Consider the following 144,179-nt stretch of genomic DNA (forward strand, 5'->3'; position numbering starts at 1 on the left):
AGGCAAAGGAATATTTATTTAGTAGATCTTCAAGAATTAGGCAAGAAAAATGGTTTATGCTTAATTACTAATGAAGAAAAGAAAAATGAAACTAGTTGGCTTTGGCATCGAAGACTAGGACATGCTAGTATGGAATTAATATCAAAACTAGTTAAGAAGGAGTTAATAAAAGATGTGCCAAAATTGACTTTTGAAAAAGACAAAATATGTGGACCATGTTCATTGGGAAAACAAACTAAGTCATCCTTCAAATCGAAAAATGTAGTCTCAACAACTAGACCATTTGAACTCATACATATGGATTTATTTGGACCTACTAGAACTACAAGTCTAGGAGGGAAGAAGTATGGACTAGTTATTGTAGATGATTTTTCAAGGTACACATGGGTTTTATTTTTGGCACATAAGAATGAAGCATTTTCAAAATTTTTGAAACTATACAATAAAATCATAAATGAAAAGAAACTCACATTGGTAGCAATTCGAAGTGATCATGGCACGGAATTTGAAAATCAACACTTCGAGGAATTCTGCACTAAAAATGGAATATCACATCAATTTTCAGCACCTAGAACGCCTCAACAAAATGGGGTTGTTGAAAGAAAAAATAGGACATTGGCAGAAATGGCACGCACAATGTTGTGCGAGTCAAATCTTCCAAAGTACTTTTGGGCTGAAGCTATAAACACTTCTTGCCATATTCTAAATCGAGTCTTAATACGACCTATAACTAAGAAAACTCTTTATGAACTTTGGAACAATAGGAAACCAACTGCAAAATATTTTAAAGTATTTGGATGTAGATGTTTTATCTTAAATAATGGCAAGGAGGACTTAAGTAAATTTGATGCCAAGTCAGATGAAGGTATCTTCTTAGGATACTCCACATCTAGCAAGGCATACAGAGTATTCAACAAAAGAACCTTAGTAGTGGAAGAGTCGGTCAATATTATATTTGATGAGTCTGATAGTGAGTCTGCTAGGAAAGAAAGTATTGTTGATGATGATACAGGAATTATAGACTTTGAAAAGTTGAATATAGATGACGTGCCAAATCAAGATAAGGGAGAAGATTGCCTGCCACCACAACCCCAAGACGTGCCAAAAGAATGGAGGTATGCACATGGACATCCCAAAGACTTAATTATTGGTGATCCATCTCAAGGGGTAAGAACTCGATCTTCTCTTAGGAATTTAAATGATTATCTTGCTTTTGTTTCACAATTAGAACCTAAAACTTATGAAGAAGCTGAAAAAGATACTAACTGGATAAATGCCATGCAAGAGGAATTAAATCAATTTAAAAGAAGTAATGTATGGACATTAACTGAAAGACCGAAGCATAATTCAGTAATTGGAACAAAATGGGTATTTAGAAATAAATTAGATGAAAATGGAGTAGTTATAAGAAATAAGGCTAGACTTGTAGCTAAAGGATACAATCAGGAAGAAGGAATAGATTATGATGAGACGTTTGCTCCTGTAGCTAGATTAGAAGCTATAAGATTACTTCTAGCATTTGCATGCTTTATGGACTTTAAATTATATCAAATGGATGTGAAGAGTGCATTTTTAAATGGTATTATTGAAGAGGAAGTATATGTAGAACAACCTCCAGGATTTGAAAATCATGAATTACCAAATCATGTGTTTAAATTGCATAAGGCATTATATGGATTAAAGCAAGCACCTAGGGCTTGGTATGATAGACTAAGTAAGTTTCTCATTGATAATGACTTTTGTAGAGGAAATGTAGATAAAACTCTATTTCTCAAAAGAAAGGACAAAAATCTACTAGTGGTACAAATATATGTAGATGACATAATCTTTGGTGCCACTAACGATACTCTATGCAAAGAATTTGCTGATTTAATGCATGGAGAATTTGAGATGAGTTTGATGGGAGAATTAAGCTTCTTTTTAGGATTACAAATCAAACAAACCAAAGAAGGTATTTTCATTCATCAAACTAAGTATACAAGGGAAATACTGAAGAAGTTTGGTAATGAAAATCATAAGGGAATTGGCACTCCAATGAATCCCACTAATAAGCTAGACAAGGATGAAAAAGGGAAAAGTGTAGATATTAAGCTCTATAGAGGACTAATTGGATCCTTGCTCTATCTTACGGCTAGTAGACCCGACATTGTATTTAGTGTAGGGATATGTGCTAGATATCAATCGGATCCTAAGGAGTCACATTTAAGTGCAGTTAAGAGGATCCTTAGATATTTAAGAGGAACCACCACCATTGGATTATGGTACTCGAGAGACTCATGTCTAGATTTGCTCGCATACTCAGATGCAGATTTTGCCGGATGCAAATTAGATAGAAAGAGCACAAGTGGCACATGCCAATTCTTAGGAAACAATTTAGTATCATGGTTTAGTAAAAAGCAGAATTCAGTAGCACTATCCACAGCCGAAGCTGAATACATAGCTGCTGGTAGCTGTTGTGCTCAAGTATTATGGCTCAAGCAACAACTAGAGGACTATGGTGTTAAACTAGAAAATATTCCTATTAAGTGTGACAATACGAGTGCTATCAATCTCACTAAAAATCCAGTTCAGCACTCTAAGGCCAAACACATAGAAATAAGGTACCATTTTATTAGGGATCATGTGCAAAATGGAAATGTATGCATTGAGCATATATGCACGGAAAAACAATTGGCCGATATATTCACAAAACCACTGAGTGAAGATAGATTCTGTATGCTCAGAAGGGAATTAGGTATATGTGATCCTTTTATTGAATGAATATGAAAGGAAGTTAGTAGTCTCATGATACATTCTTCTAACTTCAAAAATCCCGTGAAACATGAGTCAAATTTGTTTTCTATAAATTTCTTACTCATGTATCAATGTCCCATAAGGAGCTTATAAGGATTAAAAGCGAGGAAAACTTTTTAGAAGCAAAAAGGGAGAGAAAACCAAGTTCTGCACTTGGGTCGACCCAACCCAGAACAAGGGTCGACCCAACGTTGAGTCGACCCAAGAAAATTCTTGAGTCGACCCAACGTCGGGACCCCACTGTTAAAAGGGGGCCCGAGAGCTCATCTAGGGCACTGTTTGCCCTTTGTCTTCTTCCGAAAATCCTTGTCCCCACTCTCCAATCTCCACTAGACTCCTCCAAATAGTAGATTTCTTTAAGATCTTGGAGAAATGGGTCCCAAATGAGCCGTAGCCAAAAGATCTGGAAGAGTGAGCCGAGTCCAACAAGAGGAAAGGCGCCCTACCGAGCCTTCTCCCGTGTCTCCACCACGTGAGGCACGTGCGGAGGTCCCTCCTCCTCCTTCCCCCTCAGTGCTCCTTGCAAGATTTGCGGGGAGGCCGGTTACTACCGGAAGAAGGATCCATTCGGAGTTTTTCAACCAAGAAGGATTTCGAATTTGGGAATGGATCCAAAGACAAGGATGGGAGTATCTTTGCTCCCTTGATGTGGTGATATACCCCGGGTTAGTCCAAGAATTCTACGCCTTCCTCAAGACTGGTATGGAAGGGCTTGTTTCAGATGTTAGAGGGGTTCGGATCCGTGTATCCGAGGAGAGCTTGAGTGAGCTTCTACACCTACCTTGCACGGGAGCTATTCCGGAAAGATCAGATAACAAAATGAGAGCTCTTCAGCTGATCATGGAAAATGAGAACTTCGATTTCTCTCAGAAGGTAATAGCTAGTTCTCTTTCCGCCGAGATGAGGTTGTTGCTTAATATGATAAATAGAATTTTATTTCCGAAGACCGGGAGATTCGATCTCATCTCAGAACGAGATCTTGCAGTTATGGAGTGCATGATTAGGGGGATTCCCCTAAATCTTCCGGCCATGATATTGAGGCAAATGAGAAAGGTAATAAGCAGCAACAGGGTATCATTGCCTTATGGCATGATACTTACATTGATCTTTCGTCAGCACGGGTTACCTCTCGAGGAGGAAGCATTCAAGAATCTGCAACCCACAGACACGTACACTGCACGGTCACTCATACGCATGGGTTATGAGAAAGTGAACGGGCAGTGGATACATACTGGTGCAGGCATTCAGGGTGAAGCACCAGAGGGAGAGGCACCAGAGGGTGAGGATGAGGAGCCTATGGATCATCCTACTGCACCCTCAGAGGCTGGACCATCGTCATCTGCTCCTCCGACAGATACGGATGACTTCTGGAGCAGGATGACAGAGCTCATGTCAGCTCAGGCGAGGACTATTACTGACGGGCTCACGAGCCGATTAGACGCCCGGTTGGATGTCATGTCTGCTGATATCAGTGATCTGAGGCAGCAGATTGGAGCACTCCGGAGAGAGAGGGAGACACATGGACCATCTGTGCCACAGGCTGCTGAGTCAGAGATATCGACACAGAGTCATCCAGCTCGACGTGCTCCACGCCAGACTCAGTCTCACCAGGCTCGACCTCCCCTCGCCACGTATGCTAGGAGGATGAGGACTAGATCCCAGCCATTAGATTCTCCCTAGGCTGATCTTAGTATCTATGTTTAGAGCCTAGGCTAGAAATCTAGTTCTCATATGTATCTTGCTTTTTCTCATATGTATCTTGCTTTTGCCTTATATCTTTAAATCGTGATTGAGGAACATTGTACTTATCTTTATTTTGGGCATTATTGTATGAAAATGTTCCTATGTTGATCAATGAAGTCTGAAGTTTGTTCTTTATTGCATCTTTTCCCATATATATGTTTTTTGATGATAACAAAAAGGGGGAGAAGAGAAGGAAAGAGTATATAAAGGAAACGAGAAGAAAAGAGTATATAAAGGGGGAGAAGAAAAGATAGAGTATTCACTTCGAGAAAAGAAAGAGTATTTCATTTGACAAGTTAAGAAAGAGTATTGATTTTGGGAGAACCAAAGATAGTGTTTAAAAAAAAATATATATATATATATATTAATTTTGTGAGAAAGAGTGAGTAAAGAAGTTATGAAAAGAAAAGAGAAATAAATGGGCAAACAAATTGAAAATTATATAAGAAAGCTTATATATCTAAGGGGGAGCAGTTTGTAACAATGAAAACCATCAAATCAAAAATTTCTATCATAATTCAGAATTTGGCACATATAAATTCAAAATTTGGCACGCTCCTCTCTCACCCCGATACATAAGCTGAAACTCATATTTTATCTCAAATTTTTGAAGTTTCATTGCTAATGAATTATAAATGAAAGGGGGAGCCATTCAAAAAGTCAAATTGGCAAATTTTGAATAATATAGGGGGAGATTTCACTTATATATATGAAAAGCTGAAATTCAGAAATTCAATCCCTTTTATAAACTGATTTTAAAGACAAGTATCAATAGGCTTATACTCTTTATTTTGTAATCATCAAAAAGGGGGAGATTGAGGATGATAGTGTTATTTTGATGATTAACAAGCAATTATCTAGAGCTTGCTATAAGTTAAATTGATACTTCATTTATAAGTTCATTACTCTCAGTATATTTGTTTAATTGAAAATATATATATGGTCTTGTTCATTTGGATGGATCTAATCTTGAGAATGCAGCAAAGTGTGAATTGAGTCGACCCATAGGTTGATTGGGTCGACCCCGGGACTTAAAGGAATCATCTGGCACACTCCTGCAAAAACAGCACAAATGAACAGTGAGTTGGGTCGACCCAAGGTAGGCATGAGTCGACCCAACCTCCAAAGAACCTCAAAATGCAAAGGAAAAATGCTCTCTGGATTTACTGAGAGGGTCGACCCACACAGTGGTTGAGTCGACCCAAGCTTGAGTCGACCCAAACCCTGAGAGGGTCGACCCAAAGGCAAGACAGAAAGACAGACAGAAAATGGTTCTCTGAAATTACTGAGAGGGTCGACCCAAGAAGAAGTTGAGTCGACCCAAGTGAACTTTGAGTCGACCCAAACCCTGAGAGGGTCGACCCAAATGGAAGACAGAAAGACAGACAGAAAATGGCTCTCTGGAATTACTGAGAGGGTCGACCCAAGAAGAAGTTGAGTCGACCCAAGTGAACTTTGAGTCGACCCAAAGAATGGTTGGGTCGACCCAAGTGAAGGAAGTTTGAAATTCATGTTTCTGTGTTCTCTGAGAGGGTCGACCCAAGGAATGTTTGAGTCGACCCAAGGCCAAGTTGGGTCGACCCAAGGACAGGTTGAGCCGACCCAAACACGGGCTGAACAGTAACGGCTAGTTCTGCAGATGTACTTTTTGTCCTTCCCAAGGCATGTAACGGCTAGTTTTTCAAATCTGACCAATGGGGCTTGTCCAAGGAAGGTTGAAAACTATTTAAAGGGGCACTATTCATCAGAATAAACAACTTTTGAGTGGGAAATCAAAGAATACACAAGAAAACCAAAGAGCCCTAATCTTCTTCATCAAGAGCTTCATTCAAAAATCAAAGAAAGGGATTGAGCAGATTCAAAGAGGCATCAAGAGCTCCTTCCCCCATTGAAGAGTGAAGCTTCCTTGACAAAGAAGAGCCAAGCGACTTCAAAGCGATAATTTCTTTCTAACTCTTCTTCATTGCTCATATTGTTCTATATGCTCATTTAGGAGTTTAAATCTTTTCTTTTCATTTGTTTGAAAACTTTGTAAAGGTTCGTTGGTGAGCCTGCAAAACCATCAAAGGTTTTTGGTAAACCCGGAAAACCAAAGTTGTAAAGGTTCGTTGGTAAGCCCGCAAAACCAACAAGGTTTTTGGTGAACCCGGAAAACCAAAGTTGTATAGGTTCGTTGGTGATCCCGTAAAACCAACAAGGTTTTTGGATTGTGAGCCCGGAAAACAATCCAACTGTAATCCGCGAGATTATAGTGAATTCCCAAGGGTACGCTTGGGGAGTGGACGTAGGTGCTAAGGAGAGCACCGAACCACTATATATTGTTGTGTTTGGATTGTGTTTGTGCTTTCATTCTCTCTTGCTTTACTTTCTATTCTTGCATTAGTTTAACTCACTCTAATAACCTAAGTAAGCATCCATCGCATTTAACTAAGAAAGTTTTAAAAGCACTAAAGTAAAGAAGAAACCAATTCACCCCCCCCTCTTGGCTTGTCACCTTGGGCAACATCTATTCACGTTGTTTTTGATGAAACTAATGGAGATTCTTCTAGAAAAGAAGAAGATGGTGATACAGGTATACTTGAAGACCGAATGAAGGAATTCTCCATACAAGACAAACAACATGAGGATGAGGTCAAGGAAGATACAAATCAGCAAGATGAAGAAGGTCAACCTCCATCAAAAAATCAAGATCTTCCTAAAGAATGGAGGTATGCACATGGTCATCCAAAGGATCTAATCCTTGGTGATCCTTCACAAGGTATAAGAACTAGATCCTCTTTAAGAAACACTGGTAATTATCTTGCTTTCGTTTCACAAATAGAGCCTAAATCACTAGAAGAAGCTGAAAAAGATGATAATTGGATGAATGCTATGCAAGAGGAATTAAACCAATTTGAAAGAAATGAAGTTTGGACTCTAATAAAAAGACCCCCTAATGTTTCAATTATAGGCACCAAGTGGGTGTATAGAAATAAACTAGATGAAGATGGAATAGTATTAAGAAACAAAGCTAGGCTAGTGGCCAAAGGATATAATCAGGAGGAAGGAATAGATTTTGATGAAACTTTTGCTCCTGTTGCTAGATTAGAGGCTATTAGACTGCTTTTAGCATATGCATGCTTCATGGATTTTAAACTCTATCAAATGGATGTAAAAAGTGCATTCTTAAATGGCTATATAATGGAGGAAGTTTATGTAGGACAACCTCCAGGTTTTGAAAATCACTTACATCCAGATTATGTGTATAAATTGCATAAAGCATTGTATGGACTTAAGCAAGCTCCTAGGGCATGGTATGAAAGATTAAGTAATTTTCTAATTGAGAACAAATTTAAGAGAGGAAATGTGGACAAAACCCTCTTTATTAAAAGAAAAGGAAATGACTTATTGCTTGTACAAATTTATGTGGATGATATAATTTTTGGTGCTACTAATGATAGTCTTTGTCAAGAATTTGCCAAGCTTATGCAGGGAGAATTTGAAATGAGCATGATGGGTGAGCTCAACTTCTTCCTTGGGCTGCAAATAAAACAATCAGAGGAAGGCATCTTCATCAGTCAGTCCAAGTATATCAAAGAAATGTTGGAGAAATTCAAGATGAAGGATGCAAAAGAAATCAGCACACCCATGGGCTCAAGTTGCAAGCTTGACAAAGATGAAAAAGGTAAAAGTATAGACTGCAAATTGTACAGAGGTATGATAGGCTCTTTACTTTACCTTACTGCTAGTAGACCAGATATATTATTCAGTGTTTGTATGTGTGCTAGATACCAAGCATGTCCTAAGGAATCACACTTGCAAGCTGTTAAAAGAATTTTTAGATATCTAGTAGGGACATCTAATGTAGGCTTATGGTACTCTAAACAATCTGATATAAACTTAATTGCATATTCCGATGCTGATTTTGCCGGGTGCAAACTCGACAGAAAAAGCACAAGTGGCACATGTCAATTCTTGGGTGCCAACTTGGTTTCTTGGTTTAGCAAGAAACAAAATTCAGTTGCCTTGTCCACAGCTGAAGCTGAGTACATTGCAGCCGGAAGCTGTTGTGCCCAAGTTCTTTGGATTAAGCAACAACTTGAAGACTTCGGTATTAAAATGGACAATATACCAATTAAGTGTGATAATACAAGTGCAATCAACTTAACAAAAAATCCTGTCCAACACTCTAAGTCAAAGCATATAGAGATTAGGCATCATTTTATTAGGGATCATGTGCTGAAAAATGATGTGGTGATTGAATATGTATGTACTGAAAATCAATTAGCTGATATCTTTACAAAGCCGCTTTGTAAAGATAGATTCAATTTCTTAAGGAATGCTTTGAGCTTGTATGATCCTAGCAAATGAATTGAACTTGTATTGCATTGCTTTGCTACTCGAACTAGTAATCCACCTCAAGGCAAACATAAGTGAAAACATAAATTCATCTAAGCTAAATGACGAACTGTTTGACTTTCCGGAGGATGGTTACCCTCCCTTGGACTCTTCATAGAGATATTTTCAGAGCCTATATCATGGGTATTCGAAATTTGGTCAAACATTCCTCATTTCAACATTAATAAGTTAAAAATCATTATCAAATCATTATAAGATGTAATATTAAGGGGGAGGATCACAAACAAATTCACTCTGTGTTTATCAAAAGAAATCATGATTGATTAGGGTGATTAAACAAAAATTTTGGAAATGCAGTCTGGAATTTTTTTTTTTGTGCCGGAGACATCTCTGGCAAGTCGCCGAGTCCCCACCAGGGGGAGACGTCTCGCCTTAGTCGCGGAGACGTCTCGGGGACCGAATGAGGACTTTTTAAATAGGTCGAAATCGCTCGAGCCGACTCGAGCTTTCTCCCTCATTCCCGACCAAAACGGAAAGCCCTAGCCTCCATTTGCTCTCAACCTCAAAACCTAGCTTCCATTTGCCCTAAATCGCAAACCCTAGCATCCATGGCACCAAAGAAAGCTAGGACAACCCGTGGGAGGCGACCTAGAGTAGCGGGCGACGGTGAGGAACGGCGGGAAGAACCCTCCGCGCCTTCTCCTCCGGTTGCTCCGCCAACCACGACGATTTTCTGTGCAAATCGCACAGTCACGACTGGTAGGTACATCGATTTTTCCTTTCTAGATCATGAGGGGTTCTCTATTGGAGAGAGACTCCGAGCCCAAGGGTGGGAGCACCTTTGCACCCTCAAAACCTCGACCTACCCCGGCCTTGTTAGAGAAATGTTTAGTGATATGGCCTTAGGGGACTTAGGGTACACTGCATATGTCCGAGGGACATTGGTAGAAATTAATGAGGATGTCCTATCCACTGTCCTACAAATTCCTAAGGACGGTGAGGCACCGACCTCACATCCCCAAAGGGAAATAGCCCTAAACTTGATTCTAGGAAGAGAGGACTGCGGCCCTCTTGATGTTGTCTACTCCCAGGACCTAAATGCAGAAATGAGACTTCTTTTAAGCATTGTCAATCGGGTCCTATTCCCTAAAACCGGTCGCTTCGATTTTGTTTCGAAGCGAGATTTAGTTATAATGCACCATATCCTACAAGGGATCCCCCTAAACCTCCCTAGACTCATGCTAAATTACATTGCCCAATGTCATAGGTATTCTAGGTTTAGTATACCCTATGGCATGATCTTTACCTTAATATTTAAACACTTCAAGGTTCCCATACCACCAAATGAACCTGCAAAGGCCCTAAGAAACACCGACTATTACAATGAGGGCTCAATGAGAAGAATGGAATTTCACAAGATAGATGGGTCGTGGGTCAAGGTTCCAAAAAGAAAAGCACAAACCATAGAGCCTGAAATCCCACATCATGAGTCTGACCATCACTCTCCTCCACCTAGCCACATGGACATCCCTGATATTCCCTCCAGCTCAGCTGGACCTTCCACATCCATGCCACCACCTCCTCCAGTTAGTGGGACCTCCTTCCTATCAGAGGAGCAGATGCACACCTTAGCATCTGTCATTTGTCAGCAGATGAGGGAGGAGATGAGATCCATGATGACTGCGGAGCTGGCCCCCATCAGACAAGAGCTGAAAGATATTAAAGCTCAAATTGAAGCCCAAGAGCAACAAATAATTGGGGTGGGTGCCACCGAAACCTGCAGATCATTAGAGCTCAAGGACAGCTTGAAGGCCATTTCCAAGAGCCTCAAAGAATTGACAAAGCTAGATGGCAATGTGGGCACCTTAGTTGCCCAACTTAGAGGCAGAATTGAGATGGCAACCTTAGAGTTTGAAGCACTTGTGGCAGGTTTCCACAAGTCACAGGGAGATCACTTTAAGACCCTCATGGATTCTATCATTGGTTTCATAGATGCAGCCTGTAAGGCTTATGCACAAAGTACAACTGGTAGGCACCATGAGGAACGACGCCGATGATGGATATCCAGTAGGATCTTCTTTTTGTAAATCCTAGGCCATTTTGAAACACTTTTGTATTAGAAATCAATACTTGTAATGATTTCTTCTTTTTGACTATGTAATGACTTCAAAATCTCACAATGATACATGAATACAATCCCTTTTTGAAAAATGTGTGTACATTGCCATTTCTGTGGATGTGTTTCTGTGAATATGAATGTGCCTCTTGATGTGTCATAAGAATCTCAAAACATACATTAAGTATTTAAATTTGGCACAACTTATCAAAGCATATGAAACAGGGGGAGCACAACCTGAATATCAAAGGGGGAGTAAAATGAATGCTGAATTCTACTATAAATTGAGTCTTAAGCACCTAAGGATGATTTGTCCCCTTCATTGTTGATGACAAAAAGGGGGAGTGGTGGTATCAATATTGTAAAGATATGGTTATTAAAGAATATTGATTTTTAAGATAATTGCCCTTCTGGAAAAGAAAGGGGGAGTCAAAAAGAATCTAGCTTTCAATTATCTTCAGCATCAATATTTCATTCTAACTTGATTCAAATTCAGTTCATATGATAAAATCATTTAAGAACAATTCTATGCACAAGGAAATTTGAGTGATACACATTGTATCTAGTTCAAATCAAAACATTATACTTGTATATCTGATCAATACTGTGTATATGTTTAAATTTCAAATTTTGCATATACTCAGTGTTTTGTCATCATCAAAAAGGGGGAGATTGTTGACCCCCTAATGGATTTTGATGAATACAAAACACTAGAGTAAAATTCCATTATATCTTAACAATTCAATTGAGAAATTCATGTGTTTTACTTAGAATATTGTTAAGAAATGTCTAGGCAAGTTCCCATAATTTTTATGAATTTATTGAAGAATATTTTGAGCTAAAGAAAAAGTTCAGGGACAGCCGAGACGTCTCCTGATAGTTTCAGAGACGTCTCTGGCACAAACAGGAAGAACTGGCACACTTGGAGACGTCCCCGACACCTGCCGAGTCGTCCCCGCGTTAGCGGAGTCGACTCTCTCAGTAGCGGAGTCGACTCTCTCAGTGGCGGCAGAAAGACGTTTTTCAAGGGATATGCGCGAGACGTCCCCGCTGTACGCGGAGTCGTCCCCGCAAGCAAAAAGGAGACTTCCCGAGTCGTCCCCAAGATGGCGGAGACGGCTCTCTCAGGGTTTTCCAGAGAATGGTTTCTGAGGTGATAAGGAAGCGGAGTCGACCCTGAGATAGCGGAGACGTCCCCATGCATAAAGTGCAGACAAGCCGAGACGTCCCCTGAAAGAGCGGAGTCGACTCTCTCAAGGAATTCCAGAGGACATATTTTTCAAAGATAAAGAAGCGGAGTTGTCCCCAAACAAGCGGAGTCGTCCCCACTCAAAAAGTGCAGACAAGCCGAGACGTCCCCGTAAAGTGCCGAGTCGACCCCAGATAAAGTAAAAAGTAAAAATTCTGTAGGCGAGACGTCTCTCGCTGTAGCAGAGACGTCCCCGGAGCGCCTGGGACGCGACTGACAGCTTTTCAGGTTCGGTTTGAATTTCAAATCCTTCTCTTTTTGTTTCTAACGGCTATATTTGCTTTTTGGGCTATAAAAGGGACCTCTTAAGTGGTTCTCAACAACTCTTCACCAACCCAAAAGCAAAATCATTCAAGAGAGAAAAGTTCAAGAGAGTGAGAGCATTAAAGTGTAGAAATCAAGTGCATTCAAGGTTCTCTTGTGATTTCAAGCTCAACCGCTCTCGTGCGCTCGGGATTCAAAGCTCACACTCGATCCTACGCACTCCACATCGGAAGAATCAACATCTCCCACGCTTCCAACGACAAAAAGATTCTTCCAGGTTAAATTGTTCATAATTGATATATTTGCTTTTTAGAGCTTTTATTCTCTTTTGTAAACTCTTTGATTGTAGTGCTTGTTCAAGTCAAGGGACTTGGAACAAGGGAAAGGCGTCCCAAGCCTAAGAGAAATTGGGGGTTTAGGGTTTGTTGTGAGCCCGGTGTAAAACAACGAGTTGGGTAGTAAACTCGCAAAACTACCGTATTGTAATCTTGGATTATAGTGGAAATACCCAAAGGCGCTTTGGGGAGTGGATGTAGGAGCGGTGGAAGCTCCGAACCACTATAAAACCGTGTGTTTGTGATTGTCTCTTCTCATCCCACTATCATTACCTTATTTTATATATTTGTGTGTTTTAATTTTAATTAGCCGAAGAGTTTTAAAACACCCAATTCACCCCCCTCTTGGGTGACCATCTCTGGGCAACATATTGCAAGTGGATTAATTAGTTTACTATATGCAGTGAATGAAGAGAATGGAAGAGACAATGAAACAATCACAAACACAAGAGATTTTATAGTGGTTCAGAGCTAACCCTTGCTCCTACGTCCACTCCCCAAGCTTCACTTGGGAGTTCACTATAATCCCTCGGATTACAGCCGGTTGTTTTACAAGCTCACAACCCAACTTGTTGTTTTACGAGATCACAACGAACTCGGTCGGTTTTCACAGGCTCACCGACTAGAACCACCCGATTGTTTTTTCGGAATCACAATCGAACCCTTACACCGTTGGTTTTAACTTCGGCTCACCAACAAACCTTAACACCCTTGATTCAATCCCCCGATTGAATCAAGTAACAAGAAAATAGTTTGTAAAGAATACAGGAAAAGCTTCTTCAAAAGCAAATATGAACAATATAAATAATGTAGAGTTAGAAGCCCTCAAACAGATTTTGGATGTGAGGAAAGGGGCTTCTCGAACTCTGCAACCTCCTCTTGAATGGGCTGAAGATTTGCTGTCAGATGAGGAGCCTTGAATGCGAGGAAGATGTTTGGAGGATGGACTTCAATGCACTTCTTCCTTCTTTCTCTTGTATTTTCTCTTGAGAGGCTTTGGTTGGTGAAAATCACTTTTACTTTGACTGGAGTCTCTCACTTCTCTTCTATTACTGTTTGCTCTGGCTATTTAAGCAATCCCCATAGAAAAATAGCCATTAGACTCACTTTTAGAGCCGTTCTGTACAGTTTGCAACTCCTGACATAGTGTCCGTTGGGATCGGAGTTGACTCGCTCGATCTGGAGTCGACTCGGCTGTTGCTGGAGTCGACTCATGCTTTACGGGAGGCGACTCGCCCACTATTCAAAATTTGAAATAAAGTGCTATTCCGTTCTGGAGTCGACTCGGCCAAACTTGGAGTCGACTCGCCAATGTCCGGAGATGACTCGCCCCCTCCGAAGACGACTCGTTCTCAGGGTTCCAGAGATCTGTTTTTCTGCATTTCTTTCTCGAGTCAACTCGGATCATCTTGGAGTCGACTCGGCTCTCAGAGCCCGAAAACTGATCCCTGTGTTTGGAGTTGAACTGCCTTGGAGTCGACTCGCACTTTGTTGGAGTCGACTCGGCTCTCAGAGTCCGAAAACTGTTTCTCTGTATTTTGAGTTGAACTGCCTCGGAGTCGACTCGCTCTTTATTAGAGTCGACTCGTGATGACCCAAAGATTGATTCATAGATTGATTTTGATGATCACAAAACCTTGAAGTATAGATACTAATGTTTATGTTGCAAGGAGAAAGATATTTATTTTGCAAGGAACATAGCAAGTTGGAAGAACACAAGAAGGCCTCCAAAGCTCTCAAGTTGGAAGAAAGCTACAATTTATTGGCCCAAGCTTAAAGTTCAAAGGATTCAAATTGGAGGAGTAAAATCAAAAGAAAAATTCAAAAGAACAGTCTTCGAGTCGACTCCAGTGGAATTCGAGTCGACTCCAGAGAAGTATGAGTCGACTCCGGAGAAGTATGAGTCGACTCCTAGGAGTCACAGGCAGAAAAGTCAGAGAGCAGTTTTCGGGTCTGAGATTCGAGTCGACTCCAGTGGAACGCGAGTCGACTCCGATGGTTGGTAGGTCGACTCCGAAGAAAGCAAGAGTCGACTCTCAGCGGAACACAAGGAAAAAGTCAGAGAGCATTTTTGGGACTCTGAGATTCGAGTCGACTCCCGCATTGCACGAGTCGACTCCGAGACTCCGCGACCATCAACAGACAGAAAACCAAGTTACTGCCTCTGAGATTCGAGTCGACTCCCAGACAGCTCGAGTCGACTCCAAGGCAGCGCTACACCAAGATGGCAGAAGGTTGTGTTTCACAAACTGAGAGCCGAGTCGACTCCAAGGAAGTTCGAGTCGACTCCAAGACTGGACGAGCCAAAAGACAGAGGATCGGGAGTTCGGGGTCTGAGATTCGAGTCGACTCCCAGGACAGTCGAGTCGACTCGAGAGGACAAAATTCAAAATTGGATCCACGGACTTCAGTGGATGAGCCGACTCCGAAATTGCCAAGTCAGCTCCAGAAGTTGGCGAGTCGACTCCGGGTTAAGACGAGTCGACTCCCAGTCGAGGATGCACCATAATTCAAATTTGGAACAGTGGCCGAGTCGTCTCCAGTAAAGCACGAGTCGACTCCTGCAACAGGCGAGTCGACTCCTGATCGCGCGAGTCGACTCCGATCCCAACGGTAATATTGTCAGGAAGTGCAGACTGTGTCCAATGGCTCTATTTTTGTCTCTAACGGCTAGATTCTTGTTTCCACGCCATCTAAAGCTATAAAAACAAGAGGAGAGCTAGGGGAGAAGGCATGGAAGTGGGAGAGATCATCTAGGAAAGAGATCTCAAAGAGATTACAAAGGAAATCTCCCACAAGCACAAAAGGGCCATCCAAAACGAAATAGAGAGAAGAAGAGCATCCAAGTGAATCCGAAAGCTTCCTCTCCATCCGCGTGCTGCCTCGGGGATCCTCTACTTCATGCCAAATCAGAGGAGGATCAAGTAAAGAAGAAGCCGAGCTCCTCCATCTTCAAAACTCGTTTGAGGGCTTCTCTTTACTCTATTTGTTTATATTGTCATATCTGCTTGTTTAAGAAGCTTTGATTTGTTTTTATTCTTTGTTTTAATATCTTGTAACTTGATTCAATCAAGGGATTGAATCAAGGGGTTAAAGGTTTGTTGGTGAGCCAAAGGGAAAACCAACGGTGTAAGGTTTGTTGGTGAGCCAAAGGGAAAACCAACGGTGTAAGGTTTGTTGGTGAGCCAAAGGGAAAACCAACGGAGATAGGTTTGTTGGTGAGCCAAAGGGGAAAACCAACGGAGATAGGTTTGTTGGTGAGCCGAGGGTAAAACCAACGTGTAAGGGTTTGATTGTGAGCCCGGGAAAACAATCGGGGTTGGTTCTAGTCGGTGAGCCTGGGAAAACCGACCGAGTTCGTTGTGCGCTCGTAAAAACAACAAGTTGGGTTGTGAGCTTGTAAAACAACCGACTGTAATCTGTAGGATTATAGTGAAATTCCCAAGAAGTCTTGGGGAGTGGATGTAGGTGCTGGGGTGCACCGAACCACTATATGTCCTTTGTGTTTGTAATGCCTCTAGTTATTGTCTAACTAACACACTTACTTACTTAGATAAATTGCTTGCTTAATTCTTATCCGCACATCCTTTAGTTGCAAGCATATTTAATCAAGTCGAAGTCTATACATCAAACCCTTGCTAAGTTTAACTTTCACTGTGCATCTATACAACTTAGCATAGTTACTCATAAAGTTTTAGAAGTAGCATAAAAGTTTTAAAAGACCCAATTCACCCCCCCTCTTGGGTTGTATCTACTGGGCAACATGTGGTATCAGAGCAGGTGCTCTAAGTTTAATTATTGATCTCACGATCAAGAGCCAAAGATCATGACAAGTCAAATAGATAGTTTTCTAGGAGAAGGACAATCAATTGATACACCTCCACTATTTAATGGCATAAACTATACACATTGGAAAATACGCATGCGCATTTTTATTCAATCACAAAACTATTATTTATGGAAAATCATAACAAATGACCTTCACACACTCTCACAAACTATTAATGAAAAGGACTTAGCACAATTGAACGCTAATGCTATGAACATGTTATATTGTGCTATTCAAGAAACGAAGTTTAATGAAATTTCTGCATGCTTATCTGCTAAGGAGATCTGGGATACTTTAGAAAATACTTATGATAAATCTCAGACTAGCTCACATGTGCTTCAAATATATACTAACAATGAGACTGCAGAAAAGGGTGTTGAATCTCCCTCAGTCGAGTCGACTCTCAAGTTCACCGAGTCGACTCCAATAAGGTCCGAGTCGACTCCGAGGCAAATCAGCTTCCTAAAGACAAAGAAGAAAAGGAAGCAAGAAGAAAGGAAGAAAGAGATAAAAAGGAAGAAAGCCTTGACCAAGAAAGAGTCAAGCCAGAAAATAAAAGTTAGGAGCGACAATGATGATATTAGCTCCAAGAAACTACAAGAGGTAACTGACTTGTGCTTTATGGCACAAGAAGACAAGGTAAAAACTGAATCTACTCTTACATCAAATAATTTTCAAGAAGAATTTTCTTATGATGAATTATTAAATGCTTTTCATGATTTGTATGGTGAATGTAGAAAATTAGCTGTAAAGAATAAAAATCTTAAGAAACTAAATCTGAAAATTTCAAAAGAAAGAAATTCTAATGATGAAATACAAGAGAAACTAAATTCTGAAAATGAATGCTTAAGATCATTTTCAGAAGAATTGATTCAGAAAAATCATAGCTTAATTAAAGAAAATCAAAACTTAAGCGAAGAAATTAATCAATTAAAATCTTGCATTAACAAATTCACCGTAAGCTCAGAAAGATTAAAAATGATGTTTGAAAGCCAACATGCTGATTTTGATAAATCAAAATTTAGCTTGACTCCTTCACTTAGCCATAAATCTCTAGAGAAAAAGGTTATCAATTTACCAAGCAAACCATTAAATAAGATAACTTATTTCAAAAATGAAAAGGATGGGAATAACAACTTTACCTATCGTTCTAGTATAATTAAATCAAATGGTAAAGTTATTACTATTAAACAGATATGGGTTCCAAAAGGAACCATATGTCCTAACTCTCAAGGACTCAAGCAAGCTTGGGTACCCAAAATGAGAAAATGAGGATGTACACATAGGTGTACCAAGGTACCCATGGAACATAAAGAAACTTAAAAAGTTATTAACAAAAAAAATAATAATAAAATCAGTAATTCTTGCATCTCATCATTATTTGTGCTTTAGTATTTGATATGATTTGCTAGTAGTGATCAATTTTGTGATATAGAAAATACTTTTGGAAATATAATCAAATCATTTCATTTTACTCACTAGTGGATAAGGTGCTAAATGATTAATCAACTTATTAAGAATAACTCTATGAATTCTCTATATGCTTGATTGAGAGTTTTTATCTATGGCATTATTGTTTATTGATCATAGATATGATAATGTGTACTTGGTATGCTTTTGAATATATGCACTATGAATACCAAGATTAAAGAAACCATATTTGGCATATGAAATCAGCTCATGCTAGTATGTACTTAATCTCAAAAGACCTTGCCATAGGCTTACTTAGATTATCCTCTTAAAGGTCAAAGTTTTACTATGCATGCTAACTAAGGAAACAAACAAAAATAATTTCTAAATCTAGAGATGTTGTTTCCAACACTAATTTTTCAAAAGCTTACATTAGCCTTGTTCTTGGCACTCAAATTGAAATATTTTCTGCATTGGCACAAACTCACAAAAAGCGATCAGATGATAAAGGTTTGCAAACTATGAATCACGGCATAGTTTTGAAAACCAATTTTTGTGTTAAGTTGTGCACAGAAAATAATATTGAATACAATTCTTTCTGCACCAAGAACACTATAGGTAAAATAGGATTAATAGAATCTTTGAAGAATTGAAAAAGGCAACGTTGTATGATAGTCATCTACTTAAAATGACTTTTAAAAGCTATCATCACTGCTTGTCATACATATGACTTCTATTAGATCTATCTTTGATGAAAACTTCTTTTGATCTTCTGAAAAATAGAAAACGAACTATTGCGTATCTCTCATATTTTTCAGTCGTACATGTTATGCTTGATATGTTCTCTTGAAAAATAATGCCAAATCTAATAAAGATATTTCTATCCTTGGATATCATTCATCAAGCAATGCATATAGAACATTCATGAAAAATTCTAGATGTAGAAGTATCAATTCATTTTATTCTTTATGAGACTAATGATCTATTATCAAAATACTAAAATCAAATTATATGGTTAAATCTTTTACATATAACAATCTGAAAAACTTGTTAATTAGAACCAAATTGGATTTTTCAGATATACACTTAATGATGACTACTAAAAGATTAAATCAAGAAAAGATGAAATAGATCGTGATAAGATTCTTGCATGATTAGAAGTAAAAATCACCTTTATCATTTGTTTGCTTTATAAACGTTATATCCTATCAAATGAGTGTGTAGAATGGACTCCTATGTGCTTACTTTATATATGTTAGATAACTACCATATTTGAAAACACTCATTACAAATATGATAAAGCATTATATGATTTGAAACAAGCATCAAAAGCATGATATAAAAGCTTAAGCAACCTTTTTGATAGAAAGTAATAATGATAAATCTATGTATCAAAAGGAAGAATTTGTGACATTATTTTTGGTTCTACTAATGAAGATTTATATTTTTACTAAGCTCATACAAGGTGAGTTTGAAATATATATGATGAATGAATTAACATCTTCTCTCAAACTCCAAATTAAGACAAACAGGAAAGGGGATCTTCATTGACCAACGTTAGTCCACAAGAAAATCCTTATAGAAGATTGGCATGAAGAAGGTATATCTATGACCCCATCTTGTAGAATTTGAAAAGGATGAGCAAAGTAGATCTATTGTTTAAAGCTGTATTGAAGCATGATAGAATAATTATTTTATCATACAGCTAGTAGACCTGAATGTATGCTTATTATGTGACCTTGTGCAAGACTTCAATCTAACTTTAATTAATCATATTTTATTGATAACAAATAAATCATAATCTGAATTTTGATAGAAACAAATGTTTAAGATAAATTGATTAAAACATAGTTAACATATCTTATTGATAATTATCTTAAGCAAATAGAATCTAAACTAAATTGACTTAAACTATCTTGGTTAATGAATCTATCTCTTTAGTTCAAATGATATGTGCTTGCTTATATTTAGGCAATCTCTTGAGTAAAGTGACTCAACATGCAACTATTGTCATATCTTATATTGAGTCATCTAGTTAAAAAATATATATGTTGGATGAATGCTTTGTATCTTAAAGAAACTAATGACCTTCCTTCAAGAAAGAAAAATGAGAGATTTCAACTTGAAGGATATCTTCATGTAAGATACACTAAACATTTACATGCAAACAAGAGAGAGGATCTTCTTCAGCCAAAAGTTCACACATAAGAAATCTAGTTTGGCTTGAAGAACATATAATGAATAGGTAATTTAGATACCTTTCTCACAAATTAGTTGAGCAAAGTCAGTAACTTAAATCTTATTATGGCATGATTAAATTCTTTAATTATTAATTTTTGATATCATGTCTATATGTGTATTGACTGACTTATACTTTTAGAAATTATTTCATGGTTTGCCCAAACTAAAATATATCTTTGCCTATGTCATAACCATGAAATACACAAGTATATGCTTAAAATGTTGATGTAAAATAACTTGTGAGAAGTTATGAAACCTTGAGCATAATGAAAATATTGTTTGCATGATATACATATATATGATACGTAAGATTAATTCTCTATTCTGCTCTCTCATGAAAATTACTTGAGAATAACAAAAAGAGAGAGAGATAAAGAAAAGAAAATGGATATTATTCAAGAGAAGTAAAATCCAAGTAGAGGCAAACACTTCAACCTTAAGGAAAAGCAAAACAAACTTAATATATTCGACACATTTGTGAGACTTGTGTGAGCATTCTTTTGGAAGGGATAAAATCCATAATTAATTACACTTAAATAGGGAGGTTTTGAAGTAAACATTTTAACCTTTCTATATTGCTCATCATAGGGATGGTGCCAATGGGGAGGCTAGTGGTAGTACCCGGCACTATTTGACCCAACTATTCGGTGTAGGGCATATTAGGGACGGCACAAGAGGGAGGCTAGTGGTAGTACCTCGTGCCCCTTCCCAACTCCACCGGATAGGGAGCAAATAGAATATAAAGCATAAGAAAGTTGAAAATGAAAGACAAAGTAAATGAAAATATATAAGAAGAATCAAGTCTAATTATTAGTCACTTGGAAACACACCATAAGGATGAAGTCAATGCAAGATGATATTTAAATAGGGGGAGTGTATTTGAAAAGAATTGACTTTGATCCTTGACATGCTTGTTATTATTATTTTAATGCATGACTTAACATTTAATATATTTTGCATATAGTATGATGTCTTGATTTATGGGTTCTCAATATTTTGTAATGTTTCATACTTGGACAATTTGATTGAATGCATGAATTGCTACATAACATCTTTTGTTTAGTTTTATTGAAAAGAAATTTCAGATTTGTCATTCACAATCATTGTTAAAATCTGAAAGCTAAATAAAATTGTAGAAAGGAGAAGAGAAGAATATCTCTATTTAGGGAAAATAAATTGATTTTGATCTATCTTTCTACTCGCCTAACTTTGATACATAATGTCCTAATACTTGTTAAAATATCCTTTATTTTGTATCGAAACTCAAAATTAAACACAAAGATTCTGAAAGTGCTTTAATGGTATTGAAATATGTATTTTTCAATCATAATAATTTAAGATGAGCCACAATGTGAAAGATATATATCTCAAATTATGACTTAAAAGGCCTCTATTGAAAATCTTTATGAAATTCAGAATTTGATTTTGTATAAAAGCTTAAACTCCATATGATTACTAAATAAAATGTTAATGTAAGAAAAACAGAATTTATTTTGATTGCTCCGATACGCATCCGAAACATATCTTTTCTTATCATTAAAATGTACCAATATTGGTCTAAATGATGTGTCTTTCAATGATCTTGATTGCAAGTAAATATTTTTAAAATATATGACTTTATTTTAATATTTAAAAATTTATTGAGTTTCATGTATACATTGCTGAAAAATTGTAATTAAGAAATTGAGTTCTATAAATACATATACTTCCATGATCATCTATATGTTTTTTCTCTCCTATATCATTAAAGACTTTCATCAATAGAGTGAATGATCTAAAAGAAAGAAAATGTAAATGCTTTTGAAAGAAACTAAGCTTCAAATGAATTACTTTTGATTAATATTTCCATACATTTTCTCTAAGATTAGGAGAAAGCATACTTGTTCTTAAAAGATTAAAAAGAATGATTACTATAAATTGTGAATATTTCTAGATCACTCTACGTTCTTGATATCATAAAGTTTCAGCTCTATTCACGTTTATCATTAAAATCTGAAATTCGACAAAAGAAAAGAAAGATTAAAGAAGAATGCATCTTTTAAGGGGGAGCTTTAGATATTCAGTATCCTATCCCAAAGACACTTTATTTTGATACATACTTTGAATTTTATGGATTGATTTTGATGAACCTCCTTATATTGCAAGACATGTTTTAATTTCCTTGAGATGAGTTCTATAAAGGTTGTCTTATCTCAAACCTTGAGTCTTATGAAAATAAGCTGAAATATATTTTTGAGATTGACAATCTTATTGAACATTATCTTAGGATTCTAAACTCTTAAATGGAATGATCATTTGAGGGGGAGAAAGAAAATTTCAGAAGGAAAGATCTTATGGAACTTAATCGCATAAATCTATAACTAAAGGAGAGAGAAAGAACACTAAATGAAAAGTGATTCTAATACTCTCCAATATGTATCATCTGAAATTTAAATCTGAAAATCTGTATGATACACCTTGAGGCGTGTTATTTGGTTAGTATATCTCATGCATCACTCTTGAACCAAACTGCAAATCTTAAGAGCCTCTAATTTAATGAAAAAGGGGGAGAATAATGTGTTAAATATTCTTGAGTATCTCTTAGAAAATCTATTTTTGGAACTTCACTAATGAGCTCAAATTGGCTTGCTTTTTGGAACTTCAATTTTGTGCAAATTCATTATTTTATGTATCAAATTGTGCTTATTTTCTAAAGAAATAAAAGAAAGTCTTTAAAAGAGCTCTAAGATGTATCAAAAATTGCATGAATGTATATTTTGATATTTGTGCCACAATGCTCCTATTATCATAAAAGAACTTTGAAGTCATTAAGAAAATTAATTAAATTGCTCTCATGGTTGATAAAATACTTAATAGATTGGGCAAAAGGTCTTAAATGAACAAGCTTTCATACTTAGTGAAGAGAGGTTAGATCTCCACTCATGTTTTTCCTTGAATATCATTAACCTAAGGAAGATTCCACCTACACTTGTTTAGAAAACTATCAAATTAAAAAAACCTCTTGAATTCACACTCGATGTGTTCTGCTCTGATCTTTGTACTTAATGTTTCACTATCTTTTTGATGTTGTCAAAAAGGGGGAGAAATATCTAAGTATATGCTATATACCTCAGAATGCTTTATTACTTTGAATTGAATACAAATCAGCTTAAAATTTAAATATGTTGATTGTGTTAAGCTGATTAAATCTAAAAGCATTATCATGAAGTATGTTTTTAAATATATATGTTTTCCACTTCATGCAACTTAGCTATGTATTACTTCTAGAAATCAATATCTTTTATATTGCATATACTCCAAGTTTTGTCATCATCAAAAAGGGGGAGATTGATGACCCAAAGATTGATTCATAGATTGATTTTGATGATCACAAAACCTTGAAGTATAGATACTAATGTTTATGTTGCAAGGAGAAAGATATTTATTTTGCAAGGAACATAGCAAGTTGGAAGAACACAAGAAGGCCTCCAAAGCTCTCAAGTTGGAAGAAAGCTACAATTTATTGGCCCAAGCTTAAAGTTCAAAGGATTCAAATTGGAGGAGTAAAATCAAAAGAAAAATTCAAAAGAACAGTCTTCGAGTCGACTCCAGTGGAATTCGAGTCGACTCCAGAGAAGTATGAGTCGACTCCGGAGAAGTATGAGTCGACTCCTAGGAGTCACAGGCAGAAAAGTCAGAGAGCAGTTTTCGGGTCTGAGATTCGAGTCGACTCCAGTGGAACGCGAGTCGACTCCGATGGTTGGTAGGTCGACTCCGAAGAAAGCAAGAGTCGACTCTCAGCGGAACACAAGGAAAAAGTCAGAGAGCATTTTTGGGACTCTGAGATTCGAGTCGACTCCCGCATTGCACGAGTCGACTCCGAGACTCCGCGACCATCAACAGACAGAAAACCAAGTTACTGCCTCTGAGATTCGAGTCGACTCCCAGACAGCTCGAGTCGACTCCAAGGCAGCGCTACACCAAGATGGCAGAAGGTTGTGTTTCACAAACTGAGAGCCGAGTCGACTCCAAGGAAGTTCGAGTCGACTCCAAGACTGGACGAGCCAAAAGACAGAGGATCGGGAGTTCGGGGTCTGAGATTCGAGTCGACTCCCAGGACAGTCGAGTCGACTCGAGAGGACAAAATTCAAAATTGGATCCACGGACTTCAGTGGATGAGCCGACTCCGAAATTGCCAAGTCAGCTCCAGAAGTTGGCGAGTCGACTCCGGGTTAAGACGAGTCGACTCCCAGTCGAGGATGCACCATAATTCAAATTTGGAACAGTGGCCGAGTCGTCTCCAGTAAAGCACGAGTCGACTCCTGCAACAGGCGAGTCGACTCCTGATCGCGCGAGTCGACTCCGATCCCAACGGTAATATTGTCAGGAAGTGCAGACTGTGTCCAACGGCTCTATTTTTGTCTCTAACGGCTAGATTCTTGTTTCCACGCCATCTAAAGCTATAAAAACAAGAGGAGAGCTAGGGGAGAAGGCATGGAAGTGGAAGAGATCATCTAGGAAAGAGATCTCAAAGAGATTACAAAGGAAATCTCCCACAAGCACAAAAGGGCCATCCAAAACGAAATAGAGAGAAGAAGAGCATCCAAGTGAATCCGAAAGCTTCCTCTCCATCCGCGTGCTGCCTCGGGGATCCTCTACTTCATGCCAAATCAGAGGAGGATCAAGTAAAGAAGAAGCCGAGCTCCTCCATCTTCAAAACTCGTTTGAGGGCTTCTCTTTACTCTATTTGTTTATATTGTCATATCTGCTTGTTTAAGAAGCTTTGATTTGTTTTTATTCTTTGTTTTAATATCTTGTAACTTGATTCAATCAAGGGATTGAATCAAGGGGTTAAAGGTTTGTTGGTGAGCCAAAGGGAAAACCAACGGTGTAAGGTTTGTTGGTGAGCCAAAGGGAAAACCAACGGTGTAAGGTTTGTTGGTGAGCCAAAGGGAAAACCAACGGAGATAGGTTTGTTGGTGAGCCAAAGGGGAAAACCAACGGAGATAGGTTTGTTGGTGAGCCGAGGGTAAAACCAACGTGTAAGGGTTTGATTGTGAGCCCGGGAAAACAATCGGGGTTGGTTCTAGTCGGTGAGCCTGGGAAAACCGACCGAGTTCGTTGTGCGCTCGTAAAAACAACAAGTTGGGTTGTGAGCTTGTAAAACAACCGACTGTAATCTGTAGGATTATAGTGAAATTCCCAAGAAGTCTTGGGGAGTGGATGTAGGTGCTGGGGTGCACCGAACCACTATATGTCCTTTGTGTTTGTAATGCCTCTAGTTATTGTCTAACTAACACACTTACTTACTTAGATAAATTGCTTGCTTAATTCTTATCCGCACATCCTTTAGTTGCAAGCATATTTAATCAAGTCGAAGTCTATACATCAAACCCTTGCTAAGTTTAACTTTCACTGTGCATCTATACAACTTAGCATAGTTACTCATAAAGTTTTAGAAGTAGCATAAAAGTTTTAAAAGACCCAATTCACCCCCCCTCTTGGGTTGTATCTACTGGGCAACAACTCGGCTCTCAGAGTCCGAAAACTGTTTCTCTGTGTTTTGAGTTGAACTGCCTTCTAGTCTTGCTTTCCTCTGAGAGTTGACTCGTACTTAACTAGGAGTCGACTCGCCAAACTTCGGAGTCGACTCGTAACCTTCTAGAGTCGACTCGGCTGCAGGGTCTGAAATACACTGTTCTGTCTTTCTTCTGTTACCTTTTGGAGTCGACTCGGAAACGTCGGGAGTCGATTCGGCAACCATCGGAGTCGACTCGAACCCTTATGGAGTCGACTCGTTGACAGGGTCTGGAAATCAACTTTCTGTCTTTCTATCAGTTCTCAGTCGGAGTCGACTCGTAGTGTACCGGAGTCGACTCGAGCATGTGTCAGAACTTCTGAAACACTTGGAGTCGACTCGTAACCTTCCGGAGTCGACTCGAGCTTCAGACTTTAGTTCAAACTGAGTTCCATACTTAGCCAAAATGTATTGAACCGAAGCTAGAGACACTTAAACATAAATTCACAAATATTTAGCTGAAACACTATATTGAATTCATCAGTATAACGTAAGATATACTCAAATGCTTTGAGCTCATCAAAATCAAATAGGGTTATAATCAATCACTCCACATTCCTCCTCCCAAGCACAATCAAAGGTTGATTGAGAGGGAGGACATCAGCCATCAAAGTTATCTCTGCAAAGGAGCTAGCACCCCGGGGAGATAGAAAGCTTGGATTGGTTCCTGCTTCGTGTGGATACCCATAGAGACCGGACACTTGAATGGCTTCAAGCAAACCTTCATCCAAAATCACGATCATCAGTTTGTGGTGATCATCTATCCGCACAAGGTGAAGATCTGATCTTCTAATGTTTTAAAAAAAATTTTAATCCTTATCTATCTACGAACGGTTTTAAACAACGTTCATGCGATGAACGGTTGATCCCGTGCATGCCTCTTCCGCTGCATCTGAAATTTTTAAAATTTTTCTGTGGCATAGGCTGGTTTCCAACAGATCCATGCCTGCCATATCCAATGGTAGCTTTAGCTTCTTGTTTTCAAAATCATGCCATACTGAATATCATGGTAGGTGATAAACTGGGTCTGTTTGTTCTTCTGAAAAGTAGAAATTGCTAGGTTTTTGTTGTCATAATAGCTCAAAACTCAAAATTAATTGTCTTTGTTTTGTTCAATTGTCATTGCAGCAGTAGAATGTCAATTGTCCAAAGGCATATTGTTCTAAACCATTGGCATTAATGTCTCAATGATCTTCCAAGCTTCTTATGATTGACAATGAAATATAAGTATAGTTACTTTCTACTATATCCCTTAAAATTTCATCCCAAGTCTGTGGCACCATTCTTTTTTAGCCACGCTGTCTAACGCTGTTTTGCTTTAATTGTGGAAAGAAATCCCTGCAACTTTAGCTCAAGAAAAATGTGCTAGAATGTCGAGTGGAGAAAGCTTGTTTTAATACGACGATGAATGATGGAGGAATATGCAATTGAAAATAATGGTGAATTTTGTGCAGCAGTGGTATTGGATAGCCAGAAAGAAAAAGATATTAGAGAGCCATGATCATAGGTAGCTTTGTTGTCACTGATAGGAGCTAACAAGAGACTATCACCGTAAAATGAAGAAAGGGGATTTGTTATACAGGTTACAGGTTACTTATGAGTTGTTGGTAATAAGGTAAAGGAATACTTCGATGATTTCAGTTACTTACTATCACATAGGAAGAAAAAAAAATTATGGTTAACCATATAAAAAATTGACAGAGAAATTGAGGAAGATTAGCTGGGCACAATCTCTTACTGCAGGGCTGTCGAAGGTCCAACAAAGGCTGGTATACAGTTACAAGGCCTTGTACTTTGGGGGACAAAGATCCTATGTTTTATAGATTAGCTGGTATGCTTGTGGTTTAGCTCCGAGTTCGGATAGCTAGCCAATTTTAGAGTATTTGGTCATGCAGCATTGGCCTTCCATCAAGCACAACCGGAAATACTATGAGCATCATTGATTATGTATTAACTTGCTCTCGTAAAAAGCCTACTCGTTACAGCTATACGTATGTCATTCTATAGTCGAAACTGGCTATATAACAAGACCATTACAACATATTGTGAATCTGCAGAGTATTAGCTCGAAACAATTGACTACAGAGGGCTACTGCACTAAATACAAAATGACCCTACTTCTTGGGGACTTGAGGAAAGCATTTTAGTTTCTCATCTTTCCACTATAGCTTGGAATTTTTCCTTTGCTATTTCACCATTTTAGATCAACTGCAAAAATCCAAGTCCCATGGAAGATTGTATGATGATGCATCATATAAGAACAAGTAAGTGGAGGTGTGATGATAAAAGAATGTAAGGATGACCAAGTACATTTGGTGAACAGTTGTTTTGAATTCTAGAGGCGAGAGTACCATAGTTGATACGACTTCAAGCAATATGTTGGAGATTGTTAGAGTTAATGCCCTAAGAATGTTATGATTGTTATATGTTGATTTATTTTTTGATCCATGCATATTTAATTATAATTCTATCAGTAGGAGATACCAGAAAAGAGAGAAGAAACCTAGCCTATGGATAAGTTGAGATGATCTAATTCGTAAAATCCTCGCAAGTCTATGTAAATTTGCAGGACCGTACCTTGATTGCACAAGTGCAACTGTTCCTACCCATATTTATGCTTTATCGTAGGTGCTTTGCTTGTCGAATTTTTTCTTGAAAAAGAATTTGACACTAATTCTATAGGATTGAAAATTGAATTGATGGTGGGTTATGAAGATTAATCAATTCTTTCATGAATAGAAGATTCATTTCTTAGATGCTTCTATATTTCTCCAATTTAGCATCACTTAAGCTTAATTTTGTTACTCTTCCTTCAATTATTTACAAAAATCATTGGAGGCTGAATCACTTGGTGGTGAGAGATGTTTAGGAATGTGTTTCTGCCCAAATCCAAGCTAAGAGAACTAGATGAGCTGGTGAATGGAGAGTAGTTGGTTGTGCTCAGACGAAATGGTCTGTTTGGAGCTACTTCTCCAAAATTTCTGTCTGACTTAGGAATCAAAAGCACCCTTGCAGACAAAATAAAAGTAGTATCAGCATAAGAGTGATAGTTAGCGTTCCTGGAGGTCCCTCCGAGTCTGATATTTATAGGGATGAGAGTATAGAGCCGTTATCCGAAAAAATCAAACACATCTTAACCATTGGACGTGCAATAACTGTATGATCATACGTGCAATTATGGTCTAACATTCAGGACGAGTTGTAATCATTCTGTAACGTATCTTATAAGTGTGTATAACTATAACCGTCTTTTTAATGGACTTTAATCGCTTTAAATATATTTGAATCAGAAATACATGACTAGTTGCTACTAGTCATCTGACTGGCCAATTTGGTCAAATGCTCAAGTTGGTAGCTTGGTCTATAGCTTAGATCAGCGGCTCGGTTAATGAATTCATGCCATATGAGGAGGCAAGAGTATCCATGACCTATTTAATGGGTTTTTTGACTTTTTGCTTTATGATATCTTATGTAATTTTTTGGTTGCTTAGTATACTTAATGGTCTCTATGTTTAAGTCCCACTTTATATTAAAAAAAGAGAAAAAATAGCCTACGCGTTTTATGGTATGAGGGTGTGTCTTTTGAATTCCTCTTTGAAAGGCAAGAAGAGGATGGTGAAGCTTGGTAGGAGAAATTTCTTGAGTAGATTTTGTGGTAAAAGAAAAAAGACTACAAGAAAGAAAGGCATCTTCCTAATTGCTGATTTTCTGCATATTTATAAATTATATTTTTAGTTTTTTATACTTAAAATGAAGAGTTTTTAAAGTGGATTTGAGTCTATCTTGTGCCCCATTGTTCAGCTCTATTTTATATTGTTATTGGATGCCGTTTGCATATTATTGGCATATATTTTGCTCTTACAAAATTGGTATCAGAGCTTGGTGTAGTAATTTGGTAGTTGCGTTGTGCCTTGCTTGCATCTAGAGTTTGAAATTGGGGCTTTTGGAAGAGTATTGAGATTGAGCTTAATATTGGTGTAATTTGTAATTAAAATGGAGAGTAATATGCTTTCTATTCAACTTTCTAAATTAACTAAAGGGGACTATGATCGTTGGAGTATTCAAATCAAAGTTTTGTTGGAATCTCAAGATTTATGGGAGATAGTCGAAAAAGGATTTAAAGAACCTAGCTCACCACAAGAAGAAGAGAAGCTTACCAAAGGTCAAAAAAATATTCTCAAAGAGTCAAAGAAGAGAGATAAAAAAGCTTTATTTGCCCTCTACCAAGTCATTGATGAGGCTAATTTTGAGAAAATTTTGAATGCCAAAATTTCAAAGGAGTCATGAAAAATTCTCAAGAATGCTCATAGGGGTATTGACAAAGTTATAAAGGTGAGGCTCCAAATTTTGAGGAGAATTTGAGGAGTTAAGCATGAATGAGTCGGAGTCCATTTCGGATTATTTTTCAAGAGCATTGTCAATTGTGAATGAAATAAAAAGAAATGGTGAGGAGATTGATGATGTTAGAGTGATAGAGAAAATTTTGCATTCTTTGACCTCAAAATTTGAGCATGTGGTGATAGTCATTGAAGAGGCAAAAGACTTGAGCACCATGACAATTGATCATTTGATGGAATGCTGCAAGTTCATGAGCATAGATTGATCAAGAAGTCTTCTAGTTCTTTAGAACAAACTCTCCAATCCAACCTCTCTTTGCAAGATGTCAAGGATGAATGCCATGTTATTAGTGCTCAAAGAGGCCAAGGTAGAAGCTATGAGAATGGCAATCGTGATTTTATTTCCGATGTCGATTAAGTTCCAAATTTACACAGAAATCTTTTGGGCTTGGGTCAATTTTTGGAGAAAAATTATAATGTTAATATAAAAAACCGCTCTCCTATTTTGTGGGATAGTCATTGTAATTTAATTACTCATATAAAAATGTCTCATGGTAGAATGTTTTCTTTGCATGTTCAACATGATGTACTCAAATCTCTTAGCTCTATTACATATGACAATTTTTGGTTATGGCATTTGAGATTTGGGCATCATAACTTTGGAGGCTTGAAGCTCTTGGATACAAAGAATATGGTGAAGGGGTTATCACTTATTGATCATCAACATCAAGTGTGTGAAGGGTGCATTCTTGGAAAGCATCAAAGATCAAGATTCACTAAAGAAATGAGGTGGAGAGCATCAATAATATTGGATCTTGTGCACACCGATATTTATGGCCCTTTGAAGCCTATGTCAAATGGCAAGAATCGGTACTTTATTATTTTCATTGATAATTTTAGACGGAAGACTTGGGTGTATTTCTTGAAAAGAAAATCTGATGCATTAGATATTTTTAAGGAGTTTAAAGTTTTTGTTGAAAAGCAAAGTGGTTACCAATTGAAGGTTTTGAGATCCGATAGAGGTGGAGAGTATACTTCCAATATTTTTAAAGATTATTGTAAGAAGCATGAAATTATGCATCAAGTAACTCCATCCTACATGCTTCAACTTAATGGTGTTGCCAAAAGGAGGAATCGGATAATCTTGGACATGACAAGGAGTATGTTGAAAGAAAAAAAGATGCCTAGAAAATTTTGGTCCGAAGCGGTTCATGTGCCGTCTACTTATTGAATAAATGTCCTACAAAAAGGGTTCATTTGAAGACACCGGAAGAAGCTTGGAACTCTTTCAAACCAAATGTCTCTCACTTTAGAGTTTTTGGATGCATTGCATATGCTAAAATTCCGGAGGCTAGAAGGATAAAGCTTGATGATAAGGGCGAAAAGTGCATCTTTCTTGGTTATGGTGGACAAGCAATGGGCTATAAGTTGTACAATCCAATTACAAAGAATGTGTTCATGAGTAGAGATGTTGTGTTTGAAGAAGAACGCATATAGGGTTGGAACCAATATGAGACTACTCTAATTGAGCTATAAGTTGAACAAGAGGAAGTATCAAGACAAGTTGATAACGAGCCACAATCATCTCTTCAAGAATTTTCTTCTTCATCATCATCCTTGTCATCGAGAGAAAGTTCTAATGAAATTCCACTCAAAATGAGAAGCTTGAGAGAAGTTTATGAAACTATGAATAATCAAGATGGTAATCTAAATTTGTATTATTTCTTCATAGATTATGATTCTATATGCTTTGAAGAGGCTATTCAAGAAGATAAGTGGAAGAAAGCAATGAATGAAGAGATCAAGACAATTGGAAAGAATGATACTTGGGCTTTGACAAACTTACCATAAGGAAAAAAATCAATTGGTGAGAAGTGGGTGTACAAGACAAAGAAAGATGCAAAGGAAGAAGTTTAAAGATACAAAGCAAGTTCGTAGCAAAAGATTACAAGTAACAACATGTACTTGATTTTGGTGAAGTATTTGCTCCCATTACTCGGTTGGAGATTATTGGATTGGTTCTTTCTTAAATGGTTTTTTTGAAGTGGAGATTTATAGAACCACCTTTGGGGTATGTTAATGTAGGCCATGAAGACAAAGTGTACAAGTTGAAGAAGGTTCTTTATGGGTTGAAGCAAGCACCAAGAGTATGGAATATAAAAATTGACAATTATTTTCATGACAATGGCTTTGAGAAGTGTGCTTATGAGCATGCTTTGTATAAGAAGGTGACTACTAATAGAGATGTATTGATTGTGTGTCTTTATATTGATGACTTGATCTTCACCGGTAACAATCCAACTTTGTTCAATACATTCAAGAAGAGCATGATCCGAGAATTTGAAATGTTAGATATTAGCTTGATGACTCATTTTCTTGGTATTGAAGTGGTGTCAATGGAAGATGGAATTTTTATCTCTCAAAGTGGCTATGCAAAGAAGATTCCCAAGATGTTTGGAATGGAGTTTTGCAATCCGGTTAATACCCGTTTTAAATATGGCTTGGAGTTGAGAAAGAGCATTGAAAGTGGCAATATTGATTCTACTTACTTCAAAAACTTGGTTGGAAGCCTCCGATATCTCACTTGTACAAGACCATATATTCTTTATGGTGTTGGGTTGATTAGTAGATATATGGAAATACCAGATCATTCACATCTCAATGCCGCCAAGAGGATCCTACGCTATATTAAAGGTACACTCAATGATGGTTTATTCTATTTTCATTTATATGATATTAGACTTGTGGGTTATTTCGATAGTTATTGGAGTAGAGATCTGGATGAAAGGAAGAGCACCTCTGGCTATGTCTTCTTTACGAAAAATGGTGCATTCATTAGTCCTCCAAGAAGAAACCAATTATAACTTTGTCAACTTGTGAGGCGGAGTATGTGGCAACAAATTCTACCGTTTGTTATATTATTTGGTTGAGAAATTTGTTAAACTATTTGGATTTTTTAAAGAAAATGTCGTGGAGAATTTTGTTGATAATCAATCGACAATTACTTTGGTCAAGAACTTGGTATTTCATGAGCGAAGCAAGAATATTGATATTCGCTATCATTTTATCCGAGAGCATGTAAAGGAGAAAAGACTGCAATTGGTGCATCGTAAGTCTCAAGACCAAGTGGCGGATATCTTCACTAAGCCATTGAAACATAATGTATTTAAAAGATTGAAGAACATGTTGGGCATGAAGACTTTTGGAAATTGGGCTTAAGGGGGATGTTAAAAATGTAAACCCAATTTAATGGTTTCTTTGACATTTTGCTTTATGGCATCTTATGTAATTTTCTGATTTCTTAGTGTACTTAATGGTCTCTTTGTTCAAGTCTCATTTTATATTAAAAAAAAAAAACCAGCCTATGGGTTTTATAGTATGAGGGTGTGTCTTTTGAGTTTCTCTTTGAAATAGAAGAAGAAGGTGGTAAGAACTTAGTAGGAGAAATCCTTTGAGCAAATTTTGTGTTAAAAAGTAGAAGACTACAAAAAAGAAAGATATCTTTTTAGTTGCTGATTTTTTGCATATTTTTAGGTTATATTTTTAGTTTTTTATGGTTGAAATGAAGAGTTTTTTGAAGTGGATTTGAGCCTATCTTGTGCCCCATTGGTCAATTCTATTTTTTATTATTGTTTGATATTATTTATATGTTATTGGCATCTATTTGCTCCAATAGAAGCAAGAGTATCCATGACCTATTTCTGAAAACCAAAAAAAAAAAAAGATAGCTAATGTGGCAAAGCCTAATTAAACAAACAGCAGCTCCCTTGATTCTCTTCTTGCAATGCCCAGCAGGCCCCTTCCAGAAGTACCCATGCAAGTTGCAAACACTTCATATATTTCTTTCCACCATCACCTTGCTGCTTCTCCTCTCGGTCCCTCCCATCCCCATTCTCCACCCTTGTCCAAATCCTCACACTCCCCCAACTCCTTGCAATTCCCAAAATCCCCTCGCTTGTACTCGTAATAATACTACTAAGCCTTCTAATTGAACGAGATCCATCTCAATGAGAATTCGAGGCTGAAAGACTCCACCTTTGAACTCCTCTTCCTTTGCTCTCGCCGCCACCCACACTCCCTCCCCGTCCCCTCCATCAAATTCCTCTGCTTCGAATGGTACCTCCTCCCGCTGCGAAGGCCTCGATCTCTTGGTGCTGGCCGTGATCGAAGTCAATGGAGACAGAGTTCTGCATACCGAGAGGAATGCAATTAACGGAGTTAAAGAGGAAGAAGATAGATCTGGGAAGAGAAAAGAGGAAAAGGGCAGCGAATTCGAAGTGGGTTCAAAGCCAAATAAGCGGAGGAGGCAGTTGGCAATGCCCTCCAGGTACCAGGATTCCGTGCTCCAGCCGTGGAAGCGGCGAAGCTGCCGTCGACCAATTGGGGCCAAGCGATCAGGATAAGAGAAAAGGTCGGATTTTGATGCGTTGATTCTGCTTCTTGGGCTTCAATTCGATCTTTTTTGCATGAAAATTTTGTAGAGATCAAAACATATGGATACCAGCAATCTATATTTATCTTCTTTCTTCTTTTCTTTCCTATACTGAACATATACATTGAATGATGAGTAGGATTTGGTTTATGGGGTCGTATCTATCCAGTTTCAATTTGGATTGGAATTATTGGTTTCTCTTTGAGGTCATTTTGTTTCTCCTACTTGCAAATGGTTGAAATTGGGGGGTTTTGGATTCGTATAATTGATTGCGTTTGAGCTTTGTTGCTGCTTCCATTATCCTATTTTTCATTAGAAGTTCAGCTTGGATAGAAAGATAAGACCTTTTTGCTTCCATTATCCTGCTTTGATTGTTTCACTTGTTTATTACTAAAATGTTATTTGATTGGAGTGAAATTCCTTAGTGAATTTGTGCTTCTTAGTTGCTGTTTTGCTTTCCAATCCTATCACACAAAAGGATTGAAGATTCTTTCTCTCTTTCTTTTGTTCTAATTCAAGAAATTTTGATTGATTTGTGCTTCAATTCATACTTAGAAAGTAAAATCTAAGATCACTTCTTTGATTCTTCTTTTCAGCATACGTATTATGGATCTAATATGTAAATTATTAGTTTCTTGCAAAATTTAGCATAGATTGAAATCCATGAATTGTTGGGAACCCGCCCATGCCGCAAAAAATTCAAAAATTTCAGATGGCAGCGGAAGAGGCATGCGCGGGATCGACGTTCATCACATAAACGTATTTCAAAAACCGTTCGTAGATAGATGAGGATTAAAAACTTTTAAAAATATTAGGAAGATCAGATCTTCACCTTGTGCGGGTAGATGATCACTGCAAACTGAAGTTCATGGTTTAGGATGAAGGTTTGCTTGAAGCCGCACACGCATCCGGGCTCTACGGGTATCCACACGAAGTAGAAAATCGATCTAAGCTTCCTTGTCTCCCCGAAGTGCTAGCTCCCTTGCAGAGATAACTTTGGATGGCTGATTTCCTTCCTTTGAATCAACCCTTGATTATGCTTGAGAGGAGGAAGAAGAAGAAGGGATCTTGAAGAAGAACCAAAAGCCTGACTGCAGCCCTTTTGTTTCCCTTGCGTTGGAAGAAGGAAGGGAGGAGAGGAGTGCCGCCAAGCCTTCTTTCTTTTCTTCCTTGCTTGCGGCTGAAGACCGAGGGAAGAAGGGGGCCACGGCACAAGGGAGAAGAGGACTTCAATTAACCCTAGGGTGCCATCCCATATCCCTTTATAAAGCAAGTGGAGCTCCTAACTTTTAGGAGCTCCTTAATAATATTCCAAGAGGGGCGCCGGCCCCTCTTGTTTCCCGCACCAAGGAAGAATGAGGGGAGGGGCGTACGCCGCTCCCTCTTGGTTAGCCCTAGTCCTCCTCTAAGGAGGATTAGGAGGCCCTAATATGGTTAAGCCTTAATCCAATTAGGCTTAGACCAAGGGTGAACCAATTGGGTTTAATCTAGGTAAGTCATAATCCAATTAGAACTCAAATCAATTATGACTCAATTGAACTCTTCAATCCTAATCCACTTAGGAGTCTTGTTAATTCATTAGATTAATAATTAATTAGGACGTAAGAAATCCTAATCCAATTAGGATTTATTCAATTTTAGTCCTAATCCAATTAGGACTCTAATTTGAATCCGAAATCCTAATTCAATTAGGACTTCTAGGAATCCTATTCTAAGTAGGAATCCAAATTGAATTCAAAATCCTAATTCAAATAAGATTGTAGGAATCCTACTCCAAGTAGGACTCCGAGTACTAATCCAATTAGGACTCCAGAAATCCTACTCCAAGTAGGATTTGTGTTTAAGTCCAATTAATTAATTTTCATTGTTCCTTCTTCTACTGATTATCAATCGAATTAATTACTCATGATACATAATCACTTTTCAACTATCGGATCGGTCAATACCTCTAGTGTGTGTGACCCTATAGGTTCTATTCTGTCTGGTAGTGAGATATATTTCGATCTCTATCACAATATCATTGAAAACTCTTTTCAATAGGTTGGAACAGTTCCAACTCAACTCATCAGGATTTATCGATCATCAAGATATTTCCTGCGAGTCTCACCATCCACCAGTGACACCTAGCAGCATGTAGTGCTACCCAGCAGAATGGAATGATGAACCTCTAGGTGCAGTTATCATATGATACAGTCCTACTATCGTGGATTTCTACAGGACGGAGGTCATGGACAACTCGTCAAACCCCATCGTCTGTCATATGTCAAGATTTATTCGACTTAAGTTCGAGAGTGGAAAACTCTTTCTCCACTGTTTTTACTGCCCCGGCCGAGGTCTTACGAACTCAGTCTTATAAATCACATACGATCTCTCCTTATCTACCAAGATCGATAGATTCCATATAGGTGCATACCCTACTCCTACAGTGAATCTATTGCAACCAATCTACACTGCATAGACCCGTATGTCTAAAGACCATGTATACATGTAGTCAAACTACAATAACTTCACTGTGAGTAGCCGAAGCACCGCAGGTCAAAGGATCAGTCACACTACTGCAACATCAAACAAGTCACTAACGAGTGGATAGACATCCAAGTGACTTCTTGTCTTAGTCACGCTCAGTATCCTTGATCTTTAACAAGCACCTACACTATTACTTCAGTGTCGCCACACCGTGGACTTGAGTCTCGTCCATCCACAAGGAAAGCAATTGTTGGGAACCTGCCTATGCCGTAGAAAATTAAAAAAATTTCAGATGCAGCGGAAGTGGCATGCCCGGGATCGACGTTCATCTTATGAACGTTATTCAAAAACCGTTCGTAGATAAATTAGGATTAAAAACTTTTTAACTAATTATGAAGATCAGATCTTCACCTGGTGCGAGTAGATGATCACCGTAAACTGAAGTTCGTGGTTTAGGATGAAGGTTCGCTTGAAGCCGTTCACGCGTCCGGCCTCTACGGGTATCCACACGAAGTAGAGAACCGATCAGAGCTCTCTTGTCTCCCGGGGTGCTAGCTCCCTTGCAGAGATAACTCTTGATGGCTGAAATCCTTCCTTCGAATCAACCTTTGATTTTCTTAGGAAGGAGGAGGAAGAAGAAGGATGAAGGATGAAGAACACAAGGCTCTTCGTAGCCTTTTGTTTTTCCTGCGCTAGAACCAGGGAAGAAGATGGAATAGGTGATGTACGCCTCCTCCTTTCTCTTCCTTGCTGATGGCGGCTGAAGACCAAGAGGAGAAAGGGGCCACGGCACAAGGGAGAGGAGAGGAAGAATAATCCCTAGGGTTTGGCCTTTTACTCCTTATAAAGGCATATGGAGCTCCTACCTTTTAGGAGCTTCATTATTTTCCTTTTAGGAACCAAGAGGAGGGGCGCATGCCCCTCTTCTTTTCTTTTTGATTTCGGCCAACCCCTCCCTCCTAATCCTTCATCACGCACGCCCCACTTGATCTAATCAAGTGGGGCATGGGGCCTAAGCCTAGTTGGTTCAATCCTCTTCCAAAGAGGATTGGGTGCACTTGTTTCCCTTCAAATTCTAATCCAATTAGAATTTGATTGAACCATGACTCAATTGAACCCTTCAATCCTAATCAAATTAGGAGTCATCATAATTCATTAGATTAATAATTAATTAGGACTTAAGAAATTTTAATCCAATAAGGATTTATTCAATTTTAGTCCTAATCTAATTAGGACTTTTATTTGAATCCGAAGTCCTAATCTAATTAGGACTTCTAGGAATCCTATTCTAAGTATGAATCCATATTGAATTCAATATTCTAATCTAATTAGGATTGTAGGAATCCTACTCCAAGTAGGACTTCCAGTCCTAGTCCAAGTAGGATTCCCAGTCCTAATCCAATTAGGATTACAGAAATCCTACTCCAAGTAGGATTCGTGTTTTAAGTCCAATTAATCAATCCCATTATTTCTTCTTCAACTGATTATCAATCGAATTGATTACTCGTGATTCATAATCACATTTCAACCATCGGATCGGTCAATACATCTAATGTATGTGATTCCATAGGTTCTATTCTAACTGGTAGTGAGATATATTGCGATCTCTATCACAATATCATTGAAAACTCCTTTCAATGGGTTGGAACAGTTCCAACTCAACTGATGCGGTTGGATCCACTAGACCGCCTCGGACTTAATCATTTGGTTATTTTTTCTTTTGAGTCCTTGATGTTAATTTTATTTCAGCATAGCCTTGCTCGAGTTAGCCGACTTGGCCTTTATTAGAGTCGCTTTGGGTTTAGTTGTTTCTTGAATTCAATTAGATCAAGTCAAGTTAAGGGGTCAGGTAGCCACCTATAAATAGATGTGGTGAGCACCTATTTCAGTATGCAAAAATTAATTGAAAGGCTTTTGCCCTAGCTCTCTTCCCTTCTCTTTTCTCTTCTTGCGACGCCTTCCCCCTCTTCCTAGGCCGCCGTCCAAGGCCGCCGCCCCCTCCTTCATCCGGCTACACCACCTCTGTCCTGAGAGGCCAGCCACCTCCTCCCTCTTCTTCCTCTCCTCCTTGATCCCTTCCAGCTTCTACAAACAACTCCATCCCGTTGGATTATCAGCCCGTCCTTCCCTACGCAGTCATCAGTCAGAGGCTGATATCTTAAGATCCCGACGTCCTCTCTAGACCCACGACCTACCGCTGGAAAGCTAACGCGGAGATCTACAACATATCCAAAATTGAGATCGATCTGACGGACGAATCTTTAGAAATCGTGTCTGCAATCAGATCAGAACTACCCTTCCAGAAATCAAGAAGAGTCAAGAATCTTGGGATACGGATCAAATTCTATCGGATCGCATCAATTTGGTATCAGAGCAGTTCAATCCTTGGCCTTGAAAGATAGTGAACACCCGCTCTACAACCTCGAAGCAGCAAGAAGCGGCATCTTCAAGGGGCGTCGACCCACATCAAGAAGGCTCGCGATCACCCGCGGCCTCGGCGGACCTGAGACCCGATCTTGATTCCACCGACCGTCTCTTGGAGTTCTTGCGTGGGAATCAAACAACTATGCAGCAGAGCCAACAACAATTGATGGAGAAGATGGATACCACGCAACGCCATATCGAGATGATGTTGCAACTATTGCTAAATCAGCGGCAAGAAACTCCACCGGGGGGAGCTCCGCGTCGGACCCGGGTGGAATCTCCGGCCCCTACCCGTGGACGACCAGGACGGAGGGGACCCCCTCCTCGTGAGCCTCTCCTTCCCAACACACCAGAGGAGATGCGGCTGGACCAAGAAGAAGATCGACCTAGACCTCGACCCGAGCTCATACCGATTGGCGCACGCGCTAGGGCTCGGAGGATGAGCCCGATTGGCATCGACGACGGGTCGGATATGGAGGATGATCCCATCCAGAATTTTCAGATGAGGAACCAGCGTGTGGGGGAGTACCCACGCCGAGGATATGAACGAGATCGGGACCGTAATGGAGATCGAGAGGGAGGAAATCGCGGACTGACTCTTAGGCTGAAATTTCCCAAGTTTAAAGACGGCGATCCTCTCGATTGGGTGTATCGAGCTGAGCGGTTCTTTCACTACCATGGCACAGCGGAGGACCAGTATTGATCTCATCTTTTCACCTAGAAGAGACCGCCCTGCGATGGTTTCAAACCGCCGACCGAGCCCGACCTTTCAACGGTTGGGAGGATTTTTCTGCAGCAATTTGTCGGCGTTTCGGCCCTACCGAGTACGATGACTTCCAGTCTATGCTATCAAGGGTCACCCAAAAGACTACTGTTAGAGCCTTTCAAGAGGAGTTTGAGAGGATCAGCAACCGAGTGGTGGGGTGGAGCGACTCCGCGCTGAAAAGCGTATACCTCGGAGGACTTCGTGTCGACATTCAAGCCGAGGTGAGAACTTTGCGGCCACAATCTCTGGAGGATGCCTTTGCCTTGGCCCTAATGGTGGAAGAGAAGATCAAGACCACTCGATCAGCGGCACGGGGCAGCTGGACCAACCCCCGGGCCGGCCAAACCGCAGGGGGCTCCATCGGCCAGCCGAGAGCGCTGACGGTTGCAGCAGCCAACACAGGGCCGAGGACCCCTCTTCGCTTGTCATGTGACGTCAAAAGGGTTGAGCGTCCACCCGGGAGGACCTTGACACCAGCACAAGTGGAGGAACGTCGAGCAAAAGGCCTATGTTTTCGCTGCGACGAGAAATTTACACCGGGACACCGGTGTGCGCGGCCCGTCGGAGCGGTGATGTTGATCGACGGATTGGAGGACGAGGCCGTGGCTGAAGATGGTGATGAGGTTGCTGAGGACGAGCCCCAAGATTTAGAGGCCGAGGAAGAGGACGTGCCACCTCAGATTTCATTGCATGCCTACTCCGGATCGGCGACACCGAAAACGCTACGCGTGGACGGCATGATCAAAAGACGTGTGGTGCGTATCCTCATAGATACGGGCAGCACCCACAATTTTTTGGATGAGAGGCTCGTCAAACAGATCGGTCTCATAGCAGAGCCAACATTGGGCTTCGACGTGGCATTGGGTGACGGAGCCACGTTGAGGGCGGAGGGCATATGCCGAGGCATCACTTTGACGATCCAGGGCAGCCAATTCAAGCTCGATCTCTACCCGTTGGCATTACGAGGAGCTGATTTGGTCCTTGGTACGCAGTGGCTGCAGAGCCTTGGCCCGGTTACATTCGACTTCGCCGAGATGTGGGTGACTTTCAGACGGAGCGGACGGCGAGTTAGATTGGATGGCATTCGACCTAGCCCAAGGGCTGCACTTCAGCCCCTAGTTGGCTTGCCTGGACCCGGCGCGCGCAGCTACTTGATGCAGCTCTTACCTCTGTCGACGGAGACCACGATGGAGGCAGGTATACCTACTGATTTGGCTGCTCTCTTACAGGGGTTCGCAGATTTATTTGAGGAGCCTCATGGTCTTCCACCCGAGAGGGAGCACGATCATCACATAGAGATTGTACCGAGAGCGGAACCGGCGAATGTGAGGCCTTACCGCTACCCGCACATTCAGAAGGAGGAGATCTCAAAGATGGTACGAGAGATGTTGGAGAGCGGCATCATTCAGCCCAGTAGAAGCTCATATTCATCGCCGGTGCTGCTGGTACATAAGAAGGACGGGACGTGGCGATTCTGCATCGACTACCGGGCACTTAACGCGATCACCGTTAAGGACCGGTATCCGATTCCAGTCATAGAGGAGCTGTTGGATGAGCTTGCTGGTGCGGACTACTTCAGTAAACTTGATCTCCGTGCCGGATACCACCAGATTCGTGTCAAGCCCGAAGATGTGCACAAGACGGCATTTCGGACACACGATGGCCATTATGAGTTCCGGGTGATGCCGTTCGGCCTCACCAATGCACCAGCGATGTTTCAGGGGCTCATGAATGACATATTCAGACCATTACTACGACGGTATGTCCTTGTATTCTTCGATGACATATTGGTTTACAGTCGTTCATGGCATGAGCACCTAGAGCACTTGGAGGAAGTGCTGAAAATTCTGCGCAGAAATCAATTGAAGGTGAAGCGATCCAAGTGCCTATGGGCCGAGCCGAAGGTCGAGTACCTAGGCCATGTCATCTCTGCTGCAGGTGTGGAGCCGGACCAAGCAAAGATACATTGCATGACTGAGTGGCCGCTGCCCAAGAACCAAAAGGAGCTGCGAGGATTTTTGGGCCTAACCGGTTATTACCGCCGGTTTGTGGAGGGATATGGAAAGATCGCCACGCCACTGACCCTGTTGCTGCGAAAGGGCGAGTTTAGATGGACCGAGGCAGCGACGGAAGCGTTCGAGAAGCTCAAGGAAGCCATGACGATGGCCCCAGTTTTGGCGCTACCCGATTTCGCCAAACCGTTTGTAGTCGAGTGCGATGCTTCCGGTGCCGGCATTGGTGCTGTTTTGATGCAGGAGGGACGGCCAATTGCTTTCATGAGCAAGGCGTTGTCCCCTAGGACCCGCTCGCTGTCCACATATGAGAGGGAGATGATGGCGGTCATCCATGCAGTCACAAAGTAGAGGCCGTACCTTATCGGCCGCCGATTCATCGTTCGGACTGATCAGCAGAGCCTTCCATTTTTTCTTGAGCAGCGCATACATACTCCAGCCCAGCAGAGGTGGGTGTCGAAGCTTCTCGGCTACGACTATGAGATGGTGTACAAAAAGGGCGCAGAAAATCGAGTGGCGGATGCACTATCGCGCCATCCCGAGTCCGGCGAGTTGGCGGCTTTGACTACGCCGGTTTTTCCTTTTATTTCAGACTTGAGGACCGCCACATGCCGGGATCCAGACCTAGTACAGATCCAGAGGGAGTTGGCAGCAGATCCGAGCAATCATCCCGAGATGGAGGACCGAGATGGGTTGATTCTGGACCATGGGTTGATCCGCGTGCCCACCGATTCAGCCATGCGGCAGGTATTGATCCAGCACTTCCATGATACTCCTTTTGCTGGACACGAGGGATTTTTCAGGACTTACAAGAGGCTGAGCCAGAGCTGTACGTGGGTAGGCATGAAGGCAGCGGTCAGAGCTTATGTACAGCAATGCGATGTGTGCCAAAGGGCGAAGGCGGATTCACTGCGACCTGCGGGTCTACTTCAGCCTTTACCGATTCCTGATCAGGTTTGGGAGGATGTGTCGATGGACTTCATTGAGGGGCTGCCATTAGTTCGAGGGTACTCAGTGATCATGGTCGTTGTGGACCGCCTCAGCAAGTATGCCCACTTTTCGGCGCTCGCACATCCATTTTCTGCTCGACGGGTGGCAGAGGTCTACATACGGGACATTGCTCGATTACATGGTATGCCTCGAACTATTGTTTCTGATCGTGACCGCATTTTTGTTAGCGCATTCTAGCAGGCTTACTTCAAACAGCAAGGGACGAAGCTTGCCATGAGCTCGGCTTACCACCCTCAGACCGATGGGCAGACGGAGGTGGTAAACCGCTGCATCGAGCAGTACTTGCGCTGTATGATTGGTGATCGGCCCCGAGAGTGGCTTTCTTATTTACCTTGGGCCGAGTATTCGTACAACACCGCTTTCCACTCAGCCATAGGGATGACACCCTTTGAGGCGGTGTATGGACGAGTACCACCGACGCTGCGAGTTTATGATCCACTGTCACATGCGGACCGGACAGAGGCAGATTTTGAGCTCTTAGACCGCGATGCTACCTTACGGCGGTTAAAGTTCCACATAACGACTGCGCAGAACAGGATGAAGCAGCTGCATGATCGGAAGCACAGAGATCCAGTATACAAGGTGGGCGACTGGGTATACGTCAAGGTGCAGCCTTATCGACAGTTGACACTGCGGCCCATGGCAAACCAGAAGCTCTCTCATCGCTTCTATGGGCCCTTTCAGATAATGGAGCGCATTGGACCCGTGGCGTATCGCTTGGACTTGCCGACTACATCGAGAGTTCACCCGGTATTCCACGTGTCGCTTCTGAGGGCCCGGCTTGGACCCAAGACATCTGTCGGCCCAATCATACATGAGCCACCGGAGGACGAGGTAGTGGAGCCGGTTCGAGTGCTGGCGAAGCACAGAATACGAGTAGAAGGACGACTGGAAACCCAGATACTAGAGGGGTGGCTGGGGAGAGCAGCAGACCAGGCCACATGGGAGTTTGAGACTGAGATACTTGATCGTTTCCCTGACTTCCGACCTTGAGGACAAGGTTAAGGGAAGCGTGGTGGAGTGATGCGGTTGGATCCACTAGACCGCCTCGGACTTAATCATTTGGTTATTTTTGCTTTTGAGTCCTTGATGTTAATTTTATTTCAGCATAGCCTTGCTCGGGTTAGCCGACTTGGCCTTTATTAGAGTCGCTTTGGGTTTAGTTGTTTCTTGAATTCAATTAGATCAAGTCAAGTTAAGGGGTCAGGTAGCCACCTATAAATAGATGTGGTGAGCACCTATTTCAGTATGCAAAAATTAATTGAAAGGCTTTTGCCCTAGCTCTCTTCCCTTCTCTCTTCTCTTCTTGCGACGCCTTCCCCCTCTCCCTAGGCCGCCGTCCAAGGCCGCCGCCCCCTCCTTCATCCGGCTGCACCACCTCTGTCCCGAGAGGCCAGCCACCTCCTCCCTCTTCTTCCTCTCCTCCTTGATCCCTTCCAGCTTCTACAAACAACTCCATCCCGTTGGATTATCAGCCCGTCCTTCCCTGCGCAGTCATCAGTCGGAGGCTGATATCTTAAGATCCCGACGTCTTCTCTAGACCCACGACCTACCACTGGAAAGCTAACGCGGAGATCTACAACATATCCAAAATTGAGATCGATCTGACGAACGGATCTTTAGAAATTGTGTCTACAATCAGGTCAGAACTATCCTTCCAGAAATCAAGAAGAGTCAAGAATCTTGGGATACGGATCAAATTCTATCGGATCGCATCTCAACTCATAAGGATTTATCAATCATCAAGATATTTTCTGTGAGTCTCACCATCCACTAGTGACACCTAGCAGCATGTAGTGGCTACCCAGCAGAATGAAATGATGAATCTCTAGGTGCAGTTATCGTATGATACAGTCCTTCTATCGTAGATCCCTACAGGACGAAGGTCATGGACAACTCGTCAAACCCCATCGTCTGTCATATGTCAAGATTCATTCGACTTAAGTTCGAGAGTGGAAAACTCTTTCTCCACTATGTATACTGCCCCGGCCGAGGTCTTACGAACTCAATCTTATAAATCACATAGGATCTCTCCTTATCTACCAAGGTCGATAGATTCCATATAGGTGTATACCCTACTCCTTCAGTGAACCTATTGCAGCCAATCTACACTGCATGGATCCGTATGTCTAGATACCATGTATACGTGCAGTCAAACTACAATAATCTCACTGTGAGTAGCCGAAGCACCACAGGTCAAAGGACCAGTCATACTACTACAACATCAAGCAAGTCACTGACGAGTGGATAGACATCCAAGTGACTTCTTATCTTAGTTACGCTCAGTACCCTTGTTCTTTAACAAGCACCTGCACTATTACTTCAGTGTCGCCACACTGTGGACTCGAGTCTCATCCATTCACAAGGAAAGCAATGTGTGCACTGATCTTATCAGATCGATCACCGTCCTCGTGATGATCCATTGATTAGGAGCATTCAGAAATTAATCACTAATGATGCATGGCTCAAATTCTTAACTCTTAAGAATATGCATCATCATCTTATTAATTCTTGGACGATTCATAAACACATAAATAATATGAATGAAAAAGATGCCTTTTATTTATTCAATAATAAATAGTCAAGTACAAAATTATGTCCTAGAATTAACAATGTATCAGCCAGATTAGCTTCTAGAGCATACATCTAACAATCTCCCACTTGCACTAAAGCTAATCAGTTATATATCTAAGTTCCATCTTCTCAAGGTGGGCTTCAGTCTTTTGCTGACTTAGCTGCTTAGTGAACGGGTCCACCACGTTATCTGCGGAGTCTACTCTCTGCACCCCGACATACTTCTTCTCAACATAGTCGCGTATGAGGTGGAAGCGCCGCTCTATATGCTTGGACTTCTGATGAGACCTTGGCTCCTTAGCAAGAGCTATGGCGCCATTATTATCGCAGTAGAGTGTTATGGCATCTGATGACTTTACATCCAATTTCGCAATGAATTTCTTGAACCAGGGCCTTCCTTAGCAGCTTCAGAGGCGGCGATATATTCAGCTTCCATAGTAGAATCAGCAAGGATTGGTTGTTTAGAATTTTTCCAATTCACCGTACCACCATTGCACAAGAACACATATCCGGATGTAGACTTTCTATCATCGATATCAGTCATGAAATCTGAATCTATGTACACTTCTACCTTTAACTCTGATGCTCCTCCAAAGATCAAGAATAAATCTTTAGTTCTTCTTAAGTACTTAAGAATATACTTCACAGCTATCCAGTGCTCTTCACCTGGATTCGACTGATATCTGCTAGTGACACTCACAGCAAAGGCTATATCAGGTCGTGTACACAGCATGGCATACATGAGGCTCCCTATTGCCGATGCATAAGGGATCTTGCTCATGCGTTGAATCTCTTCAGATGTGTTGGGGCACATCTTCTTGGAGAGATGAATTCAATGCCTTAAAGGGTAAGAGACCCCTTTTGGAGTTTTCAATGCTGAACCTTTTCAGCACTTTCTCTATGTACATCTTCTGTGATAGGCCAAGCATCCTTTTGGATCTATCTCTATAGATCTTTATCCCCAAAATATAGGATGCTTCCTCAAGATCTTTCATGAAGAACTCTTTTGATAATCAGACCTTGACCGAGGTTAACATGGGAATATCATTCCCTATCAAGAGAATGTCGTCCACGTACAATACGAGAAACACGACAGCACTACACTAACCTTCTTGTAAATACATGGTTCCTCTTCATTTTTGATGAAATCAAACGTTTTGATTGTATCATTGAAACGAGTGTTCTAACTCCGAGATGCTTGCTTTAGTCCATAAATGGACCTTTGCAGCTTGCAGACCTTGTGATCTCCGTCACTGGAGGTGAAATCCAAATACTGTTCCATATAGATATCTTCATCAAGATATCCATTCAGAAAAGTAGTTTTCACATCCATCTGCCAAATTTCGTAATCATGAAATGCTGCAATGGCAAGCAATGTTCGGATAGATTTCAGCATGGCTATAGGTGAAAAGGTCTCCTTATAATCAGTGCCTTTGCACTGACTATAACCTTTCGCCACTAGCCTTACCTTATAGGTCTCTACCTAGCCATCCGAACTTAATTTTCTCTTGTAGATCCATTTACACCCAATAGGTACTATACCTTCTGGTGGATCTACCAAGGTCCAGACTTGGTTGGAATGCATGGAGTCCATCTCTGACTTCATCACTTCCAGCCATCTCTCGAAATCGATGTCTAACATCACCTCATTGTAGGTATTGGGATCCTTACCTTGATCCCTATCTTCCATGAGGAACACTTCCTCTACGAGGTGGAGGAGGTACTATGTGTACTGGCTTAATATAGATAGGTTCTATAGGCACAATGGCTCGTTGCTCAATTTTTCTCCTACTGTCTCTGTCAAGGATAAACTATTTTCCATGAAGATAGCATGTAGGCTCACAAACACTTTGCGATCCTTTGGGACGAAAAGTCGTATCCTAATGACTCTTTAGGATATCCTATAAAACGAGCATTAATTGTCCTATCCTCTAACTTGTCCGCCTGTTGTCGCTTGAGTTGAGCTGGACATCCCCAAATCTTGAGATAACCAAGACTCGACTTCTTACCATGTCATATCTCATATGGTGTGGTAGGAACGGACTTTAGAGGAAACTCTATTCAATAAGTAAATAGCTGAAAATAGGGCATCTATCTAAAGAAATAAGGGTAAATCAGTGAAGCTCATCATGGACCGGACCATATCCAATAGAGTCCGATTTCTCCTCTCTGACACTCCGTTGAACTGAGGTGTACCAGGAGGAGTCTATTATGAAACTATACCATTCTCCTTGAGATAATCACGAAACTCTTCACTAGGGTATTCACCTTCTTAATCTGATCGAAGAACCTTAATGAGTTTTTCTGTTTATTTTTCTACTTCATATCTCAACTCTTTGAACCTTTCAAAAGTTTTAGATTTGTGTATCATACACATATCCATACCGTAAGTAATCATCGGTAAATGAAGTAAAATTATAACCCCTAGCCTGCACATCGAATGGGCCACACATATCAGTGTGTACTAGGGTAAATATTTTATTGGACCTTCCTGTGTCCTACAAAGGATAATTTGGCCATCTTTCCTTGAAGGCAGAATTCACAAATCGAATATGAATCGAAAGTCAATGAGCCCAAAAGCTCATGTTTCTCTAATTTGTTTATTCTATCTTCTTCCATATGGCCAAGCCTGAGGTGCCACAAATACTTTAGATTTATCTCATTTCTGGATCTATTTGATCCTATGGTACTCACTGTTTGCTCAGATACATCTACAGATACATCCATATTTATGTGATAGAGGCTGTCAATCATAAAACTACGATGAACCAATTTATTTCTCAAATAAATGTAACAGTAGTCTTATAAAAATCTTTCTGTGCTAAACAAGATACATAAATCAAATTTCTGCTAGCAATAGGTAACAGTCCCTAAGTATCCTGAGCATATCTGACATACCTTCTGAAGGTCTGTCACCCTTCATGTTCTTTATGCTTTCCATGTATGTAAGACAGTTCCTCTTCCAATGGCCGTCCATTATGCAATGGAAATACTTTTCCTTTCAATTGGCCTTTTTCTTGGAACTTTCTTACTTGGCATTTTCTCGGTCTTCTGCTTCTTGGCAGGCTTCTTCTTCTTCCAGATATACTCTCTCTTGGAAGTAGAAACCAACTCGACAGCGAGAACGATGCCCCTTGAACTCTTCAAGGTCCCTAAGGTAGTTACCAATTTATTTAACAATTTTGTTTTTGGTGCATACAATCTTGTTCATATGGTAGTCTATTATAAGCTGTTCATATGAATCTAGAAGGGATTGCAGGATCAGATCTATTTGCAATTCCTTATGCATGGTCATACCGAGCTTCTCAAGCTCCTCTAGGTCCTTGATCATGGTCAAATAGTGATCGTGGAAAGACTGCCCCTAACGCATCTTTGCCTTGAAGAGCCTCTTGGACACTTCAAAATATGCTGCGCAACTCTGATCACTATACAACTCTTGCAGGTGATTTAATATGTCCCTGGCAGTCTCATGTTCTCATGCTGGCATTGTAATTCATTAGACATGGATGCCATTGTGCAGCACCTAACTTTATTGTCATTGTTCGTCCACTTAGAATGCGTCTTACGCTGATCAGTGATCGGACAGATTAGTAACACGGGGATTTCATGGTCTAGCACATACCCTAATTTTTCATAATTCAAAACTATTTTGAAATTTGCTGAGCCAGTCTTTAGAATTGGGTTTGGTCAAACGGTTGTTCTATAGGATATGAATTAAAAGTCTAGAAGCTGACTTTATAATCCTCAGAGAGTAAAGATTCTAGTTAGAATTTTGTATTTGATCCTAATTTGTTCTAGGATCTTTTTAGAACAAATATACCTCCCACTATTTTCTCGAATTCCTCACACTCCTCTGGAAGGAAAACGAAAATCCTACACGACTAAGGTTTCTAGTGGGTACTGCGGTCCTACCGATTTACATGCCAACTCACCTAATAGTTATTGGTGACACATAAATGGATGAGTGTAGAACTCTTGTACAATACTTTTCAAGCATGTTGCAGTGCTGCTTGGTCTCTAAGTCATGAAGACCTCACCTAACAGTTATTGGTCCCATTCCTTAGTTATGTCAGACCCACCGTATAACCATAGAAATAAAGTCGTCATTGGGTCCTCACCTAACAGTTATTGGTGCCCAACCCCACCTTTACCCCTACAACATCTTATGTCTATAGAGACGTCCAGCCCTCCGATGCAACTTGCCCACTGTGTCCAGTCGAGACAAATCAATACCAGAAAAATCTTAGCAGCTCTACTATGGTAGAAGACCTATGAACTTAATATTGGTTAATCATGTCTTAGTATTTGCAACTTGAGCTCTTCATAAGAGGTAATCGAACAATTGGCCAGGTAAGCAGGTGGGAGACTCCCCTTACTCAGAGAGTAAGGTCCTAATTAAGTAACCACCTTTCATACTTTCCTAGACACCAATTAGATCAATTAATCTAATATGACTAGCTTATGTTGGTTCACTGTCGACTTGATTGAGGAGGTTTTAGTTTAGGTCTCTGTCGATTGACTATTCGCATCTCATGCACACATCCATCTACCCGCTATGCATAGGTATAAACATTAAACATCCAGGCATATATATAAGAAAGTAAATGTAACTGGTGATGATCATGGATCCAGGATGGGTCATAGTACAAGCACATGCACGTCAATTGGTTTGATCGTCTTCAACTCTTGACTCGATCTTGATCCCTTAGGTTCAATTGTAATCAACTCCTTGATCCATCTTCAATCAACCTATGATCTTGATCCGTGCAAAGCTTACTTGTAGGAGGCGTGCATCGATCAACCATCGACGTGCATCATACATCACAGATTACATCCTAGAAAAAATTCAAAAATAAAAGAATAATTACAACCCCTTTTTGATGAGACACGCATGTCTCTAATACATGAATTTAAGATGCTCGCAGGTTCCTGAAAAATGATTTACATGTTATCACATAACATCACAGATTACATCATAGAACATTTCAACACATTCACAAAGGGTCATCCATGATCATCACCGTACGCATCACATGCATAAATATAATTTACAGATCTGAAAATAAATTAATTACCTCATTTCATGAGTCGCTGATCATGTAAGGGATGATTCTAAATAATTGTAATCATATTAATTACACAGCAGAATCATTAATCAATGCACAGCCGAGTCGACTCCTGATCGCGCGAGTCGACTCCAACCCACCAACGGTCATATTGTCAGGCTGCGCAGAGTGTGCAGAACGGCCAGAAAAAGCAGAGTAACGGCTAGTTTCCGTGGGGGGTTGGCTTAAATAGCCACAGAGGACTGTAGCAAGGTAGAGAATAGACATTCCACTCCAAGCATTCAAGCTTTCAAGCTCTCCAAGTGCTCTTAAACGAAAAAGGGGAGATCTGCATTTACTGCTCCAACAACTTCTTCCCAACAATCAAAGCTTCCTCCTCCTGCATTCAAGTCGACCACTCTTTCAAGAGGAGACCGGAGTTCCAGAAGCCATACCTCTTCACCAGCTTAAAAGCGTTTGAGGGCTTCTAACTCCTTTACGATTATATTGTTTTAAATCTGCTTTTTGAGAAGCTATTTTCTGTTTTCTTCTATCTCTTGTATTTACTTGATTCAATCGGGGGATTGAATCAAGGGGTTTAAGGTTGGTTGGTGAGCCAAGTTAAAACCAACGTGTGTAGGGGTTTGATTGTGAGCCCGGGAAAACAATCGGGGTTTGGTTCTAGTCGGTGAGCCTGGGAAAACCGACCGAGTTCGTTGTGAGCTCGTAAAACAACAAGTTTGGTTGTGAGCTTGCAAAACAACCGGCTGTAATCCAAGGGGGTTATAGTGAAATTCCCAAGTGAGACTTGGGAAGTGGACGTAGGAGCAAGGGTTAGCTCCGAACCACTATAAAACTTTGTGTTTGTAGTGCATTGTCTCTCATCTTCTTCCCCGGACACTACTCACTGAAGGGTTCTAGCATGTCATAATGGGCAGCGGAAGCTAGGGATTTTAAAATTTTCTTAATAAAGTCCCTATGCATGAAACCCTTTTAAGCCTAGATCACCTTAATGATTACAATCAAATAATATAAAATAAATGCAGAATTAGTAGAATACCTCAAATGCTAATCCAAAGTGTACAATCTCTACGAGGCGTCCAAGTGTCCGCCCTCCAATGGTGATCCACACGAAAACTTGATCAAGACTTTAGCTCCAAAGACTTTTGATCCTTAATGCAGAATTCTTCTAAAGAACTCTAACGGCTTGCTTTCCTTCCTTTCTATTTTTCTTTAGCCTTCTAAAATCACTTCTAATCCTTTTGTCCTAATGAAGACCACCTTGTCTTGGCTTAGGACACACTAGAAGCAATGTTAGAAAGAAAGAAACTAATGTAAGAAAGAAGGGACATGAGAGAGAGAGAGAGTTGGATTGATTTTCGATGATTTAAAAAACACCGGGAGCATTCCCTATTTATAGATGGCGTACGGATGCATTGTAGCCATCCATTCATGCATGAAGAGGGGCGTGAGATCAAGTGATGTGTCATTTGATGAGAGGGCATATCAGAAGTAGTTAGGATAAGATGAAGTGCTTATGATATGGCGCTTCATCCTTATCCATTCCCTAAGCATCTCTTCATGAAATCCACCGTACTCATGCCTCTCTTCATTTCTTCTCACGCATGAAAAATAGGGAGCAATCTCAACCATTGATCAAGGCTAGATGATGATCCAAAGGCCCTTATTGGTGGCGCCATAAGAAAGAAGGAGAGAGAGAATGATGCGGTTGAAGGGAAAGTAGTTAGGATATGATGACGTGTCATCTTTATCCAATCCAAGTGGCACTTCTTCATGAGGCGCCATTCTAAATTCACCGTATTCCCTTCTTTCTCACGCCATCTGATGTTGACTAAGTCAATATCACAAGTCCATCACGAGATCATGATCTCCCATCATCCCATGATGAAGATCCAATGGCTCTAATCCATGGCGCCATCCATTTGATCCTTCTCTTCATCCAAATGTTGATCCAACGGTCAAAATTAAATGTTTTATCAAATCTAATCCAATTAGACTCAAATCAAGCCAATTTAGGTGCCAACTCTTGGCTAACCCATATTAGAATATGATCTAATCAAATTAGATCAATTAAGAATCAGATTCGAATCCAATTCGAATCAGATTCGAATCCAGTTCGAATCAGGAGCTAAGGTTTGCAACACCTGCTAGGATGTTTATCTTGCAAACATGATCTAATCCAATTAGACCCTTGATAAGTTTTCTTGTGTGTGACCCATTGGGTTCCATACTTAGCCAGCAATAGGTGTGAGTGCGAGTTGACCCAACTTGATTAGAACTCTTCTAATCGATTTAAGTCCAAACTGCGCGAACCCGAACTTAACAATTAGAATCCTTTCTAATTGATGATCGAATTAAACTCTTTAGTTCGATCAAACCTATAAGACAAGATTGACGTCTAGCAACATGTCATGTCTACCCGGAAAATATGGAATTTGGTGGAAATACCAAAAATATCCTTCAGTGGCAAGTTACCATGCAATTCAATCCTTTAATCAAACTGCATCCCAAATATGTATATGAGTATGAATATATGTCAAACTCAATTTCATATTCATATTTTTCTCAATCTTTTAATGATAATTCAAATAATGAAACATTAGAAACTCTTTCTAATTTTCATTCTGCTTTGATCAAAGGCTTCCTGAATTATCATATGATTAGAATAAATAGGATGCTATCTTCTCTTACTAGAAGTGATTAATTCCTTGTTGACCTACTCATAATCTTCGTACACAATCCACCATATCCAGAAGACCTCGTACATAACTTATTGACATGAATGAGTGTAAACCAAAACATAGGTTCATGTGCACAAGATACCATGGTGATCTCAGGTCAAAGGATCAGTTGCACAACTCCCACTAAGAGAATCATCTTTTGACATGTGAGTAAGACTTCATAAGATTTCTCTTTGTAGGTCAATTCAGTGAACTCATTCTTCTAATGAGCACCCATATCTTTGTATTAGTGTCTCCACACAAATGATTGTGAGATCAATCATCCTCTGCATCGAGCATACATAAGACATGCCAGTCTTTCCGGTAATCATTGATCCCCGACTCAATGTACCAATGACTGGGAATATTTAAGATTAGGATTTTAGGATTTTAAGTCTCACTAGTATGATCTCATCATAGTCTTAAAACCATTGTCCTAATCTAAGGAGTTTATCATAAATATAATCAACAGCATGTGATAAAATATAATGCCTTTATTCATATTTAAATGTCATGTACATGATTTGGACAAATCAAAAGAAAAACTCTTCGCAATACATATTGCAATTGGCTTGTAGGGCATCTACTCTTTCAATCTCCCACTTGCACTAAAGCCAATCGCTCTTATATTTTATCCCCATACAATCGAGGTGGCGATCGAACTGCTGTTGTGGTAGAGCTTTAGTGAATGGGTCTGCTAGGTTGTTCTTGGTGTCTACTCGTTCAATGACTATGTCTTGTCTCTCGACAATCTCTCGAACAAGATGGAAGCGTCTTAGAATGTGCTTGGATTTGTGATGAGACCTTGGTTCCTTCGCTTGAGCAACAGCTCCAGTGTTATCACAATAAACTGGGACTGGTCCAGCAATCTCGGGAACTACTCCTAACTCAGAGATGAACTTCTTCATCCAGACAGCTTCCTTAGCGGCTTCACTTACAGCAATGTATTCTGCCTCAGTAGTTGAGTCAGCTACAGTTTACTGTTTGGAACTCTTCCAGCTCACTGCACCACCATTTAGGGTAAAGACATACCCTGAAGTGGACTTGCTATCATCTGGATCTGATTGAAAACTAGAATCAGAAAATCCTTCTAGTTTCAACTCAGATCCTCCATAAACTAGAAAAATATCTTTAGTCCTTCTCAAGTACTTAAGAATATTTTTCACAGCTATCCAATGATCCTCTCCTGGATCAGCCTGAAATCTACTTGTTATGCCTAAGGCATAAGCAACATCAGGCCTAGTACATAGCATAGCATACATAATCGATCCTACTGCCGAAGCATAGGGAATAGAATTCATTCTATTCCTCTCTTCAGATGTCTTAGGAGACATCTTCTTAGAGAGACGTATGCCATGACTCATAGGCAAATAACCTCTTTTACTTTCTTCCATGCTGAATCTTTTCAGCACATTATCTATGTACCTAGACTGGGACAAGCCTAGCATCCTTTTAGATCTATCCCTATAGATCTTTATACCAAGTATATAGGATGCTTCTTCCAAGTCTTTCATGGAAAAGCTTTTTGACAGCCAAGTCTTGACCGATTGTAACATTGGAATATCATTTCCAATGATCAGTATGTCATCTACATACAATATTAAGAAGACAATGGCACTCCCACTAGTCTTCTTGTACACACATGGTTCATCCACATTTTTGATAAAACCAAACTCTTTGACTGTTGTATCAAAACGGATGTTCCAACTCCTCGATGCTTGCTTTAATCCATAAATGGATCTCTTAAGCTTGCATACTTGATTTGCTCTCTTACTTGAGACAAATCCTTCTGGCTGTGTCATGTAAACCTCTTCCTCAAGATAACCATTAAGGAAGGCGGTTTTGACATCCATCTGCCAGATTTCATAATCATAGTATGCAGCTATTGCAAGCAAAATCCGAATAGATTTGAGCATAGCTACTGGCGAAAAAGTTTCATCATAGTCAATTCCTTGCTTTTGCCTGAAACCTTTTGCCACCAATCTAGCCTTGTAGGTTTCTACTTGGCCATCTGCTCCAATCTTTTTCTTATAGACCCATTTGCAACCTATAGGGTTTACACCCTCTGGTGCATCAACCAAAGTCCATACTTGGTTGGTATACATAGAATCTATTTCGGATTTCATAGCTTCTAGCCATTTGTCGGAGTCATTACTCATGACAGCTTCCGAATAGGTCAGAGGATCATTATTCTGAACAATGTGGGCTTCATCATTCTCAATGATGAACCCATACCTCTCAGGTGCTCTTCGCACTCTATCTGACCTTCGGAGAGGAGATATGTGTTGTGGTTGTACCTCATCAATAGGTACATCTGGTTGAAGAATTTCTTGTGTTTCTATTTGTAGGTCTTGAACTTCTTCAAGTTCTATTTTTCTATCCTTGCCCTTTTCTAAGATAAACTCTTTTTCTAAGAAAATGGCATGCCTACCTACAAAAACTTTTTGTTCGGTAGGATGATAGAAGATGTATCCTATACTATCTTTAGGATAACCTACAAAAATATATTTATCTGATCTAGCACTTAGCTTGTGTCCAACATTTCTTTTGACATAAGCTTGACAACCCCATATCTTAAGATACTTAAGATTAGGCTTCTTTCCTCTCCATATCTCATATGGAGTGCTAGGTACAGACTTAGAAGGTACCCTGTTTAATATTAGTGCAGCAGTCTCTAGGGCAAAACCCCAGAAGGAAATAGGAAGATCAGTAAAGCACATCATGGACCGTACCATATCTAATAAAGTACGATTCCTTCGTTCAGCTACACCATTTAATTGTGGCGTATACGGAGGTGTCCATTCAGAGAGAATGCCCTTTTCTTTAAGATGATTTAAAAACTCACTAGAAAGGTATTCACCTCCTCGATCAGATCGAAGGATTTTAATACACTTTCCGGTTTGTTTTTCAACCATACTTTGATACTCTTTAAACTTATCAAAAGCTTCGGATTTATGTTTCATAAGATACACATATCCGAACCTTGATAAATCATCAGTGAATGTGATGAAGTAAGAGTATCCACCTCTAGCTGGAGTTGTCATAGGACCACATACATCTGTGTGTATAAGTCCTAATAACTCACTTGCCCTTTTTCCATGTCCAGTGAATGGAGACTTAGTCATTTTACCCATAAGACAAGATTCACAAGTTCCTAATGATTCATAATCATAAGGATCAAAGAACTCTTCTTTGTATAACTTGTTGATTCTTGATTCACTTATGTGACCAAGTCGGCAATGCCAAAGAAGGGTGTTATTTACTTCCTCTCTCTTTCTTTTATTGCTTTTATTAATATGAAAGACATTGTCATTAAGTAATAAAACAAGAAGACCATTTTCCATAATGCCATTGCAAAGATGCTTATTAGAAAAATAAATAGAGCAACCATTGCCCTTTCCATTAATTTCAAATTCTTTCTTTAACAACAAAGGAATGGAAATTACATTTCTAATAATTTTGGGCATATAATAACAATCTTCTAATTGTAGGAGCTCTCCCGAAGGTAACTCCAAGTTGTAGGTTCCAACAGCTTCAGCCTGGATGGACTCTCCTCCAGCGCCATACAGCTCGAAGTCACCTTTCTTCAAAATTTTAATTTTCTGTAGTCCATGCAAAGATTTGCAAATGTGAAAACCACAGCCGGTATCCAATACCCATGAATTTGAATTTGAAGAACTTAATGACAAGTTGGCATGTAACATAAACATACCTTTTGATGCAACTCTTGCATCGGTCTTCATACTTGCAAGAAAACTCTTGCAATTCCTTTTCCAGTGGCCAGCTTTGCCGCAATGAAAACAGGTACTTGATCCGGAGCTTTTCTTTCCTTTTTTCTTTTTGATCCTACTCTTGGGGTTCAATCGTTTCTTAGAACCCTTATTTCCCGATTTCCTTTTAGAAGTGCCATCTATAAGAAGGAGTGGACCTTTATCCTTCTTAATATGGCCTTCAGCTGTTTTGAGCATATTTAACAGCTCGGGCAGGGAGGTGTTCAGCTTGTTCATGTGAAAGTTCACAACAAACTGAGAGAATGAATCAGGCAGTGATTGCAGGATCAAATCCTGACTGAGTTCACTATCCATAGCAAAACTGATGACCCAAAGATTGATTCATAGATTGATTTTGATGATCACAAAACCTTGAAGTATGGATACTAATGTTTATGTTGCAAGGAGAAAGATATTTATTTTGCAAGGAACATAGCAAGTTGGAAGAACACAAGAAGGCCTCCAAAAGCTCTCAAGAAAAGTTAGAAGAAAGCTACAATTCATTGGCCCAAGTTTAAAGTTCAAAAGGTTCAAATTGGAGGAGTAAAATCAAAGGAAAAATTCGAAAGAATAGTCTTCGAGTCGACTCCTGAGGAATTCGAGTCGACTCCAATGTTTACCGAGTCGACTCCGGGGAAGTATGAGTCGACTCCTAGGAGTCACAGACAGAAAAGTCAGAGAGCAGTTTTCGGGTCTGAGATTCGAGTCGACTCCAGTGGAACGCGAGTCGACTCCGATGGTTGGTAGGTCGACTCCAAAGAAAGCAAGAGTCGACTCTCAGCGGAACACAAAGAAAAAGTCAGAGAGCATTTTTGGGACTCTGAGATTCGAGTCGACTCCCGCATTGCACGAGTCGACTCCGAGACTCCGCGACCATCAACAGACAGAAAAACCAAGTTACTGCCTCTGAGATTCGAGTCGACTCCCAGACAGCTCGAGTCGACTCCAAGGCAGCGCTACACCAAGATGGCAGAAGGCTGTGTTTCGCAAACTGAGAGCCGAGTCGACTCTAAGGAAGTTCGAGTCGACTCCAAGACTGGACGAGCCAAAAGACAGAGGATCGGGAGTTCGGGCTCTGAGATTCGAGTCGACTCCCAGGACAGTCGAGTCGACTCGAGAGGACAAAATTCAAAATTGGATCCACGGACTTCAGTGGATGAGCCGACTCCGAAATTGCCAAGTCAGCTCCAGAAGTTGGCGAGTCGACTCCAGGTTAAGACGAGTCGACTCCCAGTCGAGGCAAGCACATTAATTCAAATTTGGAACAGTGGCCGAGTCGTCTCCGGTAAAACACGAGCCGACTCCTGCAACAGGCGAGCCGACTCCTGATCGCGCGAGTCGACTCCGATCCCAACGGTCATATTGTCAGGAGGTGCAGACTGGTTCCAACGGCTCTATTTTTGTCTCTAACGGCTATATTCTTGTTTCCACGTTATCAAAAGCTATAAAAACAAGAAGAGAGCTAGGAGAGAACTTATGGAAGTGGGAGAGATCATCTAGGAAAGAGATCTCAAAGAGATTACAAAGGAAATCTCCCATAAGCACAAAAGGGCCATCCAAAACGAAATAGAGAGAAGAAGAGCATCCAAGTGAATCCGAAAGCTTCCTCTCCATCCGTGTGCTGCCTCGGGGATCCTCTACTTCATGCCAAATCAGAGGAGGATCAAGTAAAGAAGAAGCCGAGCTCCTCCATATTCAAAACTCGTTTGAGGGCTTCTCTTTACTCTATTTGTTTATATTGTCATATTTGCTTGTTTAAGAAGCTTTGTTTTGTTTTATACTTTGTTTTAATATCTTGTAACTTGATTCAATCAAGGGATTGAATCAAGGGGTTAAGGTTTGTTGGTGAGCCAAAGAAAAACCAACGGTGTTAAGGTTTGTTGGTGAGCCAAAGGGAAAACCAACGGTGATAGGTTTGTTGGTGAGCCGAGGGTAAAACCAACGTGTAAGGGTTTGATTGTGATCCCGAGAAAACAATCGGGGAGGTTCTAGTCGGTGAGCCTGGGAAAACCGACCGAGTTCGTTGTGCGCTCGTAAAACAACAAGTTGGGTTGTGAGCTTGTAAAACAACCGGCTGTAATCGGTAGGATTATAGTGAAATTCCCAAGAGGTCTTGGGGAGTGGATGTAGGTGCTGGGGTGCACCGAACCACTATATGTCCTTTGTGTTTGTAATGCCTCTAGTTATTGTCTAACTAACACACTTACTTACTTAGATAAATTGCTTGCTTAATTCTTATCCGCACATCCTTTAGTTGCAAGCATATTTAATCAAGTCGCAGTCTATACATCAAACCCTTGCTAAGTTTAACTTTCACTGTGCATCTATACAACTTAGCATAGTTAATCAAAAAGTTTTAGAAGTAGCATAAAAGTTTTAAAAGACCCAATTCACCCCCCCTCTTGGGTTGTATCTACTGGGCAACAAGTGGTATCAGAGCAGGTGCTCAAATATTATTTGTAGTCTTAACCGACTAGAGCCAAAGATCATGACAACTCAAATAGATAGTTTTCTAGGAGAAGGACAATCAATTGATACACCACCACTATTTAATGGCATAAACTATACACATTGGAAAATACGCATGCGCATCTTTATTCAATCACAAAACTATTATTTATGGAAAATCATAATAAATGATCTTCACACACTCTCTCAAACTTTTAATGAAAAGGATTTAGCACAATTGAATGCTGATGCCATGAACCTTTTATATTGTGCATTAGATAGGAATGAGTTTAATTGCATATCTTCTTGCATGACTGCTAAAGAAATATGGAATATGCTTGAAGACAAATATGAATGCACTAACAAATCTGAAACATCATGTGTAGAAGGAGAGCAGTATCATATTGAAAATCCATGCTTGGTGGCACAAGAGGTACATGCTGAAACTGAAAGCAATTTTACATTTGATGAACTCCATGATGCCTTTTCTGATTTGTATTTAGAATATAAGAAACTTATTTGTAAGAACAAAAACTTGAAGATTGAAAATCAAATTCTAATAGATGAAAAACTGAAACTAACCAGTAAAACTGAAATCTTAATTAAAGAAAATCAAGAACTAAATCAAAGAGATCAACTTCTCACTGAAAGTCATGATAAACTTAAGAAAAACAATGAGTCACTTTCAGAAGATAACAGAAGATTAACTAAAGAAGTTGACAGATTAAAACCTGTTGTTGAAAGATTTACCCTCAGCTCTGAAAAATTGAACCTAATGATAAATGATCAAGGAGCTGAATTTGATAAAGTTACATTAGGATATCAACCTTGGTACACCCAAAAACCTTTTAAGAATATGTTTGTTAAAACAGTTTTTAATTACTCTAAAACAGATTCTCATAAACAAAAGCTAAGTAAAATCTCTTCTGTTGTTCCTAAATCTATACATTACAAATTTGATGAACCAAAAAGGGAGAAACAGAACATTAAAAGTTTTCCTACTACTCATGTTCGATCTAAGTTTGTTAAATTCAACAAGAGGATACAGAAATACATCCCTTGTAATCCTAAAATCTGTAAATTCATGGACAAAATAGCTATTAAGAAAATATGGGTTCCAAAAGGAACAATTATAGCTAACCTACAAGGACCCAAAAGAGCTTGGGTTCCTAAGTTGAAAATATGATTATTCTTTCAGCAAGCATGTCTAGCTATCCAAGGTTCTAATGAAAGATGTTATCTAAACAATGGGTGCTCTAGACATGTGTTAAAGAATTGAATTTAAAATGTAATTAAAAAGAATGATTTAAATAAAAGAAAGGATGAAATAAGTAATTCTTACATCTTCTCGTATTGAAATTACTTTATTAGTTGATTAAAACATAACTTGAAAGTATTAATCATTTTTGTGATATAAGTGATATTTGTCTTTTTGGGTATGAAAAGAAAATATATTCAAATCACTTCATTTTTTTTTGTATGCTCCACTCACTATTGGATAAGTTGCTAAATGATTAATTAATTCATTAAAAATAACTCTATGAACCCTCTATATGCTTGATTAAGAATTTTTGTCCATGGCATTATTTTTATTGATCATCAATATGATAATGTGTACTTGGTATGCTTTTGAATACCAAGATTAAAGAAACCATCCTTGGCACATAGAATCAACTCATGCTAGTATGTACTTAATCTCAAAAGACCTTGCCATAGGCTTGCTTAGATTATCTACTTAAAGGTCAAAGTTTTGCTATGCATGCTAACTAAGGAAACAAACAAAAATCATTTCTAAATCTAAAGATGTTGTTTCCATCTCTAAGTCTTCAAAAGCTTACATTGGACTTGTTCTTGGAGAATAAAACTGAAGTATTTTTCTGTATTTACTAAATCTTGTAGAAGCGTTTCAAATGAAAAAGGTTTCCAAACTGTGAAGATCATGGCACAGTGTTGAAAACCAAAATCCAGATTAAGGTTATACAGAAAATAGTATTAAATTCAATTATTTCAGCTCCATGGACATCATAAGTAAAAAGGGGTTAATAGAATTCTTGAAGAAATGAAAAAGACAATTATGTATGATAGTCATCTACTTAAATAATTTTTAAAAGACTATCATCACTGCTTGTCATACATATGATTTCTATTAGATCTATTTCTGATGAAAATTTTGATCTTCTGAAAAAATGAAAAATGAACCATTGCATATCTTTCATATTTTTCAGTCGTACATGTTATGCTTGATATGCTCTTATGAAAATAATGCCAAATCTGATAGAGATATGTCTATCCTTGGATATCATTCATCAAGCAATGCATATAGAGTATTCAATGAAAAGTTTTTAGTTACAAAAATATCAAGGTATTTTATTCTTTATGAGACTAATGATTTATTATCAAGATACTAAAATTAAATTATGTATGTATATGGTTAATCTTTTACATATAACAATCTGAAAAACTTGTTAATAATTAGAGCCAACTTGGATTTTTCAGATATGCTCTTAATGAAGAAAAAGTGATGACTACTAAAAGACTAAATCAAGAAAAGATGAAATAGATCTTGATGAAATTTTTGCATGATTAGAAGTAAAGATCACCATCATCATTTGCTTGCTTTATGAGCTTTATAGTCCATCAAATGAGTGTGTAGAATGGACTCCTATGTGCTTACTTTATTAAAAAAGATATATGTTAAATAACCACCATATTTGAAAACACTCATTACAAATATGATAAAGCAATATATGATTTGATACAAGCATCAAGAGCATGATATAAAAGCTTAAATAACCTTTTTGATAGAAGGTAATAGTGATAATTCTTTGCATCAAAAAATGTGTGACACCTCACTTGCTCAAAGTGTACATTAATGACATCATTTCTGGTTCTACTAATGAAGAGTTATATTGCAAGGTGAGTTTGAAATATGTATGATGAATGAATTAACATCTTCTCTCAAACTCCAAATTAAGACAAACAGGAAAGGGGATCTTCATTGACCAATGTTAGTCCACAAGAAAACTCTCATAGAAGATTGGCATGAAGAAGGTATGTCTATGACCCCATCTTGTAGAATTTGAAAAGAATGAGCAAAATAGATCTATTGTTTAAAGCTGTATTGAAGCATGATAGAATAATTATTTTATCATACAGCTAGTAGACCAGGTTGTATGCTCATTATGTGACCTTGTGCAAGACATCAATCTAACTTTAATGAATCATATTTTATTGATAAACAAATAAATCATAATCTGAATTGTGATAGAAACAACTGTTTAAGATAAGTTGATTAAAACTTAGCTAGCGTGCCTTATTGAATAAAATCTAAACTAAATTGATTTTGAAAATAAGAAATTGATTTGACCTTGATAAATCTACCTATTGCCTCACATGCTTGTCCTTGAACCATCTGATTTAATGAAACTATCTCTTTAGTTCAAGTGATATGTGCTTGCTTATATTTAGGGAATCTCTTGAGTAAAGTGACTCAACATGCAACTATTGTCATATCTTATATTGAGTCATCTAGTTAAAAAAAAAATATATATGTTGGATGAATGCTTTGTATCTTAAAGAAACTAATGACCTTCCTTCAAGAAAGAAAAATGAGAAATTTCAACTTGAAGGATATCTTCATGTAAGATACACTAAACATTCACATGCAAACAAGAGAGAGGATCTTCTTCAGCCAAAAGTTCACACATAAGAAATCTAGTTTGGCTTGAAGAACATATAATGAATAGGTAATTTTAGACACCTTTCTCACAAATTAATTGAGCAAAGTCAATAACTTAAATCTTATTATGGCATGATTAAGGTCTTTAATTATTAATTTTTGATATCATGTCTATATGTGTATTGACTGACTTATACTTTTAGAAATTATTTCATGGTTTGCCCAAACTAAAATATATCTTTGCCTATGTCATAACCATGAAATACACAAGTATATGCTTAAAATTTTGATGTAAAATAACTTGTGAGAAGTTATGAATCCTTGAGCACAATGAAAATGTTGTTAGCATAATATACATCTATATGATACATAAGATTATCTCTTTATTCTACTCTTTCATGTAAATTACTTGAGAATGACAAAAAGGGAGAGAGATAAAGAAAAGAAAATGGACATTGTTCAAGAGATGAAAAATCTGAGTAAAGGCAAATACTCCAATCTTAAGGAAAAGCAAAACAAACATAGTATACTCGGAACATTTGTGAGACGTTTGGAAGAGATAAAATCTGTAACTAATTACACTCAAACAGGGAAAGTTAGAAGTGAACATTTTAACCTTTCTATATTGCTCATCATAGGGATGGTGCCAATGGGGAGGCTAGTGGTAGTACCCGGCACTATTTGACCCAACTATTCGGTGTAGGGCATATTAGGGACGGCACAAGAGGGAGGCTAGTGGTAGTACCTCGTGCCCCTTCCCAACTCCACCGGATAGGGAGCAAATAGAGTATAGAGCATAAGAAAATAAAAATGAAAGACAAAGTAAATGAAAATATATAAGAATAATCAAGTCAAATTTTTAATCACTTGAAAACACACTTTAAGGATGAAATCAGTGCAAGATAATGTTTAAATAAGGGGAGTTTATTTGAAAAGAATTGATTTTGATCCTTGACATGCTTGTTCTTAATATTTTAATGCATGACTTAACACATAATATATTTTGCATGTGGCATGATGTTTTAAATTATGGGTTCTCAATGTTTTACAATGCTTCATGCTTGGATAATTTGATTGAATATTTGGAATACTATATAAAATTTTTTTTTATTAAAAAGAAATTTCAGATTTGTCATTCACAATCATCGTTAAAATCTGAAAGGTGAATAAATTTGTAAAAAGGAGAAGAGAAGGATATTTCTATTTAGGCAAAATGAACTGAGTTTGTTCTATCCTTCAACTTTCTTAACTTTGGTATATAATGTGCTAAACATAAATACAAATATTCTGAATATCCTCTTATATGTGTGAAATATGTGTCTTCAATCATAATGATTTAAGATGAGCTACAATGTGGAAGATCCATATCTCAAATTATGACTTTGAAAGCCTCTATTGAAAATCTTTATGAAATTCAGAATCTGATTTTGTATAAAAGCTTAAATTCAATATGATTTCTAAATAAAATCTTAATTTAAGAAAAACAGAATTAATTTTGATGCCTTGGTTGGTTGCTCCGGTACGCATCCGAAACATATCTTTTCTTATCGTTAAAATGTACTAATATTGGTCTAAATGATGTGTCTTTCAATGATCTTGATTACAAGCAATTTTTTTTATGATTCTATTTTGATATTAAAAAAAATATTTATTGTGCTTCATGTATACATTGCTGAAAAACTATGATTAAGAAATTGAGTTCTATAAATATATATACCTCAATGATCATCTATATATTTTTCTCTCCTATATTATTAAAGACTTCCATCAATAGAGTGAATGATCTAAAAGCTAGAAATATTTCACCTCACTCAAATGACTCTAAAAGAAAGAAAATGTAAATGCTGTTGAAAGAAACTGAGCGTCAAATGAATCATTTTCTGATTAATATTTCAGTACATTTTCTCAAAGATTAAGAGGAAGTATAACTTGTTCTTGATAGATTAAAAAGGGTGATTGCTATAAATTTTGAATAATTCTTGATCACTCTCCATTCTCGATATCATAGAATTTCAGTTCTATTCACGTTTGTCATTAAAATCTGAAATTCAACAAAAGAAAAGAATGATTAAAGAAGTACGCATCTTTTGAGGGGGAGCTTTAGATATTCAGTATCTTATCCTAAAGTTACTTCAATTTGATGTATACCTTAAATCTTATGGATTGATTTTTATGAACTTCCTTATATTGCAAGACATGCTTTAAATTACCTTGAGATGAGTTCTATAAAGGTTGTCTTATCTCAAACCTTGAGTCTTATGAAAATAAGCTGAAACTTATAGAAAATAAATTTTTGAGATTGACAATTTTATTGAACATTATCTTAGGATTCTAAACTCTTAAATGGAATGATCAATTGAGGGGGAGAAAGAAAATTTCAGAAGGAGAGGTCTTATGGAACTTAATCGCATAAATCTATAACTAAAGGAGAGAGAAAGAATACTAAATGAAAAGTGATTCTAATACTCTCCAATATGTATCATCTGAAATTTAAATCTGAAAATCTTTATGATACACCTTGAGGCGTGTTATTTGGTTAGTATATCTCATGCATCACTCTTGAACCAAATTGCAAATCTTAAGAGCCTCTAATTTAATGAAAAAAGGAGGAGAATAATGTGTTAAATTTTCTTGAGTATCTCTTAGAAAATCTATTTTTTTTAAACTTCACTAATGAGCTCTAATTGGCTTGCTTTTTGGAACTTCAATTTTGTGCAAATTCATTATTTTATGTATCAAATTGTGCTTATTTTCTAAAGAAATAAAAGAAAGTCTTTAAAAGAGCTCTAAGATGTATCAAAAATTGCATGAATGTATATTTTGATATTTGTGCCCCAATGCTCCTATTATCATAAAAGAACTTTGAAGTCATTAAGAGAATTAATTAATTTGCTCTCATGGTTGATAAAATACTTAATAGATTGGGCAAAAGGTCCTAAATGAACAAGCTTTCATACTTATTATTGAAGAGAGGTTAGATTTCCATTCGTGTGGTACTTCTTGAATTAACTTAAGAAAGATTCCACCTACACTTGCTTAGAAAACTATCTGTGGTATCACATTCGATGTGTTCTGCTCTGAAATTATCTTAATTGGCTCTGATCTATGCTCATTAATCTGATTCTAATATTATTGCCTTGAGTTATATGATTCATATCCTTGCAATAATTTGACTTGCAAATCAGAGTACAATAAGGAAAAGAAATATATGAGCATTCTGATCTTTGTGCTTAATGTTTCACTATCTTTTGATGTTGTCAAAAAGGGGGAGAAATATCTAAGTATATGCTCATAATGCCTTTATGCTTTGAATTGAATACAAATCAGCTTAAATTGAAATATGTTGATTGTGTTAAGCTGATTAAATCTAAAGCATTATCATGAAGTATGTTTTTTTAAATATATATGTTTTCTACTTCATGCAACTTAGCTATGTATTACTTCTAGAAAACAATATCTTTTATATTGCATATACTCCAAGTTTTGTCATCATCAAAAAGGGGGAGATTGATGACCCAAAGATTGATTCATAGATTGATTTTGATGATCACAAAACCTTGAAGTATGGATACTAATGTTTATGTTGCAAGGAGAAAGATATTTATTTTGCAAGGAACATAGCAAGTTGGAAGAACACAAGAAGGCCTCCAAAAGCTCTCAAGAAAAGTTAGAAGAAAGCTACAATTCATTGGCCCAAGTTTAAAGTTCAAAAGGTTCAAATTGGAGGAGTAAAATCAAAGGAAAAATTCGAAAGAATAGTCTTCGAGTCGACTCCTGAGGAATTCGAGTCGACTCCAATGTTTACCGAGTCGACTCCGGGGAAGTATGAGTCGACTCCTAGGAGTCACAGACAGAAAAGTCAGAGAGCAGTTTTCGGGTCTGAGATTCGAGTCGACTCCAGTGGAACGCGAGTCGACTCCGATGGTTGGTAGGTCGACTCCAAAGAAAGCAAGAGTCGACTCTCAGCGGAACACAAAGAAAAAGTCAGAGAGCATTTTTGGGACTCTGAGATTCGAGTCGACTCCCGCATTGCACGAGTCGACTCCGAGACTCCGCGACCATCAACAGACAGAAAAACCAAGTTACTGCCTCTGAGATTCGAGTCGACTCCCAGACAGCTCGAGTCGACTCCAAGGCAGCGCTACACCAAGATGGCAGAAGGCTGTGTTTCGCAAACTGAGAGCCGAGTCGACTCTAAGGAAGTTCGAGTCGACTCCAAGACTGGACGAGCCAAAAGACAGAGGATCGGGAGTTCGGGCTCTGAGATTCGAGTCGACTCCCAGGACAGTCGAGTCGACTCGAGAGGACAAAATTCAAAATTGGATCCACGGACTTCAGTGGATGAGCCGACTCCGAAATTGCCAAGTCAGCTCCAGAAGTTGGCGAGTCGACTCCAGGTTAAGACGAGTCGACTCCCAGTCGAGGCAAGCACATTAATTCAAATTTGGAACAGTGGCCGAGTCGTCTCCGGTAAAACACGAGCCGACTCCTGCAACAGGCGAGCCGACTCCTGATCGCGCGAGTCGACTCCGATCCCAACGGTCATATTGTCAGGAGGTGCAGACTGGTTCCAACGGCTCTATTTTTGTCTCTAACGGCTATATTCTTGTTTCCACGTTATCAAAAGCTATAAAAACAAGAAGAGAGCTAGGAGAGAACTTATGGAAGTGGGAGAGATCATCTAGGAAAGAGATCTCAAAGAGATTACAAAGGAAATCTCCCATAAGCACAAAAGGGCCATCCAAAACGAAATAGAGAGAAGAAGAGCATCCAAGTGAATCCGAAAGCTTCCTCTCCATCCGTGTGCTGCCTCGGGGATCCTCTACTTCATGCCAAATCAGAGGAGGATCAAGTAAAGAAGAAGCCGAGCTCCTCCATATTCAAAACTCGTTTGAGGGCTTCTCTTTACTCTATTTGTTTATATTGTCATATTTGCTTGTTTAAGAAGCTTTGTTTTGTTTTATACTTTGTTTTAATATCTTGTAACTTGATTCAATCAAGGGATTGAATCAAGGGGTTAAGGTTTGTTGGTGAGCCAAAGAAAAACCAACGGTGTTAAGGTTTGTTGGTGAGCCAAAGGGAAAACCAACGGTGATAGGTTTGTTGGTGAGCCGAGGGTAAAACCAACGTGTAAGGGTTTGATTGTGATCCCGAGAAAACAATCGGGGAGGTTCTAGTCGGTGAGCCTGGGAAAACCGACCGAGTTCGTTGTGCGCTCGTAAAACAACAAGTTGGGTTGTGAGCTTGTAAAACAACCGGCTGTAATCGGTAGGATTATAGTGAAATTCCCAAGAGGTCTTGGGGAGTGGATGTAGGTGCTGGGGTGCACCGAACCACTATATGTCCTTTGTGTTTGTAATGCCTCTAGTTATTGTCTAACTAACACACTTACTTACTTAGATAAATTGCTTGCTTAATTCTTATCCGCACATCCTTTAGTTGCAAGCATATTTAATCAAGTCGCAGTCTATACATCAAACCCTTGCTAAGTTTAACTTTCACTGTGCATCTATACAACTTAGCATAGTTAATCAAAAAGTTTTAGAAGTAGCATAAAAGTTTTAAAAGACCCAATTCACCCCCCCTCTTGGGTTGTATCTACTGGGCAACAAAAACCTAATTGACTTAATCTAGTGATTAAGTCTATAACCATAAGAACATGGTTTTGCACTGGAGTTCCTTCATTCATTCTAGCACGGAACAACTGCTTAGATATCTCATACCTAGCAGTCCTGCTTTGTTCTCCATACAACTCTTTTAAATTGAGAAGTATGGATTGAGTGTCCATGCCTTCATGTTGCCTCTGTAATTCATTGCTCATAGAGGCAAGTATGATACATTTGATAGTCAAACTGTCATTTTTCCACATCTTATGTGTGGCAACCTCCTCTTCTGTAGCATCATCCCCTAGATCTCCAAGATCAGGGGTTTCAAGTATATAGGAAATTTTCTCCTGAGTGAGTACTATCTTTAAATTCCTCAACCAGTCCACATAGTTTGGTCCGGTCAACTTGTTGGCATCTAAGATGCCTCTTAGTGAAAGTGAAGAAGCCATTTAATAATTCTACATATGCAAGAACATAACTAATATAAGCAGACCAATCATGATGACATGTTTGCAACTAGATAAGGACTTTAATCTAATTTGTCTCCTACTATTTTTATCGAATATCATAGCCCTCTCCTATGATAAATGTGAAAATATAATTTTTCTTAGTAGGGTTGAGATCCTAATTCATCATAAAAAGCCTTGTGGTTACACAACAAACCTTTATGAGTTCAAAGGTAGGAAACTCTTTCCGATTGCATCTCATGCAATTCGCAACTTTATCTTGTCCTCTTAAAATACTTATTGCCTTGTGTTAGCACAACAAACAATAATATTTTAGTTAAGTCAAACCCTTCATTTCCATATAGTCATATTCGAATAATATTGCCCTTGTGGTTGCACAACAAGGCAATATATTAAAATATGCCATAAGCATCTTAATGCACCAAGACAGTATAACATCAGTCCCCATTGCAAGTTTTGTGTTAGCACAACAAACTAGCATGGATCTTGACATAATAATATCGAGGCATGAAGGAAGGCTATCAATAGTATTATATCAATATTAAGCTTATCCATAATAGACAATCAAACAATTGGCCAGGTAAGCAGGTGGGAGGCTCCCCTTACTCAAAGAGTAAGGTCCTAATTAAGTAACCACCTTTAGTGCTTTCCTTAGACACCAATTAGATTAATTGTTCTAGAATGGGTTAGCTTAAAATTTTTTTAACACTATGACTTAATATAATTTTTATTGAGGGCTTACTAGTCTCTAGCACATTCTTTAATTGTAACATATATTTAACATATCTAAAATAAGCTATCATGCATCATAGCTATCTCATAGCATGTATAAATTATAAGCAACTAATTAACATGCTTCAATATATTTTCATATGGAAAATTTCATATCATGACATTTTATTACATATCATATCATATATGAATCATATATTTCAGCATTTCATTAAGCATATGACATTACTATCTCATAGTAAATTAATAATCATACATCATGCATTATTATTTGATTGAACCAATTAAGGATAGCTCTAATACCACTGAAGGGTTCTAGCATGTCATAATGGGCAGCGGAAGCTAGGGATTTTAAAATTTTCTTAATAAAGTCCCTATGCATGAAACCCTTTTAAGCCTAGATCACCTTAATGATTACAATCAAATAATATAAAATAAATGCAGAATTAGTAGAATACCTCAAATGCTAATCCAAAGTGTACAATCTCTACGAGGCGTCCAAGTGTCCGCCCTCCAATGGTGATCCACACGAAAACTTGATCAAGACTTTAGCTCCAAAGACTTTTGATCCTTAATGCAGAATTCTTCTAAAGAACTCTAACGGCTTGCTTTCCTTCCTTTTTATTTTTCTTTAGCCTTCTAAAATCACTTCTAATCCTTTTGTCCTAATGAAGACCACCTTGTCTTGGCTTAGGACACACTAGAAGCAATGTTAGAAAGAAAGAAACTAATGTAAGAAAGAAGGGACATGAGAGAGAGAGAGTTGGATTGATTTCCGATGATTTAAAAAACACCGGGAGCATTCCCTATTTATAGATGGCGTACGGATGCATTGTAGCCATCCATTCATGCATGAAGAGGGGCGTGAGATCAAGTGATGTGTCATTTGATGAGAGGGCATATCAGAAGTAGTTAGGATAAGATGAAGTGCTTATGATATGGCGCTTCATCCTTATCCATTCCCTAAGCATCTCTTCATGAAATCCACCGTACTCATGCCTCTCTTCATTTCTTCTCACGCATGAAAAATAGGGAGCAATCTCAACCATTGATCAAGGCTAGATGATGATCCAAAGGCCCTTATTGGTGGCGCCATAAGAAAGAAGGAGAGAGAGAATGATGCGGTTGAAGGGAAAGTAGTTAGGATATGATGACGTGTCATCTTTATCCAATCCAAGTGGCACTTCTTCATGAGGCGCCATTCTAAATTCACCGTATTCCCTTCTTTCTCACGCCATCTGATGTTGACTAAGGCAATATCACAAGTCCATCACGAGATCATGATCTCCCATCATCCCATGATGAAGATCCAATGGCTCTAATCCATGGCACCATCCATTTGATCCTTCTCTTCATCCAAATGTTGATCCAACGGTCAAAATTAAATGTTTTATCAAATCTAATCCAATTAGACTCAAATCAAGCCAATTTAGGTGCCAACTCTTGGCTAACCCATATTAGAATATGATCTAATCAAATTAGATCAATTAAGAATCAGATTCGAATCCAATTCGAATCAGATTCGAATCCAGTTCGAATCAGGAGCTAAGGTTTGCAACACCTGCTAGGATGTTTATCTTGCAAACATGATCTAATCCAATTAGACCCTTGATAAGTTTTCTTATGTGTGACCCATTGGGTTCCATACTTAGCCAGCAATAGGTGTGAGTGCGAGTTGACCCAACTTGATTAGAACTCTTCTAATCGATTTAAGTCCAAACTGCGCGAACCCGAACTTAACAATTAGAATCCTTTCTAATTGATGATCGAATTAAACTCTTTAGTTCGATCAAACCTATAAGACAAGATTGACGTCTAGCAACGTGTCATGTCTACCCGGAAAATATGAAATTTGGTGGAAATACCAAAAATACCCTTCAGTGGCAAGTTACCATGCAATTCAATCCTTTAATCAAACTGCATCCCAAATATGTATATGAGTATGAATATATGTCAAACTCAATTTCATATTCATATTTTTCTCGATCTTTTAATGATAATTCAAATAATGAAACATTAGAAACTCTTTCTAATTTTCATTCTGCTTTGATCAAAGGCTTCCCGAATTATCATATGATTAGAATAAATAGGATGCTATCTTCTCTTACTAGAAGTGATTAATTCCTTGTTGGCCTACTCATAATCTTCGTACACAATCCACCATATCCAGAAGACCTCGTACATAACTTATTGTCCTGAATGAGTGTAAACCAAAACATAGGTTCATGTGCACAAGATACCATGGTGATCTCAGGTCAAAGGATCAGTTGCACAACTCCCACTAAGAGAATCATCTTTTGACATGTAAGTAAGACTTCATAAGATTTCTCTTTGTAGGTCAATTCAGTGAACTCATTCTTCTAATGAGCACCCATATCTTTGTATTAGTGTCTCCACACAAATGATTGTGAGATCAATCATCCTCTGCATCGAGCATACATAAGACATGCCAGTCTTTCCGGTAATCATTGATCCCCGACTCAATGTACCAATGACTGGGAATATTTAAGGTTAGGATTTTAGGATTTTAAGTCTCACTAGTATGATCTCATCATAGTCTTAAAACCATTGTCCTAATCTAAAGAGTTTATCATAAATATAATCAACAGCATGTGATAAAATATAATGCCTTTATTCATATTTAAATGTCATGTACATGATTTGGACAAATCAAAAGAAAAACCCTTCGCAATACATATTGCAATTGGCTTGTAGGGCATCTACTCTTTCACTCACAGCACTTAGCTTTAATTAAACAACTTGCTATAGCTTTAAATTAATTATCCACAAAGTTTTAAATATTCAAGTTAATTTAAAAACCCAATTCACCCCCCTCCCTCTTGGGTTGTCTATCTGGGCAACAGAGAGGCCTGCGTGCCTCCTAAAAGGAGATGTAATTTATTTTTATTTTTATTTTACATCTGGTTGTATTTCTGTGATGTGATGTACATCAACGATCAAGTTGAAGCAAAGGCATGAGATGAAAGGTGATCCAAGCGGTTGATGGCGATGGGATCAAGGGTTGATCAAGGATCGAATCAAGGAGGCTTGGAACCAATTCAAGAGTTGAAGACCACTTGATCGATTGATGTGCATGTGCTTGTAATACGACCTAATTAGAATCCATGATCATCACCTAGTTAAAGTTTAGCTTTAATTTGATGCTGCGATTATAACTGCCTGTGATGAGCCGTTTGCATGTGATGTGAATGCGAGTCGGGTAGATAGGTTTATATATGATGTAGCAAACCCAATTGAGACCTAAATCAAAACCTCTTCAATCAAGTCGAGAGTGAACCGACATGAGCAAGTCATATTAGATTAATTGATCTAATTGGTGTCTAGGAAAGCATGAAAGGTGGTTACTTAATTAGGATCTTACTCTCTGAGTAAGGGGAGCCTCCCACCTGCTTACCTGGCCAATTGTTCGATTACCTCTTATGAAGGGCTCAAGTTGCAAACACTAAGACCTGATTAACCAATATTAAGTCAATAGGTCTTCCACTGTAGTAGAGCTGCTAAGGCCTTTCTGATGTTGATTTGTCTCGGCTGGACACAGTGGTCAAGTTGCATCGGGGGGCTGGACCTCTCTATAGACATGAGATGTTGTAGGGTAAAGGTGGGGTTGGGCACCAATAGCTGTTAGGTGAGGACCCAATGACGACTTTATTCCTACGGTTATACGGTGGGTCTGACTTAACTAAGAAATGGGACCAATAACTGTTAGGTGAGGTCTTCATGGCTTAGAGACCAAGTTGCACTGCAACATGCTTGAGAAGCATTGTACAAGAGTTGTACACTCATCCATCTATGTGTCACCAATAACTGTTAGGTGAGGTGGCATGTAAATCGGTGGGATCGCAGTACCCATTAGAAATCCTAGTCGTGTGGGATATCCGTTTCCCTACCAGGGGAGTGTAAGGGATTCGAAAAAATAGTGGGAGTTACATTTGTTCTAAAAGACCTTAGAACAGATTAGGATCAAGTACAAAAGTCTAACTAGAATCTTTACTCTCTGAGGATTATAAAGTCAGTTTCTAGACTCTTAACTCATATCCTATAGAACAACCGTTTGACCAAACCCAATTATAAAGATTGGCTCAGCAAATTTCAAAAATAGTTTTGAATTGTGAGAAATTTGGGTATATGCTAGACCATGGAATCCCCATGTTACCAATCCGTCCGATCACTGATCAGCGTAAGACGCTTGTTAAGTGGACGAATAATAACAATAAAGTTAGGTGCTGCACAAAGGCATCCATGTCCAATGCATTACAATGCCAGCATGAGAACTTAAAGATTGCCAGGGACATATTAAATCACCTGCAAAAGTTGTATGGTGATCAGAGTCACGCAGCTCGGTTTGAAGTGTCCAAGAGGCTCTTCAAAGCCAAGATGAACGATGGGCAGTCTGTCCATGATCATGGTTTGACCATGATAAAGGACTTAGAGAAGCTTGAGAAGCTTGGCATGACCATGCACAAGGAATTGCAAACGGATTTGATCTCGCAATCCCTTCCAGCTTCATATGAATAGTTTATAGTAAACTACCATATGAACAAGGTTGTATGCACTAAAATAGAATTGTTAAATAAATTGGTAACTACCTTAGGAACCTTGAAGAAGTTCAAGGGGCATCGTTTTCGCTGTCAAGTTGGTTTCTACTTTCAAGAGAGAGTCTATTTGGAAGAAGAAGAAGCCTGCGAAGAAGCAGAAGACTAAGAAAACACCAAGTAAGGAAGTTCCAAGAAAAAAGCCAATTGCAAGGAAAAGTGTTTCCATTGCATCATGGACGGCCATTGGAAGAGGAACTGTCCTACATACATGGGAAGCATAAAGTACATGAAGGGTGACAGACCTTCAGAAGGTTTTTCAGATATGCTCAGGATACTTAGGGACTGTGACCTATTGCTAGCAGAAATTTGATTTCTGTATTTTATTTAGCATAGAAAGATTTTTATTTATTTGAAAAATTAAATTGATTTAACATGGTTTTAAGATTGACAGTCTCTATCACATACATATGGATGTATCTGTGAATATATCTGAGCAAACAGTGAATACCATAGGATCTAATAGATCCAAAAATGAGATAAATCTAAAGTATTTAAGGCACCTCAGGCTTGGCCATATAGGAGAAGACAGAATAAACAAATTGGAGAAACATGAGCTTTTGGGCTCATTGACTTTCGAGTCATATTTGATTTGTGAATTCTGCCTTCAAGGAAAGATGGCCAAATTATCCTTTGTAGGACACAGGGAGGTCCACTGAAATACTTACCCTAGTACACACTGATGTGTGTGGCTCATTCGATGTGCAGGCTAGGGGTTGTAATTTTTTACTTCATTTTACTGATGATTATTCACGGTATGGATATGTGTATGAGACACAAATATGAAACTTTTGAAAGGTTCAAAGAGTTTAAATATGAAGTAGAAAAACATATAGAAAAACTCACTAAGGTTCTTCGATCAGATCGAAGAGGTAAATACCTTAGTTGAGAGTTCCGTGATTATCTCAAGGAGAATGGTATAGTTTTATAATGGACTCCTCCTGGTACACCTCAGTTCAACGGAGTGTCGGAGAGGAGGAATCGGACTCTATTGGATATGGTCCGATCCATGATGAGCTTCACTGATTTACCCTTGTCTCTTTAGATAGATGCCCTATTTTCAGCGATTTATTTATTGAATAGAGTTTCCTCTAAATCCGTTCCTACCACACCGTATGAGATATGGCATGGTAAGAAACCAAGTCTGGGTCATCTCAAGATTTGGGGATGTCCGGCCCACGTCAAGAGACTACAGGCGGACAAGCTAGAGGCTAGGATCATAAGTGCTCGTTTTATATGATATCCTAAAGAGTCATTACGATACAATTTTTACGTCTCAGAGGATCACAATGTGTTTGTGACCCGTCATGCCATCTTCTTGGAAAAACAGTTTATCCTTGATAGAGGCAGTGGGAGGAAAATTGAGCTTGAAGAGAAAGTCTCTGAAAAGCAACGAGTCATGGATCCTATCGAACCCATTAATACAGAGCCAGTACACGATGTCCCTCAACCACCTCGCAGATCAAGTAGGGTCTCCCATCCTCCCGATAGATACTTAGGTATACTAGAAGAGGATACCGAGGAAATGTTCCTAGTGGGAGATAGGGATCACATACAGGATCCCAAAACCTACAACGAGGCGATATCTGATATCGATTCCGAGAAATGTCTGGAAGCTATGAAGTCAGAGTTAGACTCCATGCATTCCAACCAAGTCTGGACCTTAGTAGACCCACCAGAAGGTATTGTACCTATTGGATGCAAATGGATCTACAAAAGGAAGATAGGTTCGGATGGAGAGGTAGAGACCTATAAGGCAAGGCTTGTGGCGAAAGGGTATAATCAGCGCGAAGGCATTGACTATCAGGAGACCTTTTCACCTGTAGCCATGCTAAAATCCATCCAAACATTGCTTGCCATTGCAGCATTTCATGATTATGAAATCTGGCAGATGGATGTGAAAACTGCTTTCCTGAATGGATATCTTGATGAAGATATCTATACGGAACAGCCTTTGGGTTTCACTTCCAGTGATGGAGATCACATGGTCTGCAAGCTGCAAAGGTCCATCTATGGACTAAAACAAGCATCTCGGAGTTGGAACACTCGGTTCGATGACGCAATCAAAACATTTGATTTCATCGAAAACGAAGAGGAACCGTGTGTTTACAAAAAGGTTAGTGGGAGTTCTGTCGTTTTTCTCGTGTTGTACGTAGATGACATTCTCCTGATTGGGAATGATATTCCCATGCTAACCTCGGTCAAGGTCTGGTTGTCAAAAGAATTCTCCATGAAAGACCTTGGGGAAGCATCCTATATTTTGGGAATAAAGGTCTATAGAGATAGATCTAAAAGGATGCTTGGCCTTTCACAGAAGATGTACATAGAGGAGGTGCTGAAGAGGTTCAGCATGGAAAACTCCAAGAGGGGTCTCTTACCCCTAAGGCATGGAATTCATCTCTCCAAGAAGATGTGCCCCAACACATCTGAAGAGATTCAACGCATGAGCAAGATTCCTTATGCATCGGCAATAGGAAGCCTCATGTATGCCATGCTATGTACATGACCTGATATAGCCCTTGCTGTGAGTGTCACAAGCAGATATCAGTCGGATCTAGGCAAGAAGCACTGGAAAGCTGTGAAGAACAGTCTTAAGTACTTAAGAAGAACTAAGGACATGTTCTTGGTCTTTGGGAGAAGATCAGAGTTGAAGGTAGAAGGATGCACACATATTGATGATAGAAAGTCTACATCAGAATATGTGCAATTGTGGTTCAGTAAATTGGAAGAGTTCCAAACGACCGATCATTATAGTTTCTACCTTAGAAGCTGAATGTTAAACCGTATCTAAGGGTGCAGTAGAAACCTTCTGATTAAAAGTTAATTGCAGAGTTAGGTGTAATGTCATTAGATGCCATAACACTTTACTGCGATAACATTGGCACCATAGCACTAGCTATGGAGCCATGGTCTCATCAGAAGTCCAAGCACATAGAGCGGCGCTTCCATTTCATACGCGACTATGATGTAGAGGTGCAGAGAGTAGACTCCGCGGATAACGTGGCAGACCCGTTCACTAAGCAGCTGAGTCAGCAAAAGACTGAAGCCCACCTTGAGAAGATGGGCCTAAGATATATGACCAATTGGCTTTAGTGCAAGTGGGAGATTGTTAGATGTATGCCCTAGAAGCCAATTTGGCTGACACATTGTTGATTCTAGGGACATAATTTTGTACTTGACTATTTATTATTGAATAAATAAAAGGCATCTTTTCATTCATATTATTTATGTGTCTATGAATCGTCCAAGAAATTAATAAGATGATGATACATATTCTCAAGAGTTGAGAATTTAAGGCATGTATCATTGGTGATTAATTTCTAAATGCTCCTGATCAATGGATCATCACGAGGACGGTGATCGATCCGATCAGTGCACAGATCACTTTCCTTCTGGATGGACGAGACTTGAGTCCACAGTGTAGGGACACTGAAGTGATAGTGTAGGTGCTTGTTAGAGAACAAGGGTACTAAGCGTGACCAAGACAAGAAGTCACTTGGATGTCTATCCACTCGTCAGTGACTTGCTTGATGTTGCAGTAGTGTGACTGGTCCTTTGACCTGCGGTGCTTCGGCTACTCACAGTGAGGTTATTGTAGTTTGACTGCACACATACATGGTCTCTAGCCATATGGGTCCATGCAGTGTAGATTGGCTGCAGTAAGTTCACTGTAGGAGTAGGGTATGCACCTATAAGGAATCTATCGATCTTGATAGAAGAGGAGTGATCCTATGTGATTTGTTAGACTGAGTTCTAAGACCTTGGCCAGGGCAGTAATATAAAGTGGAAAAAGAGTTTTTCATTAGCGAACTCAAGTCGAATAAATCTTGACATATGACAGACGATGGGGTTTGACGAGTTGTCCGTGACCTCCGCCCTGTAGGGATCCACGATAGTAGGACTGTATCACACGTTAACTGCACCTAGAGGTTCATCATTCCATTCTGCTGGGTAGCCACTACATGCTGCTAGGTGTCACTGGTGGATGGTGGGACTCATAGGGATTATCTTGATGATCGATAAACCCTAATGAGTTGAGTTGGAATCGTTCCAACTCATTAAAAGGAGTTTTCAATGATATTGAGATAGAGATCACAATATATCTCACTACCAGTCAGAATAGAACCTATGGGGTCACACACACTAGAAGTATTGACCGATCCGATGGTTGAAATCGTGATTAGGAATCACAAGTAATCAATTTGATTGATAAGAAGTTGAAGAAGGAACAAAGGGAATTAATTAATTGGACTTGAAACAAGAGTCCTACTTCGGGTAGGATTCCTAGAGTCCTAATTGGATTAGGACTGGGAATCCTAGTTGGAGTAGGACTGGGATTCCTACTTGGAATAGGATTCCTACAATCCTAATGAGATTAGGAATTTTGAATTAAAATTGGATTCCTACTTGGAGTAGGATTCCTAGAAATCCTAATTGGATTAGGACTTCGGATTCAAATAGAGTCCTAATTGGATTAGGACTAAAATTAAATACATCCTAATTGGATTAGGATTCCTTAAGTCTAAATTAATTATTAATCTAATGAATCAACATGACTCCTAATTGGATTAGGATTGAAGAGTTCAATTGAGTCATGGTTCATTCAAGTCCTAATTGGATTAGGACTAGCCTAGATTGGATCCAAATTGGTTCACCCTTGGGCTAAGCCTAATTGGATTAAGGCTAAACCACATTAGGGCCTCCCAATCCTCATTAGATGAGGATTAGGGCAACATGAGAGGGAGGGGCTCACGCCCCTCCTCCTTGGATCTCTTGGTGCGGCAACAAGAGGGGCCGGCACCCCTCTTGGTAATACATCAAGGGCTCCTAACTTGTAGGAGCCCTAGATGTTATAAAAGGAGGACTCTTGGGGGCTGACCTAATGGAAATAGGAATCCCCCTCCTCTCCATCACGTGGCCACCCTCTCCCTCCCTTGGTTCAGCCGCCAGCAAGAAGAAGGGAAAAAGAAGCCATGGCGCCCTCCTCTTCCTCCTTTCCTCCTTCCAACGCAGGAAAAAGAAAGTAGGCTGCAGGGGCCTTGCTTCTTCCTCTTCTTCTTCCTTCTTCTTTCTCCTCTCAAGTACATTCATGAGTTGAAAGAAAGAGAGGAGATCAGCCATCAAAAGTTATCTCTGTAAGGGAGCTAGCACCGCGGTGAGATAGAAAGCTTGGATCGGATCCTGCTTCGTGTGGATACCCGTAGAGGCCGGACGTTTGAATGGCTTCAAGCGAACCTTCTTCCAAAACCACGAATTCAGATTTGCGGTGATCATCTACCCGCGCAAGGTGAAGATCTGATCTTCCTATTAGTTTTAAAAGTTTTAATTCTTACCTAATTACGAAAGGTCTCGAAACAACGTTCATGCGATGAACGTAGATCCCGTGCATGCCGATTCCGCTGCCATCTGAAAAATTTTTGAAATATCAGCGGCATGGGCGGGTTCCCAACAAATAACAGTCTCTAAGTAATAAACTAAAACCAGACAGTAGTCGCAAAGGGTAGGTGTCCACAGCCACAGCAGCAACTTTTGCTCCGTTGCCAACCCGAAGGGTTACCGCACCTTCCGCCAGCCTTCTACTTTCCTTTAGACCCTGCATAGTAGTGCACAAGTGAGCACTAGAACCAGAATCTATAACCCAACTCAAAGTAGAGAAAACCATAAGGTTAGTTTCAATCACGAGCAAGTCTAGCATACCTTCTGAAGGTGTGTCTGCCTTCTTGTTCTTCAGGCTCTCGAGGTATGAAGGGCAGTTCCTCTTCCAGTGGCCATCGATATTGTAGTGGAAACATTTTTCTTTGTTATTAGCCTTTTTCTTTTGAACTTCCCTTTTTGGCTTCTTGTCTTTCTTCTGCTTCTTTGCAGGTTTCTTTTTCTTCCAAGTAGACTTTCTCTTGGAACCAGAAGTCAACTCAGCAGCAAGGACATTGCCCCTTGAACCTTTCAAGGCTCCCTCAGCAGTTACCAACATGTTTAACAGTTCAGTCTTAGTGCATTCAATCTTATTCATGTGGTCGTTTACTATAAACTGTCCAAATGAATCAGAAAGGGATTGCAGGATCAAATCTACTTGCAATTCCTTGTGCATGTTCAAACTGAGCTTCTCAAGCTCCTCTAAGTCCTTGATCATAGTCAGACCGTGATCACGGACAGACTGCCCCTCGCACATCTTTGCTTTGAAGAGCCTCTTGGACACTTCAAAACGAGCTGTGCGACTCTGCTCACCATACAACTCTTGCAGGTGTGCCAGTATGTCCCTAGCAGTCTTCATATTCTCATGCTGGCATTGGAGTTCATTGGATATGGATGCTGTTGCTGGGGGTCCAAACCGAGAACGATTGGCACAGCGGTATGAACGGGGTTCCCTTGGAATTACTTCGGTTGCGCTCCACCTTCCGCCGGGAAACCTGCAAGCAAGCCTCGCACCACCACCGGGGTAGTGGGGGCCCTCCGACGATCAAGTTAGGAGAGATCGAAGGAGAAGAAGAGGTAGCAGGTAAGATAATACTCTGAAAAATCTTGCTTACCCTCCCCTTCTCCCCCAGCCGCATATATATCAGGCTAGGGGGTTTTTCTGGGGATTGGTCATCGTGTGGCACGATGGGGTTGCCACTGACATGGTCGTTACAGGGCGTCGTGGGGCAGCGCTGGGTACGGCCATGGCAGGGCGTAGTGGAGCTCCGCTTTGTACGGCTGTTACAGGAGATCGTGGGGCAGCGCCGGATACGGCCGTTGCAGGGAGTAGTGGAGCAGGGGGCCGCGGCGTGCCTCAGGGGAACAGTCTGTTGTTGTCAAGAGATTGCCGACTTGGGGTCGGATTGCTGGATCAAGGGGCACCCGACTCGGGGTCGGGCTGCGGAGCCGAAGATATCTGACCCGAGGTCGGATTGCTGGATCAAGGGGCACCCGACTCGGGGTCGGGCTGCGGAGCCGAAGATATCCGACCCGAGGTCGGATTGCTGGACCAAGGGGCAGCCGACTCGGGATCGGGCTGCGGAGCCGAAGATATCCGACCCGAGGTCGGATTGCTGGATCAAGGGGCAGCCGTAGTCTTCCTGGGCGCGCGTGCCGGTCACGTGGGGCATGGTGGCTAAGTTCCCCCGTAACAGTAGCCCCCCACTTCCGAGCCTGGAACCAGGAGGGGAACGGGTGAAGGGAGTGACGCTTCGAGATTGCCGCCATCCCTCGGAAAGGCGCGCGCGCTCCGAGCTCCCCGCCTTCTTTATGGCGTATGGCGGTTGTCGCTGATCTGGCAGTCTGCGGATTTCGGCGGACATCCTTCCTTAATGGCGTCGATTCGCCTTTGGGGCGTGAACGATCCTTCGGCAGCCGGGCGTCCTCTGGCGTCACCGAGGCGTCACCCGCCTTTCCGCCTATTTGACCGGGGGCCCTCCCCCGTCCGCCTTTCTCTTCACAGGCATCCTCGAGTTTCTCCCTTGTGCTGCTGCCGTTGCCGTCGGACTGTTCGTTCGCTCCTCCTTTGACGCTCTCGGAGCCGTTCTTCCTTCCCTTCCGGTGAGTTGCCCCACTCTTCAATTTAGGGCTCTCCGTACTTTCTCCCTTCGTATTAGTGTACCCCAGTCGTTCCGGTCCCTTCTCCCCTCTTGACCCCGTCCTGACCGTAGATTCACTGGCCGTTAGGGATGGACGAAGTAAGAGCAGACCGCATTCAGTCGGAGCTGGTCCCCGAAGACCTAGATAGGTTCGTGGCCCGGTACCACCTTCCCGAAGCCTACAACGTTACGCTCCCGGGGCCTGAGGAGAGGATGTCCCATCCTCCTCCAGGGAAGGTCGCCATCAATGAGGACATCCTTCGGGCTGGGTTCCGCTTTCCCCTCTCGGACTTAGTCGTGCAGGTGCTTCGAGGTTTAAGAGTGGCGCCGACGCAACTGGTGCCGAACTCATGGCGTACCCTGACGGCCTTCCAGGTTCTCTGCCGCATGCACGAGGTTTCCGCCACCCTGAACGTCTTTTGGGAATGCTACGGCCTGAACGGCCACCCCCGGGACAGAGGGTGGTGGTGCTTTGCGGCGCGGCGAGGGTGCGGCCTCGTCAAGGAGGCTCCTTCCTCCATTCATGGCTGGAAGGAGCGTTTCTTTTTCATCGACGTAAATCCTTCTTGGAGAATCGGGACAACCTGGGAGACGCCGATGAAGTCCCCGATCGGCCTATCGAGGTTGTCGAGGGAGGAGTCCGATGGCGTCGCCGTCTTGAGGGGGTTGGTTGCTGAGGGCCGGCTCCCCCCGGTGGCTAGCCTTATTTCCGAGGATGCCTTGGTGAACGTCGGTCTGAGCTCGGTCCCCGCCGACCGTGAGCCCGCCACCACTTCTTCTTTTTTAGCCCTTTTCTCCTCTTTCGTTTCTTCTTTCCATCAGTTTCTCAGTTTCTAACCATCTCGTCCTTTTTGCAGAAATCGATGACGTCATGCAGTCGGACAAGGCAATGGCTGTTAGTAGGGCGTTCCTACTGGAAGCGGTCCGGAGGAAGAAACGGACTCCTCCGAGCGGGGTCCCACTGGCGAAGAAGCCTCGCCAGCAGGCGACTCCGACGCCGACAGATGGGTCCGGGCCCACCGATCAGGGGGACGCCGCGGGCTCGGACCGACAGTTGACGCCGTATCAGCCCTCCGGTGATGAGACTACCGCTTTTCCGGAGGTGTCATCCGGGCGTGCCCGAGATGGCCGGGTCGGACGCGGTCGGTCCCCAGCCCGGCCTTCGGCTCGGTCGGCTTCGGATGATACGAGAAGGAGGGGCGCGCCGAGGCCCCGGCCGAGCGGGACCCTGTCGATTTCTGGCGCGGCCCCCGCCCCGAGCACGGTCGGCATGACTCTCCCCCAAGCGATGGGTAAGGGTAAGGCTGCAGAACCACCGTCCGGCTCCGGGGCGAAGTCGGGGTCGGCCTTCACTTTCGCCGGCGCCCGAAACCTCGTCGAGACGGTGCTGCTGGAGAGTGACCGTAGGCAGGTCTGGCAGATGAGGATCCCTGAAGTCGGAGCTGCCAGCTGCGTCTGTCTCATGTCGGTGAGTGTTCTTTTGGTCGCTTTCGTCATTTATAGGCTCTATTGATCCCCGTCTGACGCTCTCATTTTCCTATCTCTTAGCTCGCCCAGTACATATCCGTCTGGAGGAGGGCCACGAGGAATAGGCGAGGCTTCTGGCGAGGGCCGAGAGCCGACTGAAAGCTGTAGAGGAGGGAGGCCAGGCTGCGGCGGGGAGGACGACCAGGGACCTCGAGACGAGGCTCCAGGTGGCCGAAGAGAGGGCACTCGGCTTCGCCGCCCTCGAGAGGCAACTGTTGGAGGCTCAGGAGCAACTCAAGGTTGCCTCGGGTCTCGAAGGCGAGATCAGGAAGGCGGAGGAGCGGGCCGAAAAGCAGTCCCGGAAGGCTGCCAACTTCCGGGAGAGGTGGGAGAAGGCCCAGCAGTCGGCCGACAATGCCCGCAACCGAACCCGATCTCTTGAAGCCAGGCTGGTCGAATTGGAGTCGGCCTTGGAGGGGACTCGTGCGAGCAACCAGGAGCTTCATTCGCGCCTGGAGGAGGCTGAGGCTGCTCGCGTCGCTGCCGAGGCGAAGCATATGGAGGCTCGGGCCGATCTGCTGAGGGTTTCCTCCGAGGCGGACGACCGGATTGTGGTGAAGGTCATGGAAGCGAAAGCTCAGATTACGGAGCGAGCGGAGGCGGCGCTGGCCGAGAAGAGCGCAGAAATCAGGCGTCAGGCGGTACAGGCCTATCGTCAGTCCGCCGAGTTCATCCGTGACATGTCGGACGCGGGGTCCGACTCCTTTGCCTTAGGCTTCGATGAAGGCCTGGCAAGGGTGTCCGCTAAATACCCCAGAATTGACCTGAGTGGGGTCTCCCTCCTCGACTCCCCTCCGATGCCATTGCCTGCCGATTCTCCAACCGTCTCCCTACCCTTCGCGGACGTGCTCGCCGTTCCCGACCCAGTGGTTCCTCCAAGCTGACTTTCTGTACTTTTCTTTGTTCTTCTTTTTTTGTATGTTGGCGTTTTGCCATGTTGTATGGGTCTCGGCCCTGATGCAACGAAAGTTAATGCAAACAAAGTGTTTCTTCATTTCACTTTCGTCCTTCCTCTTTTTAACTCTTAGTAGCGTCTCGCCGACTCCTGACTCTTGAAGTTCCTCCGGCGCTTGGCCAGGCATCCGAGGGTTAGGCCTCAGGAAATTCTTCCGGCGCTAGGCCAGGCATCCGAGGGTTTGGCCTCAGAAAATTCTTCCGGCGCTAGGCCAGGCATCCGAGGGTTAGGCCTCAGGAAATTCTTCCGGCGCTAGGCCAGGCATCCGAGGGTTAGGCCTCAGAAAATTCTTCCGACGCTAGGCCAGGCATCCGAGGGTTAGGCCTCAGGAAATTCTTCCGGCGCTAGGCCAGGCATCCGAGGGTTAGGCCTCAGGAAATTCTTCCGGCGCTAGGCCAGGCATCCGAGGGTTAGGCCTCAGAAAATTCTTCCGGCGCTAGGCCAGGCATCCGAGGGTTAGGCCTCAGAAAATTCTTCCGCTGGTCGGCCAAGGCTGGCGCAAGCCGAGGCGACCGGTCGGGGCTTCAGGCTAGTCTGCTCCCGGGATGATCATCGGATTAGCCTGGCATCCGAGGGCCGAGCCTCGGGGAATTCCGCTCGTTGGTCGGCCAAGGCTGGCGCAAGCCGAGGCGACCGGTCGGGGCTTCAGGCTAGTCTGCTCCCGGGATGATCATCGGGTTAGCCTGGCATCCGAGGGCCGAGCCTCGGGGAATTCCGCTCGTTGGTCGGCCAAGGCTGGCGCAAGCCGAGGCGACCGGTCGGGGCTTCAGGCTAGTCTGCTCTCGGGATGATCATCGGGTTAGCCTGGCATCCGAGGGCCGAGCCTCGGGGAATTCCGCTCGTTGGTCGGCCAAGGCTGGCGCAAGCCGAGGCGACCAGTCGGGGCTTCAGGCTAGTCTGCTCCCGGGATGATCATCGGGTTAGCCTGGCATCCGAGGGCCGAGCCTCGGGAAATTCCGCTCGTTGGTCGGCCAAGGCTGGCGCAAGCCGAGGCGACCGGTCGGGGCTTCAGGCTAGTCTGCTCCCGGGATGATCATCGGGTTAGCCTGGCATCCGAGGGCCGAGCCTCGGAGAATTCCGCTCGTTGATCGGCCAAGGCTGGCGCAAGCCGAGGCGACCGGTCGGGGCTTCAGGCTAGTCTGCTCCCGGGATGATCATCGGGTTAGCCTGGCATCCGAGGGCCGAGCCTCGGGGAATTCCGCTCGTTGGTCGCGCGCCTATCACTTGCCGCTCGACGGGGTTTCTCCGTGGCCAGCTGCGATCGTGTTTCTCCTCCTCTCGAAGTGTCACCTGGGGAACACCAGAAGGCCATTAAATGCTAATTGAGGCGTTACCTGGGAAATCGAACCGGCCAGTTGCTGCTTGCGAGGAGTGCCAGTTAAGCGGCCGCGATACGCGCGTTCTTCGAGGCGGATGCGGCCTGGGCGCATGCGGAGATACGGGGGCCGCGGGATACACGCCGCCCGGAGTGTCCTGCATGAAGAATACAATTAAGGAGAACGACGCTTAGGAGATCGTGGGGGGATAAGCCTCGAGAGCCGGAACGGCTCCGGATTCGATGTGCCCGCATTTATTGGAGCCACCCACATCGGAACGACCGGGGGGCCACAGTTTGGCTATAAATATAAGCGTAGGTGCGGTGGAGCCTGCCAAGCCGGAGCTGTTCAGGCTGCCATGGGTCGTGGACCTCCTCTCCGGCGCGTGGCTGGGAAATCCTTGCCGGAGGAACGGGAGGCGCGCCCCTCGCGACTTCCGCCAACTAGCCGTTTCATTTGGGATCAACGGGAAGATTCTCCCCGGTGGAACTCCGCTCTAGGCGTTTCATCCGGGATCACATCCCCCCTCTTTTCAGTCCCACCTCCCGATTGAGCTCTGCGCTAGACGCTTCATCCGGGATCGCGCCTCCTCGCGCTCTTCTCCCTTGTATTCCTTTCCTCCCCTTCTCCTGGGGAAGACCGGAATATCCCTTGGAGGTGGCGTTCCTCTAGAAGCAGTGTGAACTTCTTCTTCGTCCGCGCCGGCTCTTCGTCTTTTGCGTGAGGCGTCGATGGCGCCTCCGGGGGGAAGCACCCACGGCCAGTGAGATTGTAGCTGCTTCGGGCGGAGGGTTCGGGATCCCAGATCTTCAGCTCCACGGAGTTCCCACCTCTTCCTTACTTTCTTTACTCCCCAATCCCCCTCTGGGAATTCTTTGTGATCACACGAACACTCCATTGTAACCAGAAATTATTGAAATGAAAAGAACTATATATTTTGTCGAACTGTCTTTCTGGCTTTGTCTTTCTACTGGTAATACACCCGCAGATTAGCGGAATTCCAGCTCCTTGGAATTTCTCGACCATCTAGGGCCTCCAACTGGTAGGAGCCAGGTCGGTTTACCCAGCGAACCCTATACGGGCCTTCCCAATTTGGCGCCAGCTTTCCACCTTCCGCGGGTTGAGATGCTTTGGCTCGCCTTAGCACCAGATCTCCGATTCTGAAAAGTTTTGGTCGGACCTTGGAGTTATAATATCGGGCCACCCTCCGCTGATACATCGCCATCCGGACCTGCGCCATTTCCCTCGCTTCTTCCAAGAGGTCCAGGTTCCCTCGGAGTTGCTCCGAATTGGCCTCGGGTCGGTGCGCGGCCACCCGGGGCGAGGGGAGTCCGAGCTCCACGGGGACAACCGCTTCCGTGCCATAGGTTAGGCTGAAAGGCGTCTCCCCGGTAGGGGTCCGAGGCGTGGTCCGATACGCCCAAAGGACGTTCTCGAGTTCTTCGACCCAAGCTTGCCCCGTCCGACCAATTCGCGCCTTAATTCCTTGGAGGATTGTCCGATTTGTCACCTCAGCCTCACCGTTGGTTTGGGGATGCGACACAGATGTGAACCGATGCTCGATCCCGAACTCCTCGCAGAAGTCACGGAAATGCTTGTTGTCGAACTGTCGACCATTATCCGAGATGAAGACCCGGGGTACCCCAAATCGGACAATGATGTTTTTCTTCACGAACTTCCGGACTTGCGCCTCCGTGATAGTGGCCAGCGGCTCTGCCTCCACCCACTTGGTGAAGTAGTCGATTGCAACAATCAAGAATTTCCGCTGGGCGGAAGCGACGGGGAATGGTCCGAGGATATCCATTCCCCACTGTGCGAAGGGCCAGGGTGCGGTGATTGGTGCCAAGGGGACAGAAGGGACTCTCTGGACGTTGGCGTGGCGCTGGCAGGCGTCGCATTTCCGTACGTGATCCTTTGAGTCCTCCAACAAGGTAGGTGTTAGATGTATGCCCTAGAAGCCAATCTGGCTGACACATTATTAATTCTAGGGACATAATTTTGTACTTGACTATTTATTATTGAATAAATAAAAGGCATCTTTTCATTCATATTGTTTATGTGTCTATGAATCGTCCAAGGAATTAATAAGATGATGATACATATTCTCAAGAGTTGAGAATTTGAGCCATGTATCATTGGTGATTAATTTCTAAATGCTCCTGATCAATGGATCATCACGAGGACGGTGATCGATCCGATCAGTGCATAGATCACTTTTCTTCTGGATGGACGAGACTTGAGTCCACAGTGTAGGGACACTGAAGTGATAGTGCAGGTGCTTGTTAGAGAACAAGGGTACTGAGCGTGACCAAGACAAGAAGTCACTTGGATGTCTATCCACTCGTCAGTGACTTGCTTGATGTTGCAGTAGTGTGACTGGTCCTTTGACCTGCGGTGCTTCGGCTACTCACAGTGAGGTTATTGTAGTTTAACTGCACAAATACATGGTCTCTAGCCATATGGGTCCATGCAGTGTAGATTGGCTGCAGTAAGTTCACTGTAGGAGTAGGGTATGCACCTATAAGGAATCTATCGACCTTGATAGAAGAGGAGTGATCCTATGTGATTTGTTAGACTGAGTTCTAAGACCTTGGCCAGGGCAGTAATATAAAGTGGAAAAAGAGTTTTCCACTATCGAACTCAAGTCGAATAAATCTTAACATATGACAGACGATGGGGTTTGACGAGTTGTCCATGACCTCCGTTCTGTAGGGATCCATGATAGTAGGACTGTATCACACGTTAACTGCACCTAGAGGTTCATCATTCCATTCTGCTGGGTAGCCACTACATGCTGCTAGGTGTCACTGGTGGATGGTGGGACTCATAGGGATTATCTCGATGATCGATAAACCCTAATGAGTTGAGTTGGAACCGTTCCAACCCATTGAAAGGAGTTTTCAATGATATAGTGATAGAGATCACAATATATCTCACTACCAGTCAGAATAGAACCTATGGGGTCACACACACTAGAAGTATTGACCGATCCGATGGTTGAAATCGTAATTAGGAATCACGAGTAATCAATTTGATTGATAAGAAGTTGAAGAATGAACAAAGGGAATTAATTAATTGGACTTAAAACAAGAGTCCTACTTCGGATAGGATTCCTAGAGTCCCAATTGGATTAGGACTGGGAATCCTAGTTGGAGTAGGACTGGGATTCCTATTTGGAATAGGATTCCTCAATCCTAATGAGATTAGGAGATTTGAATCAAAATTGGATTCCTACTTGGAGTAGGATTCCTAGAAATCCTAATTGGATTAGGACTTTGGATTCAAATAGAGTCCTAATTGGATTAGGACTGAAATTAAATACATCCTAATTAGATTAGGATTCCTTAAGTCTAAATTAATTAATAATCTAATGAATCAACATGACTCCTAATTGGATTAAGATTGAAGAGTTCAATTGAGTCATGGTTCATTCAAGTCCTAATTGGATTAGGACTAGCATAGATTGAACCCAATTGGCTAATTCTAATTGGATTGGGATTAAACCATGAGAGAGGCACCTAATCCTCTTTGGAAGAGGATTAGGTAAACCAAGTAAGAGGGACATCAGCCCCTCTCACTTGGCTAGGGCGACATGAAGAGCTAGGGTCGGCGCCCTCTTCTTTGGTAAGTTGTCATGGAGCTCCTAATTGTTAGGAGCTCCACTCCCTTTAAAAGGAGGACTAGGGCCGGCCCCCCTTATGGATTGAAACCTCTCTTCCTCCAAGCCGTGGCCCTCTCTTTTCCTTGGTGTTTTCAGCCGCAAGCAAGGAAAAAGATCTCCAAGTGTTGGCGGCCTCCTTCCCTTCCCTTCCTTCATCCAACGCAAGGAACAAAAGAAGGCTGCGTAGGGGATCATCTTCTTCCTCTTCTTCATCCTTCTTCTTCCTCCTTCTAAGCACAATCAAGAGTTGATTGAGAAGGAGGACATCAGCCATCAAAGCTATCTCTGCAAGGGAGCTAGCACCCCGGTGAGATAGAGAGCTTGGATCGGATCCTGCTTCGTGTGGATACCCGTAGAGGCCGGACGTTTGAACGGCTTCAAGCGAACCCTCTTCCAAAACCACGAATTCAGATTTGCGGTGATCATCTACCCGCGCAAGGTGAAGATTTGATCTTCCTAATAGTTTTAAAAGTTTTAATTTTTACCTAATTACGAAAGGTCTCGAAACAACGTTCATGCGATGAACGTCGATCCCGTGCATGCCGATTCCGCTGCCATCTGAAAAATTTTTGAAATATCAGCGGCATGGGCGGGTTCCTAACAGTGGTATCAGAGCCAGGCTTCGTAGATTAAGGTAAGAATTAAATATCTAAAGGCTTATTAGATCTGAAAATTGAATGATCATGCATGCTGAAAAATTCTGCATGCAGATTTTTCAGGGGTGCTGATTTTTTACATGCTGATTTTTATGTGATAAAAAGATGATTCTAATTGCATTGTTAATGGGATTACAAAGTTTAGAATCATGATTAGCATGATCAGCGACCTATGTCATGATATAATCAGTTAGTTTTCAGATCTGAAAATTATAATTGTTGCATACGGTGATGATCATAGGATTCAAACCCTTTTGGTATCAAATGTAATGACCTGCGATGTGATCTGCGATGTCATGTAATTTTTCAGATGCTTGCATGCATCTTATTTGATGTTTTGAGAGGCCTGCGTGCCTCCTAAAAGGAGATGTAATTTATTTTTATTTTTATTTTACATCTGGTTGTATTTCTGTGATGTGATGTTCATCAACGATCAAGTTGAAGCAAAGACATGAGATGAAAGGTGATCCAAGCGGTTGATGGCGATGGGATCAAGGGTTGATCAAGGATCGAATCAAGGAGGCTTGGAACCAATTCAAGAGTTGAAGACCACTTGATCGATTGATGTGCATGTGCTTGTAATACGACCTAATTAGAATCCATGATCATCACCTATTTAAAGTTTAACTTTAATTTGATGCTGCGATTATAACTGCCTGTGATGTACCATTTGCATGTGATGTGAATGCGAGTCGGGTAGATAGGTTTACATGTGATGTAGCAAACCCAATTGAGACCTAAATCAAAACCTCCTCAATCAAGTCGAGAGTGAACCGACATGAGCAAGTCATATTAGATTAATTGATCTAATTGGTGTCTAGGAAAGCATGAAAGGTGGTACTTAATTAGGACCTTACTCTCTGAGTAAGGGGAGCCTCCCACCTGCTTACCTGGCCAATTATTCGATTACCTCTTATGAAGGGCTCAAGTTGCAAACACTAAGACCTGATTAACCAATATTAAGTCAATAGGTCTTCCACTGTAGTAGAGTTGCTAAGGCCTTTCTGATGTTGATTTGTCTCGGCTGGACACAGTGGTCAAGTTGCATCGGAGGGCTGGACCTCTCTATAGACATGAGATGTTGTAGGGTAAAGGTGGGGTTGGGCACCAATAACTGTTAGGTGAGGACCCAATGACGACTTTATTCCTACGGTTATACGGTGGGTCTGACTTAACTAAGAAATGGGACCAATAACTGTTAGGTGAGGTCTTCATGGCTTAGAGACCAAGTTACACTACAACATGCTTGAGAAGTATTGTACAAGAGTTGTACACTCATCCATCTATGTGTCACCAATAACTGTTAGGTGAGGTGGCATGTAAATTGGTGGGACCGCAGTACCCACTAGAAACCTTAGTCGTGTGGGATTTTCGTTTCCCTACCAGGGGAGTGTGAGGGATTCGAGAAAATAGTGGGAGTTACATTTGTTCTAAAAGACCTTAGAACAGATTAGGATCAAGTACAAAAGTCTAACTAGAATCTTTACTCTCTGCAGATACAATGTCAGCTTCAAACCCTTTGACCCGTATTCTTGAGACCAACCGACTGACCGGAACCAATTACAAAGACTGGCTTAGAAATCTCAAAATAGTTTTGGACTGTGAGAAGATAGGCTACATACTCGATTCAGATATCCCCACACTACCAGCACGTCCTACTGATGTTCAGCGTGAAATCCATAAAAAGTGGTTGGATGATGACATTAGAGTAAAATGCTATATGATGGCATCCATGTCTAATGAACTCCAATGCCAGCATGAAAATATAAAGACTGCTAGGGACATACTGGCACACCTGCAAGAGTTGTATGGTGAGCAGAGTCGCACAGCTCGTTTTGAAGTGTCCAAGAGGCTCTTCAAGACGAAGATGCGCGAAGGGCAGTCTGTCCATGATCACGGTCTGACTATGATCAAGGATCTAGAGGAGCTTGAGAAGCTTGGTATGGACATGCACAAGGAATTACAAGTGGATTTGATCCTACAGTCACTTCCTGATTCATTTGGTCAGTTTATAGTAAACTACCACATGAATAAGATTGAATGCACTAAGACTGAACTAATCAACATGTTGGTAACTGCTGAGGGAGCCTTGAAAGGTTCAAGGGGCAATGTCCTTGCTGCTGAGTTGACTTCTGGTTCCAAGAGAAAGTCTACTTGGAAGAAAAAGAAGCCTGCTAAGAAGCAGAAGAAAGACAAGAAGCCAAAGAAGGAAGTTCAAAAGAAAAAGGCTAACGACAAAGGAAAATGTTTCCACTGCAATGTCGAAGGCCACTGGAAGAGGAACTGTCCTTCATACCTCGAGAGCCTGAAGAACAAGAAAGGTGACACACCTTCAGAAGGTATAGACTTGCTCATAATTGAAACTAATCTAGCGGTTTCTTCTACTTCTAGTTGGGTTATAGATTCTGGTTCTAGTGCTTATCTGTGCACTACCATGCAGGGTCTAAAGGAAAGTAGAAGGCTGGCGGAAGGTGCGGTAACCCTTCGGGTTGGCAACGGGGCAAAAGTTGCTGCTGTGGCTGTGGGCACCTACCATCTGCGACTACCGTCTGGATTTAGTTTAATACTTAGAGACTGCTATTATGTACCTGTTGCTAGCAGAAATTTGATTTCTGTTTCATGTCTAGCACAGGAAGGTCATGTTTTTACATTTGACAAAGACTGCTGTTCTATTTATTTGAGAAATAAAATAGTCGCACGTGGTTTCATGATTGACAGTCTCTATCATTTACATATGGATGTATCTGTGAATGTTACCGAGCAATATGTGAGTGCCAAAGGATCCAAAAGATCCAGAGATGAGATAAACCAAAGATATTTGTGGCACCTCTAACTTGGCCATATTGGAGAGGATAGGATGAACAAAATGGATAAAGATGGGCTTCTCGGCTCATTGACTTCCGAGTCATATCCAGTTTGCGAGTCCTGTCTTCAAGGAAAAATGGCTAGACTGCCCTTTGTAGGACATGGGGAGAGGACCACTGAAATACTTACCCTAGTACATACAGATGTATGTGGCCCATTCGATGTGCTAGCCAGGGGACGTTATTCTTACTTCATTATCTTTACCGATGATTATTCACGGTATGGGTATGTGTATCTTATGAGACACAAGTCTGAGTCTTTTGAAAAGTTCAAAGAGTTCAAGAATAAAGTAGAAAAACAAACTGGAAAACCTCTTAAGCCTCTTCGATCAGATCGAGGAGGAGAATACCTTAGTGGGGAATTCCGGGACTATCTCAAAGAAAACGGCATAGTCTCACAATGGACACCTCCGGGTACACCTCAACTCAACGGGGTGTCAGAGAGGAGGAATCGGACCCTGTTGGACATGGTCAGGTCCATGATGAGCTTCACTGATTTACCTATGTTCCTTTGGGGAGATGCCTTACTCACAGCGATTTATTTATTGAATAGAGTTCCCTCTAAATCCGTTCCTACCATACCGTATGAGATATGGCATGGTAAGAAACCAAGTCTGGGTCATCTCAAGATTTGGGGATGTCCGGCCCACGTCAAGAGACTACAGGCGGACAAACTAGAGGCTAGGACTATAAGTGCTCGTTTTATAGGATATCCTAAAGAGTCATTAGGATACAATTTTTATGTCTCAGAGGATCACAATGTGTTTGTGAGCCGTCATGCCATCTTCTTGGAAAATCAGTTTATCCTTGATAGAGGCAGTGGGAGGAAAATTGAGCTTGAAGAGAAAGTCTCTGAAAAGCAACGAGTCATGGATCCTATAGAACCCATTCATAAAGAGCCAGTACACGATGTCCCTCAACCACCTCGTAGATCTAGTAGGGTCTCCCATCCTCCCGATAGATACTTAGGTATACTAGAAGAGGATACCGAGGAAATGTTCCTAGTGGGAGATAGGGATCACATACAGGATCCCAAAACCTACAACGAGGCGATATCTGATATCGATTCCGAGAAATGGCTGGAAGCTATGAAGTCAGAGTTAGACTCCATGCATTCCAACCAAGTCTGGACCTTAGTAGATCCACCAGAAGGTATTGTACCTATTGGATGCAAATGGATCTACAAAAGAAAGATAGGTTCGGATGGAGAGGTAGAGACCTATAAGACAAGGCTTGTGGCGAAAGGGTATAGTCAACGCGAAGGCATTGACTATCAGGAGACCTTTTCACCTGTAGCCATGCTAAAATCCATCCGAACATTGCTTGCCATTGCAGCATTTCATGATTATGAAATCTGGCAGATGGATGTGAAAACTGCTTTCCTGAATAGATATCTTGATGAAGATATCTATATGGAACAGCCTTTGAGTTTCACTTCCAGTGATGGAGATCACAAGGTCTGCAAGCTGCAAAGGTCCATCTATGGACTAAAGCAAGCATCTCGGAGTTGGAACACTCGTTTCGATGATGCAATCAAAACGTTTGATTTCATCAAAAACGAAGAGGAACCGTGTGTTTACAAAAAGGTTAGTGGGAGTGCTGTCGTTTTTCTCGTACTGTACGTAGATGACATTCTCCTGATTGGGAATGATATTCCCATGCTAACCTCGGTCAAGGTCTGGTTGTCAAAAAGAATTCTCCATGAAAGACCTTGGGGAAGCATCCTATATTTTGGGAATAAAGGTCTATAGAGATAGATCTAAAAGGATGCTTGGCCTTTCACAGAAGATGTACATAGAGGAGGTGCTGAAGAGGTTCAGCATGGAAAACTCCAAGAGGGGTCTCTTACCCCTAAGACATGGAATTCATCTCTCCAAGAAGATGTGCCCCAACACATCTGAAGAGATTCAACACATGAGCAAGATTCCCTATGCATCGGCAATAGGAAGCCTCATGTATGCCATGCTGTGTGCACAACCTGATATAGCTCTTGCTGTGAGAGTCACAAGCAGATATCAGTCGGATCCAGGCAAGAAGCACTGGATAGCTATGAAGAACAGTCTTAAGTACTTGAGAAGAACTAAGGACATGTTCTTGGTCTTTGGGAGAAGATCAGAGTTGAAGGTAGAAAGATGCACACATATTGATGATAGAAAGTCTACATCAGAATATGTGTAATTGTGGTTCAGTAAATTGGAAGAGTTCCAAACAACCGATCATTATAGATTCTACCTTAGAAGCTGAATGTTAAGCCGTATCTAAGGGTGCAGTGGAAACCTTCTGATTAAAAGTTAATTGCAGAGTTAGGTGTAATGTCATTAGATGCCATAACACTTTACTGCGATAACATTGGCACCATAGCACTAGCTATGGAGCCATGGTCTCATCAGAAGTCCAAGCACATAGAGCGGCGCTTCCATTTCATACGCGACTATGATGTAGAGGTGCAGAGAGTAGACTCCGCGGATAACGTGGCAGACCCGTTCACTAAGCAGCTGAGTCAGCAAAAGACTGAAGTCCACCTTGAGAAGATGGGCCTAAGATATATGACCAATTGGCTTTAGTGCAAGTTGGAGATTGTTAGATGTATGCCCTAGAAGCCAATCTGGCTGACACATTATTAATTCTAGGGACATAATTTTGTACTTGACTATTTATTATTGAATAAATAAAAGGCATCTTTTCATTCATATTGTTTATGTGTCTATGAATCGTCCAAGGAATTAATAAGATGATGATACATATTCTCAAGAGTTGAGAATTTGAGCCATGTATCATTGGTGATTAATTTCTAAATGCTCCTGATCAATGGATCATCACGAGGACGGTGATCGATCCGATCAGTGCACAGATCACTTTTCTTCTGGATGGACGAGACTTGAGTCCACAGTGTAGGGACACTGAAGTGATAGTGCAGGTGCTTGTTAGAGAACAAGGGTACTGAGCGTGACCAAGACAAGAAGTCACTTGGATGTCTATCCACTCGTCAGTGACTTGCTTGATGTTGCAGTAGTGTGACTGGTCCTTTGACCTGCGGTGCTTCGGCTACTCACAGTGAGGTTATTGTAGTTTGACTGCACAAATACATGGTCTCTAGCCATATGGGTCCATGCAGTGTAGATTAGCTGCAGTAAGTTCACTGTAGGAGTAGGGTATGCACCTATAAGGAATCTATCGACCTTGATAGAAGAGGAGTGATCCTATGTGATTTGTTAGACTGAGTTCTAAGACCTTGGCCAGGGCAGTAATATAAAGTGGAAAAAGAGTTTTCCACTATCGAACTCAAGTCGAATAAATCTTAACATATGACAGACGATGGGGTTTGACGAGTTGTCCATGACCTCCGTTCTGTAGGGATCCACGATAGTAGGACTGTATCACACGTTAACTGCACCTAGAGGTTCATCATTCCATTCTGCTGGGTAGCTACTACATGCTGCTAGGTGTCACTGGTGGATGGTGGGACTCATAGGGATTATCTCGATGATCGATAAATCCTAATGAGTTGAGTTGGAACCGTTCCAACCCATTGAAAGGAGTTTTCAATGATATAGTGATAGAGATCACAATATATCTCACTACCAGTCAGAATAGAACCTATGGGGTCACACACACTAGAAGTATTGACCGATCCGATGGTTGAAATCGTAATTAGGAATCACGAGTAATCAATTTGATTGATAAGAAGTTGAAGAAGGAACAAAGGGAATTAATTAATTGGACTTAAAACAAGAGTCCTACTTCGGATAGGATTCCTAGAGTCCCAATTGGATTAGGACTGGGAATCCTAGTTGGAGTAGGACTGGGATTCCTATTTGGAATAGGATTCCTCAATTCTAATGAGATTAGGAGATTTGAATCAAAATTGGATTCCTACTTGGAGTAGGATTCCTAGAAATCCTAATTGGATTAGGACTTTGGATTCAAATAGAGTCCTAATTGGATTAGGACTGAAATTAAATACATCCTAATTAGATTAGGATTCCTTAAGTCTAAATTAATTAATAATCTAATGAATCAACATGACTCCTAATTGGATTAAGATTGAAGAGTTCAATTGAGTCATGGTTCATTCAAGTCCTAATTGGATTAGGACTAGCATAGATTGAACCCAATTGGCTAATCCTAATTGGATTGGGATTAAACCATGAGAGAGGCACCTAATCCTCTTTGGAAGAGGATTAGGTTAACCAAGTAAGAGGGACATCAGCCCCTCTCACTTGGCTAGGGCGACATGAAGAGCTAGGGTCGGCGCCCTCTTCTTTGGTAAGTTGTCATGGAGCTCCTAATTGTTAGGAGCTCCACTCCCTTTAAAAGGAGGACTAGGGCCGGCCCCCCTTATGGATTGAAACCTCTCTTCCTCCAAGCCGTGGCCCTCTCTTTTCCTTGGTGTTTTCAGCCGCAAGCAAGGGAAAAGATCTCCAAGTGTTGGCGGCCTCCTTCCCTTCCCTTCCTTCATCCAACGCAAGGAACAAAAGAAGGCTGCGTAGGGGATCATCTTCTTCCTCTTCTTCATCCTTCTTCTTCCTCTTTCTAAGCACAATCAAGAGTTGATTGAGAAGGAGGACATCAGCCATCAAAGCTATCTCTGCAAGGGAGCTAGCACCCCGGTGAGATAGAGAGCTTGGATCGGATCCTGCTTCGTGTGGATACCCGTAGAGGCCGGACGTTTGAACGGCTTCAAGCGAACCCTCTTCCAAAACTACGAATTCAGATTTGCGGTGATCATCTACCCGCGCAAGGTGAAGATTTGATCTTCCTAATAGTTTTAAAAGTTTTAATTTTTACCTAATTACGAAAGGTCTCGAAACAACGTTCATGCGATGAACGTCGATCCCGTGCATGCCGATTCCGCTGCCATCTGAAAAATTTTTGAAATATCAGCGGCATGGGCGGGTTCCTAACAGTAGGCCAATAATAGCCTTGCCTCATGATCTTGTGCGCCAAGGACCTAGCCCCCGAGTGCGATCCGCAGACGCCCTCGTGGACTTCGCCGAGGACGTAGGCCGCCTCCGAGGGGCGGAGGCACCTTAAGAGGGGGGCGGTAAATGAGGTCCGATACAGCCTCCCTTCATAGAGTACGTAGTGGGCGGACTTCCTGACAAGTCGCCGAGCTTGATCTTCGTCTTCAGGGAGGATCCCTTCGGCGAGGTACGCGACGAGCGGGTCCATCCAAGACGGCTCCGGATCAATCGCCATCACCGCTCCAGCCTCGCCGATGCTCGGGGCATCCAGGGTCTCCAGGTAGATTGCCCTCGACAAGTTGTGCGCCTCTGCGCCCACCAAGCGGGACAACCTGTCGGCCCTGGCATTTTCGCTTCTGGGGACCTGCTGGAGGTCGACGCTGCCGAGGTCGGAAATGAGTGCTTGCACCTTCCGGACGTAGTTCTGCATGGTCGGGCTCCGGGCCTCGAACTCCCCACGGACCTGCCCGACCACCAGCTGGGAGTCGGTGAAAACCTTCAAACGCCGGATGCCGAGCTCCCCGGTGAGTTTGAGTCCCGCGACTAGGGCCTCGTACTCCGCCTCGTTGTTGGTCACTGGAAATCCAAACCTCAAGGCATACTCGGCTATCACTCCATCAGGACTGGTAAGGACCAGCCCGGCTCCTCCACCCTCGGGGTTCGACGACCCATCGATGTGAAGCGTCCAGGTCGGGAGGTCGAGGCTGGGCGTTTCCGACGGTCTAGGCTCCGCCTCCTGCACCGTGCACTCAGCGAGGAAGTCCGCGAGCACCTGGGCCTTGATGGCGGGTCGAGGCTGGTAGCGGATGTCGAACTCACCGAGTTCTACTGCCCACTTCACCAGCCGTCCCGCATTCTCGGGGTTGCTGAGGATCTGTCGTAGTGGTTGATCAGTTAAGAGGGTGACAGAATGGGCCTGGAAATAGGGGCGGAGCCTCCTAGTCGCGGTCAGCAGCGCGAAGGCGATCTTTTCGGCCTTCGTATACCGCGTCTCGGCATCCCGTAGGACCCGGCTGATGTAGTACACGGGCTTCTGGAGCTTTGCCTCTTCCCGAACCAGCACCACACTGACCGCGGTTGGGGAGACCGCCAGATAGAGGTAGAGCATCTCCCCTTCTTGCGGCTTGGACAGCAGGGGAGGAGACGCCAGGTATTCCTTGAGCTGGTCGAATGCTGCTTGACATTCGGCCGTCCAGAGAAAGTCTTTCGGGCGTTTTAACACTTTGAAGAATGGTTGGCAGCGTTCGGCCGATTTTGCCACAAATCGTCCGAGCGCGGCGACCCTTCCAGCGAGCTCCTGAACCTCCTTCACTTTGGTCGGAGGGGACATACCTTGGATGGCCTTGATTTTATCCGGGTTGGCTTCGATACCCCGCTGGTTGACAATGAAACCGAGGAACCTCCCGGCCGAAGCGCCAAAGGCGCACTTCGCTGGGTTCAGCTTCATGCGAAACTTCCGCAAGGTGGTGAAAGTCTCCTCCAGATCCACGATGTGCTGGTCTGCCTGGCGGCTCTTCACCAGCATATCGTCCACGTACACCTCCATGTTCCGGCCGATTTGCTCTTTGAAGATTTTGTTGACGAGGCGCTGGTAAGTGGCGCCAGCATTCTTCAGACCGAAGGGCATTACCTTGTAGCAGTACAGCCCCCGGTCTGTTATAAAGGCAGTTTTCTCCTCGTCCTGTGGGGCCATCATTATCTGGTTGTAACCGGAGAAGGCGTCCATGAAAGACAGCAGCTGATATCCGGAAGTCGCGTCGACCAGTTGGTCTATCCGCGGAAGCAGAAAGCTATCCTTAGGGCATGCCTTGTTCAGGTCGGTATAGTCGACGCACATCCTCCACTTCCCGCTCGCCTTCCGGACAAGTACGACATTTGCCAGCCACTCGGGGTAACTCACCTCCCTTATGAATCCTGCCTCCAAGAGCTTGTCTACCTCCTGGTCGACCACCCGGATCCGATCCGGGGCACAGTGTCTCTTCTTCTGCTTCACTGGCCGGTGGGTCGGGTCGACGTTGAGGGCGTGAGAAATGACCTCCGGGTCGATCCCAGGTACATCGGCCGCCGACCAGGCAAATACATCGGCATTGGCTCGGAGGAATTCCACCAACCGGGCCCGAGCTCCCGGGTCGAGATTGGCGCCGACCCGGACCGCCTGGTCCCGGCGGCCTTCCTCGAGGGGAACTTCGACCACACCCTCGGCCGGCTCCCCCTGCCGCAAGGCCACCTCGTCTCTGGCATCAAGGGACTCGACGTTGAGGGCTTCTGCGGGCTTCTTCCCTTTGAGGGTCGCTAAGAAACATTGCCGTGCGGTCGGTTGGTCACCTCGGACCTCCCCGATCCCGACCGTCGTGGGGAACCGCATGAGCAAGTGGTACGTGGAGACCACCGCGCGAAGGGCGTTCAGCCCGGGTTGTCCGAGGATAGCGTTGTAGGCCGAGGGAACACAGACGACCAAGAACCCGAGTCGCACCGTGGCTTCTGCGGGTGCGACGCCCGCAGTCACAGGCAGCTCAACGACACCTTCCACCGGGACAGCGTCACCGGTGAATCCTATGAGGGGGGTGGATATTTTGTGCAACAATTGTCTGGACAAGCCCAGCTTTTGGAAGGCCTCGTAAAACAAGATATCAGCTGAGCTTCCACTATCCACAAGAACACGCCTTACATCATAGTTTGCCATAGTGAGGGAGATCACCATGGCGTCATCGTGGGGGGTCTGAACCCCCTTTACGTCCTCATCACAAAAGGTGATTACATTGCCGACCCTCTGCCTCTTTGCGACGGCCGCACCTGACGCCTCCGTCGAGCCCCCTGCGTTCCTCACGGGCCGGGGGCAGCCCCCAGTGATAGTGTGGATCACGCCCGCAACGGGTCGATTCTGCTCCCGAGGCTCCGGAGGAGCCGGGTCGGCTGGACGCGGGTCTGCGGGGGGACGTCGGTCGCTCACATATCGACCGAGACGCCCCCGGCGGATGAGAGCCTCGATCTCGTCCCGAAGCTGGAAGCAGTCTTCTGTGTCGTGGCCGTGGTCTCGGTGGTACTCACAGTACGCCCGGGAGGGCCTCTTCCTAGGGATCTTCCGCATCTGTCTAGGGGCCGGGAGGTCCTCCCGCCCCTTGATCTCCATAAGGATCTGGGCCCGGGGAGTCAGGAGAGGGGTGTACCGGTTGAAACGTCGGGGCGGAGAACGAGGGCGTGGGGCGCCGTGGTTCTTCGCCGGCGATGAGCTTCTGCACTGATGCTGGGGCGTCGGGCTCCTCCTCTGGCGTGCCTCTTTCCGCCTTTTCTTCCCAAGCTTTGGAGGGATCTCGGCGGCCTCCTTGCTCCGGTGGGCGGCCGCCTCCTCGGCGTCCGCATACTGGTTCGCCCCGGACAACAGCTCTGGGAAGCTCCGCGGCAGGCGTTTGTCCAGGGAGAAGGTGAGTCTGCCCTTCCGGAAGCCACGCTTCAGGGCTGAAAGAGCTACTTCCTGACTCAGGTTCCGGACCTCCAGCGTAGCCCTGTTGAAGCGGGTAAGATAATCCCGCAGGCTTTCTCCCTCGTTTTGCCGGACATCGAAGAGGAAGTCGGAGACCAGTCGCCGCCGGCTACTGACAGCGAAATGAGTGACGAAGAGGCGAGTGAACTGGTCGAACGACCGGATTGAGTCAGCCTCCAGCCCGGCGAACCACGCCCTCGCCGGGCCACGGAGGGTTGCCGGGAAAGCCTTGCAGAGAAGAGGATCTGATGCTCCGTGGAGGAGCATAAGGGTCCTGAAACTCTCGACGTGATCCCGCGGGTCCGCCGCCCCGTCATAGGGCTCGATCGCCGGCATTTTGAACCCCGGCGGATTCGGGGTCCGCAGGATCCTCGAGGCGAGCGCCGGTTGGGAGGAGATCTCTAAGTCGGCGAAGGGATCTTTGGAATGGCCCTTCAGGACCTGGAGTTGTCGGTGGAGATCGTCCACCCGCCGGTCTAGGGAGCGCGACCGGTGGGTGGGAGACAAGGAGCGGCGAGAGGGGGACCGACTGGAGCGCGGGTTCCTCGAGGACTGGGGGGTCTGGGAACGCGCCCGGGCCCGCCTCTCGGACCCCGCGCAGCTCCGGCGGGAAGGTCCCGGCAGAATGGAGCGTGCTCGAGAATCCTCCTCGCGCCGGCGCTCCTCCCCATAGAAGAGGAAGGAGCGCGGGTTGAGGAGGACAGGCGAATGCTCAGGCAGCGGCGGCTCCTGAACCCGCTGCGGCGCCCGGAACATCGCACCCTGCAGATTCTGCACTGCCTCCGCGAGGGTGCGAACCTGCTGGGTTAGCTGGTCGAACTGGGCGGCTTCGACCGTCTGAACGGGCGGTGGGGAGGTGGAGTGTTGCTGAGAGTGTGTTGGAGATGCAGCGGCCCTCCGGCCAGAGGCGCGAGAGGCCCCGCGACCGGAAGCATTGGAAGCTCCACGACCACCTCGCCGTGCCATTACGATCGCTCTGAGATCCGGTCCCTTCCTCTAGCGCCAACTGTTGCTGGGGGTCCAAACCGAGAACGATTGGCACAGCGGTATGAACGGGGTTCCCTTGGAATTACTTCGGTTGCGCTCCACCTTCCGCCGGAAAACCTGCAAGCAAGCCTCGCACCACCACCGGGGTAGTGGGGGCCCTCCGACGATCAAGTTAGGGGAGATCGAAGGAAGAGGTAGCAGGTAAGATAATACTCTGGAAAATCTTGCTTACCCTCCCCTTCCCCCCCAGCCGCATATATATCAGGCTGGGGGGTTTTTCTGGGGATTGGTCATCGTGTGGCACGATGGGGTTGCCACTAACATGGTCGTTACAGGGCGTCGTGGGGCAGCGCTGGGTACGGCCATGGCAAGACGTAGTGGAGCTCCGCTTTGTACGGCTGTTACAGGGGATCGTGGGGCAGCGCCCGATACGGCCGTTGCAGGGAGTAGTGGAGCAGGGGGCCGCGGCGTGCCTCAGGGGAACAGTCTGTTGTTGTTAAGAGATTGCCGACTTGGGGTCGGATTGCTGGATCAAGGGGCACCCGACTCGGGGTCGGGCTGCGGAGCCGAAGATATCTGACCCGAGGTCGGATTGCTGGATCAAGGGGCACCCGACTCGGGGTCGGGCTGCGGAGCCGAAGATATCCGACCCGAGGTCGGATTGCTGGACCAAGGGGCAGCCGACTCGGGGTCGGGCTGCGGAGCCGAAGATATCCGACCCGAGGTCGGATTGCTGGATCAAGGGGCAGCCGTAGTCTTCCTGGGCGCGCGTGCCGGTCACGTGGGGCATGGTGGCTAAGTTCCCCCGTAACAGATGCCATGATGTAGCACTTGACACTAATGTCATCGTCTGTCCACTTTTCATGCGTCGCACGTTGATTAGCGATCGGACGTGCTGGTAATGTGGGGATATCATTTTCAAGCACATAGACTATTTTCTCGTAACTCAAAATAATTTTGAGATTTCTAAGCCAGTCTCTGTAATTGGTACCGATCAGTCGGTTGGTCTCAAGAATACGGGTCAAAAGGTTTGAGGCTGACATTGTGATCTACAGAGACTAAAGATTCTAGTTAGATTTTTGTACTTGATCCTAATTTGTTCTTGGGTCTTTTAGAACAAACGTACCTTCCACTATTTTTTTTCAAATTCCTCACACTTCCCTGGTAGGAAAATGAAAATCCTACACGACTAGGGTTTCTAGTGGGTGCTGCGGTTCTACCGATTTACATGCTACCTCACCTAACAGTTATTGGTGACACATAAATAGATGAGTGTAGAATTCTTGTTCAATGCTTCTCAAGCATGTTGCAGTGCTTCTTGATCTCTAAGTCATGTAAACCTCACCTAACAGTTATTGGTCCCATTCCTTAGTTAAGTCAGACCCACCGTATAACCGTAGAAATAAAGTTGTCATTGGGTCCTCACCTAATAGTTATTGGTGCCCAACCTCATCTTTATCCCTACAACATCACATGTCTATAGAGAGGTCCAGCCCCCCGATGCAACTTGCCCATTGTGTCTAGCTGAGACAAGTCAATACCAGAAAGACCTTAGCAGCTCTACTACGGTGGAAGACCTATGGACTTAATATTGGTTAATCATGTCTTAATATTTGCAACTTGAGCTCTTCATAAGAGGTAATCGAACAATAGGCCAGGTAAGCAGGTGGGAGGCTCCCCTTACTCAGAGAGTAAGGTCCTAATTAAGTAACCACCTTTCATGCTTTCCTAAACACCAATTAGATCAATTAATCTAATATGACTTTCTCATGTTGGTTCACTCTCGACTTGATTGAGGAGATTTTAGTTTAGGTCTCATTTGGATTGCTCAATTAGTTTGCATCACATGTAAAACTATCTACCCCACTCTCATTCGCATCATATGCAAATGGCACATCGCAGGCAGTTATAATTGCAGCAATAAATAAAAGCTGAACTTTAAATAGGTGATGATCATGGATTCTAATTAGTCATATTACAAGCACATGCACGTCAATCGATCAGTTGGTCTTCAACTCTTGAATTGGTCTCGAGCCTCCTTGATTCGATCCCTGATTAACTCTTTATCCAATTGCCATCAACCGCTCAGATCGCCGTTCATCTCATGTACTGTCTTCGACTTGATCGTTGACGTACATTACATCACAGAAATACAACCAGATATATAATAATAAATTACATCCCTTTTAGGAGGCACGCAGGCCTCTCAAAATATCAAATAAGATGCATGCAAGCATATGAAAAATTACATGACATTACAGATCACATCGCAGGTCTTTACATTTGATACCAAAAGGGTTTGAATCCAATGATCATCACCACATGCAGCATTTTTAATTTTCAGATCTGAAATTTAATTGATTACATTATGACATGGGTTGCTGATTGATAAGAGCACAAAAGTGCGATCTACACGCAGCTTAAATTAATATTATTGCTAATAAATAATGATAAAAGTGTTGCATTAATATTATATTTTTGTGGGGTGCAGGTGATCGTAAATCAAAGAAAAAAATACATATTAGGTCCAAAAAGATGCATCACCACGGATGACCAGCCAACCGTATGAGTCAACCTAGCTGCACACTAGAAAGAGGCTAGGTTCAGTCGTCCAGTTCACTGCAACCAAATCCCAGCAGCCAGCAGCCTATGCATCTCATCCCCATAGAGCCCTCATGCAACCCATTTTCTTCTTCCGTGTGTGGATTTTCCAAATCTCACTCATCCCAAATCTCAGCACCATCCGTGCGTCTTCCTCACATTCCACGTGTTTCATCACCTCCCAGCAACCCGTCTGCTTCCTCTTCATCTGCCCGCGATCAACGCCATTTGCCTCCTCCACTGATTTCTCACATCCCAGCAACCCGTTTCAAGCATCCTCCCAGCATCCCGCAGCAATCTTCTTCAGCAATCCCGTGTCCGTGCAACCTCCCGAGATCCCCCTTCTACCAGCTCCTCCGCATCTCATCCCAGCTTTCTCCTCCGTTCCAACGATCGTGAGCATCCCGCCGCATCATCCTCTCCCGTTTCTCGCCATCAAGGAGCCACCGACCCCCTCCTCCGTGATCTGCCCAGCAGCACGCGGCCGTTCGAAGATCCAATCCCAGTGATCACGCGATGCATTCTCAGCTCCCCTCCGTGTCCGCCTCTTCCGCCTTCTCAGTCTCCCGCGCACAATCCCAGGCACCCATTCCTCCTCCTCTCCACGCAGAATCAGGGAATCCATCGCCGGGGTGGGGGTGATCTATATAAAGGGAGAAGGAGTTCTCGTCTGGGGGTACACACAAAAACAGGGAAGGAAGAAGAGTGGAGCCGGGCTGCTGCAGTGGAAAAAAAAAGAAGTGTAGAGAGAAACATGGGATGCCCTGTTTCTGTTATAAAAAGAAAAAAAAAAAAGAGTGAGAAAGAGAGAGGAAGATGATGAGCTAAATATCCTAGGTGATGGGTGAAGGGAGATCATTTGGTGTACCAAGTTCATGATGTAAATTCTAATCCTTTGCTTTAGATGATTTATCTTTTGATTATGTCATGATTCTTATATGTTGAAAATTCTTTTATGATTTATGCTTATTGATACATGTCTTCCTCGATTATTTGATTCATCGTTGACGTTATAAGGCACGTTGAATGCTTAAAAAAAGAATTCATGTTATCAAGAACATACTCCATAATTAAATTTTATCTGCTTATAATTCTTAAAGAAAATAAAAGAATCATAGAATTTATCGCATGAATTTGATATTATCAAAGGAGATTCTGGATCCCTACACCATCTTAATCTATCCTAACTTCGATTCTCTATTGACTGATTTATTTTTTATTTGCAAAACATCATCTTAATCCACAAGTTTATTGAATTAATTAAATCTAAAATTACGCTAATAATCCATAGATCGTTTCCTGAGGATTCGACCTCGGATTTCCGAGTTTTACTACTTGTGCGATTCTCCTGCACTTGAGAGAGCAGTTTTATTTTTGCATCACTGATCATGCTAGACATGATTCTAAATCTTTGTAATATCATTAAAAATGCAATAGAATCATCAATTTATCACATAAAAATTCAGCATGCAAAAATCAGCAACCCTGAAAAATCTGCATGCAGAAAATTTTCAGCATGCATAACCTTTTAAATTTCAGATCTAACATGCCTTTTAATAATTAATCCTTACCTTAATCTACGAAGTCTACGCTTTGATACCACTGTTGGGAACCCGCCCATGCCGCAGAAATTCAAAAATTTTAGATGGCAGCGGAAGAGGCATGCGCGGGATCGACGTTCATCACATAAACGTATTTCAAAAACCGTTCGTAGATAGATGAGGATTAAAAACTTTTAAAAACATTAGGAAGATCAGATCTTCACCTTGTGCGGGTAGATGATCACTGCAAACTGAAGTTCATGGTTTAGGATGAAGGTTTGCTTGAAGCCGCACACGCATCCGGGCTCTACGGGTATCCACACGAAGTAGAAAACCGATCTAAGCTTCCTTGTCTCCCCGAAGTGCTAGCTCCCTTGCAGAGATAACTTTGGATGGCTGATTTCCTTCCTTTGAATCAACCCTTGATTATGCTTGAGAGGAGGAAGAAGAAGAAGGGATCTTGAAGAAGAACCAAAAGCCTGATTGCAGCCCTTTTGTTTCCCTTGCGTTGGAAGAAGGAAGGGAGGAGAGGAGTGCCGCCAAGCCTTCTTTCTTTTCTTCCTTGCTTGCGGCTGAAGACCGAGGGAAGAAGGGGGCCACGGCACAAGGGAGAAGAGGACTTCAATTAACCCTAGGGTGCCATCCCATATCCCTTTATAAAGCAAGTGGAGCTCCTAACTTTTAGGAGCTCCTTGATAATATTCCAAGAGGGGCGCCGGCCCCTCTTGTTTCCCGCACCAAGGAAGAATGAGGGGAGGGGCGTACGCCGCTCCCTCTTGGTTAGCCCTAGTCCTCCTCTAAGGAGGATTAGGAGGCCCTAATATGGTTAAGCCTTAATCCAATTAGGCTTAGACCAAGGGTGAACCAATTGGGTTTAATCTAGGTAAGTCATAATCCAATTAGAACTCAAATCAATTATGACTCAATTGAACTCTTCAATCCTAATCCAATTAGGAGTCTTGTTAATTCATTAGATTAATAATTAATTAGGACGTAAGAAATCCTAATCCAATTAGGATTTATTCAATTTTAGTCCTAATCCAATTAGGACTCTAATTTGAATCCGAAATCCTAATTCAATTAGGACTTCTAGGAATCCTATTCTAAGTAGGAATCCAAATTGAATTCAAAATCCTAATTCAAATAAGATTGTAGGAATCCTACTCCAAGTAGGACTCCGAGTACTAATCCAATTAGGACTCCAGAAATCCTACTCCAAGTAGGATTTGTGTTTAAGTCCAATTAATTAATTTCCATTGTTCCTTCTTCTACTGATTATCAATCGAATTAATTACTCATGATACATAATCACTTTTCAACTATCGGATCGGTCAATACCTCTAGTGTGTGTGACCCTATAGGTTCTATTCTGTCTGGTAGTGAGATATATTTCGATCTCTATCACAATATCATTGAAAACTCTTTTCAATAGGTTGGAACAGTTCCAACTCAACTCATCAGGGTTTATCGATCATCAAGATATTTCCTGCGAGTCTCACCATCCACCAGTGACACCTAGCAGCATGTAATGGCTATCCAGCAGAATGGAATGATGAACCTCTAGGTGCAGTTATCATATGATACAGTCCTACTATCATGGATCCCTATAGGATGGAGGTCATGGACAACTCGTCAAACCCCATCATCTATCATATGTCAAGATTTATTTGACTTAAGTTCGAGAGTGGAAAACTCTTTCTCCACTATTTTTACTGCCCCGGCCGAGATCTTACGAACTCAGTCTTATAAATCACATACGATCTTTCCTTATCTACCAAGGTCGATAGATTCCATATAGGTGCATACCCTACTCCTACAATGAACCTATTGTTGGGAATTGTATCCTAAATGTCAATCGTCAGCATATTGATGATTGAATTTTGTAAATAAATTGACAAATTAATAAAGTATTATTTGGCATTATTCATCATTTCATCTTCAAATGAACTCTTATATGATGAAGTCCTTAGGACTTATGTTATGATAAAGGAGAATTTATCTTTGAGTCCTTAAACTTGCTCGCAACCAAATGATATGTTGTTACTAGGACGACAACATTATCGAGATTAGGTCGTTGTGTGACATATACGTTGGTTGTCCTCTTAACCAAGAAGTGTGGAGACACTGGTATGCCATACAGGTGAAGTGTAGGAGTACATTTCACTGAACGTGACCAATTCCGGAATGCTCTACTGTCAAGAGATGTTCCGAGTGGATATGGGTATAAGTTTGGCCCTCTGACCTGAGATCGCAACCTATGACTAGCAAGCAACTCACTGTACTTTGGTACCGGACTACCTGAATTTTTAATTCAGTGACGGAAGGTCACTGGGTGCAGTCAAGTACTTGCGTAGTCAGTTGCGAGTCGAGATGGAATTGACTCCTCCTGCAAATAGGAGATAATGTCTTGTGATTAATTTAGCAAAATCTTGGCCAGGGTAATCCCAGTGAGGAGTCACGGGATATCTAAAGTTAATCACATAATGGATGTACTAATTATAGGGTTGACAGTGAGCTCTAAGTCATCCTGGCATTAGGAGTCAAAGGGATTGAATTATACAGTAACCATAGTCCAGGGTTCCAGAATATTTGCTTCGCATATATTCGGCCTATCCGGACGTCGGGTACCATTGCTAGATGGTCACATCGATTAGTATAGAAAGATGTTCCTATACTACCGGCTTAGGTTCGAACCTATGAGGTCACACGCATAGAAGTTTTTAGGTTGATCAAATGGCTGATTGATGATTAAGAATCATTCAGGGGTAATTTGGTCAATTCGATTGACAAATTATCCAAAGCAAAAATTGTATTAAAATAATTATTGAATTATTGAAGGATTAATTAGCAATTAGATTGCTAATGAACTCAATTTGATTGAGTAATTGGGCTTAGGTTGAGCCAAATTGAATAGGATTCAATTTGGGCTGCATCAGGGTTTGACCTAATTGGATTGGGTTCAACCCAAGTAGATTGAGCTTGACCCAATTGATAGAACTTGATCCAATTGGATTGGGCTTGATCAAAATCAATTAGAAGACCTTATTTGGTGAGGATTATGAGTCCAAATAATCAGAATTGGATAAGGAGAAGAATCCCTAAATTTTAGGAACCCATCCTTATCTTCTTGGAGAAGAATGACACCTTAATTTATTCCCAATATTTTCTATGCCTATCCTCTCTATTTTTTGCCAAAAATTGGCGTGATAAGAGAGGAGGCGTGGGGCTATAATTTCTATAAAAATGGCGCCTTAAATCTTTCTAGAAAGATTTAGATGAATTTCCTAATTTGTAGGGATTGCATGGTGCATGAAATAGGGTGGTCTGCGGCTGAACTTTGGATGCATGAATTCCTATCTTTTAGGAATCCAAAATGCACAAAATTTGGATATGTTTATCTCCTCTTAGCTGTCAAACCACCAGAATTTTTTGGGAATTTTATCAGCCAAATTAGTTGGCTAAATTAGGTGTGATACGTGGGGGGATCTTTTGGCTATAAAAGACCCCCATGCCTTGGGTTCAAGATATACCATATTTAGAGGTTTCAAAAAATTCTGAAAAAATTTCCTGAGGGCCTCCATCCCTTCTTCTCCTTCTTCCTCACGTCTATCCTCCATCTCCTTGAAGAATAATCAAAGGTTGAGTATTTAGAAGGAGAAAGCTTCAGCCATTGCTGCGTTCCTGCGCGAGCTAGCACTCCCGCGGAAGACGATCTACCTAGGGCTTCGCGTGTACTTCTCATAGAGGCCATTCATGTGCGTGGCTGCGAAGTCAAGGATCAGATCCATAAGTTTCTTCCATCATAAAAAGTATTAATCCCACATCAATATTTTATTTTGGAGTCAGGGTCTAGGTCTGATTCTCCGAGGTTTTACCTTCCTTTGGGGCTCCTCACGGAGTTATCTCCAGAATCCATTCGATGGATATTTGGAGATTAATCAGAATAGAGTTCTTAAGTTTTAGATCTGATAGTTAATCATGCATAAAAGTTTTAGCATAATTGTTTAAACGATTCCGGCATAATCCTATGTGTTCTTAAGGTGCTGATTTCTAGATTTGATCTTGTAAGCATGCATGAATTAAATTGTTTGATTCAGTTTTTCCGCTGCATTTTAAAACTTAAAAAGAACTACGTATGGCTTGATCCCACTTATGAAGGGGTACGTAGGCAACTCAATCAGGTTCAGCCATGGTTTTTTTTAAAAAAAAACAACATGCTTAACACCGAAGAACCTAGGATTCCCTTTCAGTAGTATCAGAGCCAGGTTCATGTTTAAACTTTTATGTTTTAATTCTTGTAATTAAATCTGAAATCATTAACATATTTAGATTAGATCTAAAGTATTTTTTATGATTGATTTAATTGCTGATTATGCATGATTAAGTAGATCTGAAATTTTGGATGCATATGATGCATGTTTGTGTTAGGATTAGTAACATAAATAAATCTGAAATTATAATATTATTTAGATTAGATCTAAATAAAGTTTATGATTTATATGATCTCTAATTTTAATGAACAAATCAGATCTTAAAATAAAAGTGAAAAAATAAATACATAAGATGTATGTTGTTTGAATTAATTCATGTTGTTGTGTATATGTGATGCATGAACATAAAACATAATGACTTAAATATGAACTAAATCTGATTACATGTGATTAATTACAAAAATTCAGATCTGAAAATATGTTTTAAGAACTGAAAGATGTTAGATGTATGCCCTAGAAGCCAATTTGGCTGACACATTGTTGATTCTAGGGACATAATTTTGTACTTGACTATTTATTATTGAATAAATAAAAGGCATCTTTTCATTCATATTATTTATGTGTCTATGAATCGTCCAAGGAATTAATAAGATGATGATACATATTCTCAAGAGTTGAGAATTTAAGGCATGTATCATTGGTGATTAATTTCTAAATGCTCCTGATCAATGGATCATCACGAGGACGGTGATCGATCCGATCAGTGCACAGATCACTTTTCTTCTGGATGGACGAGACTTGAGTCCACAGTGTAGGGACACTGAAGTGATAGTGCAGGTGCTTGTTAGAGACAAGGGTACTGAGCGTGACCAAGACAAGAAGTCACTTGGATGTCTATCCACTCGTCAGTGACTTGCTTGATGTTGCAGTAGTGTGACTGGTCCTTTGACCTGCGGTGCTTCGGCTACTCACAGTGAGGTTATTGTAGTTTGACTGCACACATACATGGTCTCTAGCCATATGGGTCCATGCAGTGTAGATTGGCTGCAGTAAGTTCACTGTAGGAGTAGGGTATGCACCTATAAGGAATCTATCGACCTTGATAGAAGAGGAGTGATCCTATGTGATTTGTTAGACTGAGTTCTAAGACCTTGGCCAGGGCAGTAATATAAAGTGGAAAAAAAATTTTCCATTAGCGAACTCAAGTCGAATAAATCTTGACATATGACAGACGATGGAGTTTGACGAGTTGTCCATGACCTCCGCCCTGTAGGGATCCACGATAGTAGGACTGTATCACACGTTAACTGCACCTAGAGGTTCATCATTCCATTCTGCTGGGTAGCCACTACATGCTGCTAGGTGTCACTGGTGGATGGTGGGACTCATAGGGATTATCTTGATGATCGATAAACCCTAACGAGTTGAGTTGGAATCGTTCCAACCCATTGAAAGGAGTTTTCAATGATATTGAGATAGAGATCACAATATATCTCACTACCAGTCAGAATAGAACCTATGGGGTCACACACACTAGAAGTATTGATCGATCCGATGGTTGAAATCGTGATTAGGAATCACAAGTAATCAATTTGATTGATAAGAAGTTGAAGAAGGAACAAAGGAAATTAATTAATTGGACTTAAACACAAATCCTACTTCGGGTAGGATTCCTAGAGTCCTAATTGGATTAGGACTGGGAATCCTAGTTGGAGTAGGACTAGGATTCCTACTTAGAATAGGATTCCTACAATCCTAATGAGATTAGAAGTTTTGAATTAAAATTGGATTCCTACTTGGAGTAGGATTCCTAGAAATTCTAATTGGATTAGGACTTCGGATTCAAATAAAGTCCTAATTGGATTAGGACTAAAATTAAATACATCCTAATTGGATTAGGATTCCTTAAGTCTAAATTAATTATTAATCTAATGAATCAACATGACTCCTAATTGGATTAGGATTGAAGAGTTCAATTGAGTCATGGTTCATTCAAGTCCTAATTGGATTAGGACTAGCCTAGATTGGATCCAAATTGGTTCACCCTTGGGCTAAGCCTAATTGGATTAAGGCTAAACCACATTAGGGCCTCCCAATCCTCATTAGATGAGGATTAGGGCAACATGAGAGGGAGGGGCTCACGCCCCTCCTCCTTGGATCTCTTGGTGCGGCAACAAGAGGGGCCGGCGCCCATCTTGGTAATACATCAAGGGCTCCTAACTTGTAGGAGCCCTAGATGTTATAAAAGGAGGACTCTTGGGGGCTGACCTAATTGATAGATGAATCCCCCTCCTCTCCATCACGTGGCCACCCTCTCCCTCTCCTCCCTTGGTTCAGCCGCCATCAGCAAAGGGAAAAGAAGAGGAGGCGTCTCCCTCCTCTTGGTCTTCTTCCTTGGCTCCAACGCATGAAAAGAGAAGAAGGCTGCAGGGGCTTTTGATCTTCTTCCCATCTTCATCCTTCTTCTTTCTCCTCTCAAGTGCAATCAAGAGTTGATTGAAAGAGAGGACATCAGCCATCAAAGCTATCTCTGCAAGGGAGCTAGCACCCCGGTGAGATAGAGAGCTTGGATCGGATCCTGCTTCGTGTGGATACCCGTAGAGGCCGGACATTTGAACGGCTTCAAGCGAACCCTCTTCCAAAAACCACGAATTCAGATTTGCGGTGATCATCTACCCGCGCAAGGTGAAGATCTGATCTTCCTAATAGTTTTAAAGGTTTTAATTCTTACCTAATTACGAAAGGTCTCGAAACAACGTTCATGCGATGAACGTCGATCCCGCACATGCCTCTTCCGCTGCCACCTGATTTAATTTTTGAAATATCAGCGGCATGGGCGGGTTCCCAACAGTGGTATCAGAGCCTAGGCTTCGTAGATTAAGGTAAGAATTAAATATCTAAAGGCTTATTAGATCTGAAAATTGAATGATCATGCATGCTGAAAAATTCTGCATGCAGATTTTTCAGGGGTGCTGATTTTTTACATGCTGATTTTTATGTGATAAAAAGATGATTCTAATTGCATTGTTAATGGGATTACAAAGTTTAGAATCATGATTAGCATGATCAGCGACCTATGTCATGATATAATCAGTTAGTTTTCAGATCTGAAAATCATAATTGTTGCATACGGTGATGATCATAGGATTCAAACCCTTTTGGTATCAAATGTAATGACCTGCGATGTGATCTGCGATGTCATGTAATTTTTCAGATGCTTGCATGCATCTTATTTGATGTTTTGAGAGGCCTGCGTGCCTCCTAAAAGGAGATGTAATTTATTTTTATTTTTATTTTACATCTGGTTGTATTTCTGTGATGTGATGTTCATCAACGATCAAGTTGAAGCAAAGGCATGAGATGAAAGGTGATCCAAGCGGTTGATGGCGATGGGATCAAGGGTTGATCAAGGATCGAATCAAGGAGGCTTGGAACCAATTCAAGAGTTGAAGACCACTTGATCGATTGATGTGCATGTGCTTGTAATACGACCTAATTAGAATCCATGATCATCACCTATTTAAAGTTTAACTTTAATTTGATGCTGCGATTATAACTGCCTGTGATGTACCGTTTGCATGTGATGTGAATGCGAGTCGGGTAGATAGGTTTACATGTGATGTAGCAAACCCAATTGAGACCTAAATCAAAACCTCCTCAATCAAGTCGAGAGTGAACCGACATGAGCAAGTCATATTAGATTAATTGATCTAATTGGTGTCTAGGAAAGCATGAAAGGTGGTTACTTAATTAGGACCTTACTCTCTGAGTAAGGGGAGCCTCCCACCTGCTTACCTGGCCAATTGTTCGATTACCTCTTATGAAGGGCTCAAGTTGCAAACACTAAGACCTGATTAACCAATATTAAGTCAATAGGTCTTCCACTGTAGTAGAGCTGCTAAGGCCTTTCTGATGTTGATTTGTCTCGGCTGGACACAGTGGTCAAGTTGCATCGGGAGGCTGGACCTCTCTATAGACATGAGATGTTGTAGGGTAAAGGTGGGGTTGGGCACCAATAACTGTTAGGTGAGGACCCAATGACGACTTTATTCCTACGGTTATACGGTGGGTCTGACTTAACTAAGAAATGGGACCAATAACTGTTAGGTGAGGTTTTCATGGCTTAGAGACCAAGTTACACTGCTACATGCTTGAGAAGCATTGTACAAGAGTTGTACACTCATCCATCTATGTGTCACCAATAACTGTTAGGTGAGGTGGCATGTAAATCGGTGGGACCGCAGTACCCACTAGAAACCCTAGTCGTGTGGGATTTCCGTTTTCCTACCAGAGGAGTGTGAGGGATTCGAGAAAATAGTGGGAGTTACATTTGTTCTAAAAGACCTTAGAACAGATTAGGATCAAGTACAAAAGTCTAACTAGAATCTTTACTCTCTGAGGATTATAAAGTCAGCTTCTAGACTCTTAACTCATATCCTATAGAACAACCGTTTGACCAAACCCAATTATAAAGATTGGCTCAGCAAATTTCAAAAATAGTTTTGAATTGTGAGAAATTTGGGTATATGCTAGACCATGGAATCCCCATGTTACCAATCCGTCCGATCACTGATCAGCGTAAGACGCTTGTTAAGTGGATGAACAATAACAATAAAGTTAGGTGCTGCACAAAGGCATCCATGTCCAATGCATTACAATGCCAGCATGAGAACATAAAGATTGCTAGGGACATATTAAATCACCTGCAAAAGTTGTATGGTGATTAGAGTCACGCAGCTCGGTTTGAAGTGTCCAAGAGGCTCTTCAAAGCCAAGATGAACGATGGGCAGTCTGTCCATGATCATGGTTTGACCATGATAAAGGACTTAGAGAAGCTTGAGAAGCTTGGCATGACCATGCACAAGGAATTGCAAACGGATTTGATCTCGCAATCCCTTCCAGCTTCATATGAATAGTTTATAGTAAACTACCATATGAACAAGGTTGTATGCACTAAAATAGAATTGTTAAATAAATTGGTAACTACCTTAGGAACCTTGAAGAAGTTCAAGGGGCATCGTTTTCGCTGTCAAGTTGGTTTCTACTTTCAAGAGAGAGTCTATTTGGAAGAAGAAGAAGCCTGCGAAGAAGCAGAAGACTAAGAAAACACCAAGTAAGGAAGTTCCAAGAAAAAAGCCAATTGCAAGGAAAAGTGTTTCCATTGCATCATGGACGGCCATTGGAAGAGGAACTGTCCTACATACATGGGAAGCATAAAGTACATGAAGGGTGACAGACCTTCAGAAGGTTTTTCAGATATGCTCAGGATACTTAGGGACTGTGACCTATTGCTAGCAGAAATTTGATTTCTGTATTTTATTTAGCATAGAAAGATTTTTATTTATTTGAAAAATTAAATTGATTTAACATGGTTTTAAGATTGACAGTCTCTATCACATACATATGGATGTATCTGTGAATATATCTGAGCAAACAGTGAATACCATAGGATCTAATAGATCCAAAAGTGAGATAAATCTAAAGTATTTAAGGCACCTCAGGCTTGGCCATATAGGAGAAGACAGAATAAACAAATTGGAGAAACATGAGCTTTTGGGCTCATTGACTTTCGAGTCATATTTGATTTGTGAATTCTGCCTTCAAGGAAAGATGGCCAAATTATCCTTTGTAGGACACAGGGAGGTCCACTGAAATACTTACCCTAGTACACACTGATGTGTGTGGCCCATTCGATGTGCAGGCTAGGGGTTGTAATTTTTTACTTCATTTTACCGATGATTATTCACGGTATGGATATGTGTATGAGACACAAATATGAAACTTTTGAAAGGTTCAAAGAGTTTAAATATGAAGTAGAAAAACATATAGAAAAACTCACTAAGGTTCTTCGATCAGATCGAAGAGGTAAATACCTTAGTTGAGAGTTCTGTGATTATCTCAAGGAGAATGGTATAGTTTTATAATGGACTCCTCCTGGTACACCTCAGTTCAACAGAGTGTCGGAGAGGAGGAATCGGACTCTATTGGATATGGTCCGATCCATGATGAGCTTCACTGATTTACCCTTGTCTCTTTAGATAGATGCCCTATTTTCAGCGATTTATTTATTGAATAGAGTTCCCTCTAAATCCGTTCCTACCACACCGTATGAGATATGGCATGGTAAGAAACCAAGTCTGGGTCATCTCAAGATTTGGGGATGTCCGGCCCACGTCAAGAGACTACAGGCGGACAAGCTAGAGGCTAGGATCATAAGTGCTCGTTTTATATGATATCCTAAAGAGTCATTAGGATACAATTTTTACGTCTCAGAGGATCACAATGTGTTTGTGACCCGTCATGCCATCTTCTTGGAAAAACAGTTTATCCTTGATAGAGGCAGTGGGAGGAAAATTGAGCTTGAAGAGAAAGTCTCTGAAAAGCAACGAGTCATGGATCCTATAGAACCCATTCATAAAGAGCCAGTACACGATGTCCCTCAACCACCTCGTAGATCAAGTAGGGTCTCCCATCCTCCCGATAGATACTTAGGTATACTAGAAGAGGATACCGAGGAAATGTTCCTAGTGGGAGATAGGGATCACATACAGGATCCCAAAACCTACAACGAGGCGATATCTGATATCGATTCCGAGAAAGTCTGGAAGCTATGAAGTCAGAGTTAGACTCCATGCATTCCAACCAAGTCTGGACCTTAGTAGACCCACCAGAAGGTATTGTACCTATTGGATGCAAATGGATCTACAAAAGGAAGATAGATTCGGATGGAGAGGTAGAGACCTATAAGGCAAGGCTTGTGGCGAAAGGGTATAGTCAGCGCGAAGGCATTGACTATCAGGAGACCTTTTCACCTGTAGCCATGCTAAAATCCATCCGAACATTGCTTGCCATTGCAGCATTTCATGATTATGAAATCTGGCAGATGGATGTGAAAACTGCTTTCCTGAATGGATATCTTGATGAAGATATCTATATGGAACAGCCTTTGGGTTTCACTTCCAGTGATGGAGATCACAAGGTTTGCAAGCTGCAAAGGTCCATCTATGGACTAAAACAAGCATCTCGGAGTTGGAACACTCGGTTCGATGATGCAATCAAAACGTTTGATTTCATCGAAAACGAAGAGGAACCGTGTGTTTACAAAAAGGTTAGTGGGAGTTCTGTCGTTTTTCTCGTGTTGTACGTAGATGACATTCTCCTGATTGGGAATGATATTTCCATGCTAACCTCGGTCAAGGTCTGGTTGTCAAAAGAATTCTCCATGAAAGACCTTGGGGAAGCATCCTATATTTTGGGAATAAAGGTCTATAGAGATAGATCTAAAAGGATGCTTGGCCTTTCACAGAAAATGTACATAGAGGAGGTGCTGAAGAGGTTCAGCATGGAAAACTCCAAGAGGGGTCTCTTACCCCTAAGACATGGAATTCATCTCTCCAAGAAGATGTGCCCCAACACATCTGAAGAGATTCAACGCATGAGCAAGATTCCCTATGCATCGGCAATAGGAAGCCTCATGTATGCCATGCTGTGTACACGACCTGATATAGCTCTTACTGTGAGTGTCACAAGCAGATATCAGTCGGATCCAGGCAAGAAGCACTGGATAGCTGTGAAGAACAGTCTTAAGTACTTGAGAAGAACTAAGGACATGTTCTTGGTCTTTGGAAGAAGATCAAAGTTGAAGGTAGAAGGATGCACACATATTGATGATAGAAAGTCTACATTAGAATATGTGCAATTGTGGTTCAGTAAATTGGAAGAGTTCCAAACAACCGATCATTATAGATTCTACCTTAGAAGCTGAATGTTAAGCCGTATCTAAGGGTGCAGTGGAAACCTTCTGATTAAAAGTTAATTGCAGAGTTAGGTGTAATGTCATTAGATGCCATAACACTTTACTGCGATAACATTGGCACCATAGCACTAGCTATGGAGCCATGGTCTCATCAGAAGTCCAAGCACATAGAGCGGCGCTTCCATTTCATACGCGACTATGATGTAGAGGTGCAGAGAGTAGACTCCGCGGATAACGTGGCAGACCCGTTCACTAAGCAGCTGAGTCAGCAAAAGACTGAAGCCCACCTTGAGAAGATGGGCCTAAGATATATGACCAATTGGCTTTAGTGCAAGTGGGAGATTGTTAGATGTATGCCCTAGAAGCCAATTTGGCTGACACATTGTTGATTCTAGGGACATAATTTTGTACTTGACTATTTATTATTGAATAAATAAAAGGCATCTTTTCATTCATATTATTTATGTGTCTATGAATCGTCCAAGGAATTAATAAGATGATGATACATATTCTCAAGAGTTGAGAATTTAAGGCATGTATCATTGGTGATTAATTTCTAAATGCTCCTGATCAATGGATCATCACGAGGACGGTGATCGATCCGATCAGTGCACAGATCACTTTTCTTCTGGATGGACGAGACTTGAGTCCACAGTGTAGGGACACTGAAGTGATAGTGCAGGTGCTTGTTAGAGAACAAGGGTACTGAGCGTGACCAAGACAAGAAGTCACTTGGATGTCTATCCACTCGTCAGTGACTTGCTTGATGTTGCAGTAGTGTGACTGGTCCTTTGACCTGCGGTGCTTCGGCTACTCACAGTGAGGTTATTGTAGTTTGACTGCACACATACATGGTCTCTAGCCATATGGGTCCATGCAGTGTAGATTGGCTGCAGTAAGTTCACTGTAGGAGTAGGGTATGCACCTATAAGGAATCTATCGACCTTGATAGAAGAGGAGTGATCCTATGTGATTTGTTAGACTGAGTTCTAAGACCTTGGCCAGGGCAGTAATATAAAGTGGAAAAAGAGTTTTCCATTAGCGAACTCAAGTCGAATAAATCTTGACATATGACAGACGATGGGGTTTGACGAGTTGTCCATGACCTCCGCCCTGTAGGGATCCACGATAGTAGGACTGTATCACACGTTAACTGCACCTAGAGGTTCATCATTCCATTCTGCTGGGTAGCCACTACATGCTGCTAGGTGTCACTGGTGGATGGTGGGACTCATAGGGATTATCTTGATGATCGATAAACCCTAACGAGTTGAGTTGGAATCGTTCCAACCCATTGAAAGGAGTTTTCAATGATATTGAGATAGAGATCACAATATATCTCACTACCAGTCAGAATAGAACCTATGGGGTCACACACACTAGAAGTATTGATCGATCCGATGGTTGAAATCGTGATTAGGAATCACAAGTAATCAATTTGATTGATAAGAAGTTGAAGAAGGAACAAAGGGAATTAATTAATTGGACTTAAACACAAATCCTACTTCGGGTAGGATTCCTAGAGTCCTAATTGGATTAGGACTGGGAATCCTAGTTGGAGTAGGACTGGGATTCCTACTTAGAATAGGATTCCTACAATCCTAATGAGATTAGAAATTTTGAATTAAAATTGGATTCCTACTTGGAGTAGGATTCCTAGAAATTCTAATTGGATTAGGACTTCGGATTCAAATAAAGTCCTAATTGGATTAGGACTAAAATTAAATACATCCTAATTGGATTAGGATTCCTTAAGTCTAAATTAATTATTAATCTAATGAATCAACATGACTCCTAATTGGATTAGGATTGAAGAGTTCAATTGAGTCATGGTTCATTCAGGTCCTAATTGGATTCGGACTAGCCTAGATTGGATCCAAATTGGTTCACCCTTGGGCTAAGCCTAATTGGATTAAGGCTAAACCACATTAGGGCCTCCCAATCCTCATTAGATGAGGATTAGGGCAACATGAGAGGGAGGGGCTCACGCCCCTCCTCCTTGGATCTCTTGGTGCGGCAACAAGAGGGGCCGGCGCCCCTCTTGGTAATACATCAAGGGCTCCTAACTTGTAGGAGCCCTAGATGTTATAAAAGGAGGACTCTTGGGGGCTGACCTAATTGATAGATGAATCCCCCTCCTCTCCATCACGTGGCCACCCTCTCCCTCTCCTCCCTTGGTTCAGCCGCCATCAGCAAAGGGAAAAGAAGAGGAGGCGTCTCCCTCCTCTTGGTCTTCTTCCTTGGCTCCAACGCATGAAAAGAGAAGAAGGCTGCAGGGGCTTTTGATCTTCTTCCCATCTTCATCCTTCTTCTTTCTCCTCTCAAGTGCAATCAAGAGTTGATTGAAAGAGAGGACATCAGCCATCAAAGCTATCTCTGCAAGGGAGCTAGCACCCCGGTGAGATAGAGAGCTTGGATCGGATCCTGCTTCGAGTGGATACCCGTAGAGGCCGGACATTTGAACGGCTTCAAGCGAACCCTCTTTCAAAAACCACGAATTCAGATTTGCAGTGATCAACTACCCACGCAAGGTGAAGATCTGATCTTCCTAATAGTTTTAAAGGTTTTAATTCTTACCTAATTACGAAAGGTCTCGAAACAACGTTCATGCGATGAACGTCGATCCCGCACATGCCTCTTCCGCTGCCACCTGATTTAATTTTTGAAATATCAGCGGCATGGGCGGGTTCCCAACAAAAGATTGTAATTAATATGTAATTTAAAAAGGAATATGCAATGATCAAAACTTTCATAAGTCTAAACTTAATTGAGAATTAAGTGTTATGAAATAGAATTGTAACTCAATTAATTGACATTGCATAATTATTTGGGCATATGGGTTAGCTTGAATCAAGTTCCTAGGATTGGGTTAGACCTAAGGTTAGAATCATACATGGACAAATAGAATTAATTGATCAAATCTAATTAAGTAGTAACTAGATTAGGTCAAAAAAATTCTAGATCAATTTACAATAGTTGTAGATGGATCAAGTCCATATCTTTGATTAGACCAAGATGGAACTTGATTTAGGCTCAGAGGTGTAGCCCGAGTCATTTGAGTAATCAAATCGAAATTGATTAACCAGTCGGTGCCTAAGATAAGTTTGGCAGTTTTGACCGGTGGTTTTTAATTGGGAGCTACTCGCACTGATTCGTCTTTGCGAGTTAATGGCATATCCCTTCCACCGATCTCACTTACCTGGCCGACATGGTCAATCACATTTTGATTGGATCACTTAATGATTCGAGTTAGCACATGCCTATAAGGAAAATCAGTTTGACTGATTTAGGTGCCTCCTTAACCGGTTTGAGTCTAATCTGATTTGGTGAAGTCAGTGGGAGAAATTAGACTAACCGGATCTTCTTATCTATCCTAATTAAGAAATTCTCTAAAATTATTAGGTCCTTAAAATGAAATGGTTATGGGGATAACTAGGTCATAGCCTCCCATTAAGTTGGGTGATAATGGGTCCAATGCTTTGATAATTATTGGAGGCGCGACACGCCTGGTACTTATCAAGCATTGGAATTGTCATTCAATATATGATGAGTTAAGTGTACCTTCAATAGGCGGTCAAGTGAGCTGAGCCACACTCGGGCTTGGTCGTCTATTAGTTGATTAGACTTAACCCTATCATTTAATGGTTGGACCTGACTAGGGTATTCGGTGGAGGTGCCACACGCCTGCCGAAGAACCTAGGACAAAATTATCACTAGAAGTTGCTTGGTGAAGCAACTGGTTTAGAACCTACCAATAGGTGCATATGGGTTAGCCGAGCCACACTCGGGCCTATATGCGATCTATTGGGTTCTAGTGCCCACTAAAGAATTAGGAGTAATTTTTCGAATTGGAGGTAGAGGCTACCAATTTCTACAAAATAGTGGGAGTACCTTTAGACTAAAGTCCAAGTCTAATGTGTTTAGTCAATTCATATACTAATAGCCAAATTTTTTTTATGCAGAAATGGCCACTAATTTGTCACTTCGCTCATTGTTGGACAATGATAAGTTGACTGGTCTAAATTTTAATAATTGGCATAGGAAACTGAAAATAATGCTAGAGCATGAAAGGATCCTTTATGTGATAACGGATCCAGCACCTGAGCAGCCCGCTGCTAATGCATCAAGATCGGCCAGAGACACTTATCAGAAGTGGCTTAGTGACCAGATCACTGTTCGATGCATCATGTTAGCAGCAATGAGTGATGAGTTTAGTAGGCATTTTGAGAATACGCAGCCGGAAGATATTATTCAAGTGTTGAATGAATCATTCGGTGTTCCTGACGACGTTGAGAGGCACAAAACTGGTTGTGCCATCTTCAGCGCCCGAATGAAAGATGGAACCTCGGTAACTGATCATGTACTGTACATGATTGAGTTGATCGAGCATCTAAGCTCTCTTGGTTTTCCCCTTCATGATCAATTGGGGAAGGATGCCATACTAAACTCATTGCCTGGATCATACCGTCCTTTTCTCACTCATTTTCGTATGACGAAACCTATAGTGAATTATCACCAATTGTTGGGGTTACTACAGATGTTTGAGAATGATCACCAACTTCTTAACAAGACGGTGAACTTTGTGGGAGGTTCATCCAAGGGTCGCCCCTTTAAGAAAGGGAAAAAGAAAAATAAAATCCAAAAGAAATAAGTGCACCATGCTCAGCCTAGTCAGAAAAAGAATAAAAAGGCTGATCAGAGCAAGACGGAGTGCTTCTTCTGCAAGAAGCAAGGACATTGGAAGAGGAACTGTCCCCTTTACATTGCATCTCTTGATCCGAACAGGCCAAGCAAGAGAAAAGGGCAATCAGTTGCTGATCAAGGTATTTATATGATAACACCTTGTAATTTCTCTATATGTGATAATTCGACCTAGGTATTAGATACTGGAAGTCTGTTTAATATATGCAATTCGTTGCAAGGACTTCAGGTCAATGAGAGATTTGAAAACAGCGAGAGATTCCTGAATGTTGGAGATGAAAGATCTGTTCCAGTTCTAGCTTTAGGAAATCTCAAACTTGTTTTCAATTCTCATGTAGTTGTCTTGAGTGATTGTCACTATTGTCCTACATTCTTATTGAATGTAATTTCCGTAGGCCTTTTGGCCATGAATGGTTATGAAATTTCAATAAAGAAATGTTCTTGTGATATCATTATGAATGGTGTTACTGTAATGAATGGACAATTGAGCAATGGCATCTACTTGTTATCACAACCTGTTAATGTAATGTACACGTCAAGTAAGCATCCTAGAATAGATAATGTTACGGATGTCTACCTTTGGCATCATAGGCTAGGTCATATTAACAAGAACAGGATGAACAGATTAAGTAAAGAGGGAATCCTCAATGTTAATGATTGTGAATCATTGACAACCTGTGAGTCATGTCTTCTTGGTAAGATGACCAAATCATCTTTTACCGGAAAAGGTGAACGAGCCAGTGATTTATTGACCCTTGTACATTCTGATGTATGTGGGCCAATGAGCACAAATGCTAGAGGTGGGTATTCATATTTCATTACGTTTACAGACGATCTTTCTAGGTATGGTTATGTCTATTTAATAAGACATAAATCTGAATCATTTGAAATGTTCAAATTATATCGTTATGAAGTAAAAAAAACAAACTGGAAAGAGTATTAAAACTCTTCGATCAGATCGAGGAGGCAAATACCTTTCCAATGAGTTTTTGACATATTTAGGAGAGAATGAGATTCTCTTCCAATGGACTCCTCCTGGTACACCACAGTATAACGGTGTATCAGAAAGAAGAAATCGAACTCTGTTAGACATGGTTCAATCCATGATGGGGTTAGCGAGTCTGCTCATATCCTTTTGGGGATATGCACTTGAGTTAGCCTGCTACATTCTAAATAAAGTTCCAAGTAAGTCTGTAAATAAAACACCACATGAGATGTGGACTGGACGTAAGCCGATGCTCTCTCACCTTAGGGTCTGGGGGTGTCCAGCGTACGTCAAATATTTGAAAACAGACAAACTTGAACCCAAGTCTGATAGATGTTTCTTTGTTGGTTATCCTAAAGAAACTAAAGGATATTACTTCTACTTTGCTGAAGAATAAAAATTGTTCGTAAGCAATAGAGCTATTTTCTTAGAGAACGAATTCCTTAGTGAAGGAACTAAAAGCTCTAACGTTGAGCTTAGGAAAGTTCAACATATAGAAGATCCGACACCATCCACTAAACCAATTGAGTCAGATTTGATTAGATTAGATCCAGAACCCATATTAGATGCACCATTAAGGCAATCAGGTAGAGTACCACGTCAGCCAGACAGATACTATGGTTTTTTGGTTCGGGATGGGGATTCTATCGAACTTGATGAAAACGATGAGGATCCGATCACATATATGGATGCAATGCAGAGGTATGACTCTGATAAATGGCTTGGAGCCATGCAATCCGAAATGGAATCCATGAAGGTCAATGATGTATGGACATTAGTTGACCCACCCGAAGGGATTAAACCCATAGGATGTAAGTGGATATTCAAAAGAAAATGGGGTGCAGACGGAAAGGTAGAGACCTATAAAGCCCGTCTGGTTGCCAAGGGATATCGTCAACGTTATGGTATTGACTATGACGAGATATTTTCTCCTGTGGCAATGCTCAAGTCCATTCGGATTATGCTTGCAATAGCAGCACACTTAGATTATGAGATCTGGCAGATGGATGTTAAAACCGCTTTTCTAAATGAAGATTTAGAAGAGGAAGTGTATATGATACAACCTGAAAGTTTTACATCTGCAGATGAGTCTAAAGTGTGCAAGCTTCAAAAATCTATTTATGGATTAAAGCAAGCTTCACGGAGTTGGAACATACGATTTGATAAAGTGATCAAATCATATGGCTTCATTAAGAATGAAGAGGAACCTTGCATTTATAAATGGGCAAATGGTTCAGTTATCATATTTCTTGTTTTGTATGTGGATGACATTCTTTTAATCAGGAATGACATTCCTGTATTACAAGGAATAAAGGTTTGGCTATCATCTCAATTTGCCATGAAGGATTTGGGAGAAGCATCTTACATCCTAGGGATGAAGATCTATAGAGATAGATCTAGAAGATTACTTGGATTATCCCAATCCACATACATTGATACTATACTGAAGAGGTTCAGTATGATTAATTCTAAGAAAGGCTATCTTCCGATGGGCCATGGAATTAATCTCTCTAAAAGGGATTGTCCAACAACCCCTCAAGAAAGAGAGAGTATGGATAAAATTTCATATGCTTCGACAGTGAGATCTATAATGTATGCCATGATATGTACTAGACCAGACGTGGCATACTCACTAGGAGTAGTGAGTAGATACCAGTCTGATCCAGGTAGCAACTACTGGAAGGTTGTAAAAATCATCCTTAAGTATTTGAGAAATACTAAAAATCAGTGGCTTGTCTACAGTGATTCTGACTTAAAACTTGAGAGATATACTGATTCAAGTTTTCAGTCAGATCAAGATGATAGCAAGAGCGTGTCGGATATATCTTCACTCTTAAGGGTGGTGCTATCTGCTGGAAGAGTTCCAAGCAGCACACAGTGGCGGATTCTACAGAAAATTGAAACAAAAGAAAATATGGCTGACCCATTTACCAAAGTCCTCGGCATCAAAGAGTTCAACGAATACAAGTCGAAGATGGGTATTAGATACTGTGCCGATTGGCTTTAGGCTAAGTGGGAGTTGTTGGGAATTGTATCCTAAATGTCAATCGTCAGCATATTGATGATTGAATTTTGTAAATAAATTGACAAATTAATAAAGTATTATTTGGCATTATTCATCATTTCATCTTCAAATGAACTCTTATATGATGAAGTCCTTAGGACTTATGTTATGATAAAGGAGGATTTATCTTTGAGTCCTTAAACTTGCTCGCAACCAAATGATATGTTGTTACTAGGACGACAACATTATCGAGATTAGGTCGTTGTGTGACATATACGTTGGTTGTCCTCTTAACCAAGGAGTGTGGAGACACTGGTATGCCATACAGGTGAAGTGTAGGAGTACATTTTACTGAACGTGACCAATTCCGGAATGCTCTACATCAATATGTTTATTCCATCATAAAAGGTATTAATCCCACATCAATATTTTATTTTGGAGTCAGGGTCTAGGTCTGATTCTCCAAGGTTTTACCCTCCTTTGGGGCTCCTCACGGAGTTATCTCCAGAATCCATTCGATGGATATTCGGAGATTAATCGGAATAGAGTTCTTAAGTTTTAGATCTGATAGTTAATCATGCATGAAAGTTTTAGCATAATTGTTTAAATGATTCCGGCATAATCCTATGTGTTCTTAATGTGCTGATTTCTAGATTTGATCTTGTAAGCATGCATGAATTAAATTGTTTGATTCGGTTTTTTCGCTGCATTTTAAAACTTAAAAAGAACTACGTATGGCTTGATCCCCCTTATGAAGGGGTACGTAGGCAACTCAATCAGGTTCATCCATGATTTTTTTTTAAAAAAAACAACATGCTTAACACCGAAGAACCTAGGATTCCCTTTCACCTATTGCAGCCAATCTACATTGCATGGACCCATACGTCTAGAGACCATGTATACATACAGTCAAACTACAATAACCTCACTGTGAGTAGCCGAAGCACCGCAGGTCAAAGGACCAGTCACACTACTGCAACATCAAGCAAGTCACTGACGAGTGGATAGACATCCAAGTGACTTCTTGTCTTGGTCATGCTCAGTACCCTTGTTCTTTAACAAGCACCTACACTATTACTTCTGTGTCGCCACGCCGTGGACTTGAGTCTCGTCCATCCACAAAGAAAGCAATATGTGCACTGATCTCATCGGATCGATCACCGTCCTCATGATGATCCATTAATCAGGAGCATTCAGAAATTAATCATCAATGATGCATGGCTCAAATTCTTAACTCTTAAGAATATGCATCATCATCTTATTAATTCTTGGACGATTCATAGACACATAAACAATATGAATGAAAAAGATGCCTTTTATTTATTCAATAATAAATAGTCAAGTACAAAATTATGTCCTAGAATTAACAATGTGTCAGCCAAATTGGCTTCTAGGGCATACATCTAACATGAATGTGTTATTTGTTTGATTATTTTGAGTGAATAAGAAGGGAGCATGTATCTCTTTCTGTTGTGAGGGTGGGTTGGAGATCTTGCTATTTGTCTTGGCCAGCCTTTGGGCCTTGCTGTTTGCCCCTCCCTTGTTCCATTCTCTTTGTTTTTGCTTTCTTTCTCATTTTATTTTCCCTTTCACTTCCTTGTATTTCTCTTATTTCATCTTCTTAATGGAATGCGAGGGGAGATTGGAGGTATCTCATGAAAGAGTAGATGCCCTACAAGCCAATCGCAATATGTATTGTGAAGGGTTTTCTTTTGATTTTCCAAATTACGTACATGATATTTAATTATGAATAAAGGCATTGTGTTTTATCATTTGCTGTTGATTATATTTGTGATAAACCTCTTAGATTAGGGCATTGGTTTTGAGGCTATGTTGAGATCATACTAGTGAGACCTAAAATCCTAAAATTCTAATCTTAAATATTTCCAGTCATTGGTATATTGAATCGGGGATCAATGTTTACCGAAAAGACTGGCATATCTTGTGTATGCTCGATATAGAGGGTGATTGATCTCACAATCACTTGTGCGGAGACACTAATACAAAGATGTGGGTGCTCATTAGAGGAATGAGTTCACTGAATTGACCTACAAAGAGAAATCTTATGAAGTCTTACTTACATGTCAAAAGATGATTCTCTTGTTAGACGTATGCCCTAGAAGCCAATCTGGCTGACACATTGTTAAAACTAGGGACATAATTTTGTACTTGACTATTTGTTATTGAATAAATAAAAGGCATCTTTTTATTCATATTGTTTATGTATCTATGAATCGTCCAAGAATTAATAAGATGATGATGCGTATTCTTAAGAGTTAAGAATTTGAGCCATGCGTCATTGGTGATTAATTTCTGAATGCTCCTGATCAATGGATCATCACAAGGACGGTGATCGATCCGATCAGTGCACACATTGCTTTTCCTATGGATGGACGAGACTCGAGTCCACAGTGTGGCGACACTGAAGTAATAGTGCATGTGCTTGTTAAGAACAAGGGTACTGAGCAAGACCAAGACAAGAAGTCACTTGGATGTCTATCCACTCGTCAGTGACTTGCTTGATGTTGCAGTAGTGTGACTGGTCCTTTGACCTGCGATGCTTCGGCTACTCACAGTGAGGTTATTGTAGTTTGAATGTACATATACATGGTCTCTAGTTATATGGGTCCATGCAGTGTAGATTTGCTGCAGTAGGTTCACTGTAGGAGTAGGGTATGCACCTATAAGGAATCTATTGACCTTGATAGATAAGAAGAGATTCTATATGATTTATAAGACTGAGTTCGTAAGACCTCGGTCGGGGCAGATTGCATAGTGGAGAAAGAGTTCTCCGCTCTCGAACTTAAGTCGAATAAATCTTGACATATGACAGACGAAGGGGTTTGACTTGTGTTGCCCAAGGTGACAACCCAAGAGGGGGGGGGGTGAATTGGGTCTTTTAAAACTTTTAAACTACTTCTAATCTTTTAGATTAATTATGCTAAGTTGTATGGATGCTTAGTGAAGCTTAACCTTAGCAAGAGTATGATTCTAATCTAATCAACTATTAAGCAGTGGGTTCAATAAAAGATTAGTCTAATTTTGCCCTAGTATGCTATTCAATTTAATGATTGAGTAAATTGATTATGCTTGCAACTAAAGGATGCACGAAGAAGAGTTAAGCAAGCTTAATATCTAAGTAAGTGAGTGAGGAGGTCAGTCAACAAAGAGCATCACAAACACAACAAAAATATAGTGGTTCGGTGCATCCCAGCACCTACATCCACTCCCCAAGACCTCTTGGGAATTCCACTATAATCCTACAGATTACAGCCGGTTGTTTTACAAGCTCACAACCCAACTTGTTGTTTTACGAGCGCACAACGAACTCGGTCGGTTTTCCCAGGCTCACCGACTAGAACCACTCCGATTGTTTTCCCGGGCTCACAATCAAACCCTTACACGTTGGTTTTACCCTCGGCTCACCAACAAACCTAAACCCCGTTGGTTTTCCCCTTGGCTCACCAACAAACCTTAAACCCCGTTGGTTTTTCCTTTGGCTTACCAACAAACCTTTAACCCCTTGATTCAATCCCTTGATTGAATCAAGTTACAAGATATTAAAACAAAGAATAAAAACAAATCAAAGCTTCTTAAACAAGCAAATATAACAATGTAAACAAATATAGTAAAGAGAAGCCCTCAAACGAGTTTTGAAGATGGAGGAGCTCGACTTCTTCTTTACTTGACCCTCTTCTGATTTGGCACGAAGTAGAGGATCACCGCGGCAGCACACGGATGGTGAGGAAGCTTTGGAATACACTTGGAAGCTCTTCTTCTCTCTATTTCACTTTGAATGGCCCTTATTGTGCTTATGGGAGATTTCCCTTGGAATCTCTTCCCTAAATGTGTTCTCCTACTTCCATCCCTTCTCTCCTAGCTCTCTTCTTGTTTTTATAGCTTTTGATAACGTGGAAACAAGAATATAGCCGTTAGAGCCAAAAATAGAGCCGTTGGAACCAGTCTGCAGCTCCTGACAATATGACCGTTGGGTTTGGAGTCGACTCGCGCGATCAGGAGTCGGCTCGGCTGTAGCAGGAGTCGACTCGAGCTTTTCCGGAGTCGACTCGGCAACTGTTCCAAGTTTGAATTAAAGTTGCCGTCTTGACTGGGAGTCGACTCGACTTAACCCGGAGTCGACTCGCCAACTTCTGGCGCTGACCTGGCAATTTTGGAGTCGGCTCATCCTCTGTAGTCCGTGGATCCAAATTTGAATTTTGTCCACTCGAGTCGACTCGACTGTCCTGGGAGTCGACTCGAATCTCAGAGCCCGAACTCCCGATTCTCTGTCTTTTGGCTCATCCAGTCTTGGAGTCGACTCGAACTTCCTTGGAGTCGACTCGGCTCTCAGTTTCCGAAAGTTGGTCTTCTGCCATCTTAGTGTAGCGCTGCCTTGGAGTCGACTCGAGCTGTCTGGGAGTCGACTCGAATCTCAGAGTCGGAAAACTGATCCTCTGTATTTTGGAGCCGCGCTGCCTTGGAGTCGACTCGACTTGTCTTGGAGTCGACTCGCCTCTCAGAGACGAAAATACCGTCTTCTGTCTTGGGGTTGTTCTGTCTTTGGAGTCGACTCGGACTTTGTGGGAGTCGACTCGAATCTCAGTGTCCAAAAACTGCTTCTCTGAGTTTTCCCTTGTGTACCACTGAGAGTCGACTCTCGCTTTCTTTGGAGTCGACTCGGCAACCATTGGAGTCGACTCGAATTCCTCAGGAGTCGACTCGAAGACTATTCTTTTGAATTTTCCTTTGAATTTGCTCCTCCAATTTGAATCTTTTGAACTTTAAAGTTGGGCCAATGAATTGTAGCTTTCTTCTAACTTTTCTTGAGTGCTTTTGGAGGCCTTCTTGTGTTCTTCCAACTTGCTATGTTCCTTGCAAAATAAATATATTTCTCCTTGCAACATAAACATTAGTATCTATACTTCAAGGTGTTGTGATCATCAAAATCAATCTATGAATCAATCTTTGGGTCATCAATCTCCCCCTTTTTGATGATGACAAAACTTGGAGTATATGCAATATAAAAGATATTGTTTTCTAGAAGTAATACATAGCAAAGTTGCATGAAGTAGACAACATGTATATTTAAAACAAAACATACTTCATGATAATGCTTTAGATTTAATCAGCTTAACACAATCAATATATTTCAGTTCAAGCTGATTATCACAAAGCATTATAAGCATATACTTAGATATTTCTCCCCCTTTTTGACAACATCAAAAAGATAGTGAAACATTAAGTACAAAGATCAGAGCAGAACACATCGAGTGTGAATTCAAGAGATTTTCTAATTTGATACCACAGATAGTTTTCTAATCAAGTGTAGGTGGAATCTTCCTTAGGTTAATTCAAGAAGTACCACAATTAATAACCAAAAACATGAGTGGAAATCTAACCTCTCTTTAATAATAAGTATGAAAGCTTGTTCATTGAAGAACTTTTGCCCAATCTATTAAGTATTTTATCAACATGAGAGCAATTTAATTGATTTTCAGAGTAAAAGATCAAAACTTATATACTTGAAAAACATATCATCATGTTGGATCATGACTTCAAAGTTCTTTTTATGATAATAAGAGCATTGGGGCACAAATACCAAAATATGAATTCATGCAATTTATGATATATCTTAGAGCTCTTTTAAGGACTTTCTTTTATTCCTTTAGAAAATAAGCACGATTTGATACATATATAAAGATATGAATTGGCACAATATTGAAGTTCTAAAGAGCAAGCCAATTAGGACTCATTAGTGAATTCCAAAATAGATTTTCTACGAGATACTCAAGAAAATTTAACACATTATTCTCCCCTTTTTTCATTAAATTAGAGGCTCTTAAGATCAACTATTTGAATTGCAATTTGGTTCATGATTTGTGCAGAAGATATATTAACCAAATAACATGCCTCAAGGTGTATCATAAAGATTTTCATATTTAAATTTCAGATGATACATATTGGAGAGTATTAGGATCACTTTTCATTTAGTATTCTTTCCCTCTCCTATAGATTTATGTAATTAAGTTCCGTGAGACCTCTCCTTCTGAAATTTTCTTTCTCCCCCTCTATTGATCATTCCATTTAAGAGTTTAGAATTTGAAGATAATGTTCAATAAAATTGTCAATCTCAAAAATATATTTTCTATAAGTTTCAGCTCATTTTCATAAGACTCAAGGTTTGAGATAAGACAGCCTTTATAGAATAAAGCATGTCTTGCAATATAAGGAGGTTCATCAAAATCAATCCATAAAATTAAAGTTTCTTTAGGATAAGATACTGAATATCTAAAGCTCCCCCTCAAAAGATGCATTCTTCTTTAATCATTCTTTTCTTTGGTTGAATTTCAGAATTTAATAATAAACGTGAATAAAACTGAAATTCTATGTTATCGAGAATGTAGAGTGATCTAGAATTATTCAAAATTTATAGTATTCACTCTATATATATATATTCTGATAATAGTTTCTAAGAATGTAGGAGAGAAAAACATATAGATGATCATTGAGGTATGTGTATTTATAGAACTCAATTTCTTAATCACAGTTCTTCAGCAATGTATACATGAAGCTCAATAAATTTTTTTAAATATTAAAATAAAGTCATATATTTTAAAAATATTTACTTGCAATCAAGATCATCGTAAGACACATCATTTGAATCAAAATTATTATACTTTGAAGGTAAGAAATGATATGTTTCGGATGCGTATCGGAGCAATCAAAATAAATTCTGTTTTTCTTACATTAACATTTTATTTAGTAATCATATGGAGTTTAAACTTTTATTCAAAATCAAATTCTGAATTTCATAAAGATTTTCAATAGAGGCCTTTTAAGTCATAATTTGAGATATGTATCTTTCATATTGTGGCTCATCTTAAATTATTATGATTGAAAAATACATATTTCAATACCATTAAAGCACTTTCAGAATCTTTGTGTTTAATTTTGAGTTTCGATACAAAATAAAGGATATTTTAACAAGTATTAGGACATTATGTATCAAAGTTAGACGAGTAGAAAGATAGATCAAAATCAATTTATTTTCCCTAAATAGAGATATTCTTCTCTTTTCCTTCCTACAATTTTATTTAGCTTTCAGATTTTAACAATGATTGTGAATGACAAATCTGAAATTTCTTTTCAATAAAACTAAACAAAAGATGTTATGTAGCAATTCATGCATTCAATCAAATTGTCCAAGCATGAAACATTACAAAATATTGAGAACCCATAAATCAAGACATCATACTATATGCAAAATATATTAAGTGTTAAGTCATGCATTAAAATAATAATAACAAGCATGTCAAGGATCAAAGTCAATTCTTTTCAAATACACTCCCCCTATTTAAATATCATCTTGCATTGACTTCATCCTTATGGTGTGTTTCCAAGTGACTAATAATTAGACTTGATTCTTCTTATATATTTTCATTTACTTTGTCTTTCATTTTCAACTTTCTTATGCTTTATATTCTATTTGCTCCCTATCCGGTGGAGTTGGGAAGGGGCACGAGGTACTACCACTAGCCTCCCTCTTGTGCCGTCCCTAATATGCCCTACACCGAATAGTTGGGTCAAATAGTGCCGGGTACTACCACTAGCCTCCCCATTGGCACCATCCCTATGATGAGCAATATAGAAGGATTAAAATGTTTGCTTCGAATTCTCTCTGTTTAAGTGTAATTAATTATGGATTTTATCCCTTCCAAATGTGCCAAATATATTATGCTTGTTTTACTTTTTCTTAAGATTGGAGTATTTGCCTTTGCTTAGATTCTACACCTCTTGAATAATATTCATTTTCTTTTCTTTATCTCTCTCTCTTTTTGTTATTCTCAAGTAATTTACATGAAAGAGCAGAATAAAGAATTAATCTTGTGTATCATATATATGTATATCATGCAAACAACATTTTTATTATGCTCATGGATTCATAACTTCTCACAAGTTATTTTACATCAAACTTTTAAGCATATACTTGTGTATTTCATGGTTATGATATAGGCAAAGAAATCATTTAGTTTAGGCAAACCATGAAACAATTTCTAAGAGCATAAGTCAATCAATATGTATAGAGCCATGATATCAAAAGTTAATAATTAAAGAACTTAATCATGCCATAATAAGACTTAAGTTGTTGACTTTGCTCAAGAAGTATCTAGAATTACCAATCCATTCTGCATTCTTCAGTCAAATACCTACTAGATTTCTTATGTATGAACCTTTGGCTGAAGAAGGTCCTCTCTCTTGTTTGCAAGTGAATGTTTATTGTATCTTACATGGAGATATCCTTCAAGTTGAGATCTCTCATTTTCTTGCTCAAGGATCCTGCATTATTAACAAACTCCTTTTCTTTCTTGAAAGAAAGTCATTGGTTTCTTCAAGATACAAAACATTCATCCAACATATTTTTTTTTAACTAGATGACTCAATATAAGATATGACAATAGTTGAATATTGAGTCACTTTACGCCAGAGATTGCCTAAATATAAGCAAGCACATATCACTTGAACTAAAGAGATAGTTTCATTAACCAAGATGGTTCAAGGACAAGTATGTGAGGCAATAGGAAGTTTTATCAAGGTCAAATCAATTTCTCAAAAATGATTTAGTTTAGATTTTATTTGCTTAAGATAATTATTAATAAGACATGCTAGCTAAGTTTTAATCAACTTATCTTAAACAGTTGTTTCTATCAAAATTCAGATTATGAATCATTAGAGTTAGATTGAAGTCTTGCACAAGGGCACATAATGAGTATACAATCTGGTCTACTGCTGTATGATAAAATAATTATTCTATCATGCTTCAATACAGCTTTAAAACAATAGATCTACTTTGCTCATCCTTTTCAAATTATACAAGATGGGGTCATAGACATATCTTCTTCATGCCAATCTTCTATAAGAGTTTTCTTGTGGACTAACTTTGGTCAATGAAGATCCCCTTTCTTGTTTGTCTTAATTTAGAGTTTGAGAAAGAAAATGTTAATTCATTCATTATACATATTTCAAACTCACTTTGCATGAGCTTAGTAAAATCTCCATATAAATTTTCATCAGTAGAACAAAAATGATGCCATCAATGTGTGCTTTGAGCAAGCAAGATATCACAGATTCATCTTTTTAATGTATAGATTTATCATTATTACTTTCTATCAAAAAGGTCACTTAAGCTTTTATATCATGCTTTTGATGCTTGTTCCAAATTATAAATTGCTTTATCATATTTGTAATGAGTGTTTTCAAATATGGTGGTTATTTAACATATATCTTCTTTAATAAAATAAGCACCTAGGAGTGCATTCTACACATTCATTTGATAGAATATAAAGCTCATAAAGCAAGCAAATGATAATGGTGATCTTTACTTCTAATCATGCAAGAATCAAGATCTATTTCATCTTTTCTTGATTTAGTCTTTTAGTAGTCATCAATTTTTCTTCATTAAGTGCATTTCTGAAAAACTCAATTTGGTTATAATTATTAACAAGTTTTCAGATTGTTATATGTAAAAGATTAACCATATACATATATAATTTGATTTTAGTATTTTGATAATAAATCATTAGTCTCATAAAGAATAAAATGAATTGATACTTCTACAACTAGAATCTTTTCATAAATGTTCTATATGCATTGCTTGATGAATGATATCCAAGGATAGAGATATCTTTATGAGATTTGGCATTATTTTCATAAGAACATATCAAGCATAACGTGTATGACTGAAAAATATGAAGGATATGCAATGGTTCATTTTTCATTTTTCAGAAGATCAAAAGGAGTTTTCATCAAAAATAGATCTAATAGAAATCATATGTATGACAAGCGGTGATGATAGCTTTTAAAAATCATTTAAGTAGATGACTATCATACACAATTGTCTTTTTCATTTCTTCAAGAATTCTATTAACCCTATTTTACTTAAGGTGTCCTTGGTGCTGAAATAATTAATTTCTGTATAAACTTTATCAGGATTTTGGTTTTCAACACTGTGCCATGATACTCTTTATCTTCACAGTTTGGAAACCTTTATCATTTGAAACACTTTTACATGATTTAGCAAATACAGAAAATATTTCAATTTTATTTGCCAAGAACACATCCAATGTAAGCTTTTGAAAACTTAGTGATGGAAACAATATCTTTAGATTTAGAAATTGATTTTGTTTGTTTCCTTAGTTAACATGCATAGCAAGCTTTGACTTTTTAGAAGATAATCTAAGTAAGGCAATGACAAGGTCTTTTGAGATTAAGTACATACTAGCATGAGTTGATTTTATATGCCAAAGATGGTTTCTTTAATCTTGGTATTCATAGTGCATATATTCAAAAGCATACCAAGTACACATTATCATTTAAACAATAATGCCATGGATAAAAACTCTCAATCAAGCATATAGAGAATTCATAGAGTTATTCTTAATAAATTGATTAATCATTTAGCATCTTATCCAATAGTGAGTAAAGTATACTAAAAAATGAAGAGATTTGATTATATTTCCAAAAGTATTTTCTATATCACAAAATTGATCACTACTAGCAAATCATATCAAATACTAAAGCACAAATAATGATGAGATGCAAGAATTACTGATTTCATTATTATTTTTTTTGTTAATAACTTTTTAAGTTTCTTTATGTTCCATAGGTACCTTGGTACACCTATGTGTACATCCTCATTTTCTCATTTTGGGTACCCAAGCTTGCTTGAGTCCTTGAGAGTTAGGACATATGGTTCCTTTTGGAACCCATATCTGTTTAATAGTAATAACTTTACCATTTGATTTAATTATACTAGAACGATAGGTAAAGTTGTTATTCCCATCCTTTTCATTTTTGAAATAAGTTATCTTATTTAATGGTTTGCTTGGTAAATTGATAACCTTTTTCTCTAGAGATTTATGGCTAAGTGAAGGAGTCAAGCTAAATTTTGATTTATCAAAATCAGCATGTTGGCTTTCAAACATCATTTTTAATCTTTCTGAACTCACAGTGAATTTGTTAATAAAACATCTTAATTGGTTAATTTCTTTACTTAAGTTTTGATTTTCTTTAATTAAGCTATGATTTTTCTGAATCAATTCTTCTGAAAATGACCTTAAGCTTTCATTTTCAGAATTTAGTTTCTTAAGATTTTTATTCTTTACAGATAATTTTCTACAATCACTATACAACTCATGAAAAGCATTTAATAATTCATCATAAGAGAATTCTTCTTGAAAATCATTTGAGGTAAGAGTAGATTCAGATTTTACCTTGTCTTCTTGTGCCATAAAGCACAAGTCAGTTACCTCTTGTAGTTTCTTGGAGCTAATATCATCATTGTTGCTCCTAACCTTTATTTTTTGGCTTGACTCTTTCTTGGTCAAGGCTTTCTTCCTTTTTATCTCTTTCTTCCTTTCTTCTTGCTTCCTCTTTTTCTTTGTCTTTAGGAAGTTGATTTGCCTCGGAGTCGACTCGGACCTTATTGGAGTCGACTCGACTAACTTGGGAGTCGACTCTGAGCTACTTGGAGTCGACTCGATTGAGGAAGATTCATCACCCTTTTCTGCAGTCTCATTGTTAGTATATAATTGAAGCATATGAGAGCTAATCTGAGATTTATCATAAATATTTTCTAAAGTATCCCAGATCTCCTTAGCAGATAAGCATGCAGAAATTTCATTAAACTTTGTTTCTTGAATAGCACAATATAATATGTTCATAGCATTAGCATTTAATTGTGCTAAGTCCTTCTCATTAATATGAGAGAGTGTGTGAAGGTCATTTATTATGATTTTCCATAGATAGTAGTTTTGTGATTGAATGAAAATGCGCATGCGTATTTTCCAATGTGGGTAGTTTATACCATTAAACAGTGGAGGTGTATCAATTGATTGTCCTTCTCCTAGAAAACTATCTATTTGAGTTGTCATGATCTTTGGCTCTAGTCGGTTAAGACTACAAATAATATTTGAGCACCTGCTCTGATACCACTTGTTGCCCAAGGTGACAACCCAAGAGGGGGGGGGGTGAATTGGGTCTTTTAAAACTTTTAAACTACTTCTAATCTTTTAGATTAATTATGCTAAGTTGTATGGATGCTTAGTGAAGCTTAACCTTAGCAAGAGTATGATTCTAATCTAATCAACTATTAAGCAGTGGGTTCAATAAAAGATTAGTCTAATTTTGCCCTAGTATGCTATTCAATTTAATGATTGAGTAAATTGATTATGCTTGCAACTAAAGGATGCACGAAGAAGAGTTAAGCAAGCTTAATATCTAAGTAAGTGAGTGAGGAGGTCAGTCAACAAAGAGCATCACAAACACAACAAAAATATAGTGGTTCGGTGCATCCCAGCACCTACATCCACTCCCCAAGACCTCTTGGGAATTCCACTATAATCCTACAGATTACAGCCGGTTGTTTTACAAGCTCACAACCCAACTTGTTGTTTTACGAGCGCACAACGAACTCGGTCGGTTTTCCCAGGCTCACCGACTAGAACCACTCCGATTGTTTTCCCGGGCTCACAATCAAACCCTTACACGTTGGTTTTACCCTCGGCTCACCAACAAACCTAAACCCCGTTGGTTTTCCCCTTGGCTCACCAACAAACCTTAAACCCCGTTGGTTTTTCCTTTGGCTTACCAACAAACCTTTAACCCCTTGATTCAATCCCTTGATTGAATCAAGTTACAAGATATTAAAACAAAGAATAAAAACAAATCAAAGCTTCTTAAACAAGCAAATATAACAATGTAAACAAATATAGTAAAGAGAAGCCCTCAAACGAGTTTTGAAGATGGAGGAGCTCGACTTCTTCTTTACTTGACCCTCTTCTGATTTGGCACGAAGTAGAGGATCACCGCGGCAGCACACGGATGGTGAGGAAGCTTTGGAATACACTTGGAAGCTCTTCTTCTCTCTATTTCACTTTGAATGGCCCTTATTGTGCTTATGGGAGATTTCCCTTGGAATCTCTTCCCTAAATGTGTTCTCCTACTTCCATCCCTTCTCTCCTAGCTCTCTTCTTGTTTTTATAGCTTTTGATAACGTGGAAACAAGAATATAGCCGTTAGAGCCAAAAATAGAGCCGTTGGAACCAGTCTGCAGCTCCTGACAATATGACCGTTGGGTTTGGAGTCGACTCGCGCGATCAGGAGTCGGCTCGGCTGTAGCAGGAGTCGACTCGAGCTTTTCCGGAGTCGACTCGGCAACTGTTCCAAGTTTGAATTAAAGTTGCCGTCTTGACTGGGAGTCGACTCGACTTAACCCGGAGTCGACTCGCCAACTTCTGGCGCTGACCTGGCAATTTTGGAGTCGGCTCATCCTCTGTAGTCCGTGGATCCAAATTTGAATTTTGTCCACTCGAGTCGACTCGACTGTCCTGGGAGTCGACTCGAATCTCAGAGCCCGAACTCCCGATTCTCTGTCTTTTGGCTCATCCAGTCTTGGAGTCGACTCGAACTTCCTTGGAGTCGACTCGGCTCTCAGTTTCCGAAAGTTGGTCTTCTGCCATCTTAGTGTAGCGCTGCCTTGGAGTCGACTCGAGCTGTCTGGGAGTCGACTCGAATCTCAGAGTCGGAAAACTGATCCTCTGTATTTTGGAGCCGCGCTGCCTTGGAGTCGACTCGACTTGTCTTGGAGTCGACTCGCCTCTCAGAGACGAAAATACCGTCTTCTGTCTTGGGGTTGTTCTGTCTTTGGAGTCGACTCGGACTTTGTGGGAGTCGACTCGAATCTCAGTGTCCAAAAACTGCTTCTCTGAGTTTTCCCTTGTGTACCACTGAGAGTCGACTCTCGCTTTCTTTGGAGTCGACTCGGCAACCATTGGAGTCGACTCGAATTCCTCAGGAGTCGACTCGAAGACTATTCTTTTGAATTTTCCTTTGAATTTGCTCCTCCAATTTGAATCTTTTGAACTTTAAAGTTGGGCCAATGAATTGTAGCTTTCTTCTAACTTTTCTTGAGTGCTTTTGGAGGCCTTCTTGTGTTCTTCCAACTTGCTATGTTCCTTGCAAAATAAATATATTTCTCCTTGCAACATAAACATTAGTATCTATACTTCAAGGTGTTGTGATCATCAAAATCAATCTATGAATCAATCTTTGGGTCATCAACTTGTTATTCATGACCTCCGTCCTGTAGGGATCCACGATAGAAGGACTGTATCACATGATAACTGCACCTAGAGGTTCATCATTCTATTCTACTGGGTAGCCACTACATGCTGCTAGGTGTCACTGGTGGATGGTGGGACTCATAGGGATTATCTCGATGATCGATAAACCCTAATGAGTAGAGTTGGAATCGTTCCAATCCATTAAAAGGAGTTTTCAATGATATTGTGATAGAGATCACAATATATCTCACTACCAGTCAGAGTAGAACCTATGGGGTCACACACACTAGAGGCATTGATCAATCCGATGGTTGAATCGTGATTAGGAATCATAAGTAATCAATTTGATTGATAATAAGTTGAAGAATGAACAAAGGGAATTAATTAATTGGACTTAAAACAAGAGTCCTACTTGGAGTAGGATTCCTACTTGGAGTAGGACTGGGATTCCTACTTGGAGTAGGATTTCTATAATTCTAATTAGATTAGGAGTTTTGAATTAAATTTGGATTCCTACTTGGAGTAGGATTCTAGAGTCTTAATCGGATTAGGACTTCGAATTCAAATAAGAGTCCTAATTGGATTAGGACTAGAGTTAAACAAGTCCTAATTGGATTAGGATTTCTTAAGTTCTAATTAATTATTAATCAAATGAATCAACATGACTCCTAATCGGATTAGGATTGAAGAGTTCAATTGAGTCATGGTTCATTCAAGTCCTAATTGGATTAGGACTAGCATAGATTGAACCAAATTGATTCATGATTTGACTTAAGCCTAATTGGATTAGGACTAAGCCACAAGAGGGACACCTAATCCTCCTTGGAGGAGGATTAGGTTAACCAAATAAGAGGGGCATGAGCCCCTCTCCTTTTCATGGTGCGGCATGAAGAGAGGGGGCCGGCGCCCCCTCTTAGGAAGTTAGTCTAGGGCTCCTAAATTGTAGGAGCCCTAGATGGCTTTAAAAGGGGAGCAAGGGCCGGCGCCCTATGTGAATGATCTCCCTCTCCTTGCAGCCGTGGCCTCCCTCTCCTCCTTCTCCATCTTCAGCCGCAAGCAAGGGAAAGCAAAGGAAGATTTTTTGGTGGCCTCTTCCTCCTCCCTTCTTCCTTCCAACGCAGGAAAAAGAAAGAAGGCTGCAGGGGCTTTGATCTTCTTCCTCTCTTCATCCTTCTTCTTCCTCCTCCCAAGCACAATCAAGGGTTGGTTAAAAGGGAGGACATCAGCCATCAAAAGTTATCTCTGCAAGGGAGCTAGCACCTCGGGGAGATAGAAAGCTTGGATCGATTCCTGCTTCGTGTGGATACCCCTAGAGGCCGGGTACTTGAACGGCTTCAAGCGAACCTTCATCCAAAAACCACGATCATCAGTTTGCGGTGATCATCTACCCGCACAAGGTGAAGATCTGATCTTCTAATATTTTGAAAAAATTTTAATTCTTATCTATCTACGAACGGTTTTAAACAACATTCATGCGATGAACGGTTGATCCCGTGCATGCCTCTTCCGCTGCATCTGAAATTTTTGAAATTTTTCTGCGGCATGGGCGGGTTCTCTAACACTGGTATCAGAGCCTAGGCATCGTAGATTAAGGTAAAGATTAATTATTAATAGGCTTATTAGATCTGAAATTTAAATGGTTATGCATGCTGAAAATTTTCTGCATGCAGATTTTTTCTAGGGTGCTAATTTTTGCATGCTGATTTTTATGTGATAAAAAGATGATTCTAATTGCATTGTTAATGGGATTACAAAGTTTAGAATCATGATTAGCATGATCAGCAACCTATGTCATGAGATAATCAATTAGATTTCAGATCTGAAAATTATAATTGCTGTATGTGGTGATGATCATAGGATTCAAACCCTTTTGGTATCAAATATAATGACCTGCGATGTGATCTGTAATGTCGTGTAATTTTTCAGATGCTTGCATGCATCTTATTTGATGTTTTGAGAGGCCTGCGTGCCTCCTAAAAGGGGATGTAATTTATTATTATTTTTATTTTACATCTGATTGTATTTCTGTGATGTGATGTACGTCAACGATCAAATTGAAGACAAGGTATGAGATGAACGGCAATCTAAGCGGTTGATGGCGATGGGATCAAGAGTTGATAAAGGATTTGAATCAAGGAGGCTTGGAACCAATTCAAGAGTTGAAGACCAATTGATCGATTGACGTGCATGTGCTTGTAATATGACCTAATTAGAATCCATGATCATCACCTATTTAAAGTTTAGCTTTATTTGATGCTGTGATTATAACTACCTGTGATGTGCCGTTTGCATGTGATGTGAATGAGAGCGGGGTAGATAGGTTTACATGTGATATAGCAAACCCAATTGAGACCTAAATTAAAACCTCCTCAATCAAGTCGAGAGTGAACCAACATGAGCGAGTCATATTAGATTAATTGATCTAATTGGTGTCTAGAAAAGCATGAAAGGTGGTTACTTAATTAGGACCTTACTCTCTGAGTAAGGGGAGCCTCCCACTTGCTTACCTGGCCAATTGTTCGATTACCTCTTATGAAGAGCTCAAGTTGCAAACACTAAGACCTGATTAACCAATATTAAGTCAATAGGTCTTCCACTATAGTAGAGCTGCTAAGGTCTTTCTGATGTTGACTTGTCTCGGCTGGGTACAGTGGGCAAGTTGCATCGGGAGGCTGGACCTGAGATGTTGTAGGGTAAAGGGGGGTTGGGCACCAATAATTGTTAGGTGAGGACCCAATGATGACTTTATTCCTACGGTTATACGGTGGGTCTGACTTAACTAAGAAATGGGACCAATAACTGTTAGGTGAGGTCTTCATGGCTTACAGACCAAGTTGCACTGCAACATGCTTGAGAAGCATTGTACAAGAGTTGTACACTCATCCATCTATGTGTCACCAATAACTGTTAGGTGAGGTGCCATGTAGATTGGTGAGACCGCAGTACCTACTAGAAACCCTAGTCGCGTAGGATTTCCGTTTTTCTACCAGGGGAGTGTAAAGAATTCGAGAAAATAGTGGGAGATACATTTGTTCTAAAAAACCCTAGAACGGATTAAGATCAAGTACAAAGTCTAACTAGAATCTTTACTCTCTGCAGATACAATGTCAGCTTCAAATCCTTTGACCCGTATTCTTGAGACCAACCGACTGACCGGAACTAATTACAAGGACTGGCTAAGAAACTTCAAAATTGTTTTGAACTGTGAGAAAATAGGCTACATACTCGATTCAGATGTCCCCACACTACCAACACGTGCTACTGATGTTCAGCGTGAGATGCATCAAAAGTGGACGG

Source organism: Phoenix dactylifera, chromosome 18 (genome assembly GCF_051530095.1).
Source record: "Phoenix dactylifera cultivar Ajwa chromosome 18, Ajwa_hap1_PhDact_Kaust_v1.1, whole genome shotgun sequence".
NCBI lineage: Eukaryota > Viridiplantae > Streptophyta > Magnoliopsida > Arecales > Arecaceae > Phoenix > Phoenix dactylifera.